Source organism: Coregonus lavaretus (assembly GCF_964263955.1).
Source record: "Coregonus lavaretus genome assembly, chromosome: 3".
NCBI classification, from domain to species: Eukaryota; Metazoa; Chordata; class Actinopteri; order Salmoniformes; family Salmonidae; genus Coregonus; species Coregonus lavaretus.
The window spans coordinates 23,552,392-23,696,570 of record NC_139990.1 but is presented as its reverse complement, the minus strand read 5'-3'; the positions used below and the strand labels follow the sequence as shown (position 1 = coordinate 23,696,570).

Here is a 144,179-nt window from a genome sequence, read left to right as displayed (position 1 = left end):
AAAAAGTGGTACTGACTCAAAATCTGAATAATCTACTATAATCCTGACCTCAACCAATCAGTGTTAAAAGGTCATGATGGATCCCGAATCATTTTACCTCACCCTAATCCAGACCACACACTTTGTGTGCCACTGACAATTGTTGAGTATGTTTGGTTTACACCCCTTGGTACATTGAGGCAAAGGAGAACTCCCCCTACTGCCACCTCCCTCCTTTCCCTCTTCCCCCACCCCTCACTCCCTCCCCTATCACACACACTCACACACCACATTCATTCAGAGCCCAGTTTGGAGTCTAATCACTTCATCACACACACACACTCTCGCTCTCTCTTTCTGGAGCAACATGCACAGACTAACCCACTACCGCTTTCTCTCGGTCTGCTTGACTGGAGTGCTATTGTTGCTACCTCTCTGCTGGGGTGAGTACTGCAATAGGCAGGATGTTTGTTTGTGGGTGCTTAGTACGGTTGTCTGTGGGGAGATTGAGTGCCATGAAAAAACAGAATATAAGAATTGAGAACCTGTGGTATGTGTATCTGTTTGCATTGACCTCTGATAAGGACATTCAGGTGTGTTGGGTTGTGAGAGAGTATTATTGGGTGATCTAGAACATAGCTTGAGTGAGTACTGAGGGAGGCAGGTGTAAGAGCTTTCCCACTGGGCACACACTGGTTGAATCAATGTTGTTTCCACGTCATTTCGATGAAATTACATTGAACCAACGTTGAATAGACATTGAATTGATGTCTGTGCACAGTGGGTTCATCATTTTCAAAAGTTATTTTCCATCGTCTGTTCACAAACTGGAATGTGTTTTCCGTGAAAGTATTGCCAGACTTGTACAATTGGAGTTACAGGGTAATAGTGGGATGAGGCATTGCTGACTATCAAATTTACAAATCCAGGTACTTTCCATCAAAATATTTTATTAGAGGGCTACTCAGCTAAAATGCTTAAAAGTCTGTGAAAAGTCTGAAAACACAGAAGCCAGTGAACCAAGCTGTACATAACCATTAGCGTTGCGCTGAACAAGGTTCCTCTCTCAAGCACAAGAGAATCCTGGGGGCAGAACAATCACCCGGCGATGTAATCCCGCTGCAGTTCCCAGCAGAGCTGTTTTGTGTAGAGTGAGCACGATATGCCTGCATCCTCCTTCACTCCCCCTGATGCCCATTTCCCACCGTGGGCTGAGCTGGCTTTTAGTCAGTGAGTGGGAAGCTCGATTGTTCTCAGGAAAAGTTTGCAAGTGCCTGTCAAACCCTCGGCCCAACGGATAGCAGTTGTGGTTTCAAGTCTGGATGAATTTTTTAATAAAGATGAATGGCATGTATTCTTTGATTGTTGCCTTTTTGTTGTGAAATCTCAGTACACAGTGCACATAGAGTTTGATTGTTTTCTTCCCATTTCATTATGGTTGGAGGCTTAACATGGCATGGGGTTTTCATGAGGCTTGGCAACTGCCTCTTGTGGGGGGGGGGGGTGACAGATTGTACCGACAGGGATTTATTTTATTTTATGAATCATAAAAGATTAGATTAGAGCGAATGAGGGAAAATGTAATGTGTCACGCTAACCCTGTTTGCCGGTCTCAAATTGTATTGGTGAGAATCTTTCCCGTGCTTTGCAATGTTCAGGCTGTGTTCAGCCTCCTTAGAATAAATGTTCCTTGACATGGGCATTCCCAGATTTAGGAAATTTGATCATCTTGCAAACCTTGGTGGTAATGACACATAGAGATGAAATAAAGGCCTAAAAACCAAACAAAGCTGTATGGGGTGTTAAAGTCTACACCAGGCTCCTTTTCACTGCATTTAACACCTGATTTACTTAACAACAGGAACATCTCAATAGGTGCTCCAGGTACGATATGACATGGCACTATTGTTCCTTAAGCAAGGGGGAGGCTGATGACATCACGTCTCCCCATCAGACCAACTCATTGAATGCCCTACTCCTTGAAGTTTGCAGTTGTGTCTAAAAAACACTATTTTGTATTTTTTTTTTTTACCCTTTATTGTACTGTACTGTATTTATACTTGCGATTTAAAATAATTGCTGGAGGACGTCTTTAAGCTGATGCCTAATTAAAATCTCAGACACACCGGTAGGATTGTCAAACGTTTGCCGTTGTCAAACGTTTGCCTTAGCACCTCTGAACAGACCCCTACGGAAAAAGATTGCAGTCAGAGTGCAGTATAACGGCAGTATGCGGCAAATACTGCGTCCAAAACAACACAGTTTTTTTACTGCAGTAATTTTGCAGTGTAACTGCAGTTAGAGTGCAGTATAACTGCAGTTCAACTGCAGTACACTGCAGTTATTCTGCAATTACAGCAAAATACCACAGTCGACTGCAGTCACTGCACTTTTACTGCAGTTTCAAAACTGCAATCTTTTTTTATAAGGGGAGTGTTGGCAGTGAATCTCTTTTGTGTTCACACAGCAAAGACCTTGGAAGTCGTAAGCCACTCAGCCTTATTAAAATACTCCAAACCAGAAGGTGGCAGTAGCGTTGTTTGGCAATGCATATCTGTGCATATTGCTTATGGTCTAGATTCCAAGCTATCTGCGCTAATGTTGCTATTTTGTAGAAACCCCATGTTGATACTAGCCAGATGGCCACAGCTAGATAACTACCTAGCAATATTATGAAGAAACAATTAAATTCACTCTCCATAATCCCATAATGCCAGTGCCAGGCCATAGCCAAATGTTTAGCTAGCTAGCTAACGTTAGCATATTCGCTAGCTAGCATAACATGGGCCGTGACTTCATTAATGTTCCCTGTTGGAGGGAGACATGAAAGGACCACTCCTTTAATAATAGGGTGTGTGAAAACAGTCATTCCAGACTTACCCCCAGATTGCGTATATGGCTGACCGTACAGTCTGTTTGCTAATATCGTTTCCCCTACGGGCTTAGCATGTGATGTGGTGGGTATTCTGAACTTGTATCTAGTTGTGCTAACAGAGCCCACTAGGTGAATCAGCTGAATCTGCAGCAACCAAAGCAGCAGGAGTGAGATTCCCTTCCCACAGTTCTTTCCCTGGACAACACATACTGTACAGTGACCACAATGGGACCTCGTCTTCCTACACTGGAGGGCAGGGTTAAAACAAGCAGCCTGTCTTCTCAGATGAAGCATAGATCCACTTATACTCACTATTAAAGGGTTGTGTCACTCATGGTTGTGTATGGAAGGGTTTTTCAACACTTGTTCATTGACTTTCATAGAGGTAGCCTAAATCTCGGTCCCGAGAGGAGACTGACTCACAAGCATTGTGGAGGGATTGAATATAGAGGATAGAAGGACACACACTGCCTCATTAATGATGCATGTGAGCTTCAACGTAGTTAGCTTTGACCCGAGATGCAACGTTTTTTAAAAGTGGTCCACACAATGCCAATGATAGTAGTACATTGGTGTTTAGTTCCGCGTAGCACTCCGCTGCCAGTGGAGTCTTGGTGTGTTTAAATAGAATGGGATTGTATATCTGAAGTCATAATGGCAGCCTGCCACAAGCTAAGGAATATGGTTAATCTCTGGGTTAAACTTTTTTTTGTAAATTTCAAAAAGAGAAGCTAGAATCAAAGCCCATCTGAAAGTTGTTTTTCTTTGGTAGTAACATTTCCCACATGTACCTTATCGTTTTACACTGATCCTCCCCATCAGTTATTGTAATGTCTGTAGGCCATCTCTTCTACTTCAAGGCAGCCGTTATGACTCCACCAGAAACAGATAAACAGGGAGCGGGACTGGTACATGATTTATTGGGGTCTGCTCAAGTAGACCAAACTGAAGCAGGAGGATGTTTGTGGCAATGATTACATGTGGGAAACTGGAATGAGGAGGGACATTAGCAAAACTAATTATAAACTAGTCCCCCCAGATGATCATGATGAGTCTCACTGACTTTGAGGGCAACTGAACACATCTGGAAAAAAGTTTAAGTAAACTTAATAGCAGGGAGTCCAGTTCAAATAACAGAGGCAGACACATACAGTATATATTGTGTCCTTGGGAAATGCACTTGACTCACAATGAAACTAATACAGCTGTATAAATGAATCATGTGCAACTGGTGGATCCCTATTTAGATAGACATTTCTGGGGACAAGGAAGTGGGCTATTGGGGTCAGTTCAGTTCCCATCGTCTGTTCTTCAGAACCTCCGCACCACAGGGGAGGGTCCAGAGCTTCTGTGAGATCTAATGGTCCCAGAACCACCCGAGCATTGGCGGCAGGGTGACCCCTGTCCTGAGGTCTCCCATATCTCTCATGCGAGACAGCCCTGGTTCGCATGGCCTAAGTGATGTGCAACTTTCCGAACCGTTTGATGACGAGATGTCCCCTGGCTGCCTTCGTCTCTCCCTGATGTCAGGTGACTGGATGGAAGTCCTGCAGCTTGAATGATGTTATAGGGAGGGTTACTGATTCTCTTGAGTGTGTTCACAGACTTGGATGCTTGAGGAAGTTAGGGGTCACAGTAACTTTGAGGTGGACAGATCGCTGGTATAACATTTTGGTGCAGTAAAGAAAAGTGCACACTCACATATTTAATTCCAATGTTTCGGCCTTACAACCTTCGTCAGACCTATAAAGGTAAACTAATTAAACAAAATACTCTCAACTGACCGAGACCGATTTGTAACAGTTTCAACACAACATTTGGGGATGCAGTGAAATGAACGACAGACGGATATGCTAACAAAACAATTATGTCAATACTTATATTGGGGTAGTACATTATGTCCTTGAGTGACATCAGTGCTGTCCAGATAAAAGCTGACTTCCTATAACCCTTTTGCCACCTGTGTCCAACATCATGATTGACTGACAGTTCCAGCTTTGCTGTGGCTTTTGTTGTATTTGTTTAGCTGACCCACCTTAATAACCCGAGTTTGTCTCAAATATTGCCTTACCCGTTAAGCTGTTCTAAATTAAGTTTGAGCAACAGCTGACAGAACTAAGTGCTGTGCTGATTTTGATTAGTTTGGAGGAGCTGACCTGTCATTCCCTGGTTCAGTGTTGTGCAACTCTGTCCTTTTCAAACAGTCAGCCAAACACCTGCTGACTAACGTAACGACTAAGGTGCGTGTGGGTGATATACTGTATCAGTCTCCTCACTGTTCTATAATACAAGGAAAATGTGTTAGAAATGAAAAGGGCACTGTAGAACAATCTGAGGCATCTTTGTTTAGGCTTCTCACATGTGTTGGGAAAAAGGGTAGAACATTTTGTTAAACCACTGCTTTTAACTGTAAAAGATGCAGAGATTTTACATGTACATTTTAGTAATTTAGCAGACGCTCTTATCCAGACGGACTTACAATTAGTGAGATGGCTTTCAACACCCGGTATATTTAGGACATATCGTGAGAGAGAAATTTCCCTCACAGAAACGTCTGTTGGCCAGGCACGATTCATGGATCCTATGCTGCTCCCCCCTCCCCCCCTGCTCATGTGCCAAAACTAAGCGTGATTTCCCTTGAGTCAGCTTCTGTTCTTGAGTCGATCAGCTTTGTTTAGCACTGGACTCAATGTGCATTAATCGTAGTAAATTATTAAGACTGTCATTAACGTTCAACAGGCTCTGCTGAATCTTTACTGACCAAATGGCATTAGATTATTCAGAATATAAAGGTTCATCACATTTTATGAGTGTTAATGGGGTGACTGTAAATACTGAATAAAAACACTTTAATAATGCTTGATGATTAAAGAGCTCAGGGAATTTAAACAGAGGGCGAGATGGATTAACCCATTTTAAAGGTTTACTGAGATTTAGGATTGGCACCTTTTTTTTTACTGTCCATTTGGCCCCTTAAGTGATCATTTACTCTAAAATCACTGTTTGTGAGACATTTTCAGACCCCTGAAGTCCCAAGCTATCGGTTGTACGTATATGTACAGCTATATGCCTCAACTCTAAATTAATATAAGATAGGCCCTGTCTAATTTACTGATTCTATTTTGTGCCTATCTTTCCCATTCTTTTGGAATTGAGGCATATAGCTGTATCTATACAACCGATAGCTTGGGACTCATCTTGACATTAGACCACTTTTTAGGTCTGGAAATAATGTATCTGATAAACTTTCCATTTTGTGTGGACTATCCCTTTAAGCTATGCTGATGCCAGCCGTGTGCCAGACAGCACATGGAAAATAAAACATTGTAGGTCAGCTTTCCCCTCATCTTTGACCTTGATTTTTGTTAAAGCTTTTTATTTGTTGTTTATTTAGACCCAAACACAATCTGTTCTTGCCTCACTGCATTGACGTAACCTTCAGTTTCTGCTCCATCCCTACAGGCCAATATGTATATGATGACTACGGTGACACAACACTGACACCGGACTACGACTACAACGCCACCATTGAATACAGCTTTTTCAGTATGTTAAAACATTTACTTTTTATGCATTGAGTTTATCCCCGTTGGTACAACATCATTAAAACAAAATATTTAATCTGCTTCTTTGTGTTTAGTTCTTTGAAATACAGTAAGTACTGGAAAGTTACCTCACAAATAAAATGTGTTGTTCACTAGGTAACACTAGTACTGAGGACCTGGACAAGTTTCTAAGTGCAAGTGAAGAGGAGGATGATAAGGGGGAAGAGGAAGACACAACCTTCTCGACCGCTATGTCGACCACAGACAGCAGCATAGTCACCATGGCGAAGGTATCCCATCATGTTGCTGCAGTCGTTTGTGGCTGATTAGGCTCCCTTTTATCTCCCAAACAAAAGGTCTATCATATATAGTTTACCTTTGAGTCATATATCTTTTAAGATGGAGGCTTAAACCAAAACCACATACCTCTACCCTGAGAACACTGATGTCACACTGACCTTATGTTCCATGCTTGCGGAAGTTACGAGGACGGTTACTTGTGTTTTACGTGGGTGTGTGGATTACCCAGGGGAAAACCAGCACTGGAGAGATTTAAGACAGATGGGTTCTATTGTGGAAATTCTTACACAGGGACACTCAAAGTCAATCTTAAATGAATCATTGTTTATTGTCAGCATGCTGGAGAGGTTCCACCCAACTCAATGCACCATATGTACACATGTTGACCAGGAGCTCTAACGGGGCAGTCCCGTTAGTTCCCTTATATACTGACGTCATATTTGCATGATTTAGCTTATTCATGATTAATTAATCATTAACGTTTGCTTCATTCATGTGACCGACCAATACTGGGTCATGCATGTGACAGACCAATACCTCACGAGGCTTCTTTTCCCTAAGCTGAGACCTTGAAACTGAGATATCCCTTTCTCTAAACAAGGTTCTGGGCGTACTGCCAAATTGCAGACACTGATAGTGAGGATTCGTTCAAACAGTCACTTGCATGAACACAGAAATTGGTTTATAGAAAAGCACAAACATAGAACATAGAAATTGTTAAATAGAAAAGCACCAACATAAACACATGAACACAGTTCATTTGGAACAATAAAATTACTAGGAATCACAGCAATTTTGGAACCACTACTCCTGCTGCTATTTCCACTACAGTATTGTGTTTTTGTTAGTTTCAAATAAACAGCATTTTTAAATCCAAATCTTAACTGACAGCAAGAACAAACTATGACAACCCACTTTTGTTTAGTTAGCCTAGTCCTATTTCAAAATGAGTGGATAGCTTTACCAAAATGATAACTGTACTTGATTATTACATGTTTTAAGTCCTCAGACACGCATACATTCCCTGGAAAGACAATACAACATCTAATACATATTGCTTTGAGGGTGCTTACTTTGAAAGTACAAATTCAGCACATTTCAGAGGCTTAGTCAAGATCCAACAAGTGGATCCTATTATCGATATGGGTCTGTCTGAAAGCCCCAGCTGCTTTATATCTCAAACTCAAGTCCAGGAAATCCTCATCAACAAACACTCTGGGATTCGTCCAAAGCCTCCCAACCATGAGAAAGCAGGAGGACCTTCTGCCAAAGAGCAAATCAATCCCCAACAGTCAATGTGTGTGTGTGTTACTACTTTGTCAGGGGCTGAAAATACTATTTATGTTGGTCCTCATTCATCCTAACATGAATTCCAATCATAATAGCGCTAAAAGACTAAAACCCCTTAGAGTTTACATTAAGAGATACCACATAAACTTGTATGTGTAGGGTATTACAGCTGGTCACACACATTCACACGCACTTATAACATCAATAAGATAACATCACTTTATTGGTCAATTGCACACAAGGTCCAACCAAAATTTGACTTCCACTTATAACCCAACCCCTTCGAGGGGGGGGGGGGGGGGGGGGGGGGGGGCACCCAGTGTGGCATTGTAGCCTGTCCAAAACCTGTATATGTACGTGTATGTATGTCTTTGGGTTGGGTTATAAGCAGAAGTCACATTTTGGTTGGACCTTGTGTGCAACTGACCAATAAAGTGATCTTATCTTATTGATGTTATAAGTGCGTGTGAATGTGTGTGACCAGCTGTAATACCCTACATATACATGTTTATGTGGTATCTCTTAATGTAAACTCTAAGGGGTTTTAGTCTTGACATTTAAACAATTATCATTGGAATTCATGTTTAAATAGAAACTCTTCCTTGTCTGTGTAAGAATAAAGAGGGTGCGGGATGACCACCTCACTTGCTCAAGGCTCATACAGGTCCTTTCCAAGTATATATATAACACTAAGGTTAAGTAACAATCCAGCGCCATATCTTTAGCGGGTGTGTGATAAATCATTTGAGCGTTGCACATTCATATAGAGTTAGTGCTGAAGATGCAGACTACAATATTTTGACTCCCGAGTGGCGCAGTGGTCTAAGGCACTGCATCACAGTGCTAGCTGTGCCACTAGAGATCCTGATTCGAGTCCAGGCTCTGTCGCAGCCGGCCGCGACCGGGTGTCCCATGTGCGGCGCACAATTGGTCCAAGGTAGGGGAGGGTTTGGCCGGCAGGGATGTGGGTTCGTTTCCCACGGGGGGCCAGTTTGAAAAAAAAAAAAAAAAACGAAACAAACAAAAAAACATGTATGCACTCACTAACTGTAAGTCGCTCTGGATAAGAGCGTCTGTTAAATGACTAAAATGTAAAATGTAATATACAGATTATATACACTGTGTATACAAAACATTAAGAACACCTGCATTTGTATTTATTAGGGATCCCCATTAGCTGTTGCCAAGGCAGCAGCTACTCTTCCTGGGGTCCAAACACATTAAGGCACTTACATTACATAGAAGATAAAACAGTACATCATATAACATTATTACACCACTACATTTCTACAATACGAAATGTATAATACCACCATACAACAATATTACAATGTATGTGTGTGTAGAGTACGTGTGCTAGCATTGGCGTCAACATGGGCCAGCATCCCTGTGGAACGCTTTCGACACCTTGTAGAGACCATGCCCCGACGAATTGAGGCTGTTCTGAATGCAAAAGGGGGGAGGGTGCAACTCAATATTAGGAAGGTGTTCCTAATGTTTGGTGTACTCAGTGTATTATATACATTGTAAGGTATTATGTATACACATACATGCTAACACATTCACATAACTATATAAATGTTAGAAGGTAGCTGTTATTATTGCCTTCTAGCCCAACAAAAGCATACAGTATTTATATAGCAGACTTGAACAAAATCTCTCCCACATTAAATTACGTCGAACCATTCAGCTGAACATTCAGTTGTTCATGGCACTGGTGGACATTGGTGGCAGTGGTTGCTTCTTACTCAGTTCTCGTCTGGTCACCTTGCCACTCCTCAGTTTATAACTCTCTTGCCTCGTGATCTTTTGTTTTATGCTAGGCAGGACTGTTATTTAATTTTGTTACGGTTGAGAATGACTTACATTGGTGTTGTGTACTGGTTTGTACAGGGCTCCAGGACCGCTCCTCCTTGTTTGCTGCTCGCCCTGGGCTTGACCGTGCACCAGCTGGGCCAACTCCTATGAGGGCCGGGACCAACGACGTTATAGGACACATACTTAGGAGGTGGGTCACACACATGCTAAAATACATATACTAAATACACACTTGAACATACAGTATGTATACTCATTGGCGGGTCAAACACAATAATGCATAATAATACTTACTACAGATTTAAGTGTGAACGGTTCCAATAATTGTGTACTACAGCTCCAATAATAACAGGGTATGTAGATGTAGTGATATTTTGATACAGTAGATGACACTTTGTGCACACTAAATAATGTGGTGAATATGTCTGATTGCTACAGAGCTATTTGCAACCTATCTGTAGATTATAAGGTGGACACCATTAGTAGCATACCACTATCTTTTTTAATGTGCATGTTTCTCTTATTAAATGGCTTTTACATTTATTCATTTGTATGTATGGTTTGGGAATTAATTGTTTTAGGACCTTTTAACAAGAGTCTTATTGATTTTAGAGAGCATGCACTTGTTTATTTATGACTTACCTGGAAATTCAGTCCTCCAGGGGCCTGGCCTGCTGCTTTTAGAACTCACTCAGTACCATCTTCATTTCATTTATGATCCTATGATTCCATCTAGCAACTTTTAAGGGTACTGCAATTGAAAAACATTTTATTGAAACATTGGAGGGGCAGATAGGAATAGGCCTGTGCACCTAAAAAACTAAACAGTTTATTTTAACCCTACCCAATATAAAACCTAACCCTTGCCTGTGCCATTTCTGGGTTGCCTTTCCAACATTTTAGACAGTTTCAGTTTTATTTTTAGGTGCTAGCATACCTCTATCTTTACATATGTGCATTACATCATATAGTGTGATGAGTTCATTATTATTTGGTTGAAATCATGACTAGTGTTTTTCTCTAACATTTCAGATATCCATGGATCTATGCAAGAAGGGAAGAGCGTGAAAGGACAGCAGTGACACTTGGGGACATTTCACCAAAATACTGTGAACTCAAACATTCTTATGCAAAGAACCCCTCAGTCTATGACTGCTCCCCCTCAGGACCTGAAACCCAAACCAGGGACTCAAACCCCTACTCACACTGGACATGTCACTACAACACATCACCCATAGTATTCTATAGGAGTCAATCACTTCACTTTTTTTGTATGTGTTAATACACACACAACACTGCTTATGTAGCAAACGCCACCACTGCTCAATATTCATATGGTTTTGCATAATTCAGGGAGGTAGCTGATCTATAAGGTTGGTACATGCAATATTAGGCTGCTGGAAACAAATGCCCAATGGCGATTTATTAGATGTGAAAGGAGGCCGGTTAATGAGAGGACATTATTGTGTTGCTCAAAAAGTAAGAAACAGATTGGAAATATCTACAATCCCACAGCAACGCATAACCTGTTATGCGCTTTGTCCATCAGGGTGGTCAATCGTATTTTTCTTCTGTTTTGGAACTACTTTGATTCATGTGGCTTTTTGTTGAGAAAACGTGTCATTCTGTTAATGAAAAGCTCCCAAAAGAATGGTTTGAAAAGGTTGTGAACCTCAATACCATTAGCACAAATATATCTGATGTTCCATTTCACACGTGTTCATTCCAAGCTCCACTACTTCCCGTCTGTGTTTATGATGTAAGAAACATCACACACAAACATGGCAAAGCATCCTTCTAATCTGAGCCATGCTGTTTATTGACTTTGACCACACACACAGGCACTTTCCTTAGAAAATGGCACTTCTGCATCACCAGTCACCCCCTCATAAGGGCAGGTGACCCTCTGCAGCACACCCTTATTCCCATGTTGTGTTTTCTACCATTTTTATAAGTGTTTTATAAATGTTTTATAGACGGTGAATAAATGAACTCTACAGAGGTGGTCATACTGACAACACAAGGTTAATCATGTCAACTGATTAATGGTTTTGTCAGTGTAGTGTATGCATTTATACATATTGTTTATATTTCATAATGAATATTTTGAATAAATTTGTTCTCCTATTCATTTTCATATTATATAATTCATTTTTGTGTATTCAAAATATTAAATGCAGTGAAATTCCACAAAGATGTGTTAAATTCTGACTTCCTACATTGAATAATCCACCTGGTTTTATGTATTTGTTAAGGGAAGCATTTGTGTACTTTTTCGTATTTTGTGAATTCCTCAACTGATACATTCAGCACTTGAATTTCAGCATCTGGGTACAAGTGCATTCCACTCATGACAGTTTAAGTGAAGAAAAGTGGAAAATAATTGTTTTTATGAATATCAGTTTGTGCAAGATTGTACAATCATGTAACTATTCCACCAAACTATTGCACCATAAATGGTGTCTGTGGGGGAGGGAGACTTGGGCAGGCTTTGCAGGGTAGAACTATGTCTAAAGAAGAGCACAAACACATAACCTTTGATCGGCTAAAAACAGTCAGTGGCCGAGGAACTGTCTGCCAAAATGGACATGAAAAGTCACACCAGAGCGAATGCCTGACATTGGCGTCTTAGAAAATGACCTAGATTCAGGCAACAAAGAGCAATTCTAATCATTTCCCCAGCTTGGCTTTTTAATCTTCACTTTGCATGCTGCCTGTTGACAGACCTGAGCTTTCAAGCCAGGGGAACACACTGTGCTACTGTGCTACTGTGCATTGTGGAATGAAGTTGCCATCTAACTAGTCCCCATCTGAATTCTATTATACACTAAAAGACAACTCCAGGGCACACATTGACTATTCAGTATTCAGGACCACGCCATTTGTGGGGCAGTATTTCCAAGACAAACACCTAAATGTGGTTGTATCTCTTGTTTTCAGGGCACGTTCACCATGAAGTCTATGAAACTGTTCAGTCAACATGGTCTATTTAGTCAAACCTGAGAAGCTGTTTAAATCTTTGCCTGATGGTAGATTGTACATGTAAAAACAGCCACTTAAAACCCTCTGGCCAAAACACTATGGCGCACCAACTCGCTGTCATAACAATGTCTATCTTCCTATATACTACAGTACATATCTAGTTGCTGCCACTCCAGTACGATCAGATAATTAAGAAAAAAATCTAATGGGGGATTGAAAATGTCACGCTTCTTCGGAATCCTGCGTCAGATACTTTCATTTGGGAGAGTATAATATTTATGATGTCCGCACAGACTGGAGAAGCGGGCGTCAGTGTCAATAGGTCAGAGAGAATAGAGGTGTCAGAAGGCATTTAAAAACAAATGCATGGTAAGGTCAGCAGAGACGTACCTGGCCGGCTCGTTGATGAGGAGGAGAGATAAGACGGGTCAGTCTGAACAGTTTATTAATCTGCTCTTTTCAGCGGGACTCCTCTGAAATCTGAACATTGTGATAAAGCATTGTACAAATAACTCAATATAAGCTCTATTACATCATTCATAATGGGCTACACCTAGTTCCCATTAAGAAGGAAACCAAGCAAGACCTCTGGGTTTACAGAGAAATGTATTGCAGTCATGCCTACCCAAACCTAATTGTTGGGCAGAAGACTGGACCCCAACTGAAATGAAATGGCTTTCACAGTATCCCTGTACATTGTCCCATTCATCTCAAGTCTCTCACACAAATATTTGGTTGTCTTATCTGCGGTCTCCAATCCCACTTCTAACACCAATGTAACAAGGGGCTAGTCTTGAAACCAGCAACCTCATTAATTTCCTATTTGAGAAACAATAGTGTAACATAATCTGTTGGTCCTTTTAGTTGCCCTAAATTAATTGTAGTATTCCCTAGAACAATTGAGCATGTACTAAAAAAACTAAAACAAAATAGGTACAGAGCGGGGTGTTCTTTGGAGATATATTTGTCTTTGCCTATGGTAGAACATCTAGATGTCTTCGCTTATGGTAGACACAGTCTTCAGCTCACCTATGGTAGAGATGCTAGCCCACAACAGATGTAGAACCATCCCCTTTATTTTACACGTGCTAATAATGTCATTATCGATCCACTTTCAGCAGAAGACCTCCCAAGAGATACAGAAAAACAATGTTCAACCATGTGCTGTATCTTCAGCTTTCTCACACACACATTTTGGAAAAGGTAACATGACATGGCACAGCATAAATTAACATTTGTTGCAGACAATTTCCATGGCATTCATTTTACATATTTAGCAGACACTCTTATCCAGAGCAACTTACAGTTAGTGAGTGCATACAATATTTATTTTTTTCATACTGGCCCCCCGTGGGAATCGAACTCACAACCCTGGCGTTGCAAGCACCATGCTCTACCAACTGAGCTACACGGGACATTCAAACTAAAATACTGGACTAGATAATGTGATGTCCTGTATGTTCCTCCATTTCCATGACATTTATAGAATAAATCTCTACTCAGAACAAAATAATTAAAGTTACTATCATTAGCTACTGGGTGAAAATGTGAAGAAATCCATTGTAGTTGTCCAACTGCCTCAAGTCAGGTTCCATCAACACTGAATACTCTCAGCTAAAACAGTTGTACATGCTACTGAATCAACAGAGAGATGGGGATAGCCCTCCAATATATTTTTGACTCTATTCACAGCTCCCAGACCAAGATCATTCCTGAGGCAAGTTCTGGACAGACAAAACAATAATAGTACAAGGAGGACTGTCAACAAGGTTTTTTATAATGATCGATGCTGCCCACTACACACTTCCAAAAGCTTAGGCTGAGCTACTGTCACTAGAGTAAACAATGGAATGACTATTTCAGAATGTTGTCTATAATTATTAATAAGAATTGATCCCTGTGGCACACCTGAGTGCAGGTGTAAAATGTCTGATTCATGGCCACCTGCTGCTTCATGGATTTTAATTAATAAGCCCCGGCTTGTTAAAAGAGACACTCTTTGAGTTGGCTAATAAATGCCACCCACCAAGCACACGTAAATATAGGCCTGGTTACAATAGAATACTATAAGATTGAGAGGATTGATATCATCACATGCCCTTGAATTACACAACTGAAATGTTCATGTAGATGTGGCTCAACAGATCAAACAGTTCTCTAGGATTTTTCTTTGATAACAAATACCATTTGATACACATTTCATTAGCTACTGTTCGATTTGAGTACTGTATTTATGGAGGTCTGAATTAAGGATACATATATTGAGACATGCTTGCGCCAGCTTTCAGCAGCTTGGGAATATTTCAACTTAAATCCCCACCTACTACACGTGAGTGTGGTGATGTGCAGACTAAATGGCTATGGTAACTCAGAAGTGAAGTGTAGTAAAACTCATAAGTCCTTGGTGGACAATTTCAGACCTGTTGGGTCAGTTAGTACTTCATAGAACCCCCTCCAGAGTGCAACTCCCTCTGACATGAGAGGTCCTTGGGGAGGCTTTGCATGGTGCCGGTGACGCACTGCTTATACATATTTCAGAGTGTTTGTTCCTCTGTGAATGTGTTTCACAAGGTTATTGGGATAATCAGGTGAGGGGTTGAAAAATGACCTGACATCTTGTAGACGGGGGACATGGCAGACCCCACACCTCTGAATAATGCAGGGCTGTCTGTCAAGGGCTCGAACTCACACATATGTGCACACACAGACATGCAAACAATCAAAATCGACCAATATATGTTACCAAGTTTTTTTATTTACATTATGGCCTTAGTGTACAATCTACTTTCTGCTCTTTGCCTCAATTATTCTCTCTTCATGATCTTCGAGTGCAAACATTTTCAGAAAAATCTTCCAAATACTTCAGCCAATTCCTTCAAATACTTCAGCCAATTGCTTTGTGGCATGTTTTTTCCAGTATCACATTTCGACAGGACTGCAACACTGAAATTGAGTAGTTCATTTGTAAGATGGGTCACTCCAATAAAGAGAGAGAGTGAGTCATCTAGATGGGGGGGGGGCTCATTTACAATTCCAAGTCATTCAATAATCAATAAAATGCTGGAGGATCGATCCCTCTCTATTCCCTATCCGAGAGGATGCACTGCAGGCTAAAGACCAACTGTCCATTCCTATAGCATTATAATGAGCGGTAGTAAGAGTGGACCAAGAATTTACCTGGGAATCAGTATTAGAAACTGGTCTGAACTGGCCAGCAAGGCCCTGGCCATTCCACATTCAGGGGGAGGAGAGATAGAGAGAGGATTTGGGATAGAGTGAGGTGAGGATGAACTCACAGACTGTCAACATGGGCCAGCATCCCTGTGGAACACTTTCGACACCTAGTAGAGTCCATGCCCTGACGAATTGAGGCTGTTCTGAGGGCAACTCAATATTAGTACGGTGTTCTTAATGTTTTGTACACTCAGAGTATATTGGGTGGTTGAAATGCTGAATTTTATATTTGATTTCACATAGGTTATTTGACTTTGTTTCAATGTTGATAGTAAAATGGTATATTTGAATCAACGTTATTGTTTCACTGTCATTCTGTCAGCCTCAGCGACAATTATTAGAATAATTCAATGGATGTTTTGTGCACAAAGGTGATGACTGGTGTCTTATTACGAATTTTCCAATCTGACTTCTCTATGTAGCCATCTATGGAAATTGCCTTTCTGGGCCAGGCGTCAGTTAAACTGCAGTACCGAAGCAAAACTGTAGGAGCAGTCGAAACCATGCTTCCAGACTGGAACCCTGGCCCCTTGGTCCACAGGATGGCAAAACCCTAGCCCTAATTCTGACATAACCTTAACCATTTTGTTCAAACCTGGCTCAACCCTTACCCTAACCCCTCTTAGGGCTCCCCCACATCCAAATTCCCAATTTAATCCAGAATTACCACATCAATCCAAGAACCACTGTGATGAGGCCAATCGGTTCACACTGTAATGACTGAATCCTTTCATTACTTACAACTTTACTTGACCTGTCAATTAGTCAACAATGGATAGCAGCAGCCCAAAGGTGACCAAATGTGAAAGTCCACGTCACTTGCACAACAGCATGTGCCTTTCTACTCAACAAGTGCTAATTGCATATCACCTGTAGCCACTTTCCCAACAGACGTCCATCATGGCTCAACACTGCAGTCCAGTTTCCACCTCCACACGTCTCACGTCTGTGGCTGGGGAGTGTCAGGAAAGTAAGATCTTAATTATGCTATGGTGATGGAGAGGGATCCTTGAGCTAGACCTTCTACAGTGAATTATAATGAGAGACAGTGATGACAGCTGTCAAACTAGTCAAGTTAGCCCATGTATCTATCAACTGTGATGTTCCTAAAATGTTGATTCTGCATTTGACTTGACGTTCAACATGTCACAAAATATACTTTTTCCAACTGTTTCATAACTAAAATGTTCGTAGTACAATGTTCCAGAAAGCTTGTGCTTGTGTGATGCTTCAGTTGCTTTCTCTAGCAACCAGTGGGGCCGTGCAGCCCTCATGAACCAAGAAGGGATAATATGCTACTTTTGATAAAGACCTGGAGGCGAACAGTGAGGACAAGTATGTAGATGTCTTTATAACTTCTAGGTCTAATATAAGATGGATCAAGACACACGTGGTGCACACCATAGAGGCCTGAGACTCCTTGCACTTTGAGGTACACAAAGCGCAAGCTGCTTTCTGACTCATCAAAGCCATGATGTGAAGAGAGGCCAGTGCATGCATGGTCCCATTTAACGCTCCTCTGGAGTCCAATCCCAACGCGCCTTACTAAATTTGAGAAATGCACAACTTGTCCTAATTCTCTAAAACAAGCTGTGCACCTGACACCAGTGCTCTTCCTTCGAGACTTACTTTGATGAAAACAAATTATGTTTCAGTATTGACTGTAGGCAAGTTGTTTGCGGACCAGAAATTGCTCAGATATTGTCTAGGCCTAGGATATATCTGTTGGACACCATAGATTGAGTCATTTGACATTTATGGTGGACCTATTCTCTAACCATGGCCTTGATCGCCCTTACACACTAGCAGATACTTATTGGATTCAATCACACTAGCATAACATTAAAGAGAGGGAATTCCAGAGGCAATAATTCAAGCCTCAACGCCTAGAGTGATGTCACCGTCTAGCAAGGGAGCCATGCATGAAGTATCCCAGCAAATTACATATATGCCATTTGCTTAGGTACTTTAGGCACTATAGGCAGAGTCAGTCACACAACACTGAGAAACATCCATAAACCCCTCATGTGCATTTAGGCCTAGATATTGAAGAGTAATATGGCCTTTGATTTAATCATGTCAGTTAAGCCTATTGTAAGGTGACTATGGGTCACAGGTGTAGGTCACTTTTTACTGATAATGAGATTATCAGTAATCTCATTTTAGGCTATATTACATAATCTTGTCCTATTTGTGATGGTATCAGAAGGCACTTTATTTCCAAGTGATCCACAAGTTCATTAACATAATTAATCAAAATGAAACTATTGCAAAGTAAGTTGTGCTTGATATGCGTTTATACAAGGCATATTGTAGTTTCCTTCCTTCGGACTGTTGCCTATTGAATAAATGAGAACAACATCAATCATAAAGCATTATTCAGAATGTTGACTTCTCTTATCTGATGTAGCACCATAGCAATATGGTAACATGACAACTTTCAACCTGGACTCAGGGATAGATGTAACATAGTGAATGTAAATCTGTCTCCCTTCATTTAGGATGATATGTATGGTATGTATTAATTTGTGGTTGTCCATCATCCATTTTGTATGATATGTTACGAATTGCAATTCGAACAATATGTAAAACATTTGCAAAATGTGTGATATATTATGAATTCCAATTTGTTGTGGCTAATGTTAGCTAGGTGGCTAACATTAGCTAGGGTTAGAGGTTAAGGTTAGGAGTTAGGGGATACGGTTAGGGTTAGGGGGAAGGGTTAGCTAACATTCTAAGTAGTTGCAAAGTAGCGAAAAAGTTGTAAATAAATGTGCTAAATTACTAAAGTTGTATGTGATGGGATTTGAACACACAACCTTTGAGTTGCTAGACGTTTGTGTTGCATGGCGTTCATCCTCCCCGACCAACCTCCTTCTTCTCGTTTTAGCATAAGTAACCTTCTGTCTTATGCAACCAAAACAAAGTAACATATCATACTAATTTGAGTGTCACAGATTTACATTTACTATGTGCAACTTTGGAGGCACAATATAAACATGATGGTAATATATGGATAGGCTCCTAAAGTTTCACCCTGGTGGATGAATTCCTTGGCGTGGCGTGAATGTTTAATATCATTCACCGAGATACCCATCTCACCCAATCCGTTCAAAAAAAGGTCTGAGGAGACGAAGGTGATGACGTTTGAGCGAAACCGGAGCAGCGCGGAGCTGGTTCTGTATAAATAGCCTACAAAAGTTTCAAAGCAACAACAAAAGCAAGTACAGCACCCATGAGCAGAAAGAGTGAGGACCTGAGCTGCGAAATAGAAAGGGAGAGAAAAATACCAAAGACACGGATAGTTGCCAAGAGAACTCAGCTGAAGTTCGAGTTGTTTCACTTTCTCTCAGTTGAAGCGCAAGATTTTGAGCACCATGGACAGCATCAGGGTCGGAGCACTCGTCTACCTGGGCGTCTGTCTGTCCGTCTTCAGTGTAATTTGCCAGGGGCAGATGTCAGACGACAGACTCTCTTCACAAGAGGAACAATTTCCACTGGGATATGTCACCAGAGATTTGGTAAATCACTTTACTAATTTACTTGCTTTTGTCCTTTTTTAGGATTTTAGGATAAAGCAGTTTGTTTCGATTCAAACCAATCCAGAACTTGTTCAAGTATTATATATATATATATATATATATATATATATATATATATATATATATATATATATATATATATATATATATACACACAATTTTTACCATCAACTGATGTGTGACTATTATTTGATAGAGGTGGAGGATAGTCTACTTTTACCTTACCTATTCAAATTAGCTATGTTATCGACATAATAAATTTGTGCCCATTCTTGCCCAATGTCAAGTAGCCGATTCTATCGTCTCCCCCCTTCAAGCTAATGTCGAAATATCGATGACATGCAATATTTATTTGGGCTGATAATAAAGATGGTTCTAATAATCTTTATTGGTGACTTTTTTTCAGTCTGATGCGTTCGAGGGGCTTCTGGAAGGCGTGCAGCAAGACAACAGGATAGGTCTATCAGTGGAGAAAAAAGCAAGTCTGATTCCACGGGTAAGTAAATTAAGTCAAGAATAACCTTCGTTCTTTCACATCTACCTTATATCTCTATTTTCCAAAACGCAACAGGTTGTACGAGAGCCATATATTTGGAGAGCTAGCATAGCCTATGGTGCTGTGAGAAGTTGTCTGTTACGTTGAAGATGCTTTTATTTTGGAACAGAAATGTGCAAGTAGGACCTAACGAATTTTGCTAATCTCTCTCTTCTCTCATACATACAGTGTGATATTGGAGAGCGGTGCGCTATGAAGCACGGGCCGCGCATCGGAAGGCTTTGTGACTGTCTTCGAGGCACCGCGTGCAACACATTCTTCCTGCGTTGTTACTGACCCCGGTCACAGACCTATACCCTCAGGCTCACAACATTTCCGAGACCCAGGCGTGTGATACTCCCATGCACCTATGCCGTTACCAATGTAAATGTCAGTCTGCATGCATGACTTTGTCTTGAATTCCTTTGTCTTCTCGAAGTATAAGTAAATGTATTTATTTGTTTAATAAAACATATTCATAAAGCTCCATGCGTCCTCTTGCATTGTAGACTACTAGATTTAGATTTTAGTCATTTAGCAGACGCTCTTATCCAGAGCGACTTACAGTTAGTGAGTGCATACATTATTCTTTTTTTTCTTTCTTTTTTTTTCATACTGGCCCCCCGTGGGAATCGAACCCACAACCCTGGCGTTGCAAACGCCATGCTCTACCAACTGAGCTACATCCCTGCCGGCCATTCCCTCCCCTGCCCTGGACGACGCTGGACCAATTGTGCGCCGCCCCATGGGTCTCCCGGTCGCGGCCGGCTACTACAGAGCCTGGATGTTCTATTAAATAAAAAGTTCACTTACTATTTTCCTATTGCATTTGTAGACCTACAGCTACATTTAAATCAGTTTAGGTTAAACTCCAAATGGGTTGCTTATAATGACATTGAAAATCGAAAAATTAGATTAAGTTTCACCCATCAGAAATGCTGTCTAAAATGCTCTTTCTATTAGGCCAACATTTTTTAGATCGGAATTTTGCTCACATTTTAGTTCATCGATAAAAGACCAAGGTTATAACTGCACGTTTGGAAGTAATTTTACATTGATGCAATAGATCTTGCCGAGAGATGCAGTCACTGCTGTCTTGCTGCAGATGTCTTCGCTCCATAATGACTAGGCCTATCATTAATTGTGCTGCCATCATAATAAGACTTTCCAATCAAATATGAATTAATCTCTCAAAATTTGAGTTGACCTGGATGGACAAGGGGTGATCTTTAATACCAGATGGATTTGGAGCCTGTCTCAGTCAATGGATAATGAGCCAGTGTATATACAAAAATTATATGACGCACATTTCTATAACTAATAGTTTATATCAACCTGTTTGGCTGAGATCATATGAAAATAATATAATAATGGGATATAAAGATTACCTATGGCCTTTTTAACCGGCAGATTTCAGATATTAAAGGCCAGGTGCATTCAAAAACGTGATTTTCTTGTATTTTATATACAGTGGGGGAAAAAAGTATTTAGTCAGCCACCAATTGTGCAAGTTCTCCCACTTAAAAAGATGAGAGAGGCCTGTAATTTTCATCATAGGTACACGTCAACTATGACAGACAAATTGAGAAAAGAAAATCCAGAAAATCACATTGTAGGATTTTGTATGAATTTATTTGCAAATTATGGTGGAAAATAAGTATTTGGTCACCTACAAACAAGCAAGATTTCTGGCTCTCACAGACCTGTAACTTCTTCTTTAAGAGGCTCCTCTGTCCTCCACTCGTTACCTGTATTAATGGCACCTGTTTGAACTTGTTATCAGTATAAAAGACACCTGTCCACAACCTCAAACAGTCACACTCCAAACTCCACTATGGCCAAGACCAAAGAGCTGTCAAAGGACACCAGAAACAAAATTGTAGACCTGCACCAGGCTGGGAAGACTGAATCTGCAATAGGTAAGCAGCTTGGTTTGAAGAAATCAACTGTGGGAGCAATTATTAGGAAATGGAAGACATACAAGACCACTGATAATCTCCCTCGATCTGGGGCTCCACGCAAGATCTCACCCCGTGGGGTCAAAATGATCACAAGAACGGTGAGCAAAAATCCCAGAACCACACGGGGGGACCTAGTGAATGACCTGCAGAGAGCTGGGACCAAAGTAACAAAGCCTACCATCAGTAACACACTACGCCGCCAGGGACTAAAATCCTGCAGTGCAAGACGTGTCCCCCTGCTTAAGCCAGTACATGTCCAGGCCCGTCTGAAGTTTGCTAGAGTGCATTTGGATGATCCAGAAGAGGATTGGGAGAATGTCATATGGTCAGATGAAACCAAAATAGAACTTTTTGGTAAAAACTCAACTCGTCGTGTTTGGAGGACAAAGAATGCTGAGTTGCATCCAAAGAACACCATACCTTCTGTGAAGCATGGGGGTGGAAACATCATGCTTTGGGGCTGTTTTTCTGCAAAGGGACCAGGACGACTGATCCGTGTAAAGGAAAGAATGAATGGGGACATGTATCGTGAGATTTTGAGTGAAAACCTCCTTCCATCAGCAAGGGCATTGAAGATGAAACGTGGCTGGGTCTTTCAGCATGACAATGATCCCAAACACACCGCCCGGGCAACGAAGGAGTGGCTTCGTAAGAAGCATTTCAAGGTCCTGGAGTGGCCTAGCCAGTCTCCAGATCTCAACCCCATAGAAAATCTTTGGAGGGAGTTGAAAGTCTGTGTTGCCCAGCGACAGCCCCAAAACATCACTGGTCTAGAGGAGATCTGCATGGAGGAATGGGCCAAAATACCAGCAACAGTGTGTGAAAACCTTGTGAAGAATTACAGAAAACGTTTGACCTGTGTCATTGCCAACAAAGGGTATATAACAAAGTATTGAGAAACGTTTGTTATTGACCAAATACTTATTTTCCACCATAATTTGCAAATAAATTCATAAAAAATCCTACAATGTGATTTTCTGGATTTTTTTCTCTCATTTTGTCTGTCATAGATGACGTGTACCTATGATGAAAATTACAGGCCTCTCTCATCTTTTTAAGTGGGAGAACTTACACAATTGGTGGCTGACTAAATACTTTTTTTCCCCACTGTATATACAGTTCCACACTATAAGGAACTGTATATACATAAGGAACTATATAATACTTTGAAATTGTTAAAATTATGATAATGCCCTTTAAGTGTAAGAGCTGTTTGAAAAGACCGCCTGAAATTTCAGCTTGTTTTGGTGGGATGGAGTATTGGCCTGCCTGGTGACATCACCAGGTGGTAAATTAGTGGATAGACCAATAAGAAAGAGAGCTCCAAATCTCTCTGCCAATAACAGCTAGTTTTCAGTTTTCCCCACCACTCAGACCACTCTCAGACAGTCCTGGCAAAATTCTCGCTAGAGAAAGCTTTTTTCTAAGAAGCTATTTTTATTTCTTTTTGACCATTTTAATTGAAAACAATCATAGAAACCAGGTTTCCATCCAACCTTTTTATGCAAGTAAAGTACAGTGCCTTCAGAAAGTATTCATACCCCTTGACTTATTCCACATTTTGTGTTACAGCCTGAATTCAAAATTGATTAAATAGATGTTTTTCATTTCACCCATCTACACACAATACCCCATAATGACTAAATGAAAACATGTTTTTAGTCATTTTTGAAAATGTATTGAAAATTAAATACAGAAATATCTAATTTACACGAGTATTAAATCCCCTTTCTATGACGCTCCAAATTGAGCTCAGGTGCATCCAATTTCCTTTGATCATCCTTGAGACGCCACTACAACTTGATTGGAGTCCACCTGTGACCAATTCAATTGTTTGGACATGATTTAGAAAGAAACACACCTGTCTATATAAGGTCCCACAGCCAACAGTGCATGTCAGAGCAGAAACTATACCATGAAGTCCAATGAACTATCCCTAGAGCTCCGAGACAGAATTGTGATAAGGCATATACAGTATCTGGGGAACGGTATAAAACAATTTGTAGAGTGTTGAAAGTTTCCAAGAGCACAGTGGGCCCCTTGTAGCTCAGTTGGTAGAGCATGGCGCTTGCAACGCCAGGGTTGTGGGTTGTGGGTTCGATTCCCACGGGGGGCCAGTATGAAAATGTATGCACTCACTAACTGTAAGTCACTCTGGATAAGAGCGTCTGCTAAATGACGTAAATGTAATGGTCTCCATCATTGGGAAATGTGAAAAATATGGGACTACCTAGAGCTGTCCGTCTAACCAAATTGAGCAACCAGGCAAGAAGGACCTTGGTCGGGGAGGTGACAAATAACCACTCTGACAGAATTACAGAGTGCCTTGGCTGAGACTGCAGAACCTGCCAGAAGGACATCAGTCTCTACAGCACCTCACCAATCTGGGCTTTATGGGAGACTGGTGAGATGGAAGCCACACCTGAGAAGAAAGCACTTCTGGAGTTTGCAAAAACGCACATGAAAGACTTAGAGCATAAGGCAAAATATTCTGGGGTCTGATGATACAAAAACTCTTTGGCCTGAATGCAAAGTGCTATGTCTGGAGAAAACCAGGCACAGCTCATCACCCATCTAACACCATCCCTACCGTGAAGCGTGGTGGCAGCATCATGCTATGGGGATGCTTTTCAGCGGCAGGGTCCGGGAGACTGGTAAGGATAGAGGGAACAATGAATGGAGCCAAATAAAGGCAAATCCTTGATGAGAACCTGCTTCAGAGTTGAAAGACTTGAAGATTGCTGTTCACGCCACTCCCAATCTAATTTAAGAGGTTGAGGAAGAATGGGAGGAAATCCCCAAATCCAGATGTGCAAAGCTGATACAAGATGACTCAAAGCTGTAATTGCCGCCAAAGGTGCTTCTACAAAGTATAGACTCAGGGGTGTGAATACTTATGTAAATCATATTTCTGTATTTCATTTTCAATAAATGTGCTAAAATTACTAAAAACATATTTTCACTTTGTCATTATAGGGTATTGTGTGTAGATGGGTGAGAAAAAAATACATGTAATCCATTTTGAATTCAGCATGTAATAACGAAAACGTGGAATAAGTCAAGAAGTATGAATACTTTCTGAAGGCACTGTACATGTCAGACAAAAAAAGACAGACCTGATGGAAACAGCTAATTTTTTGGTAAACATTCCAAATGTCGACAACAAAAAAAAGCTAGACAAGGTGTGATCTTTGTGTCTGTTAAATTAGTTATGCGAGAAATGATGGTGGATACACCTTTATGCGCAAATATTGATATAATAACCATCATATCGAAGTAAACTTGGGAATCATGCAATGATATGGTGTGTGGTCCTCCCACTACAACTCAGGAAAGCATGCAGTTTATTAGGCTACAGATTAAATAAATTAAGAACTTCACAGGGTGGTGAATGTGCACGGTGATGAGCTTGATGCTCCTTTGCAATAAATAGAGGGTTTTATTTTGGTGACATGATGCTTGGCTGCCATTTGACAAATAATCTAGCGCTTTCGTCCATAATAATCTCATGTAGTAGGCTATACCCGCACTGTATCAGCAAACTGTTGGCTAGAGCGCACGTGCCAAGACCAGGGTGGGCACATTTGCTATATAATGCAAAATGTATTGTGCCAAAACCATCAGAGTTTAAAATGCGATGGAAACCTATTTAAAATATATTTTTTGGGTACATGGGAATTTAAGGCAAAAGTTATTTTTATGTGCACTACCTCATCACGCTTTTATCAGCAACAACTCAATTTGATGGAAACACACGGTGGGAAAATGCGCATATTCTTTTTATGCAGATTTTTTGACTATTCGCATGAAAATCTGTCGCCAAACGGATGGAAACCTAGCTAGTAAGGTTGTTACCCAGAATTGATTCGATAGTGAAAAAACAGCTGCATTGGACCTTTAACAGTGCCATCCGAAAGTATTCATACCACTTGATTTATTCCACATTTTGCTGTGTTACAGCCTGAATTCAAAATTGATTAAATTGTTTTTCTCACCCATATAAACACAATACCCCATAATGACAAAGTGAAAACATGTTTTCAGATAATTTCGCAAATTACTGAAAATTAAATACAGAAATATCTAATTTACATAAGTATTCACACCCCTGAGTCAATACGTTAGAATCCCCTTTGGCAGCGATTACAGCTATGAGTCTTTCTGGGTAAGCCTCCAAGAGCTTTGCACACCTGGATTATACAATATTTTACCCATTATCCTTTTTTTAATTTTTTTTTTTTAATTCAAGCTCTGTCAAGTTGGTTGTTGATCATTGCTAGACAGCTATTTACAAGTCTTGCCAAACCAATTTAAGTCAAAACTAACTAGGCTACTCAGGAACATTCAGTATCATCTTGGGGCGGCAGGTAGTTTAGTGGTTAAGAGCGTTGTGCCAGTAACCGAAAGCTCGCTGGTTCTAATCCCTGAGCCGACTAGGTGAAAAATCTGTCGATGTGCCCTTGAGCAAGGCACTTAACCCTAATTGCTCATGTAAGTCGCTCTGGATAAGAGCGTCTGCTGAATGACTCAAATGTAAGCAACTCCAGTGTATATTTGGCCTTGTGTTTAAGTCATTGTCCTGCTGAAAGGCGAATTTGTCTCCCAATGTCTGTTGGAAAGCAGACCACCAGGTTTTCGCCTGTGCTTAGCTCTTTTCCATTTATTTCAGTCTAGTATAATTGTTTAATGGTAAGAGGACTATGATGATTTGACTTATGGTCTCAGCCCCAATATCGCTGTCATTTTCACTTTTCTATTCTAGTTCCATGACAGGGGACAGCATCCGATGGAATGGTCTTCCTCAGTTTTGAGAAATATGTTCAACTGCCTTCCTGGAGTATGTCAACGTCTACGCAGAAGGAGAATCACAATTCTGGTACATTATTGGTTGTCACTAACAGGTTTAGGCCTATATTATATGCTTCCTAGAGCTGCTTTTTTGTTGAGCTGTTTTGTCAAAAATGCAGTTGGACAACTTGTTTTTAGTAGCCTAACCATGTCCCCGTTTCTCATTTTAGTATTTTATAAACCAAGGGCCCAATCAAAACCAGTAACCAGGTTTCTGGGATATCCATTTAGGTCTACCAGCTTTGATTGAGTAGGGCCCCAAGTTTCTCAAGTTAGCCTTCAGTTTGATTCTGTGGTACTAGAGCGACATCTAGTGGTTACTTGGAAACCCACACCAACTTCAGTGCCCTTGTTTGATTAGTGCAAACTATCACAAACAAACTAAACAATGGAATCAACTTTGTCATGTACTTTTCTCTTTCAGTGCAATTCCAACAAGGACAACTACTGTTCAGTCAAAGAAGGAGCTCAACATGGCCACATTTTCCACTGTCCAAGACCATTAAAGTGTAAATTCTTATTTCTGAGGAGTCTGTAGAGCTCAATCTAGATTGCCCATGTCAGTTGTGCTGTTTTCGGTCTCCCCTCAAACTGGGTTGATTATTAAATAGATGTACATTTTCAAGAGAAAAATAAAATTAACACTGTGACGGTACATAAGTGTCTTGATACAAATACGGTAGTCCAAGTTGACTCTGGGAAGCATCTTTCTCATATTTAATGTTCAACTTGTGTTGTCTATTATATCCCTGAAATGTAGACCTATTTAATTATAACAAAAACCCAGATGAAGTGTTTTCCCATTTATTCTTAAAGAATTTTCATCTGTCAGCTGCTGAGGCTGGAAAACATCTCACATCTTTCCTAAAAATACATGATTTACAGTTGAAAATCATTAGCTTGAACAAATCTGGAAAATACTGCCAATCACTGAGCTCCGAGACCAACATTACTAGGTGGAAAAAAGTTAGTCTATCAGCAGAAATCCAACAAAGTTTTTAAATGAATGAAAGCAGAATAAAGATGTGCAGTGTGTCGTGTATATAGGATAACTCTATATCCTTATTTGATAACTCTATATCCTATCAAAAACTATAGTAGTCAAATGTTAGTTTACATTTAGAATCATGTCCGAAATCTCCAAACACACAAGATTTCACCTTTCACACCCTAGTTATTAGTCCAAGTCAGACAGGGCATTTGACACTAGATTATATTCTTGGTTCTCTCAGAGAACAGAAACACATGCCAGAAACTTGTCTGTCATTTGTCAGACATTTCTGTAAATTCAACACAAGCTTCAATCCACTTTTTAAATGAAATGTCAAAGAAACATGTATTTGGCTTGAACGAATCTATCAGTTGTCTGCTACTTAAAATGCAGTCAGTTCCCAACGTTCATCAATTTCACAGACTTCGTCTAAATCAAAGTACCGCAAGTTCACTACTCAGAAGACCCATTCCCTTTAGGGAATTAATATTCCATTGACAAACGCCAGACACTGTTCATCATTTGTGCTTTGGCAGGTTAAAATTAGGGCTGGAGTTTCACTGTCAATCTTGATTTCATTTTCATTTCTTCAACCACAAAATTTAGAAACCGTTTTCCAGTAAGTCTGGCCCATTGTCGGACATAACGTTATCCAGACCTCCATGCTGTTGAAATGTGGTGTCAATTCTTAAGAGTTTGAAATTATGAGCTGAACCACTGGTGAGGTCTACTAGTTTCTTCACTCTGGTGTACTGTGCTAGATGGACTCGATCTGCCTGCGGACTTTCTCGGAGGCAAGCCGGTCCAGCGAACGTTGCCTAGCGACCACTACGAGGGCAAACAGTATGGTGAGGCCCAACATAGCTCCCTCAAACTTCCAGAAAAGGTGTTCCTCCATCAGGGTAGAGCGGCAGCTATGGGGTGGAAGGGAAACAAGCGTCTTTATTATGGAAATGTTAGCTTAACTGAATAGCTTTTATGATACAGTTGAAATCGGAAGTTTACATACCCTTAGGTTGGAGTCATTAAAAAACTTGTTTTTCAACTACTCCACAAATTTCTTGTTAACAAACTACAGTTTTGGCAAGTCGGTTAGGACATTTACTTTCTGCATGACAAGTAATTTTTCCAACAATTGTTTACAGACAGATTATTTCACTTATAATTCACTGTAATACAATTCCAGTGGGTCAGAAGTTTACATACACTAAGTTCACTGTGCCTTTAAACAGCTTTGAAAATTCCACAAAATGATGTCATGGCTTTAGAAGCTTCTGATAGGCTAATTGACATCATTTGAGTCAATTGGAGGTGTACCCGTGGATGTATTTCAAGGCCTACCTTCAAACTCAGTGCCTCTTTGCTTGACATCATGTGAAAATCAAAAGAAATGAGCCAAGACCTCAGGAAAAAAAACGTAGACCTCCACAAGTCTGGTTCATCCTTGGGAGCAATTTCCAAATGCCTGAAGTTACCACGTTCATCTGTACAAACAATAGTACGCAAGTATAAACACTATGGGACCACGCAGCCGTCATACCGCTCAGGAAGGAGACGCGTTCTGTCTCCTAGAGCTTAACATACTTTGGTGTGAAAAGTGCAAATCAATCCCAGAACAGCAAAGGACCTTGTGAAGATGCTGGAGGAAACAGGAACAAAAGTATCTATATCCACAGTAAAACAAGTCCTATATCGACATAACCAGAAAGGCCGCTCAGCAAGGAAGAAGCCACTGCTCCAAAACTGCCATAAAAAAGCCAGACTATGGTTTGCAACTGCACATGGGGACAAAGATCGTACTTTCTGGAGAAATGTCCTCTGGTCTGATGAAACAAAAATAGAACTGTTTGGCCATAATGACCATCGTTATGTTTGGAGGAAAAAGGGGGTTGCTTGCAAGCCGAAGAACACCATCCCAACCGTGAAGCACGGGGGTGGCAGCATCATGCTGTGGGGGTGCTTTGCTGCATGAGGGACTGGTGCACTGCACAAAATAGATGGCATCATGAGGAAGGAAAATGTTGTGAATATATTGAAGCAACATCAAGACATCAGTCAGGAAGTTAAAGCTTGGTCGCAAATGGGTCTTCCAAATGGACAATGACCCCAAGCATACTTCCAAAGTTGTGGCAAAATGGCTTAAGGACAACAAAGTCAAGGTATTGGAGTGGCCATCACAAAGTCCTGACCTCAAGCCTATAGAAAACGTGTGGCCAGAACTGAAAAGGCGTGTGCGAGCAAGGAGGCCTACAAACCTGACTCCGTTACATCAGCTCTGTCAGGAGGAATGGGCCAAAATTCACCCAACTTATTGTGGGAAGCTTGTGGAAGGCTACCCGAAATGTTTGACCCAAGTTAAACAATTTAAAGGCAATGCTACCAAATACTAATTCCCACTGGGAATGTGATGAAAGAAATAAAATCACTCTACTATTATTCTGACATTTCACATTCTCAAAATAAAAGTGGTGATCCTAACTGACCTAAGACAGGGAATTTTTACTAGGATTAAATGTCAGGAATTGTGAAAAACTGAGTTTAAATGTATTTGGCTAAGGTATATGTAAACTTCCGACTTCAACTGTATGTAAAAACCATCATAAATACTGTACATCTTCATTCAACCTTAAAAATCAGTCTGTGTAGTAGTCTAAACATTTGAGTTCGTCTCCTGTAATCTATTATGAAAAAGCGCTTCCTAGTGTACTTTTTTAAATGATTAGTCAACTATTTACTCAGGTTAATTACATCCAATGCACACAAGATCTGGATCCAACCTGTCAAATCAAGAGACTGCTCGGCATCACAGCAAGGATCACAAAGAAATGTCAATAGCAGCTGTAGGTGTGGGGAATCACCTCTTGTACTCATCTTTATTAGACTTGGTGCAGTTGATCCTCTCCGCGTATCCCGTCTGAATACATGCTGCCCATGACTTCTAGAGAGAGGACAGGATAGTTAAGGGCGCCTACATTTACATTTTTACATTTGAGTCATTTAGCAGACGCTCTTATCCAGAGCGACTTACAGGAGCAATTAGGGTTAAGTGCCTTGCTTAAGCGCACATCGACAGATTTTTCGCTCTTACCCACTAAGCTACCTGCCACCCCAATATCCTATCATTCACAACTGTCTATTAAGCAGCCTAGTCTACCAACTGTTGAAAATGATGCATCAACAAACACAGAAAACAATGTTTTCATGACAGTAATGTGTTGGTGGAAGGTGCAAGGGAATTTAATGGGTTTACACCTAATTTACAAGTCCAACAGAAAAGTTGGAGAGAAGGTTCTATTTTGGCTGGGAAGCATCCTAAACCAGGTTACAATACCAGACAGTGTTTTTCTCTTTCACTGAGCTAGCGTAAACCTGCCCACTTTAAAATCAGATGATCAGATAAGAGTATCCCAGTAAGCTCTATAGCTTACAGTTAAAAGGCCTTGTTGCAGCTTGAAGTCCACTGTCATATGCAACCATTTGGACTGTGATGTGGCATAAACCATGACTACAGTCGTGGTCAAATGTTTTGAGAATGACACAAATACTAATTTTCACAAAGTCTGCTGCCTCAGTTTTGATGATGGCAATTTGCATATACTCCAGAATGTCATGAAGAGTGATCAGATGAATTGCAATTAATTGCAAAGTCCCTCTTTGCCATGAAAATGAACTTAATCCCCAAAAAACATTTCCACTGCATTTCAGCCCTGCCACAAAAGGACCAGCTGACATCATGTCAGTGATTCTCTCGTTAAATAATAATAATAATAATAATAAGCCATTTAGCAGACGCTTTTATCCAAAGCGACTTGCCATGCTCTACCAATTGAGCTACAGAGGACCACTAACACAGGTGAGAGTGTTGACGAGGACAAGGCTAGAGATCACTCTGTCATGCTGATTGAGTTAGAATAACAGACTGGAAGCTTTAAAAGGAGGGTGGTGCGTGAAATCAGTGTTCTTCCTCTGTTAACCATGGTTAACTGCAAGGAAACACGTGCCGTCATCATTGCTTTGCACAAAAAGGGCTTCACAGGCAAGGATATTGCACCTAAATCAACCATTTATCAGATCATCAAGAACTTCAAGGAGAGAGGTTCAATTGTTGTGAAGAAGGTGTCAGGGTGCCCAAGAAAGTCCAGCAAGCGCCAGGACTGTCTCCTAAAGTTGATTCAGCTGCGGGATCGGGGCACCACCAGTGCAGAGCTTGCTCAGGAATGGCAGCAGGCAGGTGTGAGTGCATCTGCACGCACAGTGAGGCAAATACTTTTGGAGGACGGCCTGGTGTCAAGAAGGGCAGCGAGGAAGCCACTTCTCTCCAGGAAAAACATCAGGGACAGACTGATATTCTGCAAAAGGTACAGGGATTGGACTGCTGAGGACTGGGGTAAAGTCATTGTCTCTGATGAATCCCCTTTCCGATTGTTTGGGGCATCCGGAAAACACCTTGTCCGGAGAAGACAAGGTGAGCGCTACCATCAGTCCTGTGTCATGCCAACAGTAAAGCATCCTGAGACCATTCATGTGTGGGGTTGCTTCTCAGCCAAGGGAGTGGGCTCACTCACAATTTTGCCTAAGAACACAGCCATGAATAAAGAATGGTACCAACACATCCTCCGAGAGCAACTTCTACCAACCATCCAAGAACAGTTTGGTGACGACCAATGCCTTTTCCAGCATGATGGAGCACCTTGCCATAAGGCAAAAGTGATAACTAAGTGGCTCGGGGAACAAAACATCAACATTTTGGGTCCATGGCCAGGAAACTCCCCAGACCTTAATCCCATTGAGAACTTGTGGTCGATCCTCAAGAGGCGGACGGACAAACAAAAACCCACAAATTCTGACAAACTCCAAGCATTGATTATGCAAGAATGGGCTGCCATCAGTCAGGATGTGGCACAGAGGTTCAATGATAGCATGCCAGGGCGGATTGCAGAGGTCTTGAAAAAGAAGGGTCAACACTGCAAATATTGACTCTTTGCATAAACTTAATGTAATTGTCAATAAAAGCCTTTGACACTTGTGGAATGCTTGTAATTATACTTCAGTATACCATAGTAACATCTGACAAAAATATATTGTAACACTGAAGCAGCGAACTTTGTGAAGACCAATACTTGTGTCATTCTCAAAACTTTTCACCACGACTGTACATTAATGGCATACATTCACAACTGTCTATTAAGCAGAGAACTATTGGCGGATTAAAGGAAATGTCAGGAAAAGTGCGGGGAGGGAGATGGACAAAGATCTCACCGACTGGAAAGCGTTGCACCGGGAGCATTCCACCGCAACCACAAACTCCTCCATTTGCCAACAGGGGGTGGTTACCGGCCTGGCCACTAGAACACAGGCGAAACAAAAAGCCTTGAATCAGTATCTGAAATCAGCTGGAAATAGTTGACAGAAATGGTGCTGAATGACATGAACAGAGGCACACTTTTTTTTTTACCCTGACAGGAGTGAAGTAAACTGGAGCTTCTACTGGAACATTGATAAATGTTGCAAATAGTAAATATACATATCAGCCCCACACACAAACATTTGGTTCGCTGTGAAATGTGTTGCTAACTTGCTATACGAACAATGTATAGCACTGGCATTGGGTTTGCAGCACCACATCAATCCTGTACTCAAGTTCTCCAACTCATTCTTAAATACAGATAAAAAGTATAGTACCTGTGGTCTTCTCCTCACTCAGCAGAGCTGCACCAAACACTCTGAAAGAGACAGTAATGAGGGTTAAGCTCTGAAGCAATGCAGAACATAAAGCATTATAAGCAAGAAGTATAACACCAGTACACTCACCTGAGAGACACCAAACCCCAGAAGAGTGCATGCAAGGCCAGGACTCTGGGCCTCAAGCACAACATAGGGATTCTGCAATCGCTCTCCATCCTTCCCATGCAGGTGCGTGAGATGTGCGCCACAATTACAACCAAGGCTGGAAGCTTGTCATAGTGGAATTATTCTCTATGGTCCAAAATGGCTGAAACCTGTCACACAATAAAATGACCACTAAGAGACTGAAACAATGGGCAAGGGCAATGCTCATGTTCAACAACTAAACACAAATTTGGCCCATTTATAATTAGCAACCACTAAGACACTGTTTAAAAGAGGTCAAAGGTGCTTATCTAGTTGCCAATCTTAATCTCCTTACATTACCAATTGAAGCATGCTAGTTCAAGTTCAACTGTGTCTAGAGCTGGACCTCATACTCAGTCTTCCAGTCATTTAAACTACCTACCCCAACAGATACGGCATAGGTCGACTGTGGGCACCTACTTCTGTGGGCACCTACTTTTCTGTCGGCAAGGTCTGCTAAACAAGGGATTAGCTAGCTAAATAGCTATAACTGACTTCGTGATGAATACATTGGCCAGGCTTGGTTTATCCAGCCATTTATCTCTGTTGACTCACCAGTGAATGAGACAATGCAGTAAACCTTTCACAAGTCAACTGGACTTCAACCTTGATCTCATCTTTCCAATAGCGATATTAGGTAGTTCCCTAAACATTGTGAGTAAAGCAGATAACGCGGGTCGCTTTTAGGGAGTGCAGTTGTGGCTAACTAGCTAGCTAAAAGTTGGCAAACAGTTCCTTAGCTAGCTAAGATAAATTACTTAGCTAGCTAGGTAACGTTAACAGTAAGATAGGTTAGCTTGACACCGTGCCAGTAATCATTTGATAATAGTTAGCTAGTAGCACTATCATAACTTGGTTTAGGCTAGCAAGTTAGATAAATGGCATACCAAGCAAGATGATTAGCAGCTGGCTATTTTGTTCAAAGTAGCCTCGTTAGCCTAGTGGGGGTTAGGTTTAGTCCTCGCTAGTAACAGTTATATAGTGTGAAGACGGCTAGCTAGCATACTCACCAAAAGCCCTTCTTATACACAGCAGCATGCTGAAAGAATTTAACATAAAAATTTAACGTTAGATATTATTCGTTGAAAAACAAACCTTAACAGATGTCTAACAAATAGTTGGTGTGATTTGGTTTCTTTCTTTCAGTAGCCGTTTAGTGGAGACGTGCACAGCCATTTTGAGTCATGTTGTAAACGCTGATGAATATGTCGATCATCAAATGGGTTGCACCCGGTCCCAGTACCGACAGCGCCCCCTAGCACTTGTCTTGAACGCAGGCCTTTAATTTTTTTTCTCACCTTTATTTAACCAGGTAAACCAGTTCAGAACAACTTCTCATTTACAACTGCGACCTGGCCAAGATAAAGCAAAGCAGTGCAATAAAAACAACAACAACACAGAGTTACATATGGAATAAACAAAACGTAGCGTACAGTCAATAACACAGTAGAACATCTATATACAGTGTGTGCAAATGTAGTAAGTTATGGAGGTAAGGCAATAAATAGGCCATAGTGCAAAATAATTACAATTTAGTATTAACACTGGAGTGATAGATGTGCAGAAGATGATGTGCAAATAGAGATACTGGGGTGCAAATGAGCAAAATAAATAACAATGTAAATAACAATATGGGGATGAGGTAGTTGGGTGGGCTAATTACAGATGGGCTGTGTACAGGTGCAGTGATCGGTAAGCTGCTCTGACAACTGATGCTTAAAGTTAGTGAGGGAGATAAGTGTCTCCGGCTTCAGAGATTTTTGCAGTTCGTTCCAGTCATTTGCAGCAGAGAACTGGAAGGAATGGCGGCCAAAGGAGGTGTTGGCTTTGGGGATGACCAGTGAGATATACCTGCTGGAACGCATACTACGGGTGGGTGTTGCTATGGTGACCAATGAGCTAAGATAAGGTGGGGATTTGCCTAGAAGTGATTTATAGATGACCTGGAGCCAGTGGGTTTGGCGACGAATATGTAGTGAGGGCCAGCCAACGAGAGCATACAGGTCACAATGGTGGGTAGTATTGGTGGTTTGTTGTGACCAAGTGTTGGCGCTAAACTGTGTGTTTTTGGATGCAAGTGTTGGTGCTAAACTGTGTGTTTTTTGGATGCTAGCATGCTAGTTAGCTATGGTGTCATAGTTAGCTAGCTGAATAAAGTGGGTTGAGTCTATTCCTTTAAACATTGAACCGCTGTGGTTCACAACAATTCTGATTTCTAAAGGTGGAAGTTGGTAGAGTTTTTGTTCGGGTGGTTCAGTGAAACAATTATAGTTGTTAGAAGTAGAAGTTTTTGGTGAGGGAGGCCCTGCTCTCTACTCTCCCGATGTTTAGTTCATTTCATTCCGATCTCCTCTGCATTATTGTAGCCATTTGCTACAGCCTGTCAACTATGCCTCTGCCTATCCCTGTTCTCTCCTCTCTGCACAGGCTACACAAACGCCCCACACCGCGTGGCTGCTGCCTCTCTAACCTGGTGGTCCCTGCACGCACCCCACACCTGGAGTTCCAGGTCTCAGGCAGCCTCTGGAACTGCCGTTCTGCTGCCAACAAAGCTGACTTCATCCCAGCCTATGCTAATCTCCAGTCCCTTGACTTCCTGGCGCTGACGGAAACATGGATTACCACTGAAAACACTGCTACTCCTACTGCTCTCTCCTCGTCTGACCATGTGTTCTCGCATACCCCGAGAGCATCTGGTCAGAGGGGTGGTGGCACAGGAATCCTCATCTCTCCCAAGTGGACATTCTCAATTTTTCCCCTAACCCATCTGTCTATCTCCTCATTTGAATTCCACGCTGTCACAGTCACTAGCCCATTTAAGCTTAATATCCTTGTCATCTATCGCCCTCCAGGTTCCCTTGGAGAGTTCATCAATGAGCTTGACGCCTTGATAAGTTCCTTTCCTGAGGATGGCTCACCCCTCACAGTTTTGGGGGATTTCAACCTCCCTATGTCCACATTTGACTCATTTCTCTCTGCCTCCTTCTTTCCACTTCTCTCCTCTTTTGACCTCACCCTCTCACCATCCCCCCCTACTCACAAGGCAGGCAATACGCTTGACCTCATCTTTACTAGATGCTGCTCTTCTACTAATCTCACTGCAACTCCCCTCCATGTCTCCGACCACTACTTTGTTTCCTTTTCTCTCTCGCTCTCCTCCCACACTACTCACTCTGCCCCTACACAGATGGTAATGCGCCGCCGCAACCTTCGCTCTCTCTCTCCCACTACTCTCTCCTCTTCCATCCTATCATCTCTTCCCTCTGCTCAATCCTTCTCCCTCCAATCTCCTGATTCTGCCTCCTCAACCCTCCTCAACCCTCCTCTCCTCCCTTTCTGCATCCTTTGACTCTCTGTGTCCCCTATCCTCCCGGCCGGCTCGGTCCTCCCCTCCAGCTCCGTGGCTTGATGACTCATTGCGAGCTCACAGAACAGAGCTCCGGGCAGCGGAGCGGAAATGGAAGAAAACTAAACTCCCTGCCGACCTGGCATTTTTTCACTCCCTCCTCTCTACATTTTCTTCATCTGTTTCTGCTGCTAAGGCCACTTTCTACCACTCTAAATTCCAAGCATCTGCCTCTAACCCTAGGAAGCTCTTTGCCACATTTTCCTCCCTCCTGAATCCTCCCCCCCCCGCCCCCCCCCCCTCCTCTCTCTCTGTGGATGACTTCGATCCTCGTTTGTTAAGTCTAATGACACTGCTGGTCCTACTCACACTGCCCTACCCTATGCTTTGACTTCTTTCTCCCCTCTCTCTCCAGATAAAATCCTGCGACTTGTGACTGCAGGCCGCCCAACAACCTGCCCGCTTGACCCCATCCCCTCCTCTCTTCTCCAGACCATCTCCGGTGACCTTCTCCCCTACCTCACCTCGCTGATCAACTCATCCTTGACCGCTGGCCATGTCCCTTCCGTCTTCAAGAGAGCGAGAGTTGCTCCCCTTCTCAAAAAACCAACACTCGATCCCACTGATGTCAACAACTACAGACCAGTATCCCTTCTTTCTTTTCTTTCCAAAACTATTGAGCGTGCCGTCTTTAGCCAACTCTCTTGCTATCTCTCTCAGAATGACCTTCTTGATCCAAACCAGTCAGGTTTCAGGACTGGTCATTCAACTGAGACTGCTCTTCTCTGTGTCACGGAGGCTCTCCGCACTGCTAAAGCTAACTCTCTCTCCTCTGCTCTTGTCCTTCTAGACCTGTCTGCTGCCTTTGATACTGTGAACCATCAGATCCTCCTCTCCACCCTCTCCGAGCTGGGCATCTCCGGCGCGGCTCACTCCTGGATTGCGTCCTACCTGACCGGTCGCTCCTACCAAGTGGCGTGGCGAGAAGCTGTCTCCGCACCACGTGCTCTCACCACTGGTGTCCCCCAGGGCTCAGTCCTAGGCCCTCTCCTTTTCTCCCTATACACCAAGTCACTTGGCTCTGTCATATCCTCACATGGCCTCTCCTATCATTGCTACGCTGACGATACACAACTAATCTTCTCCTTTCCCCCTTCTGATAACCAGGTGGCGAATCGCATCTCTGCATGTCTGGCAGACATATCAGTATGGATGACGGATCACCACCTCAAGCTGAACCCTGGCAAGACGGAGCTGCTCTTCCTCCCGGGGAAGGACTGCCCGTTCCATGATCTCGCCATCACGGTTGACAACTCCGCTGTGTCCTCCTCCCAGAGTGCGAAGAGCCTAGGCGTGACCCTGGACAACACCCTGTCGTTCTCCGCCAACATCAAGGCGGTGACCCGCTCCTGCAGGTTCATGCTCTACAACATTCGGAGAGTACGACCCTGCCTTACACAGGAAGCGGCACAGGTCCTAATCCAGGCACTTGTCATCTCCCGTCTGGACTACTGCAACTCGCTGTTGGCTGGCCTCCCTGCCTGTGCCATTAAACCCCTACAACTCATCCAGAATGCCGCAGCCCGTCTGGTGTTCAACCTTCCCAAGTTCTCTCACGTCACCCCCCTCCTCCGCACACTCCACTGGCTTCCAGTTGAAGCTCGCATCCGCTACAAGACCATGGTGCTTGCCTATGGAGCAGTGAGGGGAACGGCACCTCTGTACCTTCGGGCTCTGATCAGTCCCTACACCCAAACGAGGGCATTGCGTTCATCCACCTCTGGCCTGCTGGCTCCCCTTCCTCTGCGGAAGCATAGTTCCCGCTCAGCCCAGTCAAAACTGTTCGCTGCTCTGGCACCCCAATGGTGGAACAAGCTCCCTCACGACGCCAGGACAGCAGAGTCACTCACCACCTTCCGGAGACATTTGAAACCCCACCTCTTTAAGGAATACCTGGGATAGGATAAAGTAATCCTTCTACCCCCCCCCCCCCCCCCCCCAAAAAAAAAATTGTAAAGTGATTATCCCACTGGCTATAGGGTGAACGCACCAATTGGTGAGTCGCTCTGGATAAGAGCGTCTGCTAAATGACGTAAATGTGCCCTTGAGCAAGGCACTTAACCCTAATTGCTCCTGTAAGTCGCTCTGGATAAGAGCGTCTGCTAAATGACTAAAATGTAAATGTAAATGTATATGGGGCTTTGGTGACAAAACGGATGGCACTGTGATAGACTACATCCAATTTGCTGAGTAGAGTGTTGGAAGCTATTTTGTAAATGACATCGCTGAAGTCAAGGATCGGTAGGATAGTCAGTTTTACGAGGGCATGTTTAGCAGCATGAGTGAAGGAGGCTTTGTTGTTGTTAATAACGTAGGTCTGCTGTTAGTGAAAGAACTGGAAAACAATTTAGATGACAAATGATGTTGGATAACTGAAATGACTAGGGGCCCGGTCTGCCCAGATGCTGCTGATAGATCATGTGGTCCACCATGCCCTATCTTGTCTATATTTTGTGGGGATCTATTTTCTTACAACTAGATGTGATGCCTAGCTTAGAAAGAATACATTAATGATTAAACATAATAGGTTTGTGCTGTACTGATATAGATTGTTTAACATAACAAGCTGTGTGTCACGGTTTCGGCCGAGGCTGCCTCTCTCCCTTGTTCGGGCAGGTTTCGGCGTTCGTCGTCTCCGGAATTCTAGCTGCCACCGTTATATGTTCCATGTTTCCTGTTTGATTAGTTTTGTCTGTTAGCCACACCTGTCTTATGTTAAGTCTCATTAAGCACCCTATTTAGTTTCCTTGTTGTTAGTGTTGTGTTGTGTGTAATTGTTTCGTGTCAGGTGTTTGTGCGTTACCCGTGTTTCGGTACGCCAGTTACTATTTGCTTCCTCCTCGGTTGAGGAGAGTTTTTGCGCCCTGTGTTTTGTGCGCTCGTGTTTGACGCCTGTGTGCGTCTGTTTGGCCTCTGGCCGTTTTTTGGATTATTTTGCTCACTAGTAAAGTCTTGTTGGACTGTACATCTGCTTCTGCGCTTGATTCCACACCACACCATTTAAACACTGTGACAGAATTACACACCCGACATGGAATCAGCAGGAGCCGAAGCAGCCCCGACGAGACTGGAGGTCCAGGTTCGGGAACAACAGGACCAGATACAGCAGATGGGGACCGCCCTGCAGGAGGTGATCACCACGCTCCGAGGCTGGGGAGCGCCTCCACCACCTCCCTCACTGCCAGCACCATCGGCCAGCCCGCCCATTCCAGCGCCAGAACCCCGAGGAATCCGACTCTCTCTCCCGAGGGCCTACGACGGAACCGCGGCTGGGTGTCAGGGATTCCTCCTCCAGGTGGAGCTGTACCTGGCCACCGTACACCCGGCACCCTCGGGGCATGAGAGCATGTCCGCCCTGATCTCCTGCCTGTCCGGGAAGGCGTTGGAATGGGCCAACGCGGAGTGGAGGAAGATCGACGCCGAGACGATCACCTACAACGAGTTCTCCCGCCGCTTCAAGGCGGTGTTTGACCATCCCCCGGAGGGGAAAGCGGCGGGGGAGCGTCTGGTCTTCCTCCGGCAGGGGAGAAGGAGTGCCCAAGAATTCGCTCTTGAATTCCGTACTCTGGCGGCAGATGCAGGGTGGAATGAGCGGGCCCTCGTCGATCTATACCGATGTAGCCTATGAGAGGACGTCCGTCGGGAGCTGGCTTGTAGGGACACCAGTCTCTCTTTCGACCAGCTGGTCGACATGTCCATCAGACTGGATAACCTATTGGCCACCCGCGGACGTCCTGAGGCGGGTCCGTCCATTTCACCCTCCAGCGCCTCCGAGCCGTGTCCTATGGAGCTCGGGGGCGCTGGCGCTAGAGAGAGGAGGAGTCGGTTGGTTAGGGGGTCCATCCACTGCACCAACTGTGGTCGGGGAGGACACACCGCGGCTAGGTGCTGAGATTGCCTCCTAGGGGGGATGACGACGGGTCCCGCACTGGGGATTCCCTCCAGGTGAGTAGGCGCCCCACTCACCCAGAGCTCACTGTTGCCCATTTTTGGATGCCTGTGCGTTTTCCACAGGTAGCACCTCATTCCCAGCATAAGGCGCTGGTAGATTCAGGCGCGGCTGGGAATTTTATTGATAAAAAGTTTTGTTTAGCGTTAGGGATTCCCCTTATTCCTGTTGATGTTCCTTTCCCCGTTCATGCCCTAGATAGTCGTCCGTTGGGTACGGGCTTAATCAGGGAGGTCACGGCGCCACTTAGGATGTGTGCGCAGGGGAGTCATCAGGAGATGATTCAGCTGTTCCTGATTGACTCTCCTGCGTATCCGGTGGTGCTGGGCATGCCCTGGTTGAGTACCCATAACCCAGCTATTTCGTGGCAGGAGAGGGCTCTGATGGAGTGGTCTGCTCAGTGTGTGGGTAGATGTTTGGGCGTTTCCGTAGGGGCTACCTCGGTGGAGAGTCCAAACCAGGTGCCCGCATTGCACGTTCCCCCTGAGTATGGGGATTTGGCTATTGCGTTTAGTAAGGCGAGGGCGACGCGGTTGCCACCCCATAGGCAGGGAGATTGTGCGATAGACCTCCAGGCAGGAGCTGCGCTCCCACGGAGCCATGTGTATCCTCTGTCTCAGGAGGAGAAGAAAGCTATGGAGATTTACATAGACGAATCTCTGAGACAAGGATACATACGGCCTTCCACTTCCCCTGCGTCCTCAAGTTTCTTTTTTGTGAAGAAAAAGGATGGTGGTTTGCGCCCGTGCATCGATTACCGTGGTCTCAATCAGATTACGGTGAAGTATAGTTATCCACTCCCGCTGATTGCGACCATGACTGAGTCGTTGCATGGGGCGCGTTTCTTCACGAAATTAGATCTCAGGAGCGCGTACAACTTGGTGCGCATCAGGGAGGGTGATGAATGGAAGACAGCCTTTAGTACCACCTCGGGCCATTACGAGTATTTGGTCATGCCATACGGGTTGATGAACGCTCCGTCAGTTTTCCAATCATTCGTGGATGAGATCTTCAGGGACATGCAGGGGCAGGGGGTGGTTGTGTACATTGATGACATTCTCGTGTACTCGCCTACCCGTGTCGAGCATGTGGCCCTGGTGCGTAGAGTGTTGCGGAGGCTGGTGGAGCACGACCTGTATGTGAAGGCAGAGAAGTGTCTGTTTTTCCAGGAGTCGGTCTCCTTTTTGGGTTATCAGTTGTCTGCGTCAGGGGTGAAGATGGAGGTAGACCGGGTGTCGGCCGTGCGTAATTGGCAAACACCAACCACTGTGAAGGAGGTGCAGCAGTTTTTGGGGTTTGCAAATTACTACAGGAGGTTTATCCGGGGTTTTGGACAGGTGGCAGCTCCCATCACGTCTCTGTTGAAGGGGGGTCCGGTGCGTCTGCAGTGGTCGGCCGAGGCGGACAGGGCGTTTGGGAAGCTGAAGGACCTGTTTACCTCGGCCCCGGTGCTGGCGCATCCGGATCCCTCTTTGCCGTTCCAGGTAGAGGTGGACGCGTCAGAGGCCGGTTTAGGAGCCGTGCTTTCACAACGGTCTGGCGCGCCACCTAAACTCCGCCCCTGTGCTTTTTATTCTAAGAAGCTCAGTCCGGCGGAGCGGAACTATGACGTAGGGGACAGGGAGCTGTTAGCCGTGGTACAGGCTCTAAAGGTGTGGAGGCACTGGCTTGAGGGGGCTCAACACCCTTTCCTCATTTTGACGGACCACCGTAACCTGGAGTACATCCGGGCGGCGAGGAGGCTGAACCCTCGCCAGGCAAGATGGAGTATGTTCTTGACCAGGTTTACTTTTAAAATCACGTACATCCCTGGGTCACAGAATGGCAAGGCAGATGCGCTGTCTCGGCGGTATGACACGGAGGAGAGGTCCGTGGAGCCCACTCCCATACTGCCTGAGTCGTGTCTGGTGGCACCGGTAGTGTGGGAGGTCGATACTGAACTCGAGCGGGCATTACGCACCGACCCTAGTCCACCACAGTGCCCGGAGGGTCGGAAGTACGTTTCGCTCGAGGTTCGGGATTGATTGATCTATTGGTCTCACACGTCACCCTCCTCTGGACATCCGGGTATCGGCCGGACAGTGCACTGTCTTAGTGCCAAGTACTGGTGGCCCATGTTAGCAAGGGATGTGAGGGTTTATGTTTCCTCCTGCTCGGTGTGCGCCCAGTGTAAGGCGCCTAGACATCTGCCTAGGGGTAAGTTGCTGCCCCTGCCCGTTCCACAACGACCATGGTCCCACCTCTCGGTGGACTTTATAACAGACCTTCCCCTCTCCCAAGGGAATACTACTATCCTGGTCGTTGTGGACCGGTTCTCTAAGGCCTGTCGTTTGCTCCCCATGCCGGGTCTTCCTACGGCCCTACAAACTGCCGAGGCACTGTTCACCCATGTGTTCCGGCACTACGGGGTACCCGAGGACATTGTGGCTGATCGGGGTCCCCAATTCACCTCCAGAGTCTGGAGAGCGTTTATGGAGCGGTTGGGGGTCTCGGTGAGCCTCACCTCGGGGTACCACCCGGAGAGTAATGGGCAGGTGGAACGCGTAAACCAGGATGTGGGTAGGTTTCTCAGAACATACTGCCAGGACCGGCCGGAGGAGTGGTCAAGGTACGTTCCCTGGGCCGAGATGGCCCAGAATTCCCTACGCCATTCCTCCACTAACCTAACTCCATTTCAATGTGTGTTAGGTTACCAGCCGGTTCTGGCACCCTGGCAGCAGAGCCAGATCGAGGCTCCTGCGGTGGATGAGTGGGCGCGGCGCTCGGAGGAGACTTGGAACGCTGCACACGTCCATCTGCAGCGGGCCCTCCGACGTCAGAAGGCGAGCGCTGATCTCCACCGCAGTGAGGCACCGGTGTACGCACCTGGTGATCGAGTCTGGCTCTCTACCAGAAACCTGCCCCTCTGCCTGCCCTGTCGGAAACTGGGTCGGCGGTTTGTAGGGCCATTTAAAGTCCTGAGAAGGTTGAACGAGGTATGTTATAGATTACAGCTACCTGTGGAGTATAAGTGTATTAACCCCTCGTTCCATGTGTCCCTTCTCAGGCCGGTGGTAGCGGGCCCGCTCCAAGAAAATGAGATAGGGGAGACTCCCCCGCCCCCATTGGACATCGAGGGGGCACCGGCGTACTCCGTGAGGTCCATCTTGGATTCGAGACGTCGGATGGGGGGTCTCCAGTATCTAGTGGAGTGGGAGGGGTACGGTCCGGAGGAGCGGTGCTGGGTGCCGAGGAGAGACATTTTGGACCCGTCGCTCCTGACGGAATTCCATCGGGGGTATCCGACGCGCCCTGCTCCGCGTCCTCCGGGTCGTCCCCAAGGCCGGAGTCGGCGCACGTCTGGAGCCGCGCGTCAAGGGGGGGGTACTGTCACGGTTTCGGCCGAGGCTGCCTCTCTCCCTTGTTCGGGCAGGTTTCGGCGTTCGTCGTCTCCGGAATTCTAGCTGCCACCGTTATATGTTCCATGTTTCCTGTTTGATTAGTTTTGTCTGTTAGCCACACCTGTCTTGTGTTAAGTCTCATTAAGCACCCTATTTAGTTTCCTTGTTGTTAGTGTTGTGTTGTGTGTAATTGTTTCGTGTCAGGTGTTTGTGCGTTACCCGTGTTTCGGTACGCCAGTTACTATTTGCTTCCTCCTCGGTTGAGGAGAGTTTTTGCGCCCTGTGTTTTGTGCGCTCGTGTTTGACGCCTGTGTGCGTCTGTTTGGCCTCTGGCCGTTTTTTGGATTATTTTGCTCACTAGTAAAGTCTTGTTGGACTGTACATCTGCTTCTGCGCTTGATTCCACATCACACCATTTAAACACCGTGACACTGTGATTAATGTGAGGAACCGTTAGGGGGTAGGCTGAGACAGACTTGTGACTCACACACACACTGCCTCTTTGTTAAACCGCTCAAGGACATGTGTTCTGCTACAATGAAGAAGAACAAACTATGTCTGAGGTTGCTGACTCGAGACAAGTTGTTAAGATAACAACTAATGCCCGGCAACAGTGAAGCGCCAAGGGGCTGGGACCAGCCTGTGCGCCATCGATAGGTTGGGTAAGTTTAAACCACACCCAGCCTCTACTCTGACAGGCCCAGCAGGGAGCGGGAACTATCTCTGTCAGAGTATTTAAAGAAGAACTTACAACAAAAGTTAGTTCTCTGACTGCCCTGCGTGGTGTTTCAGTGGGCCCGTATATACGATCATCATATTTACCATTCAAGTGTTTGCATTAATTAAAATACTAGTCTATTTTAGAAGACGTGTATTGACCTCTTTTTGTTCCTATACCAGATTTGAATTGACGCAATTTAACAATTGGTGACCAACGACGTGATCTGGTAGAAGGGACTTCGCTGGGAATTGTCCGGCCGATTGGACATCGCTGTCGTTGGACGGTGTGTTTCACAAAGAGTCCGGACAACTAAAAACAGGTAAGCAGACACCTATTGTTATATAACTAAAGTTCTGCACATTGGCTTTATCCAAATTAATTTTGTGAAACACCTGTTTGATGTAAGTGAACTAAATTATGAATTATTATACAAATTATTATGAGTAGATAAGCACCATATTGTGACATGCAAACCTGTGGTGAATGTGATGTTAAACCATGGTACCATAGAGTATTGTTCTACCGGCGAGGTCCGTAACTACGAGGGTACGGCTAGGTTCGGGGAAAATACTGAAATCTCTCGACGAGGTCCGTAACTACGAGGGTACGGCTAGGTTCGAGGATATAGGGAATAATTGAATTAGTAATTGCTATCGGCGAGGTCCGTAACTACGAGGGTACGGCTAGGTTCGAAGATTTACACCGGCGAGGTCCGTAACTACGAGGGTACGGCTAGGTTCGGGAAATTTTAGATAAAATACTAGCGACCGGCGAGGTCCGTAACTACGAGGGTACGGCTAGGTTCGGCTGAGTATTTTGTAGATAGTGGGAGGAATAGGAGGCGAGGTAGGAAGGAGTAATAGTCAATTGGGAATATAAAGGTAAAAATAATGAATAACTAGTATGACTAAACTGAAATGTTTGAACTGATATAACTGAACTGTAACGTTTGATGTTTGACATAGCATAATACTGGTTTTAAATAATTAAGTTGAAGCAATTTGGTTTATTATTTAATTTAACGTTTGATGTTTGACCCTGCAAAATACTGGTTAAATAATTAGACTGAAATAATTCGGTTTATCATTGAAATATAAATATGCACCGACTTTAACTAATTAGGTGGTAATAATTTGATTTAAATAAATAGATAGACGTACTTTAAATAATTAAATAACGGACGAATATTACAAATTAAAATGAAAAACATGACTACCAGTGGAGAAGCGGAAAGAATATTGAAGGTTCTAAAATCCACACTTGAAACTAATGGAGGAAAGGACGGGAAGGAATGGAGCAGGCGAGGGGAGAAACTCTATAAGGAATGGATAGAAGATACTATCCCCGATGGAGTGCCTGTGGGAAGCGAGCCAGGGAAAATACTGGAATCGTTGAAGCGGAAAACCCAGAAAACTGAGGAAGAATGGAAGAAAGAAGGAGAACCCAGAAGAGGTAAAATCAAGGAAGCAATGGAGAAAGCAAGGCTGAAGGAAAGAATAGGACTGGCAATGTTGGGAAAACTTAAGAAAATGTGGGAAGAAAAACAGAACAACAAGGAGAAGCAGGACAAGAAAGAAGAATCCAGATTGCCTACGGCTCCGCCCCCGCCCAGATTATAACCAGAACTGCCTACGTCACCACCCCCATACGAGGTACCAAAACAGATGGCTCCAACACTGGATATTGTGGGGCACTGCTAGAAGCAGCAAGAGCTATACGAGACGGGGTTGAGAACATGTCCAGATTACAGGAAGAAGAAAGTCGTATGAGCCTGATGGTTGACGGCGACAGGGGAAGCCTGATGCTTGATGGGGGTTTGACCCAAACAGAACTGAAGAATCAGGAAAGGGAGGACAGAGAGAGAAGAAAGAAATAAGGAAGTGAAAATATTGGAAGAGGAAGTAAGAAGAGGCGCGGAACAGCTGCAGGAGATGGAGAGAACCATACGAGACTTGAGCGAGGAAAGGAAGCAAGGAAGTAGGGCAAACTCCCTTCCTAGAGGGCACTATATAGATATGGGAGAAGAGCATGAAGAAGCAGTGAGAGAGAGAGAGAGAGAGTAGGAGGGGGCCAGTACCCACTGATAGCCTTACCTAATCTATTGGTGGGGAATGAAAGGGGCCCCAGCAACCTTAGATGTATACAGTAATGATAATAATAATAATATGCCATTTAGCAGACAGGCCATGAACACAGAGGACGTGGCCAGAGCGGTAGAAAGAATGACCCACCCCAAAACAGGAATAGTAAGGTTTGGGCTGCCGTTAGAGAGCAATGGGTTTCAGGGGATGCAAGTAGCTTTAGCTATTATGCTGAGGGAATAGCACCAACCTATAGTGGGTTCTAGATTTGTTAAATAAACAAACGTATATGTTAAACTAAAGTAATGCAATAGGCTACAATTATAACATTATCAGAAAAGGCACAATTTAATGTGAAATAGTTATTACAATTATTATGAATAGTTATTACAGTTATTATAATTGATCCAGTAATGATAGAAGGATAGTAGAGGAAAGGCAAGGGATTAAATCTCATTTAGGGAAAGAAGAAGAGTATGAAGATATATTAGGGAGAAAATACCATTAACTGAGGGATATAAAACGTTTAGCTGAAAAAGACAACAGGAATAATTTACCTTACACCCTAATATAGACATTAGACCACACCAGAAGTAGAGATGGCAGGATCACCAGTAGCAATCATGAAGAGAAGGTTCCCAGAAAATAGTGAAGATATTGGTAATATCTCTAACAAATGAGAAAAAGGACCAGAAAGATAGTAACTAAATGGCCAAAGGAGGGAACATTTGATGTAACCGTGATTGTATTGGCTAAAAAAATGAAATATGACATTTACAGGGGGGACAGGAACAATAGAAGGGGAGACAGATTTTCCTAGGGGGTTGATCAAATAATTGATAATGGATCATTTGAGATGAGATCACATGTAGCAGATTTAGGGTAATCAATTAAATAATCATTGCATACTCGAGGAAGTTTGAGTGGTTTTATGGATTAGTTTTGAGGAATTAGATTGATACAAACAATTATTGATGGGTTAGGACTGGGGATATCTGTATCATGTTTTGTGTGTACTACCATCTTTAGATTACTGATGGTAATTGAAGGTTAACAAAATTTATAACCAGGAGAAAGAGATTAGCTTATCTCATTGGAATGTTGCCCAGGGCTAGGGGGAGCAGAAGTGAAGTTAGGCAGTATTTAGGTCGTAAAAGTGAGCTACCAAATTAAGTGGGGCCTGGCTATTTGTGGTTGTTGTTTTTCAAATTGGGTTTTTCAAATAAAAAAACAACACACCTAGTATGATGGTTATAAAGGGTTGTTATGTTAAATTTAGGGGTTTGTGTTAGGTTTGAAAGATTTAAGTATGGACCTGTCATGTCCAACCATCAGTCTTCAGGTCAAGCCCAGGAGAGCCGGGATAGAACAGAGTTTGAACTAAACATGAGTGTTTTTACAAGATAAGGGATTGATTGATTGGATTACTATTGATTCTGAACTGAATGAAAGTCGAATTTAGCCGCCATAAAAGACAAAGGAAGTGGGAGGAGCAATAAAGAAGCAAGGGACAGTCTCAAAAATAAATAAGGGATGGCAATTGGATGATAAATTACCAATATTACCTAAGTGATTATTTAGGTAGGTGGTAATATTGACACATTAGCAGAATCATGTGTCAAAAGGGGATGATAGTAGATGGTAGGATTAAATAATAAATATATGTAGATGGTAGGATTAAATAATAAATATATACGAAGGAGAGGACAAATTACTTTTAAAAAAAAAGATGTATTTTTATTTTTTAGATACAGTCTAGAAAGAGAATGCAGTCAGAAATAGAAATTGAGAGCTGAACACGTGTGAAGGTAGTTTATTAACCACACCCGTATGTCAGAGGTTTTGTGCCCCACAGGTGAACTAAAGCAGAAGGTGACCCACTCTATCTAACCAGGTGACTGGTGAGCATCCAGTCCCTAAAGAAGAAAAACTGGAAGCAGGCCTGTTGGGAAGGGCCCTATCAGGTTATATTGGTCACTGCCTTTGCCATTAGAATAGCAGAAAGAGCAACCTGAGTCCACATTACCCACTGCAAAAAGGTAAGAACACATGCAAGCACCACTGAACACATGCAGAGTTAGAGAGAAGAACTGTACTAACAGGGTCTGGGGATCACCTCTGTTAACGAAGATCTCCTACCCCGACCTATCATCACTGTAGTGTGTTCTCAGGGTGTGAGTATGTGGTAGTACCAAGCAGAAAGACTGAGGACAGGAGAGGGTTGGTGGTTTTGGGGAATATGGATAACTTGAGTTGCATCATAGTCTCGGTAATGGTCTTGATATGTCAAGATCCACCACCAATTGTGCTATGCCCTTACCATTGTTAAGAAGTAAAAGAGAAGAGAAGCGACCCGACATACTGACCGTCAAGGACAAGTGGCCTACAAAATGGGAGTCAGAGAAGGGCAGACTGTCAGATTCAAAATAAGGGTTAGGGACGTAGCCAATGGGTGGGGTACATGTCAATAAGCAATTTGGGATTATAAAATCCCATTATATTCGTGTTCAGCCCCCACGGCGGATTGTTCCTAGACTCAGGTGTTTAAACACACTTGGGGACAGGGATATGAGACCGGGCGGGACTGAACATCCAGATGGGGGGTAAAGAGAAACAAAGACATCACCAATTATCAATTGGAGATAGTAGTAATGTGACAGACTTAAGTTCGGAAACACAGGAGAGAATTTTGAACCTTACAGCCCCTGTAACCGATGTGTGGTGGGAGTGTGCCAGTAAAGGCAGTATAAGGCAGAGAATTCCAAAAGGGTGGCTAGATACGTGTGCCCTGGTTCTACTGGTTCAGCTAGTTAGAATGTGTCACCAGGAACCAAGGATTAAACAGATGTAGGAGGAGTTTTAACAAGAAGGAGAATAGCCCTATTTAGATGAATGCGATTGGGATACCAAGGGGGGTATCGGATGGATACCGAGCTATGAAACAATTAGGGGAAGGGTTTACTACCACGTTCGTTTGGTGGGTGACAGGCAAAATTGTGGATTGGATTAATTATATCTATTACGACCAACAACGATTTATTGGCTAGACTAGGGATGCAACAAAAGGTATCTTTGAACAATTATCCGCCATCTCACTCTTATGACTTAGTAAAAAGAGGTTGGCTCTAGATCAGGCAGAAAGGGGTGGTGTCTATAGAATGGTAAGCCATTGTTGTACGTTTATCCCTAACAATACCAGTCCTGATGGGAGTATCTCTAAAGCCCTAGTTGGTTTAGATAAACTATCAGCTGAAATGAAGAGCATGGCTGGAATGGAGGGAAACGGACTGTTCTCCTGGTTGGGGGAGTGGTTTGGTAAGTATGCTGCACTGGTGGTTACTGGATTTCTGACCCTAGTAGTTGTGTTTCTAATATTAATGTGCTGTGCTGCCTGTGTAATTCCTTGTTTGAGAAAGTCTGTTACAGATGTCGTGCAATACGGCTGGTATGATGCCCCTCCTAGGGGCTCAAGAAGGAGATGCAGACACTGAGATGAAGCTGACTGAGGATGACCCTTGGTTTGCTATTGGTGAGGTGGTGGAGTGACACCCTAGTGGGTGTTGTGATGTCACGAGAGGCTGTGTCCTGGAGGGACGTTACATCCCCCTGAGATGGCTGCAAACCCAGACAGCTATGGCTCCATCTGCTGGTATGGTCGGGAACTCCACCCCTCTATGGCCAATCTTCCCACGCAGCTGAAACAAATGAGGAGCTGATGAGCTGAAGGTTTTGGGAAGGGAAGAGACACACTGAGGGAGGGTGTGGGGGGTGAAGAGACACAGTCTCCAACCTGGGCTCTCTGGAGGACAAGAGTGCTGCACGTCCACTTCCATGAGGAATATAAGGATTTGGAGATACTTACCTTTGGGAAATACTCACCTTTGGATATATGCACCTGTGGAAATACGTGAGAGACATTTGGAAGGACTTTTTGCTGGGTTGGCCACTAGCTGCAACGTGGACTACAGTAAGGCTGGGGAAAAGTTATCTGAGCGAGTGAGAATTATGATTTTGGATGTGGAAGAGACATCCCTGAACTGTTAACCCTTAGAGAGCCACAAGAGAACAGAATTTTGTTATATTTTCGTTAATTTCCCAAGACCTATAATAAAATCCTTGTTTTGTTTGAACCTTGTCTCCTTGCACTACTTGAGCAATCCCGCTGAAAGCTGTGTAGCCTCTCGTGACGTCACAGATGGTGGAGAATACGGGCACGCTCAAGCGTTAATAGTGCATGTCAGAGGAGGATACCGAAGGTTTGATCACCCAGTTTTCCAAGTTGGCCGTAGGCTCCCCGCCGACTGAAATGGAGGACATATTGAAAGCCCTTGTTGCTGGCCAGCAAGCCCAGATGCAAGCAACCGTGGCTCTCTTGGAGGAGCAAAAGAAAGCCAACCTTCTGAAGGCAGAGGAATTGCAGTTGCAGAGACAGAGGGTTGTCCAAAATACCCGCCCAATAAAGGCAAGTGACTTTATATCTAAGATGGGAGCTACCGATGACATTGAGGCATACCTGCATGCATTTGAGGCCACGGCCACTAGGGAAGCCTGGCCCAAGCAACAGTGGGTTGGTCTGTTAGCCCCCTTTCTAACCGGGGAATCGCTGAATGCTGTCCGGGACCTGGGCCCTGACCAGGTTACTGACTATGATGCCCTGAAGTCTGAGATCCTCAGCAGATATGGACTCACAAAGTTTGGTATGGCCCAGCGCTTTCACAGCTGGACCTTCCAACCAGACCAACCTCCTCGGGCGCAGATGCATGAACTTGTCCGAATCGCAAGGAAATGGCTGGATCCGCAGAGGAATACAGCAGCGGCGGTGGTGGAGGCCGTTGTGGTGGATCGTTACCTACACGCCCTGCCTTATGAGGCAAAACGGTTCATCAGTCAACAGGCCTTGACCACGGCTGATCTGACCGTGGAAGCTGTGGAAAAGTACCAGGCCACAGCGGAGATGCTGAATGCTTCCCGAAAAGACCCCAGGAGTGCGGCCCCACCACAAATGGGAAGAACCCGTCAAAAGGACCCCAAGGTCTCGAACCCAGCCACGTCAGGACTTATCCAGGCTCCAGGGGGAGCCAGAAACCAGGCGGGTCCAAGAAGAGTACACCAGGAGGGGGAAACTCGACAGTGTTACCGGTGTGGGGAGATGGGACATATCTCCTGGCAGTGTGGGAAACCAGCCGATGAACCTATGCCCACTGCGGAGTCCTCCAGCTCAGCACCCACACACCGTTTTGCCTCGCTCTTGGGAGTCGTAGATGGCGGCCCAGATCGACCCCCCACCTGCCCGGTAACTGTGAATCACCATGATGTGGAGGCCTTACTGGATTCTGGTAGCCGGGCCACCCTGGTGCGTAAGGATTTGGTGGGCCCAACGTGTCTGACCCCGGGGAAAGTCCTCCCAGTTTCCTGTGTCCATGGGGACACCAGAGAATACCCCATTACTGAACTTACAATGACCAGCACACGGGGAACCATACACACGACGGCGGGGGTGGTTGATTCCCTCCCCGTCCCTGTCCTAATTGGACGAGACTGCCCAGCCTTTACCCACTCTGGAGAGAGTCTCAGGAGAGGATAACCCGAGTACCTCGGAAACGGAGAGGCAAGACTCATCCTGGGAAGGCTCCGGTGCAATCCTCCGAATTACTCACTCCCGCCCGTGCTCTGATAGGGATGGCAGGTGCCCAGACCGACACAGAGACGGAGCTACAGAATCTGGACAAAGAACTGTCTGGTCTGAAGGGGACCGCTGAGAGGTATCGTTTGTTAAAGCAACAGTTAGACATGAAGACAGAAGAGTTAGATATCCTCCAGGCTAAACTCCAACAGAGCTCCTTCCATAAGCAACAGGAGGAGCTGGAGAGGCTGCGCAGGACCATCGAGGAGTGTGAGGAGACCCTGCGCAGTAGTAAGGAGGTCCAGAAGAAGGCAGAGGAGAAGTACAAGGTGTTGGAGAACAAGATGAAGAATGCGGAGGCAGAGAGAGAGAAGGAACTGAAAGCTGCTCAACAGAAGCTAAACTCTGCTAAAACCAAGGCTGATGCGTTCAGTAAGAAACTCAAGGAGAGACAACAGGAGGCTGAGTCCCTGGTCCTAGAGGCGGAGGAGTTGAAGAGAGAGCAGGCTGGCAAGCACCACGGCAATGCGGACGCCCTCTCCCGGCGTGATGCCTTCTTCGCTGCCTTTACCCCGACGAGGACGTCGGTCCCGAGGAGGGGGATGTGTGATGTCACGAGAGGCTGTGTCCTGGAGGGACGTTACATCCCCCTGAGATGGCTGCAAACCCAGACAGCTATGGCTCCATCTGCTGGTATGGTCGGGAACTCCACCCCTCTATGGCCAATCTTCCCACGCAGCTGAAACAAATGAGGAGCTGATGAGCTGAAGGTTTTGGGAAGGGAAGAGACACACTGAGGGAGGGTGTGGGGGGTGAAGAGACACAGTCTCCAACCTGGGCTCTCTGGAGGACAAGAGTGCTGCACGTCCACTTCCATGAGGAATATAAGGATTTGGAGATACTTACCTTTGGGAAATACTCACCTTTGGATATATGCACCTGTGGAAATACGTGAGAGACATTTGGAAGGACTTTTTGCTGGGTTGGCCACTAGCTGCAACGTGGACTACAGTAAGGCTGGGGAAAAGTTATCTGAGCGAGTGAGAATTATGATTTTGGATGTGGAAGAGACATCCCTGAACTGTTAACCCTTAGAGAGCCACAAGAGAACAGAATTTTGTTATATTTTCGTTAATTTCCCAAGACCTATAATAAAATCCTGGTTTTGTTTGAACCTTGTCTCCTTGCACTACTTGAGCAATCCCGCTGAAAGCTGTGTAGCCTCTCGTGACGTCACAGTGTCTAAAGGGGGAATTAAAATTCCCTGTTTGTCTTTTTATGTTTTATAAATCCATTTGAACTATTGTGAATGTTTGTCTTTCCTTATGTGAAGGTTTGAAGTTCCTGGGTGGCTGGTAGCCAACCTAGTACAAGTTAGGTGTAGATGGAAGGACTGAAGGCCTTTTTATTATCATTATTGCCTATTAATAAAAGTGTGATTATTTTTGTTTGTATTGTATTTTAATGAGTGACACCCTAGTGGGTGTCAAAAGGGGGAATCCTACATTTCCCTGAAATTTCTTATTTTGGGTTCACACCCAGCGGGTGTGAAAAGGGGGATTGTGGGGTTCTATTTTCTTACAACTAGATGTGATGCCTAGCTTAGAAAGAATACATTAATGATTAAACATAATAGGTTTGTGCTGTACTTACATAGATTGTTTAACATAACAAGCTGTGATTAATGTGAGGAACCGTTAGGGGGTAGGCTGAGACAGACTTGTGACTCACACACACACTGCCTCTTTGTTAAACCGCTCAAGGACATGTGTTCTGCTACAATGAAGAAGAACAAACTATGTCTGAGGTTGCTGACTCGAGACAAGTTGTAAAGATAACAACTAATGCCCGGCAACAGTGAAGCGCCAAGGGGCTGGGACCAGCCTGTGCGCCATCGATAGGTTGGGTAAGTTTAAACCACACCCAGCCTCTACTCTGACAGGCCCAGCAGGGAGCGGGAACTATCTCTGTCAGAGTATTTAAAGAAGAACTTATAACAAAAGTTAGTTCTCTGACTGCCCTGCGTGGTGTTTCAGTGGGCCCGTATACAGTGGGGAAAAAAAGTATTTAGTCAAATAAAATAAAATCAAATTTTATTGGTCACATGCGCCGAATAATAATAATAAATAATATGCCATTTAGCAGACGCTTTTATCCAAAGCGACTTACAGTCGTGCATGCATACATTTTTGTGTATGGGTGGTCCCGGGGATCGAACCCACTACCTTGGCGTTACAAGCGCCGTGCTCTACCAGCTGAGCTACAGAGGACCACAACAGGTGCAGACATTACAGTGAAATGCTTACTTACAGCCCTTAACCAACAGTGCATTTATTTTAAACAAAATAAAGTAAGAATAAAACAACAACAAAAAAAGTGTTGAGAAAAAAAGAGCAGAAGTAAAATAAAGTGACAGTAGGGAGGCTATATATACAGTAAAATAAAGTGACAGTAGGGAGGCTATATATACAGGGGGGTCAGCCACCAATTGTGCAAGTTCTCCCACTTAAAAAGATGAGAGAGGCCTGTAATCTTCGTCATAGGTACACGTCAACTATGACAGACAAATTGAGAGAAAAAAAATCCAGAAAATCACATTGTAGGATTGTTAATGAATTTATTTGCAAATTATGGTGGAAAATAAGTATTTGGTCACCTACAAACAAGCAAGATTTCTGGCTCTCACAGACCTGTAACTTCTTCTTTAAGAGGCTCCTCTGTCCTCCACTCGTTACCTGTATTAATGGCACCTGTTTGAACTTGTTATCAGTATAAAAGACACCTGTCCACAACCTCAAACAGTCACACTCCAAACTCCACTATGGCCAAGACCAAAGAGCTGTCAAAGGACACCAGAAACAAAATTGTAGACCTGCACCAGGCTGGGAAGACTGAATCTGCAATAGGTAAGCAGCTTGGTTTGAAGAAATCAACTGTGGGTGCAATTATTAGGAAATGGAAGACATACAAGACCACTGATAATCTCCCTCGATCTGGGGCTCCATGCAAGATCTCACCCCGTGTGGTCAAAATGATCACAAGAACGGTGAGCAAAAATCCCAGAACCACACGGGGGGACCTAGTGAATGACCTGCAGAGAGCTGGGACCAAAGTAACAAAGCCTACCATCAGTAACACACTACGCCGCCAGGGACTCAAATCCTGCAGTGCCAGACGTGTCCCCCTGCTTAAGCCAGTACATGTCCAGGCCCGTCTGAAGTTTGCTAGAGTGCATTTGGATGATCCAGAAGAGGATTGGGAGAATGTCATATGGTCAGATGAAACCAAAATATAACTTTTTGGTAAAAACTCAACTCGTCGTGTTTGGAGGACAAAGAATGCTGAGTTGCATCCAAAGAACACCATACCTACTGTGAAGCATGGGGGTGGAAACATCATGCTTTGGGGCTGTTTTTCTGCAACGGGACCAGGACGACTGATCCGTGTAAAGGAAAGAATGAATGGGGCCATGTATCGTGAGATTTTGAGTGAAAACCTAATTCCATCAGCAAGGGCATTGAAGATGAAACGTGGCTGGGTCTTTCAGCATGACAATGATCCCAAACACACCGCCCCGGGCAACGAAGGAGTGGCTTCGTAAGAAGCATTTCAAGGTCCTGGAGTGGCCTAGCCAGTCTCCAGATCTCAACCCCATAGAAAATCTTTGGAGGGAGTTGAAAGTCTGTGTTGCCCAGTGACAGCCCCAAAACATCACTGCTCTAGAGGAGATCTGCATGGAGGAATGGGCCAATATACCAGCAACAGTGTGTGAAAACCTTGTGAAGACTTACAGAAAACGTTTGACCTGTGTCATTGCCAACAAAGGGTATATAACAAAGTATTGAGAAACTTTTGTTATTGACCAAATACTTATTTTCCACCATAATTTGCAAATAAATTCATTAAAAATCCTACAATGTGATTTTCAGGATTTTTTTTTCTCATTTTGTCTGTCATAGTTGACGTGTACCTATGATGAATATTACAGGCCTCTCTCATCTTTTTAAGTGGGAGAACTTGCACAATTGGTGGCTGACTAAATACTTTTTTCCCCCACTGTATACGAACATCATATTTACCATTCAAGTGTTTGCATTAATTAAAATACTAGTCTATTTTAGAAGACGTGTATTGACCTCTTTTTGTTCCTATACCAGATTTGAATTGACGCAATTAAACAATTTAATATAATATTAATTGCAGTATAGATACATGCAGCTTCTCTTCTAATAATAATAAACATAATATGCCATTTAGCAGACGCTTTAATCGAAAGCGACTTACAGTCATGCGTGCATAATTGTTTTGTGTATGTGTGATCCCGGGGATCGAACCCACTACCTTGGCGTTACAAGCACCGTACTCTACCAGCTGAGCTACAGAGGACCACGGGACTACCTGGTGCTGAGAATAGGGCATTGAACTGCTCACAACATATAAAATAAAATAACAATAACGAGGCTATATACAGGGGGTATCAGTACCGAGTAAATGTGCGGGGGTACAGATCAGTCGAGGTAATTTGTACATGTAGGTAGGCGTAAAGTGACTGTGCATAGATAATAAACAGGAGTACATGAGGTTATTGGAGATACAGGTACACTGTGTCCCCAATACGGTTATTACATTATAGATACTGGTAGACCATGGCTGTGTCTATTCATAAACAATGGTAGATACACAGTTCTATAATACAATTATACCTGGTTGGTTGTGACCAATGATTTGGAAATAAACTCACAAAAAAAAGGGCAGTTGTTCTTGGTGAGGTTTATATATAAACCTATAATAAATTATCCATAGTTAACCTGTAAGAAACTGCAAACAGGCACTATGTAACAACAATGTAATTACAACGTCGTCACAATGTAATGGGACACAACACTCAAAACCACATATCCCACATCCACAAAGTTGTTTTTGTCTGTGATGAGAAAACGAAGCATGGGTCTTGTAGTTTAACTTTGTGGTTTACACGCCTCCCGCTTCTGTTAAAGAACAACATATCCCACAAAGCGTTTCGAAATGACGTGCATAAAGTCGTCCGTCTCGGATTGCAACTTGTTCTCTGGGGGCTTGTGTCCAGTTAACTGTACACTAATTGTGGTCAATTATGTTTATGGCAGGTACAGGCAACGGTGAATGCGGGTTTGGCCAGGTGTCAGGCTCTAGTTCTGGGTCCAACAATCCGCGAAAGTTTAGCGAGAAGATAGCACTCCTCACCCAGAGACAAGCTGAGGACACCGCAGCCTTCCAGGAGGTTATGATGGACATCACTTCCACCAGGGTGAGTCAAGAGGACAGGCCTACGCGCTTCGTGTTGATAAAACAAGAGTAGCCATAAAGCTGTCAAAAATATTCAAACGTCAGTGATGTTGACCACCAGACAGTCAGAGTACTTTGTTTTCAGTTTTCAGAGGCGCAATAAATTCCAGGCCATGTCAAGCAGCGCGCTCAATTTTGCACTATAGAGACTATCACCGCTAATAGGCTATAACGTTACTCTGGTTGACAAATCTCAGTTTAATCCAAGGTGTCGATATAATTTAACTTCAAAACACTCTAACTGCAATCTTTAAACATAATATATGCTTTATATTGACTTATACCACATTTATTGCATGCTTATAACACCTGTTGGTTTGCCATACAGCTGCATGGAGTGCAGGCTTCCCACAACCTCCAAGGCTAGAATTACAAATTGCACTCTTGGGGTTGCCTGCATAGTAGACTTGACCAATGTATATGTTAAGACTTATGGGCTATGCCTTCATGTTGCTATTTAGGGTGGTGTCTATAAGGCAAGGGTGCCCTGATTTGTTATTGTGTCAATAGGAAATATAATTACTATTCTATTTCTATGAGAGAGTCACTATTCCACTACACAGTTGGAGTGCTACAACCTCACAGTTCAGTGAGTGTATTAAGTAGTGAATAATATGATACTTTATGTTATCGTTTTGGAATCTAATTGCCGTCTGTGCATTTGTCAGGGGTGTAATAAATATATGTTTGAAACATGGTAGACATATGTGTAAAGTGCAGAAGTTTGAGTTTCCCTACTCTGCATTATAGAGCGCACTGGCCATGTTATAGCTGGGCTACATTGCACCTCAATCTTCAATGTTGTGAACACAATGCATTATCCTATTGAATAAGCCTCTGGTGTCACAACTGGTCTCAGAGCATTTCATATTATTCTGTATGAAATCCGAGACGCTCCATTTAGTATGATATGTTACGTTTCGTATGGTATGTATTAATTTGTGGATGTCCATCACCTATGTCGTATGATATGTTACGAATTACAATTCGTATTATATGTTACGAATTTGCAAAACGTTCAAAATGTTACGAATTTGCAAAAAGTATGATATGTTACGAATTCAGGCTAGATGCCTAACGTTAGCTAGCAGGGTAACGTTAGCAAGGCTAGGGTTAGGGTTAGGTAAAAGGGTTATGGTTAGGGTTAGCTAAAAGGGTTAAGGTTAGCGTTAAGGGAAGGGTTAGCTAACATGCTAAGTAGTTGCAAAGTAGCTAAAAAGAACAATGGGAAAAAGGTATTCCCAAACGCGCTTCAGCCCAGCTTAAATGAAAAAGGGAGGGGATCAGGTGCTCGACTGAAGGACTTGAAAATGCAAAAAACATTCCTTACCCTATGGGAGAATAAAGAAAAAGGAGCACTCTGTTGCTGTGCAAATCTGATCGATTTATTGACAGGACAAACAAACAATAGGCTTACGTTTTGGCATTAATCACCTTCATCAGAGCGGCTCTGGTGAAGGCGATTCATGCCGAAGCGTAAGTGATTCATGCCAAAACGTAAGCCTGTTATTTGTTTGTCCCATCAATCCATTTGCCTTAAGTAACCATCTGTCTTATGTAACCATACCAAACGTAACACATCATACTAATTTCAGTGTCTCGGATTTACATTTATTGTGTTACGTTTAGTCTATTAGACCAGCTGGGTGTCAGGTGAAATGAGGTGCAGCCCCCTGCTCTGGCTTGAAACAGAGGAGCCTAGACCTCATGGCACTTGTTTTATGGTAGCTCTTTGACCTCTTGCATAGCCTACACTTTGCATATCATTAATACCCAAATTCATCATGTTACCTAACCAACATGCAACACTATCCTTAAAATAGCAGTAGGAGATGGTAGTCAGCTATACTTATGGTTTATTACACATTGGCTTTTGAAGTATGCCAGGGTCTTTCTCCTGCAGTATCTGATTCCCATGTTTATGCCAAGGGTTGGCAGTCAGGGGGTATTCTTTCCGAGATCGAGCCGACATTAGCCTTGACTCACTCTTATAGTGTCACTATTTACAGAATATACTTTGTCTCAGTTTTACACTTACCAGTAATTCCATTATACAAGTGAGACTATTATAGCACTGACTGTAAATGCGATGAGCTTTTTCTGGTAATTAACCAAATTAAACTAGTTGTTTTCTTTATTCACTCCTCCTTTACCCCCCCCCCCCCCCTCCCCCCCCCCCCCCCCCCTTTACCCCCCCCCCCCCCCCCCCCCCCCACTCTTTCCTGGTCTCAGATTCAGGTCCAGAGAGCGCAGCAGGCCAGAAGCCTTGGCACCTATTATGGAGGCTCCCTTCCCAATGTCAACCAGATTGGGAGAATCACTTCAGATGTACAGGTGAGTGTTATTACTTTACATATGACCTATAACTACATTACCTACTACTTATAACTAAATGTCTATTTATTAGCCTATTTACATACATATAGGCTATAGCAATGGTTATATGATATAGGCTACTGAAAGTCAAATCAACCCTTGATCTGTCTGACTCTGTTAGGGTCAGCTCCCCTGTAGTCCAGACAATGGCTGCCCCACAAGACTTCACCCAATGGCAGAGTGGGCACAAGGAGAGGGGCGGCTCAGTTTCCCAGTCAGGCCAAACAGGAGACATGTATCCTTTATGCTCAGTCAAAGGGTAGGCAGTGATGGGTCACTTAAAGTGACAAAGTGAAGTGAGGTCACTGCTAGTGTAACAACGTCTGTATTGCTTAGTTGATCCCATAGGACAGTGGTCACCAACCGGTCAAGCCAGTCCTAGTCAATTACCAATCATTTCTGTAAACGACAAAGCCTTCCGTTCCTATTTCTTTTATTCGTTTCGTGCTGTTGACGGTAGGTGCACTTGATTCAGCAGCCCTAGCGCCGGGAAGGCAAAGTGTTCCCATTATGAACCATTTCATATGTCTGAAGGTAGAACTTCGCCTACTCGGCAGGCCCAGCCTGCATAGTAGATAGCAAATCAAGTGCACCTATAGGCCTACCACAGGCCAATCAGATAGCTCAGATCACTGTGTCTGCACAGTTTCCTCGCACCATAGACTGTAAAAAGAAGCCTCAAACGCACAGCAAAGTTGATAATGTGAGATTTCAAAACTTTTAAAACCATGACTAGAGAGTGACTCAACGAATACAGCAAAGAGCTGCTGTTTTTATGAGTAAGTTCATGTTTAAGTTGTTATTCAGCACCGTAAACATTTGTTCAACAGTTTTATAAGCCATAAAATGCGCGTTCCGATAAGCTTGCGTTGTTATTATTTGCGGCTTGTGTCTTTTTTAATATCGAGGAATATTTCACTTTCTCTGGTCATAGGACTAACAACATGAATTGGTGCACGAGGCAGAAGTAATGCAGTGCGACTTAAGTTTCGCCATCAGCTGGAGGACCGTGTCCCTTTTCTCAGTGGAGGGAGGGAGAGAGAAGGGACGGTGAGTCGGGTGAGAGGCAGCCTCACCGCTGCGCCCTCCCTCCCCTCAGACTGACCATCAGATGCAGGCCATCAGTCCAGTAAAAAAATAAATAATCACAAGTAATACAATAAATTATATATTACCAGTGTGATCATATACATGTTTTTTTATATAACTTCAAAATGGTCTGAGAAGAACAACATTGGCAGGGCAATACAAGCGTAGCCAATATGCAGTGATAATGTATTGGGCCTATAGCCTACTGCACAAACCTCATTGCTACAGAACTGTTTTCAATTGGTTAATGTTGCATAAGCTTATGTTTTTTAAGTAATGTAAAAGAAATTCAGAGTGGTAGATCTCGGCTTGCATTTTGACTCAGAAAGTGATCTTGACTCAGAAAAGGTTGGTGACCACTAACATAGGACTAGCTGTGATTCATAGTTGGCTAAAGCACAAACATAAGCTTTTAGGGCAAGGTTTTCTAATGGTCAATGCTAACGTTAGCCATTGCTACTCTTGTAAAGTAAGCACACAGAAATTATGGTCATCATCCATGCACTCCAGATATCTAAAGTGCATGGAGGACGACAGTGCTTGACTTGGACTAAAATAGGTGCCTGTACTCATTTTGGGTGCCAGCACTGTTTACATTTAGGTGCAAGAGCTCCACAATACTTTTGAGCTAATATTCTAGAAGAGGAACAGGAGCTCAAGCAGTAGTAAATTGGTGGTGCCTGTACTCAGCGCCGGTGAGCTCCTGCCCAAGTCAAGCACTGGAGGATGATCATAACAGCGGATGTAAAGCAATAGTTATATATTGCAATAAATATATTGCAATAAAGGGGTGAACTATTGCCTTAAATCCACAGTAGCCTACTTCCTACTGCCTGTATTGCAAGATGACCAAACAGCTATTGTGTGTAAAAGCGTGCTGGGGTCAAATGCCACACTACTGTTCTTCGCCGGTCCCTTTTTTGGTTCCAGGTAGAACCCTTTTTGGTTCTAGATAGAACCCTTTTGGGTTCCATGTATAACTCTCTGTGAAAATGGTTCTACCTGGAACCAAAAGGGTTCTACCTAGAACCAAAAAGGGTTCTTCAAAAGGTTCTCCTGGGGACAGCCGAAGAACCCTTTTAGGTTCTAGATATCACCTTTTTTTCTAAGCATGTACTGTCTAAGGTTAACTGTTGATCCACTTAAGTAACAGATAGAGGGGATTAATCATGGATACTGTACAGTGCAGGCAATGCCCTGTCAACTTTTCGTACCATTGTTTTCCAACAGTAGGTCTATGCCTAGGTTTTTCTAAGGGCACTGTGGATAGCCTTAACACTCCCTCACAGACTGACAACTCTCCCTACCGCTCAGTTCATCTGTCTCCACCACCCGAACCCAGCTGGAGAAGGTAATGGTTGGGCGCTATCCAAACTGATATATTTTGTTCACTTCGTAATAAATATCCTAATACATATTTTGACTCTGATTATGTCACACAAAAAGGAACTGGTCTAGCAGCTCTCCAGTGGACAAAAGCCCCCTGATGCACCCTCCCATCACAGCACTTAATAGGTGAGCAAAGTACCCATGGTGTTTCTCTACTGTTTTTCTACACTCTTGCTTTCCCCTCTAAGATGTGTGCTCTCCTCCCCAGAACTAACTCAGACTCTGCCCTGCACACCAGTGTGAGGAACACCAACACAGGGGACCATTTGAGCCCCAACCAGCAGGCTTTATCCTCACGGAACAGACACGGTGGTAAGTCCACAATGCCTCCAGTTGTATTGAAATAGTCATAGTATTGTGTTCAGTGTTCCAGTGTTAGTCCTTAGTTAATTCTTGCAAATGCCTCTTGAAAGCGAGTTTTTTTTTCTATGCCATGCATTAATCCATTTGTCAACTCAGTTTTTCCATATCCAGTTCCTCCGATTGAGGAGAATGTCCTAGAAGAGGGAAAACAATTAAGAAATACCAAGAAGGTATTATTCTCCTATTTCCTGCCAATGTAACCATCCACAATGCTTCATATTTCCTATGCGAATCGGTGCAATATTTACATTTTAGTCATTTAGCAGACACTCTTATCCAGAGCGATTTACAGTTAGTGAGTGCATACATCATTTTTGTATTTTTCATTCTGGCCCCCCATGGGAATCGAACCCACAACCCTGGCATTGCAAACACCATGCTCTACCAACTGAGCCAATTGTGCGCCGCCCCATGGGTCTCCCGGTCGCAGCCGGCTACGACAGAGCCTGGATTCGAACCAGGATCTCTAGTGGCACAGCTAGCACTGTGATGCAGTGCCTTAGACCACTGCACCACTCGGGAGGTCATTGCTCTATTTAGTCTAGCAAATGCATGACTATTTGTCTCATTGATGTACCTGATGTATCCTTGCTAATTGTTTCTCATCCTAGTGTCCTGCACTTCCCACTGGAATCAAATCACGTAAATTCCCTGGTGTAAAGTAAGTTCTGCTTTTCCAAATGAATATTGTCTAAAAGAAAGTCAACCCCTGGGCCCTGACTGAACCTCCCTTTCCTCCTATCCTTCCCTCTTGTGATTTCTCCAGCATCCTGTCCTCACCAGATCAGCAGTTCAGTGCTCTCAACGTCCCTTCCGCTCTCAATGTGAGTGGCTCCTTGCCCGACCTCTCCAGCCTGCACCTCCCCTCCCCACAGCCAGTAGGCGTGGACCCAGACAAACCCATTGCCTGCAGCACTGGCCACCTACCTGGAACTCCCTCTCACCTTGGAGCCAGGGACGATGAATTTCCCTTGCCAGGTGTGTTTGTCTGTGTGCTAAGTTCTTACTCTATGTTGGTGCCAGTTTAGGTATGTTCATATGGTGATGATGGTGTCCATTTCTTCTGTGTTCTCAGGTTTGTCGTTGTCTCTCCAAGGCTCATACAGTAACCCATTGCTCCAGTCCTCCCACAGCAACCCCAATATCCAATCCTCTCTCAGCAGCCACTCCCTTCCCAGCTCTCTAAGCTCCACCTCTTTGAACTTCTCACTCAGCAACCCTTCCCTGCAGTCATCCCCTAGCAACCAATCCCTCCAGTCCTTCCTCAGCAGCTCTTCCCTAAGCGGCCTATCCCTGCAATCCACAACTAGCCACTGTAGCAGTGGGATTGGCGGATCTCGCTCTTGCTCCTCCTCTTCCCTATCCAGCTCCCCACGTCCAACTAGCCAGACGCAGGTGCCTCCGTCAAGGAGGCGGACTCCCCTCAGCCCACTGGTCGTTCCCACTGGTGGAGATTCTCGCTGGCTCCAATCTAAACAGTTTTCACCTGTTGGGTCTCCAAAGTTATCTTCTATAACTCAGGTATCTCAAACAAACTGGAATTTAAGTGACATCATTGTTTTTGTGATTATTTCATATAATTCCATATTAAGACATTGTTTGATGTATTGCTCTTATTTCAATTCCAAGGGAGTTCTCCTGAACACCAACCAATTACCACAGGAGTCAAGGCCACCAGGGTATCGTCACTGCCAACCTCAACATGAGGGTCCTCCAGCAGTTCAGCAGCCCATGCATAGAGGTCTGCCACAGTGGCAGCATTCTCTGACAGAGGGGCAGCAGCAACCCAGCCAGGAACCTAAGAAAACGCCACCACACCAAGAGAAATTCTGGCATCAACAACAACAAGGTGTACATCAGCAGCAGCAACAACAACACCTACATCATCAACAACACCCACAGCAACAGCTCCCACAGACACACCATCTCCAACAAGTGCAATATCACCATCGACAACAGTACCAACACCCGAATCAATTATATCAATGCCAGATCCAGCAGGTCCAAACAGAAGGTCAGGACCTGGACATAAAACAGCAACATCAAAGAGGGTCAAACCAGTGTGAGAACCTACAGCAACAACGCTTACATCAATTACAAGAGGAACAGCATCAACAACAACAAGAGCACCAGCAACAACAGAAACAAGTGTACCAAAACCTGCCACAGCAACAGCAAGAGAAGCAAAGGCAACAATACCAGCTGCACCAGCAACACCCATGCCAGCAGGACCCACATCAACAACAAGCGTACCAAAGACAACCTCAGCAACACCGAGCACTTCGACAAGATGAGCTGCTACAGCAGCAACACCAGCTCCAGCAGGTTCAACTCTACCAACAGCAGCAGCAGAAAAATGGCAACCTGCAGCAGCAACAGCAGCATGAGCAACATCAGTGGCATCTCCAGTGTGCGTACCCCCCATCTCAGAGCCTCGACTTGAATGGGAAGAACATGTCAAACTCACAAAAAGTAGCAACGATGCAGATGACTCGTAAGCATCAGACCCAAGCCCAGGGAGGGAGTTGGGCACATCAGAAGGTGCAAGGTCAGAAGGACCAGATTCAGTCGACCAAAATCTCCTCACAGATGAACTCCTTCATGGACAACAATCCGGACCTCTACAATGTGAGAATAACCCCATCTATTGCATATTGTGTTGCCTATTTTTACTAGTTTGAGTTTGTTTATTTTGGCTAGTGTCAATGTGTACATTTAGCAGTTTTATCAGCCTCTTTGTTTTCTCTGTGATTATGTTTAGGGTCAGTTTAGGCTATGTTTAGGCTCAGTTTAGGCTATGTTTAGGCTCAGTTTAGGCTATGTTTAGGGTCAGTTTAGGCTATGTTTAGGGTCAGTTTAGGCTATGTTTAGGCTCAGTTTAGGCTATGTTTAGGGTCAGTTTAGGCTATGTTTGGGGTCAGTTTAGGCTATGTTTAGGATCAGTTTAGGCTATGTTTAGGGTCAGTTTAGGCTATGTTTAGGGTCAGTTTAGGCTATGTTTAGGCTCAGTTTAGGCTATGTTTAGGGTCAGTTTAGGCTATGTTTGGGGTCAGTTTAGGCTATGTTTAGGATCAGTAAGAGGCTATTTGATGTTTGGTCTGCCAGTAAGGTATGGTAATTTATCAAATATTGCGATTTGATGTGCGATATAGATCAAAACACTTTGGTGAACTGTTGGAATAGAATGTAGAAGCAAAGTGGAAAGCAGCATCGTTCTTGTTTGGAACAATTGCTTGACTGCATTTGACCTAACAGAACCGAATGCAAACTTACAGATGTAGGATCTGAATTTTATAACCCTGTTGCAGGATAACTTTTCTGCAATGCAGGAAATAAAAAACTTGGGAGTGTATTTGAGGTTTAAAAAGGCTTCTGAAGTTTGTAATTTCCAGTTTGAAATTTCAGACTTGATTTTCCCTTACGATAAATGTATCAACCCCTACAAACATGTCCATTAATTATAATCCACATAATAATTCAAATGTCCTGTTGCTGCAGGATTATTTTCCTACTGTAGCAAACTGGCTCAAATTAAGATGCTACATCTGTATAGGGAATCCTGTATAGTGAATCAAACGGAGGAACTGTGTTGCTTGAGTGACAGGACGGGCTTGTTGTGTGTGGGAAGCAGCCGCAAGATAGAAAAAAATGAGTAAACTAATCAAAACTGATGTTACACACGGCTGAGATGCGTTTCAGAATATTGCATGCGAAATTGATCTTTTGCGATATGGGTATTGCACATGTCAATATTGCGATTTCAATGTGAATTTGATTAATTGTGCAGCCCTATTAATGGTACACTCACCCCCTTTCTGCTCTCTCAGGACTCTTCCATACTGGATCAGTTTCAGCATGAGTCCTACATGGGCCTACACCTCACACCCAGCCAGACTCAGGCACTCTCCCAGCAGGTAACCTAAGACTTCAAACTGTAAATAATGTAACAGTATTGAAAGGACAACTCTATTTTACCTGTTGATTCATTCAGTGTCCAAAGTTTTAATCTAACTGTCTCTAATCTTTGTTGGTTGTCCACACCTCTGCCCAGCTGGGACAACTCAGTAAGGAGCCTCTCTGGGGAGATTCTGGGCCTCAATCTGTGGTGGGGAAAGATGGAGGGGTTTACTGTGGGAACCAGGTGCCTCAAATGTCCCTCCACTGCCAAAACCAAAGCAGTGTGGACTGTCATAACATCCTTACGACAGGTAGGACCCACTCCTTCCCCCCTCTTGTACTTTTTAATTGCTTGCAGCAGTTAGAGATAGTTCACTTTTTGGAGAAGTGTTACCTTATTTTCAATTTACACAGGGCGTTGTTGTTTCATCCAGACAGATTTCCGATTGAGCCGACATATGCAGCGTTTACCGTTAATGGGATCTCCGCGTACGGAAGCATTGCCTTTAAAAGCCACAATGCCTATAACCCATGTTCGGATTGAATCCCGGCCTCAATCTTTCTCTCTTATCCGTTGTATCTTTGTTTCCCACTTAACAGACAAAACAGCTTTTGAGGATTTCTCTGGTGTTCTGCCCATGCTGGGATTTGATGCAGACCCATTTGCCCTGAATAACCCCCTTCAGATCGATCCCCTAGGCCTGGAGGAGCTTAACATGCTGGCAGATGGAGAGGACACTGTGAAAGGACAATGCTCTAACCTACTTACATGACCTGGGGAATTGGATGCATCCAGGAACACTATTTTCAACTAAGATGGCTGCAACATCAGTTGTAGATAAACTACTGCCAACTATGCGTTTCAGGATCACTCACTGCTGGACATAATTTGATTGGACATGTTATTTCTTACAGCATCCTCATGTGATTGGACGGGTCCATGTAATGGGATTTGAAAAGCATGTGACTGGACAATGACTGCCTCACATGACTGGTTAGTTGACTGCACTTTTTTAGTTGTCATTTCATGCTTGCCTGCAATGGAAAAATGCACCGAAGAGCTGGCATCCCCTGCATCTTAGTGTAAATGTAGTTGAATAATGAGAACAGATGTGTAGTTTGTGTAAAGAAAATATATATTTTTGTATTTCTATGGATTTTTGTAATACAATGATGTACATTCTAATATGAACGGACTGTCTTTTCACTCTCTTGTAGAGATGAAAAGTAAAAAAATATATATAAACAATATTGTGTATATACAATGTGGCCAAGAAACCAGTTACAGTGGTGTGAAAAAGTGTTTGCCCCCTTCCTGATTTGTTATTTGTTTGCATGTTTGTCACACTTAAATGTTTCAGATCATCAAACAAATTTAAATATTAGTCAAAGATTACATTTACATTTTAGTCATTTAGCAGACGCTCTTATCCAGAGCGACTTACAGTTAGTGAGTGCATAGATTATTAAAAAAATTATAATAATCATACTGGCCCCCCATGGGAATCAAACCCACAACCCTGGCGTTGCAAACGCCATGCTCTACCAACTGAGCTACATCCCTGCCGGCCATTTCCTCCCCTACCCTGGACGACGCTGGGCCAATTGTGCGCCGCCCATGGGTCTCCCGGTCGCGGCCGGCTACGACAGAGCCTAGTGGCACAGCTAGCACTGCAATGCAAAGATAACATAAGTAAACACAAAATGCAGTTTTGAAATGAAGGTTGTTATTATTAAGGGAAAACAAAATCCAAACCTACATGGCCCTGTGTGAAAAAGTGTTTGCCCCCCCGTTATAACACAACTCAACTGTGGTTTATCACACCTGAGTTCAATTCCTCTAGCCACACCCAGGCCTGATTACTGCCACACCTGTTCTCAATCAAGGAATCACTTAAATAGGACCTGCCTGACAAAGTGAAGTAGACCAAAAGATCCTCAAAAGCTAGACATAATGCCGAGATCCAAAGAAATTCAGGAACAAATGAGAAAGAAAGTAATTGAGATCCATCAGTCTGGAAAAGGTTATAAAGTCATTTCTAAAGCTTTGGGACTCCAGCGAACCACAGTGAGAGCCATTATCCACAAATGGCGAAAACATGGAACAGTGGTGAACCTTCCCAGGAGTGGCCGGCCGACCAAAATTACCCCAAGAGCGCAGCGACGACTCATCCAAGAGGTCACAAAAGACCCCACAACAACATCTGAAGAGCTGCAGGCCTCACTTGCCTCAGTTAAGGTCAGTGTTAATGACCCCACCATAAGAGACTGGGCAAAAATGGCCTGCATGGCAGAGTTCCAAGACGAAAACCACTGCTGAGCAAAAATAACATTAAGGCTCGTCTCATTTTTGCCAGAAAACATCTTGATGATCCCCATCTTGATGGGAAAATACTCTGGACTGACGAGACAGAAGTTGAACTTTCTGGAAGGTGTGTGTCCCATTACATCTGGCGTAAAAGTAACACCGCATTTCAGAAAAAGAACATCATCCCAACAGTAAAATATGGTGGTGGTAGTGTGATGGTCTGGGCCTGTTTTGCTGCTTCAGGACCTGGAAGACTTGCTGTGATAAATGGAACCATGAATTCTGCTGTCTACAAAAAAAAATCCTGAAGGAGAATGTCCGGCCATCTGTTCGTGACCTCAAGCTGAAGCAAACTTGGGTTCTGCAGCAGGACAATGATCCAAAACACACCAGCAAGTCCACCTCTGAATGGCTGAACAAAAACAAAATGAAGACTTTGGAGTGGCCTAGTCAAAGTCCTGACCTGAATCCTATTGAGATGCTGTGGCATGACCTTAAAAAGGCAGTTCATGCTCGAAAACCCTCCAATGTGGCTGAATTACAACAATTCTGCAAAGATGAGCGGGCCAAAATACCTCCACAGCGCTGGTAAAGACTCATTGCAAGTTATCGCAAACGCTTGATTGCAGTTGTTGCTGCTAAGGGTGGCCCAACCAGTTATTAGGTTGTATGGGGCAATCACTTTTTCACACAGGGCCATGTGGGTTTGGATTTTGTTTTCCCTTAATAATAACAACCTTCATTTCAAAACTGCATTTTGTGTTTTACTTGTGTTGTGTTATCTTTGACTAATATTTAAATTTGTTTGACCTGAAACATTTAAATGTGGCAAACAAATAAGAAATCAGGAAGGGGGCAAACACTTTTTCACACCACTGTATATTTAGAGTGGCCAAGAAACCAGTTATATTTAGAGGTCCTTGTTGCTTTTTTTAAACATCTTATGACATTTCTGTAATGACATTGTGTACCAGACATGATTTTACAAGAAAAATAAATGAGCAGTAAATAACTTACCTGTCCATAAAAAAATAGACAATTGTATGGATTGAGACAATTACATTACAATTCACTTAATTTAAAAGGAAAGTTTCCTCAAAATACAAATAAACATGACCTGTGTATTAGATGATTGCATAGTCATATTTCAGGTACTGGTGTTTTTGCGTTTAGTCCTAAAATTAAAGGTAACACATGGTTGCCTAATAGAAAAATACAGGTAAATACTCCACAAGGCCATTTATTCTCCTATGTGATTACAACCTGAATATGATTATGAAGATTGTTTTAAATTAATTCCAAAGGAGAAGTATGACAAATAATTCAACAAAAAAAAAATCAACAATTACAAGCTCATACAAAACATTTTATAATCCCATACCGATATTTAACTTAATTTACATTTGAAGATGACACATTAATCAAGAGTTTAAAACAAGCCTAAAACATATTTTACAATGATCCCATTTCAGTTTACTTTGGGTAGCACATGGACCCAAACTATGCTTCCCATTTCTCCAAAGAATAACTAACATCCAGGGGGTTGGGAAAGAAAGCAACAAACCTTGTTTCTATAAAGGTTCTTCCCTGAGATTTATTTTCCTCTCACTGCTCCAGGTATGGGTCTCCCTCGGACGCAGATCTAGGATCAGCTTATCCTTACCAATTCCTACACCATTACAGTAAAACCTGACCTCAGATCAGTGTTTCGAATTAATACCCTGCTCCCTTCTGACTCCTCTAACATCTTCAGACATTTATATGTGCCTGAGTCTATCATTAGACAGTGTAGGACCCATGTCAGGTCAGTATATATCTATATTGGCAGTGCCAAACTTCAGTGTAACATGTCCTCATGTATTGTTCATTGAGCAACAATGATAAGATAATATACTGTTTTATACTGAACTGGAAGAGAGGGTACTCCATCATTTGAGTAAAAAAAACAAATCTTCCAACTACAGTAACAAGCCTTTTCTTCACAATTTGCTGTATACAAATTCTCACATGGAATGTTAGGATTGAGATGGGAGCCTTTGGCATTCACAAGCACAAATAAATGCACTCATTCATTGGTTCTCTTCCACAGGATGATTCAGCCCATTCCAAAATGTTGCAAGTGGTTAAAAATCAGTTTCTGTCAAAGCCTTATTGGCCAATTGTGCCAACAATGGGTGGCCATATTAGACAGTCACACACGCGCAAGTGGTGGATTCCACTTGTATCAGTGCACCTCATATAAAATAAAAAAAGAGTGACACCTGCCAGACACTATTTATATGCATTTAATCCTATCCGATAGGTTAAATCCAGATAACTTTTGAAAAACTGGGCCGAGGTGTGTCTGTTCATCGGCTAGAAAATGGTTAAAGGCGGGACTTAAAGTACACATATCCTGGCTTGGCCTCAGTTGATTGGCTCGTAGACCTGCGTTTGGGGCCTGTTCTTGCGGACACACACACACACACCCCACCCAGCAGGATGATCAGCATGGGAGTGCCCAGCCCCACCGCCATGATGACCAGAACCAGGGGAGAGAACGAGTCAACAGGAGGTGAGTACAGTCCCACCAACACAGTCCTGAAGTAGGAGGGAGAGAAGATTAGGGAATAAGAAAGGGAAAAAGCAAGAGAAGGAAGAATATCATCAGTGCTGACAATTTCATTATAATTTCAGGTAGTTGGTGATGGTGTGAGATGCTTGATAGTTGATGCTTGACAGTTGGTTAACGAAGGGGCTATAAACTGCAATTTACTGTATAACTCAGTTCAAGTTGCTAAAATGAAACATATTATAGCAAGGATGAACCAATAGGATGTAAACTGCTACCTACCAGCTAAGGTAGTTGGTGGTGTTGTAGAATGGGTGGTCTGACCGGTGGTCTGACGCACCCCTCCAAAATAAGCCAGCACCAGGCCGGAGGGGGGAAGCTGGGCTACGGGGACAGGGGTTGAGTGCTAGCAGGGAGCGGCGTCGTCAAAGACAGGCAATGGCCTGCAGTAGGCCACGGGCTTCCATTGGGCGTAGCCAAGAACAGGGGAGGTGGAGTTGACTGGAGAGGACACCCACTGAGATACCTAAGGGAGAGGAAACTCAGGAAAGACAAGATCATCGTAGAATTTGAAAGCGTCAGTGACAGTCTACAGAGAGAGGTTTAGAACAATGAATCAACCATAAATGATCAACCACACAAAATGAGTTGAAATATAAACATCTAAATACTCTGTTACTCAGTAACATTTACTACAGTATAACTGCATGTCTACAGCACACACATTACCTTGAATATGGAGGGTGTGTATCCGTCATCTATTGACCTGAGCACATCCACTCTGTTCATCAGTTTACAGTTTACAGTTTAGTCATTTAGCAGACGCTCTTATCCAGAGCGACTTCCAATTAGTGAGTGCATACATTTTTCATACTGGCCCCCGTGGGAAACGAACCCACAACCCTTGCGTTGCAAGCGCCATGCTCTACCAACTGAGCTACAGGAGGGCCATGGGCTGGGTGCCGCCCACGGCCTGTAGCTCTAGGGAGAAGCGGGAGCGATTGGACCTCGGGGCCACGCCGTCCAGCCCCACCCTCAGCTGGGAGGAGTTAGCGTTGTGGAGGAGGCTGGGCCAGCCTTGGTCCCGCCCCTCAGAATCAAAGGCTGAGAACTAGGATAGGAAAATAATAGTTGAATACAGGCTAGCTAACATGTAATAAAATAAATCAAATTTCACTGATCAGTAATACTCACTTCACTTCAGTAACCAAGTTTAAGTGATAAAATCTAAGTCTGTCAGACATTTTCAGACCTGGTCTAATGTAGAGATGAGTCCATGTCCATTTATATGCAGATGATACAGTCTTATACTCAGCTGGCCCCTCCCTGGATTTTGTGTTAAACGCTCTACAACAAAGCTTTCTAACTTCAAAGCTTTTTCTGCTTTCTCTGCCCTTAACACCTCCAAAACAAAGGTAATGTGGTTTGGTAAGAAGAACGCCCCTCTCCCCACCGGTGTGATTACTACCTCTGAGGGTTTAGAGCTTGAGGTAGTCACCTCATACAACATTTTACATTTTAGTAATTTAGCAGACGCTCTTATCCATTTTTGTATTTTTCATACTGGCCCCCCGTGGGAATCAAACCCACAACCCTGGCGTTGCAAACGCCATGCTCTACCAACTGACCATTCCCTCCCCTACCCTGGACGACGCTGGGCCAATTGTGCGCCGCCCCATGGGTCTCCCGGTCGCAGCCGGCTACGACAGAGCCTGGATTCGAACCAGGATCTCTAGTGGCACAGCTAGCACTGCGATGCAGTGCCTTAGACCACTGCGCCACTCGGGAGGTAAAGTACTTGGGAGTTTGGCTAGATGATACACTGTCCTTCTCTCAGCACATACCAAAGCTGAAGGCTAAGGTTAAATCTAGACTTGGTTTCCTCTATCGTAATCGCTCCTCTTTCACCCCAGCTGCCAAACTAACCCTGATTCAGATGACTACCCTACCTATGCTAGATTACAGAGACGTAATTTATAGATCGGCAGGTAAGGGTGCTCTCAAGCTGCTAGATGTTCTTTACCATTCGGCCATCAGATTTGCCACCAATGCTCCTTATAGGACACATCACTGCACTCTATACTCCTCTGTAAACTGGTAATCTCCTTATACCAGTCGCAAGACCCACTGGTTGATGCTTATTTATAAAACCCTCTTAGGCCTCACTCCCCCCTATCTGAGATTAGTTGTCATGTGGTGTTGCTACCATGTTGTTGTCATGTGGTGTTGCTACCATGTTGTTGTCATGTGGTGTTGCTACCATGTTGTGTTGTCATGTGTTGCCGCCATGCTATGTTGTCGTCTTAGGTCTCTCTTTATGTAGTGTTGTGGTGTCTCTCTTGTCATGTGGGTTTTGTCCTATATTTTAAATTCCCCGTCCCCGCAGGAGGCCTTTTGGTAGGCCGTCATTGTAAATAAGAATTTGTTCTTAAATGACTTGCCTAGTTAAATAAAGGTTAAATTTAATAAATAAATGAATGTCCCATGCAATCAGTTGAGTGGATCCAGACATACAGTGGGGAAAAACAGTATTTAGTCAGCCACCAATTGTGCAAGTTCTCCCACTTAAAAAGTTGAGAGAGGCCTGTAAAAAAAAAAAAAATCCAGAAAATCACATTGTAGGATTTTTAATGAAATTATTTGCAAATTATGGTGGAAAATAAGTATTTGGTCAATAACAAAAGTTTCTCAATACTTTGTTATATACCCTTTGTTGGCAATTACACAGGTCAAACATTTTCTGTAAGTCTTCACAAGGTTTTCACACACTGTTGCTGGTATTTTGGCCCATTCCTCCATGCAGATCTCCTCTAGAGCAGTGATGTTTTGGGGCTGTCGCTGGGCAACACAGACTTTCAACTCCCTCCAAAGATTTTCTATGGGGTTGAGATCTGGAGACTGGCTAGGCCACTCCAGGACCTTGAAATGCTTCTTACGAAGCCACTCCTTCGTTGCCCGGGCGGTGTGTTTGGGATCATTGTCATGCTGATGGAAGGAGGTTTTCACTCAAAATCTCACGATACATGGCCCCATTCATTCTTTCCTTTACACGGATCAGTCGTCCTGGTCCCTTTGCAGAAAAACAGCCCCAAAGCATGATGTTAGGCTTTGTTACTTTGGTCCCAGCTCTCTGCAGGTCATTCACTAGGTCCCCCCGTGTGGTTCTGGGATTTTTGCTCACCGTTCTTGTGATCATTTTGACCCCACGGGGTGAGATCTTGCATGGAGCCCCAGATCGAGGGAGATTATCAGTGGTCTTGTATGTCTTCCATTTACTAATAATTGCTCCCATAGTTGATTTCTTCAAACCAAGCTGCTTAACTATTGCAGATTCAGTCTTCCCAGCCTGGTGCAGGTCTACAATTTTGTTTCTGGTGTCCTTTGACAGCTCTTTGGTCTTGGCCATAGTGGAGTTTGGAGTGTGACTGTTTGAGGTTGTGGACAGGTGTCTTTTATACTGATAACAAGTTCAAACAGGTGCCATTAATACAGGTAACGAGTGGAGGACAGAGGAGCCTCTTAAAGAAGAAGTTACAGGTCTGTGAGAGCCAGAAATCTTGCTTGTTTGTAGGTGACCAAATACTTATTTTCCACCATAATTTGCAAATAAATTCATTACAAATCCTACAATGTGATTTTCTGGATTTATTTTCTCAATTTGTCTGTCATAGTTGACGTGTACCTATGATGAAAATTACAGGCCTCTCTCATCTTTTTAAGTGGGAGTACTTGCATAATTGGTGGCTGACTAAATACTTTTTTCCCCCACTGTAGGTCTGAATCTCGTGTAGATAGGCAATGCCTAATTTCATCATCCAGGCTTTAGATGATGCAGTTCCACCTACCTTCAGACAGAGCGAGCCGTTGCTGAAGCTCTCGCTGGCGTCTCTTCCACAGAGCAGGGCGGTGTGGGCCGTGGGGTCCAGTGTCTTGTTCAGGTCGTCCCAGGTGAAATTCTGCAGCTTGTAGGGCTGGAAGAAGCTGGAGGGGGGCATGTGCTCCGGGTCGGCTGTGTCGTTGACATCGTCGTACTCCCACAGCTGACGAGACAAATAAGTTGGTTTAGTGAATTAGTTATGTATGGCTTTGCCCAGTCTGAAATCAACCCCTTGTTAATACCCAGGTGTTTGTTAGAGCTATTACCATATTGCTAACAACCATCAAAACATTTATGATCTACAAGAAATGTCTAGAGCTTGAATTTTGGACCACGCAAATGATTACTTTCAATAACCTGGATTATGGTTCAAAACCTAGCATCTCGCTTGTCTTTATGGTTTATGCATTTGGATGAGATACGGTCATGTGACCTGTATCAGCCACTCAAATTTTCACCTCAACTGACACTTATGAACAAGATGACCACCAATTTAGAACTGCTGATGACTCACCCTGGTAAAGACGAGTGCGTTGCTGCACAGAACACTGCTCTCTGGAGTCACTTTCAGGCTGCCTGTGGTATTTTGTACCAGGAAGGCAGGCCAGTCTACCTCCACCTTGGATGAAGTGGAGCTCGTGTGCACCAGTAGTAATGCTTGCGCCCCCTGGTTGCAGAGGAGGTAATGCAGTGTTGTGTTTTTGCCCAGCGCCCGCACATGGACCAAGCCAACACCAGGGGGCAGCGGTGTCAGCAAGGAGTTCAGATCAGGGTTCAGTTCCAGGGATACCTGGGAAGAGGTAAGTAAAACAGAGACGGTATGTTTTGTAATTTTTCTATAGCGACACAGAAGGTGAGATTCATACAAACAAACTGAAATTGTAAACAGAGATTCAAAAATCAATAACAGATTTGCACAGCGTCCTGCTCAGGCCAACAACCCTAAAGAAATACTGACTGGTCCTGACTTGGTCAGAGTCCTATGGAGTACTGACCTATGCAAGGAAGTCTCAAATGGGTCCTGGCCTCTCGGGGCCCTAGGGATCCGGAGGGATGTGGGTGGGATGCCGATCAATGGGATGACGGCTCAACTTGGGATGGGGAGGGGCTTTAGCGGGGGAATTAGTGGAGAACAATTGAAGGGATACTTAGTAGCAATGCAAATATCATGGTACAGCTATATGGACACTCAATCATTACGGTATTTTTTCATGGTAAATTTACAAACATATATAATGATAAATAGTTTTGAAACTTGTATCTCATTATGGTATATGGTGAAATAAGTATAGCCAGTTATAATTGTAATGGCTTAGCTGATAATAACAAAAGAAGAACAATATTTACATGGCTCAAAGAGAAGGAATATAATATCTATTGTTTACAGGAAACTCATTCAACAATTCTAGATGAAGTTGCGTGGAAAAAGGAATGGGGGGGGCGAAATATACTTCTCCCATGGGCAAAGAAATTCAAAAGGGGTGATGATATTAATTAATAGTAATTTCGATCCGAATGTGCAAATTGTCCAAATAGATACGCAAGGTAGATGGATTATTTTAAATATGTTATTGGACAATAAACAGATATGGCTCATTAACATTTACGGACCAAATAATAATGATCCACACTTTGACAATATATATAATAAATTATCAACCCTGCAAGCAATTCAAGACAATATTATTATGGTGTGGGATTATAATACTGTTTTAAATAGCTCAAAGGACCGTAAAGGAAATCACACCACAAACAATCACCCACATGCTCTTAAGGAAATCGTGAATGTCATGGATACATTAGAACTAGTAGATACAGTGGGGAGAACAAGTATTTGATACACTGCCGATTTTGCAGGTTTTCCTACTTACAAAGCATGTAGAGGTCTGTAATTCTTATCATAGGTACACATCAACTGTGAGAGACGGAATCTAAAACAAAAACCAATAAAATTACATTGTATGATTTTTAAGTAATTCATTTGCATTTTATTGCATGACATAAGTATTTGATCACCTACCAACCAGTAAGAATTCCGGCTCTCACAGACCTGTTAGTTTTTCTTTAAGAAGCCCTCCTGTTCTCCACTCATTAACTGTATTAACTGCACCTGTTTGAACTCGTTACCTGTATAAAAGACACCTGTCCACACACTCAATCAAACAGACTCCAACCTCTCCACAATGGCCAAGACCAGAGAGCTGTGTAAGGACATCAGGGATAAAATTGTAGACCTGCACAAGGCTGGGATGGGCTACAGGACAATAGGCAAGCAGCTTGGTGAGAAGGCAACAACTGTTGGCGCAATTATTAGAAAATGAAAGAAGTTCAAGATGACGGTGAATCACCCTCGGTCTGGGGCCCCATGCAAGATCTCACCTTGTGGGGCATCAATGATCATGAGGAAGGTGAGGGATCAGCCCAGAACTACACGGCAGGACCTGGTCAATGACCTGAAGAGAGCTGGGACCACAGTCTCAAAGAAAACCATTAGTAACACACTACGCCGTCATGGATTAAAATCCTGCAGCGCACGCAAGGTCCCCCTGCTCAAGCCAGCGCATGTCCAGGCCCGTCTGAAGTTTGCCAATGACTATCTGGATGATCCAGAGGAGGAATGGGAGAAGGTAATGTGGTCTGATGAGACCAAAATAGAGCTTTTTGGTCTAAACTCCACTCGCCGTGTTTGGAGGAAGAAGAAGGATGAGTACAACCCCAAGAACACCATCCCAACCGTGAAGCATGGAGGTGAAAACATAATTTTTGGGGATGCTTTTCTGCAAAGGGGACAGGACGACTGCACCATATTAAGGGGAGGATGGATGCGGCCATGTATCACGAGATCTTGGCCAACAACCTCCTTCCCTCAGTAAGAGCATTGAAGATGGGTCGTGGCTGGGTCTTCCAGCATGACAACGACTCGAAACACACAGCCAGGGCAACTAAGGAGTGGCTCCGTAAGAAGCATCTCAACGTCCTGGAGTGGCCTAGCCAGTCTCCAGACCTGAACCCAATAGAAAATCTTTGGATCTGGAGAAGGTCTGTATGGAGGAGTGGGCCAAAATCCCTGCTGCAGTGCGTGCAAACCTGGTCAAGACCTACAGGAAACGTATGATCTCTGTAATTGCAAACAAAGGTTTCTGTACCAAATATTAAGTTCTGCTTTTCTGATGTATCAAATACTTATGTCATGCAATAAAATGCAAATTAATTACTTAAAAATCATACAATGTGATTTTCTGGATTTTTGTTTTAGATTCCGTCTCTCACAGTTGAAGTGTACCTATGATAAAAATTACAGACCTCTACATGCTTTGTAAGTAGGAAAACCTGCAAAATCGGCAGTGTATCAAATACTTGTTCTCCCCACTGTATGTATATATGTATATATATTTTTTTAAACATGGGGGATTGGAAGTGATGCAGACAATTACATTGATGGAAGTTACAATCTATCTGCAATATTAAGCTGATCTACCCCCCCTCCCCAAAAAAGGAAGTCTCAACTGAGATATCTTAGTTCATAATCAATATTTAATCATAGTTGATATGGCTGGATTACCAGCACAGAGTAGAGTTCAGTTTAGATTTGTTTCAGCACTATTTGACTTAGCTATCTCAGCATCTTCAGTAGATGCCTCTTGGGTACCGGTATGACAGTTCACCTAATTACACAAGTTTACCCCAAATACCTTGAAAGGAATCTCTGGGCCATAACAGTTTGGGTTTTACTTACCCACTGCCATTAATCACAAAAAATTTAAAACCCAAACACTTAAGCCTAACTACAGTGCATTCGGAAATTATTCAGACCCCTTGACCTTTAATTAGAGCTCTATGGGAGCCTTTGACCTCATTGCTTGGTTTTTGCTCTGACATGCACTGTCAACTGTGGGACCTTATATAGACAGGTGTGTGCCTTTCCAAATCATGTCCAATTGAATTTACCACAGGTGGATTCCAATCAAGTTGTAGAAACATCTCAAGGATGATCAATGGAAACAGGATGCACCTGAGCTCAATTTCGAGTCTCATAGCAAAGGGTCTGAATACTTACGTAAATAAGGTACTGTGTGTAGATTGATGAGGGGGGAAAATAATGTAATACATTTTAGAATAAGGCTTTAACGTAACAAAATGTGAAAAAAGTCAAGGGGTCTGAATACTTTCCGAATGTTTTGAGAATGACACAAATATTAATTTTCACAAAGTCTGCTGCCTCAGTTTTTATGATGGCAATTTGCATATACTCCAGAATGTTATGAAGCGTGATTAGATGAATTGCAATTCATTGCAAAGTTCCTCTTTGCCATGAAAATGAACTTAATCCCCCCAAAAAAAATGTCCACAGCATTTCAGCCCTGCCACAAAAGGACCAGCTGACATCATGTCAGTGATTCTCTCGTTAACACAGGTGAGAGTGTTGACGAGAACAAGGCTGGAGATCACTCTGTCATGCTGATTGAGTTAGAATAACAGACTGGAAGCTTTAAAAGGAGGGTGGTGCTTGAAATCATTGTTCTTCCTCTGTTAACCATGGTTACTTGCAAGGAAACACGTGCCGTCATCATTGCTTTGCACAATAAAAGGCTTCACAGGCAAGGATATTGCTGCTAAAGTTGATTCAGCTGCAGGATCGGGGCACCACCAGTGCAGAGCTTGCTCAGGAATGGCAGCAGGCAGGTGTGAGTGCATCTGCACGCACAGTGAGACGAAGACTTTTGGAGGATGGCCTGGTGTCAAAAAGGGCAGCGAGGAAGCCACTTCTCTCCAGGAAAAACATCAGGGACAGACTGATATTCTGCAAAAGGTACAGGGATTGGACTGCTGAGGACTGGGGTAAAGTCATTTTCTCTGATGAATACCCTTTCCGATTGTTTGGGGCATCTGGAAAAAAGTCAACAGTAAAGCATCCTGAGACTGTTCAAGTGAGTGGACTCACTCAAAATTTTGCCTAAGAACACGGCCATGAATATAGAATGGTCCCAACACATCCTCTGAGAGCAACTTCTCACAACCATCCAAGAACAGTTTGGTGATGAACAATTCCTCTTCCAGCATGATGGAGCACCTTGCCATAAGGCAAAAGTGATAACTAAGTGGCTCGGGGAACCAAACATCGACATTTTGGGTCCATGGCCAGGAAACTCCCCAGACCTTAATCCCATTGAGAACTTGTGGTCAATCCTCAAGAGGCGGGTGGACAAACAAAACCCCACAAATTCTGACAAACTCCAAGCATTGATTATGCAAGAATGGGCTGCCATCAGTCAGGATGTGGCCCAGAAGTTAATTGACAGTATGCCAGGGCGGATTGCAGAGGTCTTGAAAAAGAAGGGTCAACACTGCAAATATTGACTCTTTGCATAAACTTAATGTAATTGTCAATAAAAGCCTTTGACACTTATGGAATGCTTGTAATTATACTTCAGTATACCATAGTAACATCTGACACAAATATTTAAAAACACTGAAGCAGCAAACTTTGTGAAGACCAATACTTGTGTCATTCTCAAAACTTTTGACCAGGACTGTATGCCCCTAGTTCAAAATCACACCCACCACAACCACAAGGAATTGTGTAGTCCAGGGTTCTTCAATTCCGGTCCTGGAGGGCCGAAACACTTCTGTTTTTTATTTCTACATGGTAGTTAATTGCACTCACCTGGTGTCCCAGGTCTGAATTAGCCACTGGTTAGAAGGAGAGGATGAAAAACAGAGGTGTTTCGGCCCTCCAGGACCGGAATTGAAGAACCCTGTTGTAGTCTAATGTCGCTACAGTATGCATTGTTGGTTGGGGCCCAAAAAATGTGTAAATGATAGCTAGTATCATAGATTTTTGGTCATCGTTACAATATGGCTCGCGCTATAAATAGAAACCCAAACAACGCGTATATCCAAAATGCTAGAAATCACCAACTAGCTAAAATATATAACTTGCTATCTAGCAGTTTAGCGGATAAAAATACCGTGAACTGGCTCCAAACAGAAGTTAGCTAACTGACGCATTGATAATTTCGTTAGTAAACTAACGCCTTACAGTAACGTAAAGTTACTACTTTACTGTAGCTAGTGAGCAAAAGATTAGCTAACGTTAGCTACCTTTTATAGCACTTTATTACTGTATAACAAAAATGTACTATCCAACTTACATCCGTCGGTAGTTATCACCATTGCCGATAAAACTAGAAGAAATCCGAACCGTTAAAAGCAAAAATAAGACATAAAAGTGGATTGTGTACAAAATCTCCGCCGCCATCTTTCTTTTTCGGCATACACATGGAGGAATCATGTGCCTAGTTACTTATTTGATCAGCTGATTTGTATTCAACTGACTCGCCGGTATGGATTTCAGCAGTTGTGGAAAAAGTATCCAACTATCATACTTGAGTAAAAGTAAAGATACCTTAATAGAAAATGACTCAAGTAAAAGTGAAAGTCACCCAGTAAAATACTACTTGAGTAAAAGTCTGAAAGTATTTGGTTTTAAATACACTTAAGTATCAAAAGTATGAATAATTTCAAAATCCTTATTAAACAAACCAGTAGGCACATTTATTTTTAATTTTTTATGTATGGATAGCCAGGGGCACACTCAGACATCATTTACAAACGAAGCATGTGTGTTTAGTGAGTCCACCAGATCAGAGGCAGTAGGGATGATCTCTTGATAAGTGTGAATTGGACAATTTTCTGTCCTGCTAAGCATTCAAAATGTAACTAGTACTTTTGGGTGTCAGGGAAAATGTATGGAGTAAAAGGTACATACTTCTCTTTAGGAATGTAGTGAAGTAAAAGTTGTCAAAAATATAAATAGTAAAGTACAGATACCCCAAAAATCTACTTAAGTAGAAATACTTATAAGTACTACACACCACTGGATTTCAGGATGTAGGAAATGTAATGCCACCTTAGCAATTATTGAAACATTTCACCATAGGCTAAGCTACATCATTAACAAAAGTGGTGAGAGAATCATAATCACATCAAACACACATCATGGCTGTCATCAAAGTGAATGAAACAAACATAGGCCTATGTCATTTGTATCCACTTTTATTGAGGTTGATTCAATCACAGGTAACAGCCCCAGGCAAAGGGTAATGGTGGGAAATGTTCTAGTGGAGTAAGAGGATTCAGAACCAGAGACACCATAACTCCAACTATTTCTTACAGAAAAAAAGCGTTCACTCATTGAAATGCAGTAATGCTAGACGATCAAATCCATATAATGCAGCATTTAAAAAGGACCTTCAGAGGTAGACATTGCAGGCTTGAAATCATTTGCAAGGTCTATTTTTTGTTCTAGTATCACAGTGCTTTAGTAGTTCATTCAAATTACTTGTAGGTCACTTGATTTGGTCACCATCCATTGGCAACCGTTCTTCAACTCACGTCACACAAAGGAGTTCATCCATACAAAGAAATGCCTAGAGTGATAAACCGAGGTAAACCTTGGTCCCAGGAGAACATATTCAGTCACATCTTACACTTACTGCCATAAATACTGCGCAAACACACAAACACACTGACCAAACTAAACTTGAGTGCCTTGGTACCAAATCCAGTACATTCATATGTAATACATGCAACAACCCTATCCCAGTCTGCTTAGACTGTCCATAACAAATGTCATATCTGAGTGAGAGGTTTATAAAACAGTCCTGTCAAGTTTTTATTAATCATATGTACAGGATACACATGGTATACACCGTCCAACAAAATGCTTACTTGCAGGTTCCTTCGACAATGCAACAACAAGAAATAGCTCAGATTGCCTATTCCTCCATTACCCTCTTCCTCCTCTCTGTTCCCAATCCTTCTCTTCTTCCCCTCTACTCGGCACCCTGTCCTCCTCCTGTCTGCTCATCTCCCTTCTTCTTGTGTCCAGAGACGATGTCGTCGATGCGCAACAACAAGATGGCCGTCTGGAGAGAGAAAGAAGAAGAATGAGTCCAAGGGAGTAGAACTGCACAGCCAAAACACATGTACAGTGCCTTCAGAAAGTATTCATACCTCTTGACTTAAACATTGTGTTACAGCCTGAATTCAAAATGGATGTAAAAAAAAAAAAATCTCACCCATCTACACACAATAATACCCCATAATGACAAAGTGAAAACATGTTTTTAGACATTTCTGCACATTTATTGAAAATGAAATACAGAAATATCTAATATACATAAGTATTCAAACCCCTGATTCAATACATGTTAGAATCACCTTTGGCAGCGATTACAGCTGTGAGTCTTTCTGGGTAAGTCTCTAAGAGCTTTGCACACCTGGATTGTACAATATTTGCACATTATTTTTTATTTATTTTATTCTTCAAGCTCTGTCAAGTTGGTTGTTGATCATTGCTAGACACCCATTTTCAAGTCTTGACATAGATTTTCAAGCCAATTAAAGTCAAAACTGTAACTAGGCCACTAAGGAAGATTCAATGTAATCTAGGTAAGCAACTCCAGTGTACCAAAAATTAGCAACACCTTCCTAATATTGAGTAAACATGTCTAAAAACATTCCACTTTGACATTATGGGGTATTTTGTGTAGGCCAGTGACAAAATATCAATTTAATCTATTTAAAATTTAGGCTGTAACAAAATGTGGGAAAAAATCAAGGGGTGTGAATACTTTGAAGGCACTGTACCTAATGAACACTTATGTAGCGCATCTGAATGCCCTCAACATTGTACTGAGCAGGTGGTTGGAAGTCTCACCTCTACTGCAGTCTTGTAGGTCTGAGCCTTGACAGCCAGCGGCTCCCAGATGCCCAGGGCGGTCATGTCAGCTAGGGTGCCAGTCTCTCCGTTCACCCCCCACGACACACTGCCCTCCTGTGTGTGCTTGGCCTGGAGAGAGATATGGAGCTCAGTGAAAAGGCCACTATAATGTACAGTAAAACCTACATCTCCCTTTCACCCCCTCTCTCGCACGCGTTCGCACACTCTCCCATCGGTCTTACTCCGAGATGGTATGAGGTTCTACCTTTGACTCTCTCCGTCTCTGTCACTCGCTTACCCTGAGGGAGGTGAGCACACGGATGGTGGAGGCGCCACAGTTCTGGATGAGGGTGCGGGGGATGACCTCCAGGGCCTGGGCCAGGGCACGGTAGGGCCACTGCTCCACGCCAGTGAGGGTCTTGGAGAGCTCCATCAGACGCTGGGACACAGCCATCTCGGCAGCGCCACCGCCAGGCAGCAGGCTGGGCTCCAGCAGCACATTGCGGGTCACCTGCATGGCATCCTGCAGGTTACGCTCCACCTCCTGGGAGAGTGGTCAATGGGGGAGAGAGAGAGATTTCAGAACACAAGTAAAACCTAATTCAGTCGTTTTACAGCCCTCTAACCAATTGTACTATTATGTTATGTGTTTTTTCGCGTTATTTGCAATTTATTCTGTACATAATGTTTCTGCCACTGTCTCTTATGACCAAAAAGAGCTTCTGGATATCAGGACAGCGATTACTCACCTCGTATTGGACGAAGAGTTTTTCTTCAACGAGTCGGACGTGAAGGATATCCTACAGACACCCGACAAGGCCCAAATCCCTGTCATTCGCATGAGAAAGAGACGGAAATATCGTGGACGTAGGTCGGGGTGCCTTGTAAGGATCCGACTGCGAGCGAGTAAACTGCCTCTTCCATCAATCCTATTAGCCAATGTACAATCATTTGAAAATAAATCAGACCTAAGATTACGGTTATCCTACCAACGGGACATAAAAAACCGTAATATCTTATGTTGTTTCACCGAGTCGTGGCTGAACGACGACATGGATAACGTACCGCTGGTGGGATATACGCTACGTCGGCAGGATAGAACGGCTGACCCCGGTAAGACAAGGGGTGGCAGTCTGTGTATATTTGTAAACAACAGCTGGTGCATAAAATCTAATACTAAGGAAGTCTTGAGGTTTTGCTCGGCTAAGGTAGAGTACCTCATGATAAGCTGTAGACCACACTATTTACCAAGAGAGTTTTCATCTATATTTTTCGTGGCTGTCTATTTACCACCACAAACCGATGCAGGCACTAAGATTGAGTGCAATGAGCTGTATAAGGCCATAAGTAAACAGGAAAACACTCATCCAGAGGCAGCGCTCCTACTGGCCTGAGACTTTAATGCAGGGAAACTTAAATCCTTTCTACCTAATTTCTACCAGCATGTTAAATGTGCAACCAGAGGGGAAAAAAACTCTAGACCACCTTTACTCCACACACAGAGACGCATACAAAGCTCTCCTTCGCCCTCCATTTGGAAATCTGACCATAATTCTATCCTCCTGATTCCTGCTTATAAGCAAAAACTAAAGCAGGAAGCACCAGTGACTCGGTTACTAAGGAAGTGGTCAGATGACGCAGATGCTAAGCTACAGGACTGTTTTTCTAGCACAGACTGGAATATGTTCCGGGATTCTTCCGATAGCATTGAGGAGTACACCACATCAGTCACTGGGTTCATCAATAAGTGCATCGATGACGTCGTCCCCACAGTGACCGTACGTACATACCCCAACCAGAAGCCATGGATTACAGGCAACATCCGCACTGAGCTAAAGGGTAGAGCTACAGCTTTCAAGGAGCGGGACTCTAACCCAGACTCTTTTAAGAAATCCCGCTATGCCCTCAGACCATCAAACACGCAAAGACTCAATACAGGACTAAGATTGAATCGTACTACACCGGCTCTGACGGTCGTCGGATCTGGCAGGGCTTGAAAACTATTACAGACTACAAAAGGGAAGCACAGCCACGAGCTGCCCAGTGACACAAGCCTAAAAGACGAGCTAAATCACTTATATGCTCGCTTCGAGGCAAGCAACACTGAAGCATGCATGAGAGCATCAGCTCTTCCGGATGACTATGTGATCAAGCTCTCTGTAGCCGATGTGAGTAAGACTTTTAAGCAGGTCAACATTCACAAGGCCGCAGGGCCAGATGGATTACCAGACGGATTACCAGGACGTATACTCTGAGCATTCGCTGACCAACTGACAAGTGTCTTCACTGACATTTTCAACATGTCCCTGACTGAGTCTGTAATACCAACATGTTTCAAGCAGACCACCATAGTTCCTGTGCCCAAGAACACTAAGATAACCTGCCTAAATGACTACCGACCCGTAGCACTCACGTCTGTAGCCATGAAGTGCTTTGAAAGGCTGGTCATGACTCACATCAACACCATTATCCCAGAAACCCTAGACCCACTCCAATTTGCATACCGCCCCAACAGATCCACAGATGATGCAATCTCTATTGCACTCCACACTGCCCTTTCCCACCTGGACAAGAGGAACACCTACATGAGAATGCTATTCATTGACTACAGCTCAGCATTCAACACCATAGTGCCCTCAAAGCTCATCACTAAGCTAAGGACCCTGGGACTAAACACCTCCCTCTGCAACTGGATCCTGGACATCCTGACGGGCCACCCCCACGTGGTAAGGGTAAGTAACAACACATCTGCCACGCTGATCCTCAACACGGGGGCCCCTCAGGGGTGTGTGCTCAGTCCCCACCTGTACTCCCTGTTCACCCATGACTGCATGGCCAGGCACGACTCCAACACATTCATTAAGTTTGCCGACGACACAACAGTGGTAGGCCTGATCACCGACAACGATGAGACAGCCTTATAGGGAGGAGGTCAGAAACCTGGCCGTGTGGTGCCAGGACAACAACCTCTCCCTCAACGTGATCAAGACAAAGGAGATGATTGTGGACTACAGGAAAAAGAAGAGGACCGAGCACGCCCCCATTCTCATCGACGGGGCTGTAGTGGAGCAGGTTGAGAGGTTCAAGTTCTTTGGTGTCCACATCACCAACAAACTAACATGGTCCAAGCACACCAAGACAGTCGTAAAGAGGGCATGACAAAACCTATTCGCCCTAAGGAGACTGAAAAGATTTGGCATGGGTCCTCAGATCCTCAAAAGGTTCTACAGCTGCACCATCGAGAGCATCCTGACTGCAACACTGGGGCCAAGCTTCCTGCCATCCAGGACCTCTAGACCAGGTGGTGTCAGAGGAAGAAAATTATCAAAGACTCTAGCCACCCTAGTCATAGACTTTTCTCTCTGCTACCGCACGACAAGCGGTACCGTAGCGCCAAGTACAGGTCCAAAAGGCTTCTTAACAGCTTCTACCCCCAAGCCATAAGACTCCTGAACAGCTAATCATGGCTACCCGGACTATTTGCATTACCCCCCCACCTCACCCCACCCCCCTCTTTTACACTGCTGCTACTCTGTTTACTCTTTAACTCTATCCACATGTACAGTCGTGGTCAAAAGTTTTGAGAACGACACAAATATACATTTTCAAAGTCTGCTGCCTCAGTTTTTATGATGGCAATTTGCATATACTCCAGAATGTTATGAAAAGTGATCAGATGAATTGCAATTAATTGCAAAGTCCCTCTTTGCCATGAAAATGAACTTAATCCCCCAAAAACATTTCCACTGCATTTCAGCCCTGCCACAAAAGGACCAGCTGACATCATGTCAGTGATTCTCTCGTTAACACAGGTGAGAGTGTTGACGAGGACAAGGCTGGAGATCACTCTGTCATGCTGATTGAGTTAGAATAACAGACTGGAAGCTTTAAAAGGATGGTGGTCATGCCAGCAGTAAAGCATCCTGTGTGGGGTTGCTTCTCAGCCAAGGGCGTGGGCTCACTCACAATTTTGCCTAAGAACACAGCCATGAATAAAGAATGGTACCAACACATCCTCCGAGAGCAACTTCTCCCAACCATCCAAGAACAGTTTGGTGACGAACAATGCCTTTTCCAGCATGATGGAGCACCTTGCCATAAAGCAAAAGTGATAACTAAGTGGCTCGGGGAACCAAACATCAAAATTTTGGGTCCATGGCCAGGAAACTCCCCAGACCTTAATCACATTGAGAACTTGTGTTCAATCCTCAAGAGGCGGGTGGACAAACAAAAACCCACAAATTCTGACAAACTCCAAGCATTGATTATGCAAGAATGGGCTGCCATCAGTCAGGATGTGGCCAGAAGTTAATTGACAGTATGCCAGGGCGGATTGCAGAGGTCTTGAAAAAGAAGGGTCAACACTGCAAATATTGACTCTTTGCATAAACTTAATGTAATTGTCAATAAAAGCCTTTGACACTTATGGAATGCTTGTTATTATACTTCAGTATACCATTTACATTTACATTTGAGTCATTTAGCAGACGCTCTTATCCAGAGCGACTTACAGTTAGTCACATTATTATTATACTTTTTTTTTTTTTTTTTTCATACCCCCTGTGGGAATCGAACCCACAACCTTGGCGTTGCAAACGCCATGCTCTATCAACTGAGCTACATACCATAGTAACATCTGACAAAAATATCTAAAAACACTGAAGCAGCAAACTTTGTGAAGACCAATACCTGTGTCATTCTCAAAACTTTTGACCACGACTGTACATATTACCTAAATTACCTCGACTAACCGGTGCCCCCGCACATTGACTCTGTACCGGTACCCCCTGTATATAACCTCCCTACTGTTATTTTATTTTACTGCTGCTCTTTAATTATTTGCCATTTTAATTTTTTTCTTAAACTGCATTGTTGGTTGAGGGCTTGTAAGTAAGCATTTCACTGTAATGTCTACACCTGTTGTATTCGGCGCGTGTGGCAAATAAAATTTGATTTGATAACTTCTGTGACTTATCATTTAAAAAAAGACAGGTTCTAGGAGGGGAGTGTGGGAGCAGAGACTCATCTCATTAACATTATTTTCACTATCATCCCTCTCTTTTTGCACTTAGTGATTGTTGTACAATAAAAAGTGCATATTATTTTGAATGTTTTATACTCTCAGTTTCTCACCGCCAGGATTTCCTTGCTGGCTCCTCTCAGCAGGATGGTGCAGGCTTTGGGGTCTTTGCACTCTGTGACGAAGGTGAAGTACTCGTCTCCAATCTTCTTGATCTCAAACAGGCCCGCCCCCAGGCCCACGTCCTCCTCGCGTAGCTCGTCCGTACGGCTGGCAATGCGTGCGCCACACGCCCTGAGGGGTAACAGGGAAAGAGGTCAGCTTAGTTAGAGCAGTAGTTGTAAAGACCATACACCCTGTTAAAGAGACAGAATGAAACTATGTTAAACCAATAAGCAATGAAAGTGACCGGTCATTTGCTAGATATGTACAGTAACATGATGCAAAACAGAACAGCAAAATTGAAACATGTTTGTTGCGATAATTGTCTCCAATAGTTGATGTAATGTCAAATAAAAATGTTGCTTTCAATTGGCTTACCTGGCGATCCTGTTGTTGTCGGTCTTTCTGACACGGCGAATAGCCGTGATGTTAGCCTTCATCAGGTAGTGCTGAGCCAAGTCTGAAGAGAGAGGCAAAATATAGTCACGGTAAAAATGTCAGTTGCATCAGACATATGCCTTAACAAGAGCAATGCATTTTTAAGCAGTGTGTGTAGTACCCGAGATGCCCTTCTCTGTGAAGATGAGGTCTGGCTTGAGGCGGATGATGTCTTCACAGATCTGCTGGATGTACTCCTCCTCCATCTGCAGGATGCGTGCAAAGTCCTCCTCACGAGTGATCTCAATATCAGTCTGGCTCTCTCCCTTCTTGTACTCCAGGGAGCAGTCCAACAGGACAATGCGCGGATCCTTGATCATTCTGCGCATGCGCGGGTGGGTCACGTCCTTGTTTACCATCACACCTCTCAGCACACACGAGTCCTCGATGATCCCACCGGGAACCTGGACAAACACACACAGACGATAAAGCGGACGTTGATGCTGATCTGATGCAGAAATTGTACTGCACAGGAAAACTGTATGACATTAAAGACACACACTTTGACCCTTACCTTTTCTACTTTGGCGTACTTCTTAATGTCAATCTCCTTGTGTCCGTTCTCCTCCATCTCCACAGTTTTGACGGCATCCAGGGCGATGCTGCAGGCCATGTCAGACCAGCGGCTCAGGGCCTTGGTGTTGATGGCAGAGTTGATGATCTTCAGCATCATCTCCCGGTCGCTCACGTCCACTGGGGTGCTGGGGGGAGGGTAGGGATGGAGGAGAGTTGTTAAACAACTGTTAAGAGTATGAAAGCAGTTGTCACCTAAAACAGTGGTTCTCAAACTGGGGGTCGCGAAAAGGTTTTTGTGGGGGTTGAGCGTGAAATTGAATGGGAAAAATCCATATTTTCCCTACATTTGAATAGGCTACATATACCAATTGTATTGTATTGTATTGTATATTTATACCTTTGCCTATTCGATCTGGTTACTAACATAGGCCTACAGTATTGTACCAAATTCTTGTCTCAAAATCTTCTAATCTGTGCCTCAGAACCAAAAAGTTGAGTGTCTTGACTCTTGACCAGGCATCAGCATGCAAAGGCAGGCATGCATATCCAGATTAAAGGAGATGATTGTGGACTACAGGAAAAAGAAGAGGACCGAGCACGCCCCCATTTTCATCAACGGGGCTGTAGTGGAGCAGGTTGAGAGCTTCAAGTTCCTTGGTGTCCACATCCCCAACAAACTAACATGGTTCAAGCACACCAAGACAGTCGTGAAGAGGGCAAGACAAAGCCAATTCCCCCTCAGGAGACTGAAAAGACTTGGCATGGGTCCTCAGATCTTCAAAAGGTTCTACAGCTGCACCATCGAGAGCATCTTGACTGGTTGCATCACTGACCGGTATGGCAACTGCTCGGCCTCTGACCGCAAGGTACTACAGAGGGTAGTGGGTATGGCCCAGTACATCACTGGGGCCAAGCTTCCTGCCATCCAGGACCTCTATACCAGGCGGTGTCAGAGCAAGGCCCTAAAAATTGTCAGACTCCAGTCACCCTAGTCATAGACTGTTCTCTCTGCTACCGCACGGCAAGCGGTACCGGAGCACCAAGTCTAGGTCCAAGAGGCTTCTAAACAGCTTCTACCCCCAAGCCATAAGACTCCTGAACATCTAATCAAATGGCTACCCAGACTACTTGCATTGCCCCTCCACCCCTCTTTTACGCTGCTGCTACTCTTATCTATGCATAGTCAAGTTAATAACTCAACCTACATGTACATATTACCTCGACTAACCGGTGCCCCTGCACATTGACTCGGTACCGGTACCCCCTGTATATAGCCTCGTTATTTTTACTGCTGCTCTTTAATGATTTGCTACTTTTATTTCGTATTAGTTTATATAGTATTTTTTTGGTATTCTTGCTTAAAACTGCATTGTTGGTTAAGGGCTTGTAAGTAAGCATTTCACTGTAAGGTCTACACCTGTTGTATTCGGCGCATGTGACAAATAACATTTGATTTGATAATGACCAGAAAGCACTGGATTCATTTTCTCCAGTTTTACCTGGCAAAAACATAGTATGTTTATATATAAAATAAAGTTTAGCAATGTGCTACAGACGCATCTTTGCCAGAATAATAGGCTACCTGGCGATTCGTTGATAATTTTCATATTTCAGACAGGCCTAGGTAGGCCATGTTTGGGTGGCTACTGGCTATATGTCTAAAGACATAGCTGTAACATCACACTGCCTTCAATACTTATGGGATGAAGATGTAATAAATTCACCAGAATATGTTACAATATTTGTTAGGAAGAAAAAGGCTGCAGACAGACCATGCTTCCATCTGATCCTGCAACCTCTGCTACATACAGGTCAGCCGTAAGCTGCTTGCTCTGGACTCCAGAGAAGTGACATGATATCCCTAGTTGATATTGGCTGCTATCATGAATGACTTTCACCTCAAAATGCAGGTCTAAAACGTCTCTTGCGTTTTGAAAATGCATCACTGTTTGACAGGTACATTTGCACAGCGATTGTGTGTTTGTGTGTGTGCGTGCGTGCACGGGGGTTTGAGGTTTGAACCACTCCTTTTTGGGGGTCGCCGATCAAAAACATACGGTTTTTGACCTGCATGTTTTTGACCTAAAACATGCAGTGACCAGAAACAGTATTTGGGACAAAGCTCTAGACTTCATGTAAATCAAGTATTAATGTCAATCACAGATTTGCATCAAAAGTGAAATTATACATAGATGTTAAGTTAGGATTCAGTCCTTAACGATTAAAAGGTTGTGTGTGTTGGCGGGTGGTAGAGGCTGGAACAGTACCTGATATCTTTGAGCAGGTTGAGCATATCATCCAGGGCTTGTCTGTAGGCGCTGATGACAACTGTCGGGTGCATCTGCTGCTCCAGGAACTGCTCTGATACGGACAGCATCTCCCCCGCTAGAGAGATGTACAAAATTAATGGTCCCCCAGGTTGAGTCGTCAAATTTTCTGGCAGGATCGGCAGCCATGGCTGTCGATGGCCCCTAAAAAAATCCATGCCTTGCGGCCAAAGTGGCCATTGTGCCCTTGGGCTGAATATAATAATTATAATTCCCTTCTCCCAGCTGCCAACCGCCCTGCTCCAAAGCACCTCTCATTCACATGGCTCTCTCAGACATTTCAATTCTTAATAGTCAATGCCCGTCACGTGATCAGGTCCTTCTCACAGGTATTGCAGCTCCAAAGTAGACTACTAGTGATGACAGACACGTCGGGGATGCAACGGTGCGCGTCCTTCTTATCGAATTCCATGGTGCATACTGAAGATGTTAGAACTGTCCACGTTTACTTTTCGTCAGCCAACAAGATGATTAACAAACAGCAAAAGCACTAGCCTATGTCAATCTACTATCTCACATATTACAAAAGTTGACCTATTCAATGGGTCAGCTTGACGTTCTGTGCAAGAAAGAAACATTCCAAACAGACTCTCTGGGACAGTTGTGGGACGATAGATCCCAAATTAATACAACCACTGTACAAACAAACAAACTTTTAAAAGCAAATGAGGCTGATGCAACAGATAAGAACTTTCATGTATGTTGATAAACTATTTCGCCACATAAGCGTAGCAACAAGCACACAGCAGCAGGTTATACACGCAAATGTTTCAACATTCAATTAGCAGGAAAACACTGTTCTCCAAAGCACACCGCATGGGTTGTTAATATGACTAGGATTGTGTCTTTGGCTGCTGGACAATGAAAGAAAGTTGAGAGCACGAGATAAATACTGGTTTCAATGGCATACGACAAAGTGTTTATAAAATAATCCCTTTAACATTCCTATGATCGGAAAACACGGTAAGACATGCCTCATAAAATGACCAAAAAAATGTCCAGGTTTTAAACAATTACGTTTATGGTTAAATCGTTTCAAAATGTTCAATGCCTCCGCTCAGATTACAAGGTGGCCTATCTGAACGAACAGTGCCTCGAGTATGAATATCAAGCCTTTAGATGTTAATATTAATTATATTCCTCAAACATGAATGAGATATATATATACACAGTGGGGAGAACAAGTATTTGATACACTGCCGATTTTGCAGGTTTTCCTACTTACAAAGCATGTAGAGGTCTGTAATTTTTATCATAGGTACACTTCAACTGTGAGAGACGGAAAAAAATCCAGAAAATCACATTGTATGATTTTTAAGTAATTCATTTGCATTTTATTGCATGACATAAGTATTTGATCACCTACCAACCAGTAAGAATTCCGGCTCTCACAGACCTGTTAGTTTTTCTTTAAGAAGCCCTCCTGTTCTCCACTCATTACCTGTATTAACTGCACCTGTTTGAACTCGTTACCTGTATAAAAGACACCTGTCACACACTCAATCAAACAGACTCCAACCTCTCCACAATGGCCAAGACCAGAGAGCTGTGTAAGGACATAAAATGGTAGACCTGCACAAGGCTGGGATGGGCTACAGGACAATAGGCAAGCAGCTTGGTGAGAAGGCAACAACTGTTGGCGCAATTATTAGAAAATGGAAGAAGTAGTTCAAGATGACGGTCAATCACCCTCGGTCTGGGGCTCCATGCAAGATCTCACCTCGTGGGGCATCAATGATCATGAGGAAGGTGAGGGATCAGCCCAGAACTACACGGCATGACCTGGTCAATGACCTGAAGAGAGCTGGGACCACAGTCTCAAAGAAAACCATTAGTAACACACTACGCCGTCATGGATTAAAATCCTGCAGCGCACGCAAGGTCCCCCTGCTCAAGCCAGCGCATGTCCAGGCCCGTCTGAAGTTTGCCAATGACCATCTGGATGATCCAGAGGAGGAATGGGAGAAGGTCATGTGGTCTGATGAGACTAAAATAGAGCTTTTTGGTCTAAACTCCACTCGCCGTGTTTGGAGGAAGAAGAAGGATGAGTACAACCCCAAGAACACCATCCCAACCGTGAAGCATGGAGGTGGAAACATCATTCTTTGGGGATGCTTTTCTGCAAAGGGGACAGGACGACTGCACCGTATTGAGGGGAGGATGATGGTGCCATGTATCGCGAGATCTTGGCCAACAACCTCCTTCCCTCAGTAAGAGCATTGAAGATGGGTCGTGGCTGGGTCTTCCAGCATGACAACGACCCAAAACACACAGCCAGGGCAACTAAGGAGTGGCGCCGTAAGAAGCATCTCAAGGTCCTGGAGTGGCCTAGCCAGTCTCCAGACCTGAACCCAATAGAAAATCTTTGGAGGGAGCTGAATGTCCGTATTGCCCAGCGACAGCCCCGAAACCTGAAGGATCTGGAGAAAGTCTGTATGGAGGAGTGGGCCAAAATCCCTGCTGCAGTGCGTGCAAACCTGGTCAAGACCTACAGGAAACGTATGATCTCTGTAATTGCAAACAAAGGTTTCTGTACCAAATATTAAGTTCTGCTTTTCTGATGTATCAAATACTTATGTCATGCAATAAAATGCAAATGAATTACTTAAAAATCATACAATGTGATTTTCTGGATTTTTGTTTTAGATTCCGTCTCTCACAGTTGAAGTGTACCTATGATAAAAATTAGACCTCTACATGCTTTGTAAGTAGGAAAATCTGCAAAATCGGCAGTGTATCAAATACTTGTTCTCCCCACTGTGTGTGTGTGTGTGTATATATACACACACACACACACACAACCGTTCAAAAGTTTGGGGTCACTTAGAAAATGTCCTTGTTATTTTAAAAATGGGGGGAAAAAAATATTTTATTTCGAACACATCAAATTGATCAGAAATACAGTGTAGACATTGTTAATGTTGTAAATGGCTATTGTAGCTGGAAATGGCTGCTTTTTAATGGAATATCTACACAGGCGTACAGAGACCCATTATCAGCAAGCATCAGTCCTGTGTTCCAATGGCACGTTGTGTTTGCGAATCCAAGTTTATCATTTTAAATGGCTAATTGATCATTAGAAAACCCTTTTGCAATTATGTTAGCACAGCTGAAAACTGTTGTTCTGATTAAAGAAGCAATAGAACGGGCCTTCTTGTGACTAGTTGAGTATCTGGAGCATCAGCAATTGTGGGTTCGATTACAGGCTCAAAATGGCCAGAAATAAAGAACTTTCTTTTTAAACTCGTCAGTCTATTCTTGTTCTAAGAAATTAAGGCTATTCCATGCGAGAAATTGCCAAGAAACTGAAGATCTCGTAAAACGCTGTGTACTACTCCCTTCACAGAACAGCGCAAACTGCCTCTAACCAGAATAGAAAGAGGAGTGGGAGGCCAGCATCCCGGAGTCGCCTTTTCACTGTTGACGTTGAGACTGGTGTTTTGCGGGTACTATTTAATGAAGCTGCCAATTGAGGACCTGTGAGGCGTCTGTTTCTCAAACTAGACACTAATGTATTTGTCCTCTTGCTCAGTTTTGCACCGGGGCCTCCCACTCCTCTTTCTATTCTGGTTAGAGGCAGTTTGCGCTGTTCTGTGAAGGGAGTAGTACACAGCGTTGTACGAGATCTTCAGTTTCTTGGCAATTTCTCGCATGGAATAGCCTTAATTTCTTAGAACAAGAATAGACTGACGAGTTTAAAAAGAAAGTTCTTTATTTCTGGCCATTTTGAGCCTGTAATCGAACCCACAATTGCTGATGCTCCAGATACTCAACTAGTCACAAGAAGGCCCGTTTTATTGCTTCTTTAATCAGAACAACAGTTTTCAGCTGTGCTAACATAATTGCAAAATGGTTTTTCTAATGATCAATTAGCCATTTAAAATGATAAACCTGGATTCGCAAACACAACGTGCCATTGGAACACAGGACTGATGGTTGCTGATAATGGGCCTCTGAACGCCTATGTAGATATTCCATTAAAAAGCAGCCATTTCCAGCTACAATAGCCATTTACAACATTAACAATGTCTACACTGTATTTCTGATCAATTTGATGTTATTTTAAATGGACAAAAACATTGCTTTTCTTTTGAAGGTCCTCTGTAGCTCAGCTGGTAGAGCACGGCGCTTGTAACGCCAAGGTAGTGGGTTCGATCCCCGGGACCACCCATACACAAAAATGTATGCACGCATGACTGTAAGTCGCTTTGGATAAAAGCGTCTGCTAAATGGCATATTATTATTATTATTATTGAAAACAAGGACATTTCTAAGTGACCCCAAAATTTTGAACAGTAGTATGTATGTATGTCCTCCCGAGTGGCGCAGTGGTCTAAGGCACTGCATCGCAGTGCTAGCTGTGCCACTAGAGATCCTGGTTTGAATCCAGGCTCTGTCGTAGCCGGCCGCGACCGGGAGACCCATTGGGTGGCGCACAATTGGCCCAGCGTCGTCCAGGGTAGGGGAGGGAATGGCCGGCAGGGATGTAGCTCAGTTGGTAGAGCATGGCGTTTGCAACGCCAGGGTTGTGGGTTCATTTCCCACAGGGGGCCAGTATGAAAAAAAGTATAATAATGTATGCACTCACTAACTGTAAGTCGCTCTGGATAAGAGCATCTGCTAAATGACTAAAATGTAAATGTACATGTACACTGCTCAAAAAAATAAAAGGGAACACTTAAACAACAATGTAACTCCAAGTCAATCACACTTCTGTGAAATCAAACTGTCCACTTAGGAAGCAACACTGATTGACAATAAATTTCACATGCTGTTGTGCAAATGGAATAGACAACAGGTGGAAATTATAGGCAATTAGCAAGACACACCCAATAAAGGACTGGTTTTGCAGGTGGTGACCACAGACCACTTCTCAGTTCCTATGCTTCCTGGCTGATGTTTTGGTCACTTTTGAATACTGCCGGTGCTTTCACTCTAGTGGTAGCATGAGACGGAGTCTACAACCCACACAAGTGGCTCAGGTAGTGCAGCTCATCCAGGATGGCACATCAATGAGAGCTGTGGCAAGGTTTGCTGTGTCTGTCAGCGTAGTGTCCAGAGCATGGAGGCGCTACCAGGAGACAGGCCAATACATCAGGAGACGTGGAGGAGGCCAACAACCCAGCAGCAGGACTGCTACCTCCGCCTTTGTGCAAGGAGAAGCACTGCCAGAGCCCTGCAAAATGACCTCCAGCAGGCCACAAATGTGCATGTGTCTGCTCAAACGGTCAGAAACAGACTCAATGAGGGTGGTATGAGGGCCCGACGTCCACAGGTGGGGGTTGTGCTTACAGCCCAACACCGTGCAGGACGTTTGGCATTTGCCAGAGAACACCAAGATTGGCAAATTCGCCACTGGTGCCCTGTGCTCTTCACAGATGAAAGCAGGTTCACACTGAGCACGTGACAGAGTCTGGAGACGCCGTGGAGAACGTTCTGCTGCCTGCAACATCCTCCAGCATGACCGGTTTGGCGGTGGGTCAGTCATGGTGTGGGGTGGCATTTCTTTGGGGGGCCGCACAGCCCTCCATGTGCTCACCAGAGGTAGCCTGACTGTCATTAGGTACCGAGATGAGATCCTCAGGAGACCATCCACCACCTCCTCAGGAGCATGCCCAGGCGTTGTAGGGAGGTCATACAGGCACGTGGAGGCCACACACACACACACACTACTGAGCCTCATTTTGACTTGTTTTAAGGACATTACATCAAAGTTGGATCAGCCTGTAGTGTGGTTTTCAACTTTAATTTTGAGGGTGACTCCAAATCCAGACCTCCATGGGTTGATAAATTTGATTTCCATTGATAATTTGTGTGATTTTGTTGTCAGCACATTCAACTATGTAAAGAAAAAAGTATTTAATAAGATTATTTCATTCATTCAGATCTAGGATGTGTTATTTTAGTGTTCCCTTTATTTTTTTGAGCAGTGTATGTATGTTTGCGCACACACACAGTTGAAGTCAGAAGTTTACATACACCTTAGTCAAATACATTTAAACTCAGTTTCACAGTTCCTGACATTTAATCCTAGTAAAAAATTCCCTGTCTTACGTCAGTTAGGATCACCACTTTATTTTAAGAATGTGAAATGTCAGAATAATAGTAGAGAGACTGATTTATTTCAGCTTTTATTTATTTCATCACATTCCCAGTGGGTCAGAAATTTACATACACTCAATTAGTATTTGGTAGCATTGCCTTTCAATTGTTTAACTTGGGTCAAATGTTTTGGGTAGCCTTCCACAAGCTTCCCACAATAAGTTGGGTGAATTTTGGCCCATTCCTCCTGACAGAGCTGGTGTAACTGAGTCAGGTTTGTAGGCCTCCTTGCTCGCACGTGCCTTTTCAGTTCTGCCCACAAATGTTCTATAGGATTGAGGTCAGGGCTTTGTGATGGCCACTCCAATACCTTGACTTTGTTGTCCTTAAGCATACTTCCAAAGTTGTGGCAAAATGGCTTGGGGTCATTGTTCATTTGGAAAACCCATTTGCGACCAAGCTTTAACTTCCTGACTGATGTTTTGAGATGTTGCTTCAATATATCCACATAATTTTCCTTCCTCATGATGCCATCTATTTTGTGAAGTGCACCAGTCCCTCCTGCAGAAAAGCACCCCCACAGCATGATGCTGCCACCCCCGTGCTTCACGGTTGGGATGGTGTTCTTCGGCTTGCAAGCACCCCCTTTTTCCTCCAAACATAACGATGATCATTATGGCCAAACAGTTCTATTTTTGTTTAATCAGACCAGAGGACATTTCTCCAAAAAGTACAATCTTTGTCCCCATGTGCAGTTGCAAACCGTAGTCTGGCTTTTTTATGGCGGTTTTGGAGCAGTGGCTTCTTTCTTGCTGAGCGGCCTTTCAGGTTATGTCAATATAGGACTCGTTTTACTGTGGATATAGATACTTTTGTACCTGTTTCCTCCAGCATCTTCACAAGGTCCTTTGCTGTTGTTCTGGGATTGATTTGCATTTTACGCACCAAAGTACGTTCATCTCTAGGAGACAGAACGCGTCTCCTTCCTGAGCAGTATGACAGCTGTGTAGTCCCATGGTGTTTATACAGTAGGGAAAAAAGTATTTAGTCAGCCACCAATTGTGCAAGTTCTCCCACTTAAAAAGATGAGAGGCCTGTAATTTTCATCATAGGTACACGTCAACTATTACAGACAAAATGAGAAAAAAAATCCAGAAAATCACAGTGTAGGATTTTTTTATGAATTTATTTCCAAATTATGGTGGAAAATAAGTATTTGGTCAATAACAAACGTTTCTCAATAATTTGTTATATACCCTTTGTTGGCAATGACACAGGTCAAATGTTTTCTGTAAGTCTTCACAAGGTTTTCACACACTGTTGCTGGTATTTTGGCCCATTCCTCCATACAGATCTCCTCTAGAGCAGTGATGTTTTGGGGCTGTCGCTGGGCAACACAGACTTTCAACTCCCTCCAAAGATTTTCTATGGGGTTGAGATCTGGAGACTGGCTAGGCCACTCCAGGACCTTGAAATGCTTCTTACGAAGCCACTCCTTCGTTGCCCGGGCGGTGTGTTTGGGATCATTGTCATGCTGAAAGACCCAGCCACGTTTCATCTTCAATGCCCTTGCTGATGGAAGGAGGTTTTCACTCAAAATCTCACGATACATGGCCCCATTCATTCTTTCCTTTACACGGATCAGTCGTCCTGGTCCCTTTGCAGAAAAACTGCCCCAAAGCATGATGTTTCCACCCCCATGCTTCACAGTAGGTATGGGGTTCTTTGGATGCAACTCAGCATTCTTTGTCTTCCAAACACGACGAGTTGAGTTTTTACCAAAAAGTTATATTTTGGTTTCATCTGACCATATGACATTCTCCCAATCCTCTTCTGGATCATCCAAATGCACTCTAGCAAACTTCAGACGGGCCTGGACATGTACTGGCTTAAGAAGGGGCACACGTCTGGCACTGCAGGATTTGAGTCCCTGGCGGCGTAGTGTGTTACTGATGGTAGGCTTTGTTACTTTGGTCCCAGCTCTCTGCAGGTCATTCACTAGGTCCCCCCGTGTAGTTCTGGGATTTTTGCTCACCGTTCTTGTGATCATTTTGACCCCACGGGGTGAGATCTTGCGTGGAGCCCCAGATCGAGGGAGATTATCAGTGGTCTTGTATGTCTTCCATTTCCTAATAATTGCTCCCACAGTTGATTTCTTCAAACCAAGCTGCTTACCTATTGCAGATTCAGTCTTCCCAGCCTGGTGCAGGTCTACAATTTTGTTTCTGGTGTCCTTTGACAGCTCTTTGGTCTTGGCCATAGTGGAGTTTGGAGTGTGACTGTTTGAGGTTGTGGACAGGTGTCTTTTATACTGATAACAAGTTCAAACAGGTGCCATTAATACAGGTAACGAGTGGAGGACAGGGAAGCCTCTTAAAGAAGAAGTTACAGGTCTGTGAGAGCCAGAAATCTTGCTTGTTTGTAGGTGACCAAATACTTATTTTCCACCATAATTTGCTAATAAATTCATTAAAAATCCTACAATGTGATTTTCTGGATTTTATTCTTCTCAATTTGTCTGTCATAGTTGACGTGTACCTATGATGAAAATTACAGGCCTCTCTCATCTTTTTAAGTGGGAGAACTTGCACAATTGGTGGCTGACTAAATACTTTTTTCCCCCACTGTACTTGCATACTATTGTTTGTACAGATGAACGTGGTACCTTCAGGTGTTTGGAAATTAATCCCGAGGATGAACCAGACTTGTGGATGTCTACAATTGGGCTCCCGAGTGGCGCAGTTGTCTAAGGCACTGCATCTCAGTGCTTGAGGCATCACTACAGACCCCCTGGTTCGATTCCAGGCTGTAACACAACTGGCCGTGATTGGGAGTCCCATAGGGCGGTGCACAATTGGCCCAGCGTCGTCCGGGTTTGTCCGGTGTAGGCAGTCATTGTAAATAAGAATTTGTTCTTAACTGACTTGCCTAATTAAATAAAGATAAAATAAAGAAATATATCTTAGATTCTTCAAAGTGGTCACCCTTTGCCTTGATGACAGCTTTGCACACTCTTGGCATTCTCTCAACCAGCTTCATGAGGAACGCTTTTCCAACAGTCTTGAAGGAGTTCCCACATATGCGGAGCACTTGTTGGCTGCTTTTCCTTCACTCTGCAGTCCAACTCATCCCAAAACATCTCAATTGGGTTGAGGTCGGGAGATTGTGGAGGCCAGGATATCATATGCAGCACTCCATCACTCTTCTTCTCGGTCAAATAGCCCTTACACACATTCTGGAGGTGTGTTGGGTCATTGTCCTGTTGAAAAACAAATGATAGTCGAAATAAGCGGAAACAGGATGGGATATCGCTGCAGAATGCTGTGGTAGCCATGTTGGTTAAGTGTGCCTTGAATTGTAAATAAATCAACGACAGTGTCACCAGCAAAGCACCCCCACACCATCACACCTCCTCCTCCATGCTTCACGGTGGGAACCACACATGCGGAGATCATCCATTCACCTACCCTGCGTCTCAAAAAGACAAGGCGGTTGGAACCAAAAATCTCAAATTTGGACTCATCAGACCAAAGGATAGATTTCCACCGGTCTAATGTCCATTGCTCATGTTTCTTAGCCCAAGCAAGTCTTCTTCTTATTGTGTCCTTTAGTAGTGGTTTCTTTGCAGCAATTCGACCATGAAGGCCTGACTCATCCAGTCTCCTCTGAACAGTTGATGTTGAGTTGTGTCTGTTCCTTGAACTCTGAAGCATTTATTTGGGCTGCAATCTGTGGTACAGTTAACGCTAATGAACTTATCCTCTGCAGCAGAGGTAACTGGATCTTCCTTTCCTGTGGTGGTCCTCATGAGAGCCAGTTTCATCATAGCACTTGATGGTTTTTGCGACTGCACTTGAAGAAACTGTCAAAGTTCTAGAGATTTTCCGTATTGACTGACCTTCATGTCTTAAAGTAATGGACTGTCATTTGTCTTTGCTTATTTGAGCTGTTCTTGCCATAATATGGACTTTATCTTTTACAAAATAGGGCTGGCTATCTTCTGTATACCAACCCTACCTTGTCACAACAAAACTGACTGTCTCGAACGCATTAAGGAAAGAAATTCCACAAATTAACTTTTAAGGCACACCTGTTAATTGAAATGCATTCCAGGTGACTACCTCTTGATTTTGAGTGCCAAATGGCCTTGCCCCTAAAATCATGAAATTCCAGGCCTGGTTGAGACACAGGAGTAATACAAGTAATACATGAGGAATAGGCTGGATTGGATTACTAGTGTACTACTACTATGAGAATAGACCTGAAGGTGCAGTGTATTTACAGTGTTGGGCATGTGGTGACTCACCCAGGATGATGACAGAGGTGGTGCCGTCTCCCACCTCCTCGTCCTGAGTGCGGCTGATCTCAATCATGGACTTGGCAGCCGGGTGCTGGACCTGGATCTGTGTATGTGGAAGCAGAGATAGAAGGAATGAGGTTGGCTTTACACTGGGGCACTGAACACTGATATTTTCTGCATGGAAGTAGACGTATGGGAATCATAGCAAGTGTGCTCTTCTCACCTCTCTCAGGATAGCGTTGCCATCGTTGGTCATCACGATCCCACCCATGGGGTCCAACAGCATCTTCACACACAGACACTCAAAGCATGTTATGGTTTCCGAATTCAAGTACTACCATAAAGTATGTTCCAGGCAAAACAGTGACAAAAACCTGAGGATAAAAAGAAACCTATAGCTCACCTTCATCATGGCCCTTGGTCCCAGGCATGTTCTAATGACGTCTGCGATCGTCTACAACACACACGAAAAAAGGTTTATCTAGGCAGTGTCAAAAGACAATGCATCATGGCTATCCTACATTCCTCATAAATTGAGCTACAGTAGCAATGTACTGGGTAGGGCTGTGACGATACCAGTATCACAATATTCTTTCCATGGCAAAAATGAAAACAAAGCAGATTAAACTCTTTGGTCCTTAAACACCTGCTATATGTAAAATATTGTGTGCTATAGCTTGGAAATTAAATGTAACTCTAGATGACAACATAATGACGTTTGTTTCCAACATTAGGGCTGTTTTCCTAAAGAAGTGAAGTCTGCTTCATGTTTTGTTTCCTTGCCACAATGCTAACGATTATCACGATACTGGTATCATCCCAGCCCTAGTCCTGGTCCTAATAGACAGCAATTAAACATCCAATTATGTTGAAATAACATAGCTAGAACCCATGTTAATTCTACCAAGTACAGTGGAAGACTCCAAATAATGAGACCTCACCTTGGCTGCACTGATATTTCCCGTCTGAACCTTCCGTCCAGACTCCCTCTTCATATTCTGGCCTGTAGAGGAACATGAGAACAAAGTTAATACTATATTGTGTATGTTGTTTAAAATTGTGCAGACCAAAACATCATTACAGCAATTAGTCTAGTTAACTCTGGGATCCAACCAGTCTACGTTTGTTCTGCACCTTTTGATTTACATGTACAAATTAAGATCCCACATCTGTAGCTCGAGAACTACCTACATCACACAATAGTTAACTAGGCATATCATGTGTGTGGATTATGGATGTCTCATTTTGGAAGGCTGATATGTTATACTGTAACCCGATCCTGCAGGTTCATGCTCTACAACATTCGGAGAGTACGACCCTGCCTTACACAGGAAGCGGCACAGGTCCTAATCCAGGCACTTGTCATCTCCCGTCTGGATTACTGTAACTCGCTGTTGGCTGGGCTCCCTGCCTGTGCCATTAAACCCCTACAACTCATCCAGAATGCCGCAGCCCGTCTGGTGTTCAACCTTCCCAAGTTCTCTCACGTCACCCCGCTCCTCCGCACACTCCACTGGCTTCCAGTTGAAGCTCGCATCTGTTACAAGACCATGGTGCTTGCCTATGGAGCTGTGAGGGGAACGGCACCTCTGTACCTTCAGGCTCTGATCAGTCCCTACACCCAAACGAGGGCATTGCGTTCATCCACCTCTGGCCTGCTGGCTCCCCTTCCTCTGCGGAAGCATAGTTCCCGCTCAGCCCAGTCAAAACTGTTCGCTGCTCTGGCACCCCAATGGTGGAACAAGCTCCCTCACGACGCCAGGACAGCGGAGTCACTCACCACCTTCCGGAGACATTTGAAACCCCACCTCTTTAAGGAATACCTGGGATAGGATAAAGTAATCCTTCTACCCCCCCCCCCCCCCCCCCCTCCCCTTAAAAAAAAATGTGGTTAACCCACTGACTATAGGGTGAATGCACCAATTTGTAAGTCGCTCTGGATAAGAGCGTCTGCTAAATGACGTAAATGTAAATGTAATAATATGCCTTGCTGCTAACAGATAGATAAGCTACACACAAATACAGCACCAAAGTTGGCTTAATTCATCTGACATGCTAGCTACTGACATGCAGGAGCTGTCTAATGTTGACATGCCTGGAAGCTCCAACGACCAGGTTCAAATCCCAGTGATTTGAGTCAATCTTTGTTTGTTTCACTAATATGTTGCCAAACAGCTGGGCAGGACTCCCATGTTTTCAGCCCCAATTGGTCAACAGCAACCTAAGTAGCTAAAGTTAGCTAGCAAGAAATGATTGTCAATGTGTAACGTCATTGCAAAATGTATTCTTGAGAATGGACATTTGAGTTGAGCACTTAGCTAGCGGTTGTGTAAAATGCACTGTAGCCAGCCAGATAAGTTTGTTGTAACGTTATGATGTATGAAAATGTATGCACTCACTAACTGTAAATCGCTCTGGATATGAGCGTCTGCTAAATGACTAAAATGTAAATGACGTTACGGCCAAGAAAGTCATACAAAGAGCTAGTTAGCCTCCTAGCTAAATACTTTGCTAACGCTAGCTAGCGAACACTGTCAGTTGTCGGCAAGGAAGCAGAAGCACATGCTTTGTTGCTGGCTAGCTATGTAGCCTGTATTGGCCGCTTGTCGGGATATTACAAACGACAGAAACATCAAAATGCGTCACATTTCCACAAAAATCAAAGTTATGATGTTGCTTATGGCTTTTCTATTTACTTACTCAGCACGAGAACCTGTTGGCCCATCATTGTGACAGCGTGTGTGGGACAACGGTCTGGAACCTTCTGGGCAGCACAAGAGGAAGAAGCTCCAGATGCCGGCCAGATTCCTTCCAGTGTCTTAACCAATAACTTTCGAGAAAAACATGATGTACTGTGATTTCCACCTATTAGGGAGACGGGGTAAATGCAGGCGGATTAAAGGGGAGGCGAGTATGTACATGGCATCATTGTGAAACACACCCTGTACATTTACATTTTAGTCATTTAGCAGACGCTCTTATCCAGAGCGACTTACAGTTAGTGAATACATATATATATTTTTTTGTCTTTTTTTTTTAAAACTGGTCCCCCGTGGGAATCGAACCCACAACCCTGGCGTTGCAAACACCATGCTCTATCAACTGAGCTACATCCCTGCCGGCCATTCCCTCCCCTACCCTGGACAACGCTAGGCCAATAGTGCGCCGCCCATGAGTCTCCCAGTCGCGGCCAGCTGCGACAGAGCCTGGATTCGAACCAGGATCTCTAGTGGCACAGCTAGCACTGCGATGCAGTGCCTTAGACCACTGCGCCACTCAGGAGACTGTACCATATATTCATTGCCCTGTACAAAGCCAAGCAACTACATATACAGTAATCCAATATTGACTTGACCCTTTCTGAAATTCCTGTCGTTTAATTGAAAAAATTATATATAATAAATCAATACCAAACCACTAATGCAGGGATCATCAACTAGATTGTAGCTCAGTTGGTAGAGCATGGCGTTTGCAACGCCAGGGTTGTGGGTTCGATAAAATAATGTATGCGCTAACTGTAAATCGCTCTGGATAAGAGCGTCTGCTAAATGACTAAAATGTAAATGTAATGTAGATTCAGCCGCGGACCGATTTTTACTGGAGCGGATGGTCGGGGACGGGAACATAATTATAAATAATTTGTAGACAGCAAATTGACCACAAGAAACCCAAACAGATATAATGTTTGACTAAAACAATCATTTCAAACCTTGCTTACATTTGTATACGATTACGTCTCTCTATTATGTGTGGGAATACTTGGGAACAGATTTCTTAAATTAAAAATCACTTTGAGCTGATTTCCTGGTGTTTTTACAGTCTTTTATGCTGAACAAAAATATAAACGCAACATGCAACAATTATATTGATTTTACAGAGTTACAGTTCATATGAGGAAATCAGTCGATTGAAATAAATTCATTAGGTCCTAATCTATGGATTTCACATGAATGCGAATACAGATATGCATCTGTTGGTCACAGATACCTTACAACAACAAAAAATGGCCCTCACAATGGGCCTCAGGATCTCGTCACGGTATTTTTGTGCATTAAAATGGCCATCGATAAAATGCAATTGTGTTTGTTGTCCGTAGCTTATGCCTGCCCATACCATAACCCCACTGCCAGCATGGGGCACTTTGTTCAATGTTAACATCAGCAAACCGCTTGTCCACAACACACCATACACGGGTCTGCGGTTGTGAGGCCAGTTGGACATGCTGCCAAATTCTCTAAAAGGAGAGAAATTAACATTAAATTCTCTGGCAACAGCTCTGGTGGACATTCCTGCAGCCAGCATTCCAATTGCATGCTCCCTCAAAACTTGAGACACCTGTGGTATTGTGTTGTGTGACAAAACTGCACATTTTAGAGTGGCCTTTATTGTCCCCAGCACAAGGTGCACCTGTGTAATGATCATGCTGTTTAATCAGATTATTGATATGCCACACCTGTCAGGTGGATGGATTATCTTGGCAAAGGAGAAATGCTAAATTTGAGAGAAATAAGCTTTTGTGCGTATGGAACATTTCTGGTATCTTTTATTTAGCTCATGAAACATGGGACCAACACTTTACGTTGCGTTTATATTTTTATACAATGAAACCCTGCAAATATGTATTCACTGATGTATGTATGCTTACTGTGTTACTATGTTGTCTGACAGTAGACTATTGTCTGACTATTTTCCAGAAAAAAGTCAGACAAAGATTTATTTAAAATGGTACCAGCATCTTTTAAGTGAGAAAACGCCAAAGACATATCTCAATTTCTTAGCAGATCAAAAATAAAGAAAATGTAAGGATAATGGGTCCTCTGTGTGAAAAACTCTTGCAACACATAAAATGTACACCAATAAATCATAAGGCTCCGTCAAAAAAGAGACCATTAAGATAGCAAATATCCATTATGTTTTCACACATTATGTACAAAGTATGTTGCTTACTGTATTGCCCATACTCTATTTAATAAATATGATAAATAACACACAATATATATATATATATATATATATATATATATACACACACACACCTGTCCTTCATAGCCACACCCAAACATCGTACACGCCTTTCAGAAGTTAATTGCTCTACAAAATCCTGGCAAAATGGCATATAATGATAGAAACATAAATAGAAACCTGAATATTCAAAAACATAGGGTGCAAACATTTGTTTTCAAAAACACCATGGTGGCTACTTGTAATTTTTGCCAATCTGAATATTACCTTTACAGTATTTCCAATTTGGTTCATTTGATATTTGCATGGACAAAAAAAAGGAGAATGGCTTGGGATGTTTGGGGTTTAGTATGCAGTCAGGAGGCAGATAGATCGGGAGTGAGTGGTTGGTTGGTTGTTGGTGCTGTCTGGAATGACACTAACTCAGTAGCTCAAGCGCACATATAAAAAGACCAGCGGGTATTTATATCTGCCTGAACTTATTTTTGGAACTAGGAAATATGGAGCCGTTTCAGATTATTTTACACAAGCAAGGTTAGCTGACCAACTCCTTGTTCCTGCTTTGTGAAATGCCACTGCAAAAGAGTGCTCAATATTAGCTGCCAATCTAAGGGTGTTGATGGGTTATCATTGGTGGAATGGATGGTATGGCTTATGATGGTGAGGAAGACATATGGTTCTGAGATAGAGGAGACGGTAAGTCAAGATCTATATAGAAACAAATAGGTGTTATTACAGTATCATTATTCAGCATCTATTTATCTCATGGTATTTGATGCATGACAAACCTGCACCAAACTGCTCCTTGGTGAGTTGATGCCGTTGATGTCCATTTAGATTTTGGCCTTTTATGAATGGAAATTGGGAAGGTTTGGTTCAGTCTTATGCCAAGACAATCAGCCTCCTCATCTCTCTTCCAGGTCACTTAACATTAGATGCTGGCAGTCCTCACTTATTGTTTTCTCTTCTTCTATAGCAGCGTTTCCCAAACTCGGTCTTGGGGACCACGAGGGGTGCACATTTTGTTTTTTGCCCAAGCACTACACAGCTGATTCAAATAATCAAAGCTTGATGATGAGTTCATTATTTGAATCAACTGTGTAGTGCTAGGGCAAAAACCAAAACATGCACCCCTTGGGATCCCCAGGACCAAATTTGGGAAACAACGTTCTATAGAAATCCTACTCCTCCTCCTGACCAATTACATGGGGCTCTGTTCCTGGAGAGTCAATCGTGAAACTTGGATTTCTTTCAAATCTGTTGTTTCAAGGAAATAAACTTTGTAGGTAGAGTTTTTGGAGTGTTATTTCATCAGAAATAAATAATCTCATCAGAAGTTGTGACTCTTCAAGAACAGAGTATCCACAACCGCAATTCCAGGGGTCTCAGGCTACATTTCCCATCATACACCCCTGCCATCGCCTAACTTCTGTTCACAGGTCTTCTCTCACGCCACTGACAACGGGGATGTGCGAGGCTTCTCTCTTCAAGTACTTGATGAAGTCCTTCACTTCACGGGGTCCCTGGAATTAGAGGAAAACATAGTAAGCTCCCTTTGTAACCCGACATATACAATCTTTGATACATCAGTATGTGCAGTGTTTCCCCTAGGATTCTTTTCAGCAATGGTGGCAAAAGTAGTGGGAGAAGTAGTTTTGCGAGCCATTGCTTTCAGTCATTGCGCTAACGCCAGTTAGCAACTTCCTTCAAACTGCACACAGAGACATAGAAATGGTATCCATGAGTTCATTTCACTCTGGGTAAGTAGGAAATGGGCTTCATTGTGAAAATCGTGCACTATCCCTTTAAAAGCATGTCTCGGCAGAAATATCTATTTATACAAAAAAATCTCTATATACAGTTGAAGTTTAGGTTAGAGTCATTAAAACTCGTTTTTTTCAACCACTCCACAAATTTCTTGAAAACAAACTATAGTTTTGGCAAGTCGGTTAGGACATCTACTTTGTGACACAAGTCATTTTTCCAACAACTGTTTACAGACAGATTATTTTACTTATAATTCACTGTATCACAATTCCAGTGGGTCAGAAGTTTACATACACCAAGTTGACTGTGTCTTTAAACAGCTTGGAAAATTCCAGAAAATGATGGCATGGCTTTAGAAGCTTCCGATAGGCTAATTGACATCATTTGAGTCAACACCTGTGGATGTATTTCAAGGCCTACCTTCAAAACTCAGTGCCTCTTTGCTTGACATCATGGGAAAATCAAAAGAAATCAGCCAAGACCTCAGAAAATAAATTGTAGACCTCCACAAGTCTGGTTCATCCTTGGGAACAATTTACAAACGCCTGAAGGTACCACGTTCATTTGTACAAACAATAGTACGCAAGTATAAACACCATGGGACCACGCAGCCGTCATACCACTCAGGAAGTAGACGCGTTCTGTCTCCTAGAGATGAACGTACTTTGGTGCGAAAAGTGCAAATAAATCCCAGAACAACAGCAAAGGACCTTATGAAGATGCTGGTGGAAACAGGTGAAAAAAAGTATCTATATCCACAGTAAAACGAGTCCTATATCGACATAACCAGAAAGGCCGCTCAGCAAGGAAGAAGCCACTGCTCCAAAACCACCATAAAAAAGCCAGACTACGGTTTGCAACTGCACATGGGGACAAAGATCGTACTTTCTGGAGAAATGTCCTCTGGTCTGATTAAACAAAAATATAGCTGTTTGGCCATAATGACCATCGTTATGTTTGGAGGAAAAAGGGGGTTGCTTGCAAGCTGAAGAACACCATGCCAACCGTGAAGCACGGGGGTGGCAGCATCATGCTATGGGGGTGCTTTGCTGCAGGAGGGACTGGTGCACTTCACAAAATAGATGGCATCATGAGGAAGGAAGATTATGTGGATATATTGAAGCAACATCTCAAGACATCAGTCAGGAAGTTAAAGCTTGGTCGCAAATGGGTCTTCCCAATGGACAATGACCCAAAGCATACTTCCAAAGTTGTGGCAAAATGGCTTAAGGACAACAAAGTCAAGGTATTGGAGTGGCCATCACAAAGCCCTGACCTCAATCCTATAGAAAGTTTGTTGGCCGAACTGAAAAAGTGTGTGCGAGCAAGGAGGCCTACAAACCTGACTCAGTTACACCAGCTCTGTCAGGAGGAATGGGCCAAAATTCACCCAACTTATTGTGGGAAGCTTGTGGAAGGCTACCCAAAACATTTGACCCAAGTTAAACAATTTAAAGGCAATGCTACCAAATACTACCGTAATTGAGTGTATGTAAACTGCTGACCCACTGGGAATGTGATGAAATAAATAAAAGCTGAAATAAATCATTATTTCTACTATTATTCTGACATTTCACATTCTTAAAATAAAGTGGTGATCCTAACTGACCTAAGACAGGACATTTTTACTAGGATTAAATGTCAGGAATTGTGAAAAACTGAGTTTAAATGTATTTGGCTAAGGTGTATGTAAACTGTATATATTTGTAATAATATTTTTTTTGAGTGGCGGGACGCTGCTGCTAAATGAATATAGGGGAAACACTGGTATATGACTAGTTTGTGTCTGCTTGTGTAAAATGGTAATAACAGTGTAGGGAGACTTCACCTCATATCGTTTGGGCTGGTCCTTCTTGTCTGCCCGAGCAAAGTAGATGGTGGGAAACCTACAGAACAATAAAAGAGAGAGCGAGAGAAACACAATGAATAAATGACCAGAGACAGGGAGAAAATGAATGGAAAGATAAGTGAGTGCTGATAGAAGGGATAGGATAACCAGGTGATAAAGTGTGATGTCTCACCCTTGCACATCAAAGCCTTGTGGAACATCATTGGCTGTGGCATCCATCTTGGCAATGACAATATTAGGGTCAGAGTAGAGCTGAGGGGAGAGGAAAACAGGATAAATAACCAATGAGAACAAAGGGCTTTACTTGGCTTTAGCTCTTTTCCTTAGTTTATTGACAAATTACAATTTTCAATGGCATACAATTGTTCTGAGGAAAGCCATAATAGTAAACCGTGGCAATTGGTGAGTCTGTGTATGAGTGTGTAGTCTTTCTCACCTGTTCTGCCAACTCGTTGTACTTGGGCTCCAGGCTCTTACAGTGACCACACCAGGGGGCATAGAACTCAATCAGCACATCCTTCTCAGGGTCATTCACAATCTCTTCAAATGACTCTGCCACCACTACCTGTGAGTGGGTGCACACACAAACAGAGAAAATAACTGTGAATTGTCGTGACAACAAAATCAGAAACACAAATGTACTGTGATTGAGTATTGAATAATAACACAGAAATACACACACACACCCGTACACATAGACAAACAACAAACATACCTTGACGGGACCCTTGTTTTTCTCAGGTATGGGCTCCGACTTGATGTAACGTTTTAGTCGTCCAGCAAAGTAATCCTCAAGGAATCTTTCCAGGGACTTCCCATCTCGCCTGTTAAATAGGTTCAACAACAAACATCATTAGTAGAGTTGTATGTGGTAGAGCTCAGATTTTAGACTTAGTTGAGGTTCTATGTCTGTAACTCACGTGAACTCCTCCCTCATGGTGTACTTGAAGCCCTGTCGTGTTCTGATGGTTACGAAGGGCAGATCTCCTCCGTCTGACGCACCCAGACCAAACTCCTCCTCCAGCTCGTCCACAAAGTCCCCGCGATTAGCCACGGCAAAACTCAGGCCCTGGGATGCAAACTGATAACCCACCTTCATCACCCTGAGAAAAGCGAATGAACTAAATTTAATAATAATGATAAGAGACTTATATACCACCTTGTATACAATATTTGGAGTTCAGGTATTATATGTACTGTATCAAAAGATCTAAATCAAAATAAATAATACGAGAATATACATATCTACATTACTACTTGGTCACACTTTACGTTGCCCAATGACCATGTAAGATAATAATAGTATTTCAATATCATCTCATTAAAAAAACAAGTGCAACATAATTGTAACCAATACAATAATAACATACCTACTATGAATTCAGTATCAAATGAAAAACAGAACTGAAATAAAAGAGAAAGTTCCTATTAATTGTGGGTAATCTAATACGAGTGTGGTTTAAAGTGTTGTGGTATTGGAGGTGTACCAACCTGTTCCTCCAATAGTTGGAGCCTTTGGGATTCCGCAGGTAGTCCAAATCATAGTACGCAGTCAACAAGTCCTGCCCCTTCAGCTTATCTCTGTTCTCATTGGTCAGATGGGGGCACATTCCGAAACTGACCAAAGGAAACAGGAAGACCAATAATGTTAGACACTCAAGTAGCGATAGAGAGGGAAAGAGAGATAGGGATATGAAAAAGAGAGACTGATATGATATGATAGAGAGAGAGACTAAAGTAACACAGACATTCAGGTAGATTTAGAGTAGACAGATGGGAGTAGGAGTCTTACATGTTGTCTCTGATGAAGCGGCGCAGTGTGTGGGTGGTGACTGTCTCAGTGAAGCGCAGCACGCTCTCCTCAAACTTACTGCTCAGCCTTGGGGGCCTGAACAGCAGAACACTCCTGGAGAGATGCAGGGGAGAGAGATAAGACAGTAGTTGATCAGTCTGTTGGTCACACCATGTACAGTCACACTATAGCAGTGTTTCTCAATCAATTTCTGGGTGTACACAATTTTGCTCTAGCCCAGCACTAAGACACCTGATTGAACTCAACAGGGTTATCTTGATCTCACTCTCTATCACGCTCCCTTCTTCCCATTCTCTCCCTCCCCATCTCTCTATCACTTCCTCCCTCCCTTTCTCTCTCTCTCACTCACTCAGTGTCCACCCCGTGTTTGAGGCCCAGGGCCATGTCGATGGTGTGGGCGAAGCGGAAGTGCTCCCTCATGACACCGGCCGCCTTCAGAAACTCTGCCAGCTGAGCACTGTCAGGCCCAGAGAAGAAACCTGAGAGGGGAGAGAGAAGTATGGAGAGAAAGTACATTAGCCCTTTCCAACACTGCTATTGTGTTGGCTTCCACCATGTTACATTCACCTCTCACAAGGTTTTTCAGAGCAGTGGACATAAATTAAATTATGGCCAATGTGAAAAGTACAGAATCAGGGAGCCAAAGATTCAGTTAAGAACAAACAGGTATCTATACTCTTCTAGAGTACTACTTACCCACTACACTGGCGTCAAAGTTGTTGACAAAGGCCTCGAGGTCTGCCTCTCTGCGCAGGGTAACCGAGTTGGGTCCAGCCTGCTTCTTCATGTAGTGGACAATGCCATCTGTGTGTATGCAGACAAATGCATTAGTAGGCCTACATGATTAGTGTACTTTAATTAACAACATTCAATCACACACACACACCTGCTGAGCGTGGTCCGTCATAGGACGAGGAGTCTTCTCCGTTTCTGAAGATCTTGAGCGTGGGGTACCCTGTGACCCCGAAACGCCCGCATGTGTCTGGGCTCGCTGTGCAGTCCACCTGAGGGGTGAGAGAGTGAGATGGATTGAAGAGATACAGAGGATAGGGAGGTAGAGAGAGAGGAAGTGTGAAAGGAGAGAGAAAGAAAGGGATAGATAGTCACAGTAAAACAATTATAGAAAGCAAAGGGAGTGAAAAATTTGTGGAGAAAGAGAATGCCAGAGGCAATAGACCCCTTTCTGTGTTTACAGAAATTGCTGCAGGAGGGCGATGTGTGCAAGTTGGTGGCAGAACACTTGGGAGTTCTTATAGAAAATAAGAAATGTATATGTTCCTTATGAGTGCATTTCACACCGCTATTGGATTATAATTGGATTTTAAGGCTTGTATGAATGTCCTGCTTAATATAATGTTTGTGTCATCATCGCAAATCAACTGCATTATACTTAAAAAACACTTCAACTTCAACCAGAAAAATGGCTCGTTGGCTAGCTGTTGCTACAGCCTATGTCAATGAGCATTAGCATTCATGCTAACAACTGCTGCATCCAAAATAGTTATTTTGCAAAGATCACAACCAAATATAATCTTAGCAACTTTTCAAGCAAGAATCAAAACATAATTGTAAGCGTATGTTGAATGAAATCCAGGCTATGTAGAATGGGCGCAGATGTCGATGCCTTTCTTACTGCAGTCAAGAGTCGCGTCGACATCACTGTGTAGTGTACTTGGAAGGAGTCTATATAAAGTACATTAGCCCTTTCACATAATATCCCAGGGTTATATAAATAGCTACTGTACCACAAATTGGCAGCATGCTGCAATGTGCCCTTTCCCTCCCAGAGCACACCTAACTAACCTCAGAGAAACAAGCCTATGCAGGTGCAGTGAGAATGTGACACGTAATGCACGCAACTCCCAATTAACACTGTGTAACTCTGCATGAAGGCAAGAGTTTGAACACCTGGTTATTTTGTTATGCATTCAAATAACATGGAAATTAAATAGGTAAACAAAATCAATTGGCAGCTATTCTGACAGAGTGGTGTGGTAGCTATATCATACCTTAGCAAGTGGCACTGTCCCTTTCAGTCGAGTGGCTGCGGTCTCAAAATCTGGGGCTAGTTTCTTACAATGTCCACACCTGCAAAGCAAATAATGATAAAATAGATTACTGGAGATATAATGCAAGGAACTGAATATGAGGTGACAGGCAATGCAATTGATACCATAGTTATGCGTGGGTATAAATGTCTTATACCTGTAAAACTCATAAGCAAATTGGGGTTATAAAGACATCATATAGCCAATTTTGAAAAAATAATATAAATAACTAAAATACTGTTTGCACATAACGGCCATCATGCTGCTAGCTAGCTTATCTTGATACAGTAGCTACTTGCCTTGAGCTTGACAGCTGATACAGAGAATATAGCTAGCTGGCTAACGGAACATGTCTTGGACAGTCGCCTAGAATAGATACTGTACATACATATTTGCCTTAAATTACATTGCATGTCTAGAAATTACAATGGCTATAGACATAAGGGAATGTTTCACTTTGTTCTCTCACCATGGAGCGTAGAATTTCACTAACATCGTGTCGTGCTCCGCTGCAAGGTAATCGAAATCCGCGTCCCCTAGCTCGAGCACATCACCCCGTGCGACTACCGCGCCAGAAAATATGACAACCGATAACGTGAAAGCAGGGACGAGCGACAAAAAGGAAGCCATATTTCTAAATGCTGCAAGTAAACAGAATGATCAAATAAAATACAGAAACATAAAAGAGTCCATATGTTGTGGAGAAGAGGACCCTCGCTGTCACCCTGCGGCTCCTCTTTCGTAAAAAAGACTATAGTGGACAATTTAAAGGCGGGACATAAACAGAATATGACGGAAACTGGCCTTGTCATTGGTCGAGGAGGACATACATTGATGCGATGTAAGTAGTACATCGGTCCACTTTGATGTCAGACGGAACATGGCGGAAGCGGATGATGAAGTGGAATCTAAATACAATGGCGGTGGAATCAAGGAGAATTGGAGTATTGTTCAAAAGAATGGAAAACGGAGCAGGGTACAGTGATGAGAATGACCCTTCGTATCTAGTAGGAGTACGGTTTGTTAATAAGGAGCAGCTGAGCAGAGTACCAATCTTGAAGAAACAATTTTAGTTATCCAAACTGGTGGAGAGAGTGCTTGGTAAAGTGAAGGATGTGAGGATCACGAGAGGCGGGCTTGTTTTGATTTTTTGTGATTCTGGGGAACAGAAGGAATGTGCGTTGTGTCTTAATCGAGTTGATAAGTTTGAAGTGTTGTGTGTGTCGCTTCAGAAACAGGGCACCGCTTAAGGGTTTTTTATCTGGCGTTTCGTGGGAAGTTGATTTGGAAGAGATGACAAATATTCTTGGAGTGTCGGATGAATCGAGTGATGAATGGGGAAAAAGTGAAGAGCTTATCTGTTCTTTTGTTTTTTGAAATAGAGCCTCTCCCTAATGAAGTGCGGTTAGGGTATATTAACTACAGAGTTAGAGCATTTATCCCAAGAACATTGCAGTGTGTTGGTGAAACCATACAGGAGAGGAAGTACAGAACCAACGACGCTAGACGGAGAGGAATATGTTTAAGCAAAAGGCAGTTTATTAAACACAGAGATAGCTGGTATCTGCTCAAGCTACATGCATGGACCCATTTCAGTTGCCTCTTATGGAGACAGTTGAAAAGGGATCAAAAACAGAGTTTTCAGCATTACTTTATACAATGCAACACAAAGGAAGGGGTCCTTCTTCTAGTCCCTTGATTGGTTCCGGAGGCGTAGGAGGCGGGTCTGCTCTGTCCAGAGTAGAAGCCCCATTTTGTGCACGGCAGAGTCCTCTGCCCTAGGCACCCGACCAGTAGAAAAAAGTGCAGTGTGTGTGTGTGCGTAACTCGTGAGGCATGAGGATGAGTGTGCGTATGCATGGAGATGTGTGTGTGAATGTGTGTATGTTCTCAAAGGAAAGTCTCGTGGGGAGCAACCAGATTGTGGCCTGTGGCGTGGGAGTTGTCCTTGAGAAGATATTGGCTCTGTCCATTGTTCTTGCATAGGAACAGCATTGATTGAAAACAAGCTCCTAACATTAAAATGGGTCATGCACAAGATTTTAGTCAGACCAAGCTATAACATTTTAATATTTACTACGACAAGTGTGAACATTGTAAAACTTTTGGTCATGTAGAAAGTGTTTGCAGAAGGGAGAAGCCGAAATGTACAAGATGTGGAAAATATCATATGTGTTATAAAAGTGAAGAAAATGTGACATGTAATTGCGGTGGGAATTATGAAGCCACGTCTTCTGAATGCCTCACAAAGGTAAAAGAGAATGAGGTGGCAAAGTCAGGGTTGTACAGAGCATTTCATATGCAGAAGCTGTGAAAAGGGTTGAGGGTTTGAATGTTGCACCAGAAGAGTCCATGGTAGTGGATAGGCCTTCACTGCAGGCTGCAGGGGTTGTCTTACACCAAGAGGATACTGACATTTTAAAGGTTAAAAAGGTGGACTTTGTGGCCTTCATCGCAATGGTGATAAATGGCACTGCCAAGGTGGAGAAAAGATCTAGGAAGATTGAAATCATTCTGATTGCGGCAGAGTGGTTACTGGGGCTGAAAGATTTCACAGCAAAGGAGTTACATGGAATATTGGCAAAAGCTGTACCACCTTCTCAGGTCCTAGAGCCTGAGAAGGGAGATATGGAGAACTAAAAGAAGGAAGAAGTGGGAGTTGTTTGTTTGGGCAATATACTATTTTTGTTAGGATCACTTAAGTATGGATTTATTTATTTAAATTTATTTTTTGGTTTCAAATTGTCCAGTTGGTGGCTACAATACAACTTTTGGATGTAGTCTGCCATAAAACCCACAGAAGAAGAACTTTGTCAATCATAGTACAACCAATGTCCATATCATCACACATGACTGGCTTCATACAGTACAAGTTACCTTTTATTTGTACATGGCACCTGTCCCAAATATACGCCATCAATTTACAGACATCAAATAGTATAAATAAGAATTCCAACAAACTGGAGAGAAGGCACCATTGTTTTATTCTGTAAAACAAATGTGTACATTTCATTCAAATATACACAATTTCCCACCCACTCACCATGTAAGACCAGTAGATGCATTACAAAACAGAATGGCAAACTGTATTTGTAGTTGGCAACAGGGCAACCCTCGCCATTTGGGGGCCCTAGGCAAGAATGGTAAATTAGTCTAGCCAGCCCCCAACCCAATCAAAAAAGTGTTAGCGGACATGGCTAATTTAGTGACTGACATGAGAAAAACTGCTGATGCACAACCAAATTTCGAAATTGCACCTTGTGTATTCTACTATTCTAACTCTCAATAGTAAGTTGTAAGTAACAGTAAGTTGAGACCCCTAGGCGACCGCCTATGTCGCTTATGCCTGGGGCCTGCCCTGGTTGTTGGCAATCAATTACCCGTTTTCCCCTTTAACAAAATATTTACATTTCAGCTGATCATTTCAACATGATTGTGCTACTGTATGTGTCCATTTTCATTGAAATCCCCTCAACAGCACACTAAATATTATGTGGAGCCAAGGCACCACGACCACTTTTACATATTCTCCAATCATTGACTCCTTTATACAATCAAGACAATTGTACTTCACATTTACTGCACCTCCTCCCACCTAAATGGTTCATAACACCAGGAACCTCATGTGGCCTGCACATTACACTAATGCACACCAGCACATAAATGTAAAGAATCCTCTCATTAGTGGACCCATATAGTGACATCTAAGGGAAACGTCTTTGCAGTCCCCTATAGTGTTGAGTCAGAGATTCTTATACAGTCCCAGCCAAGTATTCAGAGATTGTTAAATCAAGTGCTCCTCCTTTTCTGTAGCTTGGACTGCTCTCAGGTCAGTCCAGCTGACTGTTATAACAGAACTCTTCCCCTGGGCCACGCTCAGTATATGTCCATTTGAACGTTCCACATTGTGCCCCGCTGAACACAGCCCTGGTGTTGGGTCCAGTTCAGTCCGGTTCTGGCTCTCTGCTGCTGGTTGGCTGCTCTGTGTCACTAATCTCATCGGAGCAGACCCGTTGGGTGGAGAAACGGAACAGGCGCATGAGGTCCTGGAAACGGGCGCAAACCTAGAGGAGACATGTTTAGGAAGGTTACAGTGAAGGGATAGAAGGGTAAAATGGCCAAAGGAATCATCTTAAATCACACACAGACCCAGTTCCATTTTAGTACCCATTGGTCTAGCTGTTGGCCCTTCTGTGGCCCTTCACAGATCTAAATAGGTAGTAACATGGTGATGGTTCTACCCAAACTAGCAGTTTCCTTCACATTGCTATCCTGTTCTTTCAGCCCCATAGTGGGGCTATGGGAAGTGGTAAGGGGTAGAAATGGAACTGGGTTTGGTACTCCCACCTCATTGGCTGTTTTGTTTTCTAGTTGGGTGGAGATGGCCTGAAAAGTGCTTTTATTAGCTCCCTTCTGTTGGCAGGCGGTCAAGATGGCACGGTCCGCCTCCCTGTTAAAAAATAACAATAACGAAACAAGATTGAATACAATAATTTGTATTGCGAAGTATCTATTTGACAATATACCAGAATGGTAGAATCCACTTTGCATCCCACTCCTTAAATGAGTATACAACAGGAGGACAATGGCTCTAACCTGGTCCAGAGGATGACTTTCTCTCCACTGGGTGTAAGCGAGATGTTTTTGGCACAGACTGGGCGGTTGGAGCGATCCCCTTCTTTCTCCTCGTCCACTTCATCCTCCCTTTCTTGTTTGGCTTTTGGGGTTTTAGGACCTTGGCATCTCTTAGGTTTATTTGCTGCTGACTTCCGGGAAATGGAGTTTGTGTTGGTCACATCACCACAGCCTCTGTTCTCAGTCTGACACCGCAGCGAGGGCCGTACGTGGAGCTCGTTGAAAAACCCCCAGAATTCCCCCTGTAGGTGGGTGTGACCTCGGAGAAGGGTAGCCATCTGAGCTTTCATCTGAAAGACAGAGAAAGAGACATATAATGTTCTAATATACTACCTATCGAATCTGATAAATAAATGGACCTCCACTATGATATTTCAATCCCATCTGCTTTGCTAGATTTGATATTATGTTATATTGCCGTTTTCCAAGGCAAAGGTAGAACATTCTGCTCATGTGAATGTGAAATCAATGTAGCATCCCCTAGCACACCTCCTTGATGCCAGCAGGACTGAGAGTAGGGCCTCTTTGAAGGACGCTCACTATCTTGCAGTAGTGCGAGGAGGTTTCCCCAAAGCTCAGCTCCAGTTGTCGCAGGAAGCGCCGGCTACGCTCAAATGCCTGCTGTTCTGCGAGCTACGGCAGGGGGAGGAGGAGAAGGAATAATAAGACTATGCACCGTCTGTCACACACAAATAACAGACCAGTGGGCTTTAGTTTTGATGAAAGCACACACACACAAACAAAAGCATGCACGTGTGCGCACACACGTAATGGACAAGTTTCAAAGTGTGTATTTACAAAGTGAATAGAAGGCCAAGCCAGCACATACCAGTCCACACTCCTGGGCTTGTTCGGGATGGAGGAAGGCAGCAAAGTCTCGGAGCAGCTCCGGCCACTCATTCAGAACAGGCTTTAGCCTCGTGAAGAGTGCCACAGAGGTGTGCTTATCTCCATCCTGCTCAAACTCATAGAGTACCTCCAGAAACTCCTCCACGCGCCCCGGCACCTGCTGCAGGGCATGGCACACCTGGTCATAGAGAGCAAGAGTTATATTTGCAGTAGGATTAAGGATTTCTTAACTTCTTAGCTGTTAAGTCCCCTATATAGGGACATTTGCATAAGGAGTGACGTGTCACATTTTCTGGCCTATCCAGACAAATAATCGATTTGCTCTTCCTTTGAGTGACTGAGCCCAGCCTGGGAGACGGTATATGAAAGGGGACAGTCTAGCGAATACAACAGTTGTGGTTTCATCTCACGGTGATATTCTCAGTCAGATTTAGAGCTCTCAACATGAAAAAATACTACATAATGTCATAGAATTTAAACAAGACCACTTTCTCTTGGTCACAGATGGACTTCATGCTTAAAGCTGCAGTTGTAACGAATCTGCACACATTTGAATGGTGTCTCTGCGCCGCTCAGTGGACTATTTACATTGACTGACCCCCCTTGTTTTTACACTGCTGCTACTCACTGTTTATCATCTGTTATGCATAGTCACTTTACCCCTACCTACATGTACAAATTACCTCGACTAACCTGTATCCCAGCACATTGACTCGGTACCGGTACCCCATGTATATAGCCTCGTTATTGTTATGTAATTTTCTTGTTACTTTTTATTTAATTTTTTACTTTTGTTTATTTAAGAAAATATTAACTAAATCTATTTATTGAACTGCATTGTTGGTTAATGGCTTGTAAGTAAGCATTTCACGGTAAGGTCTACACCTGTTGTATTCAGCGCATGTGACAAATACAATTTGATTTGATTTGTTTAGAAGAAATATCTGTCGTCAGTTATATGAAATTGTGCCAATATTGTACTGTCACTAAGTATGATCATATTTATTTTACTGTTCTAAGGTGAAATCTTTTAGTAAGTAGTTTATAATTTGTTTCTATATTTAGAAAGCATTTTTTTGTCATTTCCAGCCCTATTGCCCCACTTTTGTTGAATAAGAAAAATATGAAAAGTCATGTTTGTACTATGTACTTGAGCTTGTGTCCTCAAAGTGAGTACATCTCAGCAATTTATAACTATTTTTACCAGAAAGGTGAGTTCCAGACCTTTCTAGAACTGCAACAACAGTTGTTTATGCAATCGCAAGCTGCCTTATTCCGATGTGGTTTCGGATTGAATGCCACCCCAGTCTATTTCAAATGATTATTTTGGCCAACTTCACACAATGCAAGGGGTATTAATCAGACAGAAAATGTAGCCCAAAGCCTTTGCAGCCTTTTATGTGCCTTGGGTGCGAGAAATGCACTTTATAAATAAAATGAATTACTATTTACCCTGTTGAGATAATTCTGAGCGAAGGCTATTTCCTTCTTGTCCCTCAGGGGGTCGCTGTCGAGTACGTCGTCATCGTCGTAGAGGATTGTTGGGCTTTTGGACTTCCCCTCACTGCCAACTTCTCCAGTGTGATGCTGCTCGTGCTTTGAGCTGGGAGGGTTGGGGGTGCTACTACGGCAGCCTGGGAAGGACAAATCAAATCCAGCAGGTGTGGTTAGATGGGAGAAGAGCAGGAGGATTCCCAAATTCCAAATAGACCCCTAGGACTTTGTAGAAATCTGAAAGGAATAGGTTTATGAAATATATCAATGCTATGTGAAGTGTTCCCCCCCATACGCATTTAGCAGCAGCTGCCACTGCAAATTGTGGCCGACACTATGCAAAAAAAAATATATATATATATTTTTATTTATAATATAGTTATATTCCCCAGGAAGACCCCATCCTCCGCCCTGCGCAGGAAGACCCCAGGAAGACCACCCCCACTTTGCTAACTTTGCCACCGCTGCTGAAAAAATCCTAGTGGAAAAAACGTGTGTGTGTCCCTCCATGTTGTGGTGTTTAAAGATAGGCGGGATGCTAACCTGAGAGTGTGCATGATCGTTCGCCTTCTTCCGAGTCCTCTGACCTCCCCCCTGACAGTTTCTCCATCGTCTCCTACAAGAAAAGATAACACACAAACCAAAACTATGAGATGTGTGATATGTGTAAAGCACTTTGTAAATAAAATTGATTAATATGTTGTAATATCAACGTGTGGAATGACTTCACTCACTTCCAGCTCTGGCACGGACAACGTGGACTCCTCGGAGGCTGGTGACATCACTTCCTCTACCTCCTGATCTCTGACTCCCCTTGCCTCGTCATCCTCTCTCCCTCCGTCCCACATACCCGACGGCCTGGGCGATAGGGTCAGCGTTATCTCCTGCCCCTCCTCTGACTCCTCCATGGGGTCAATGGAGTCAACGCTCCCCGGGGGACTGGCCGAGGACTCCGACAGGGCCAGGAGGGGAATTCCAAAATCATCCCCATCCTCCCTGCCACAGTCCTCTTTCTCTTCCCTCTCCTTATCTCCCCCCTCTCCCTTCACCACCTCCTCTTCCTCCATTACAACTGTGACATAGTCGTCTAGGGTCAGAGCCTGGTCCAGTGCAGGGGGTTCCCGGGAGGCTGAAGGCTGGGGCTGCCCCTCACTCTTCAGGCTGCTTTTGGGTTTCTTCGTCACCCGCCGGCTGGTCCTGGAGGATTTGGCCTTGAATTGTTCGATAGGAATCGTAGTAGAGACAGAGGTTTGGGTTTCGGTACTAGTTGAGGCTGTTCTACTATTCATATGGGAAAACAAAAGGAGGTTTGCATCACTGTTAAGGGTCACGGTATTCAGGTTTGTTTGCGGAGGGTTCTTCTTGTTAGGTGGAAGAGCTGGCAGCAGCCTGGGCAGCCTGCGGAGGTTGGCGAATGTGCTGAACTTCCGAGCAACCAGGTCTTTGGCCAATAGAGCAGAATGTGACAACCGGGAGGCCAATACCCTGGCGGAAGGGGCGGGACAAAGGACAGCCACTGGGGCAGGCAAATTGAGAATGACCTGCAGGGGCTTCTGGGAAAGTTTGGGTTGAGGCCTGAGGGGTTGTTTCAGATGAGGTTTGGTGGGATGCTGAAGAAGAGGAGGTTTGGATGTTGCAGGCTGGATGGGTTGCAGTTTGTGGTGGGCCATGCACTGCTGAATCACAGCACCAGTCTGGGAATTATTTTCTGAGTGTGTAGTTCCACTTTCTAGACTGTGGGTGGCGCTGTGCGATACGGCCAGGGACAGTGAGAGGTCACAGGCTGGTGGACGATGCCAGCGCCTGAAGCCACAGCGCTGGAATGAAAGGTTGTCGGGGAGTTGGGGCGGGTAGCGAGTCGCGGCTGGGAAGCTGTAGTCCAAGGTTCTGGAGGAACTGAAGAGAAGCGTGATGAGTGGGGCTTTCTTTGATTGACAGGCCGACATGGCTTCTGTATCCGGCAAGCTGTTGAGGTCTTCGATTGCCTCGTAGATATAAGGCAAACTTCCCTGTAGGAATAGAACATTTATTTAAATCAATATTAACTATTTAGTTGGTTCCTGAAACTTCATCCTTTATCCAAACAAAGTTGACTTTTATCTTATCTTCACCGATACAAACAAACTTCCAGTCCGAAAAAATCTTTATTGTTAGCAGATCTGACAATAAGTGTTTGCAATACAGTGGAAGCTCCCCTATGAAAATTGGAATGCTAGGTGGCCAACAATATAGTTTCTAACTATCCTAAGTGTTGATTTGTGATTGGGATCAGGCAGTAGTACTCTAAGTGTAGTTGGTACCTTCAGCCATCCGGGCATGGCTCTCTCCTCTCTGTCCACTGGCGGGTGCAGGTCACCCGGCATCACTTGGTCACAGGCTACTGGCATGGGCTGGACCACCTTCTGGAGCCGGTAGGCCTGAAAAAGACGTGGGGAGAGGTGCTTTTTGAGGTCCATTCGTTCTTATTGTTCATGGTCAACACTAATGTTGGTTGAGTATTAGTTAATGTTAGTGGCTATGGCTATGTTGACAAATCTAGAGTGTGGATCGTAATCTCTCCTGGCCTATAGAACAGGTCCAAGTTAAAGAAACAAGTAATTTAGAAAAATGTGTGTGCACTATCCCAAACTATAAATAGTCCCACTAACACATTCACTTTAGCAATACTGTATAGAAATTGTAGATCCGGGTCCTACCTTGATGACGTTGTTGGGATGGGTGGGTTTACACTTCATCACAATGTGGTCACGGAGCTGAGAGACCTTCTTGGCGCGGAGCAGGTAGTGACACAGCAGCTCCTTGGGCTGGAGGGTCGCCCCCAGGTTCCTCAGGCCCAGGACGATCAGGCTGAAAAAACAAAATAGCGAAGAGCAAAGGACTCAGCCTACGGACTTAGTTTATTTGTCAGTGAGTTGTTAACACTCATAAAAAAGCATACAAAAATCAAATTCATTTAGATTCCGAGTTTACGTACTACGGAAACAAATTTGTTTAGGACAAGGTGTGCATTTAACAGAGCATATACAGTATAACATGGGCATTCTATGCGAAATCAGATCCAATATGGGCATTAAATTAGGTTATAACGTTTAGTCATTATAATAGGTCATTCTTACCAGTCCTCTCCTGCGGTGAACATGCTGACGGAGCAGGCGGAATGCAGGGCTGGGTCCAGGCTGACGTGGGGCAGTAGCTCAGGGTACAGGAACACCGGCCGCGTGGCAAACAGCCATGCCAGCTGGGGGGGCATCGACGGATACTTCCGGACTGGCAACACACAATGAACCAGTTAGTGTGAGAAAGATTAATTAAACATGAATTAGGCCTACATCCTGAATGAGTCAAAATATTTTCAATTGAGACGGGTATGTTGTAATTAAATGGAGTACACGTTTATCAGAAGTAGTCTTTACCTCATCAATTTGACTATCATCATAGCACTCGTGCACGCACGCATGCGCACGCTTACCTCTCCTGCATGTTCGTGGCTCGTTAGGGGCTTCTTGGTAAGGGATTGGGGACAGTGAGAGCTCCTCTAGTAGTGACAGTGCCCCCTGTAGGTTACAGGCTCTGAACACACTGGTGAAGCCTGGCTCCACTTGGCCCTGGGTCAACTCCCCACGCTGGGCAAACATCTGTAACTCCATCTGAGGCAGAGAGGTAGGGAAGGACTACATTAACTATATATATTTTAAGAGAGAGAGATGAAAGGGAGAGAGATATGGTGGGAGTATCAGAGAGAATGAGAGTATGTTTATAAGTTAGTGTCGATAAAGGCACCAGTGAAAGTGTGTTTGTCAGTAGGTTTCTCTCTCACCAGGAACTGCTTGGTGGTGGCAGCTTCACTCTGCAGTGCAGCCACCGGGCTGGTCAACATGTGGACCTGGGTCAGGAGCTGGACGTGCTGCAGACAGAGGAAAATACAGTCATTACCGACCGAGAAACAAACAAAGGTTATCTTAATTGTGGAAGCTTGACCAGGATTTTACTACCTAGGTTTTGATTTAGCTCAATTAAATATAAAGCAGGGTTCGGGTCAATTCCAATTTAATTTGAAATTTAATTTGAATTCACTCATGAAGTGGAGAATTAGCATTTAATTCAATTGGAATTTTGGATTGGAATTTGTAAAAACATTTCATTTTTAGAATTGAAATTCAATATTTGTAAATTTCCCAGTTAATGGAATTAATGCACTTAGTATAAAAAATTGACTGCAGTATTTGTTTTTAATTATTTCAACATGTATTCCAATATTTCCAGTATAGCTAGGCTGTCGGAACAGTGACATGATCAGCCTGAAAACCTGAGGGAATTGAATTCGATTTTGTGGAATTGTTGGGGATAATATTTAATTGGGAATAGAATTCTTGGAATTTAGCTAACATTGGAATTGAGAGGTATTCAATTATCTCTGAATTCAAAGACTGACCTGGAATTTGAATTGAATTAAATGAATTTACAGGGACAGGGAATTTAATTAGGATTGAATTTGTGGAATTAACCCCAACTCTGACACAAAGACAAGGACCCTAGACCTGCTGGACTTGCTGCTGCAGCTGGAGTCTCTGGCGGTGGGAGAGGGTGGGGGTGAAGGGAGGTGGGGGCTCCCGGGGCTTGGTGACGAGGCTCCTGGGGGCCAACAGGCCCTGGCTCTCCAGCAGGGCCCGGCGACGCCGGATGGCGGCCAGCTGCTCCTTCACCGTACGGTAGCTCCCTGCCGTCACCTCCGCCATGGGGTCCCCCAACCTTGGGATCAAAGGTCAAACTGGGTCAGCTATACAGCGGTCAAATCAGAGGAGGTTGAAAGTTGTCACTCAGAGGTATGAAGGTTGTGATTGGAGATTGAAAAAATGTCACTGGCTGGGTGAGTTGAAGGTATAAAGGTTGGTGGGTGAGTTGAAGGTATAAAGGTTGTGTTTAGAGGTTGACATTAATATACAGAATTACATTTTGAACTGACTACGAATTCATTATTCACTGTGTATTTATTCCTCGTGTCACAATTTCTATTTTCAATTTTTTTGTATCTTTAATGCTGCATTGTTGGAAAAGGACCCGTAAATAAGCATTTCACTGTTAGTCTACACATATTTGTCCCACTGGCTATCATAAGGTGAATGCACTAATTTGTAAGTCGCTCTGGATAAGAGCGTCTGCTAAATTACGAAAATGTAAATGAAAATGTAATTCAAATTTGATTTGATCAATGGAATTAAATGACCCCAATTGACCCCAAAACTTCCTGCAGCAGAGTGTACCAAACAACAGCAGAACTGTGTGTATATGAAGTGCATAAGTGTGCGGGTATACTAACGGGATATCTGTCAGTGTGTTGAAGGTGGGCGTCCCTAGGGCAGGTGCCTCTTCCTCCCTCTCCTCCTCTTCCTCGTGTCCTTCCTCGTCTTGCTCCTGAACAGTGAGCTCATCCTGGAACTGGAGCACACAGGGAGAGATAAATACACTACACATAGACAACCACACAACATAAACAGAGGGGTAAAAAAGGGACATATACAGAGGGGGTGTTCAGAGGGATAGAGAAAGAGACAAAACAAACATAACACAGAATCTCTTACAGTCTCAAACAACTCTTCCATCAACTGGTTCACTTCCTTTTCTGAAAAAAAATCATGAAAAATGGGAGATGAGGGTCAGCGCCTGACAGTCACAGCCTAGATAAGTTGACTCCATCTCTTGGCTGCTAGGCAGCTCCGTCCCTAGGTAACTCACTGGTGATGCGGACGGCTCGGTCGTTGCGGTAATCCTCCACGTCGGGTTCGTCGATCTCCGCCAGGAAGTTATACTCAGGGTCGTCATCATCATCGCCTTCCTCTGAAAAGAAAAATAACATTTGAGAAAGAGGAACAGAGTGCAAGAGTTTGTGTGCAAGAGTGAGTATGTCACCAACAGGGTTCCATGAGAGCAGGGTTTCCCCAAAGTAGGTCCTGGGGCCACCCCGGGTGTACGTTTTGGTTTTTGCCCTAGCACTACACAGCTGATTCAAATAAAGCTTGATGATGAGTTGGTTATTTGAGTCAGCTGTGTAGTGCTAGGGCAAAAAACGAAAACGTGCACCCGGCGGGGCCCCACGACAGACTTTGGGAAACCCTGATCTAGAGTAGTCCTTAGATGAGCACAAGTAAACGTATTTGCTTATATGCCTTCAGAATGAGGTTATTATTCTCAAAACACCCCTTTTACCCCACTTGACCTCATTACAGAAATGGATAAAGAAATCAAATTGGGAAAAAGTAAAATGTTATTTTATTTTCAGTGTTATGTTTAACTCAGGCCTTTTCATTAGGGAAGCAATGTTCAAAAAATATTAGGAATATTGATTTGTTATTTTTGGACTGTTACAGTAATGAGACATTTGTGGAAATGTTGGTCAAATGCATATAATTATGTAATTATAGTCTCAGTGATTCAAGAGGACATTTTGTGAAAAATGACACTTGAGAATTAGTTTTGTTTTTTGACAGCTTCGTGAGAATGTCCCATCTACACTAGCTGTCGAGGGTAGTTGCTGGGGGTGGATTTGGAATTGAGCAGCGCGCATACGCTCCACCCCCTCACCATCGTTGTACATGTCAGATGTCATGATGCCCTGAAGCCAGTGGGTCCACTCGCGGTCCTCGGGGGCGGAGCCACACCCGTACATATCAGGCGTGATGTCGGGGGCGCGGAGCTCTGCCTCCAGCTGGCCCATGGGGACGTCCCGGAGGGGCCTCTTGGAGCGAGTACGACATGCCATCAGACCGTCCGCCATGGGTGGCTGTGAGAGGGGTAGGGGGAGAGCAAAAGCAGGAGGTTACCAGTGCAAAGTTGTGTAAAATCGCATTTCTATTGCATTCCATTTTAAATCTATGAGCACCGCATTGATGGGTTGTGTCTAGCACAGGGATTCAAATAATCAAAGCTTGATGATTAGTTTATTAATTTAATTAGCTCTGTAGTGCTAGGGCAAAAACCAAAACGTGCACCCCTTGGGGTCCCCAGGACCGAGTTTGGGAAACGCTGGTCTAGCAGGAGCCATTATACAGTGGGGAGAACACGTATTTGATACACTGCCGATTTTGCAGGTTTTCCTACTTACAAAGCATGTAGAGGTCTGTAATTTTTATCATAGGTACACTTCAACTGTGAGAGACGGAATCTAAAACAAAAATCCACAAAATCACATTGTATGATTTTTAAGTAATTAATTTGCATTTTATTGCAAGATAAGTATTTGATCACCTACCAACCAGTAAGAATTCCGGCTCTCACAGACCTGTTAGTTTTTCTTTAAGAAGCCCTCCTGTTCTCCACTCATTACCTGTTAACTGCACCTGTTTGAACTCGTTACCTGTATAAAAGACACCTGTCCACACACTCAATCAAACAGACTCCAACCTCTCCACAATGGCCAAGACCAGAGAGCTGTGTAAGGACATCAGGGATAAAATTGTAGACCTGCACAAGGCTGGGATGGGCTACAGGACAATAGGCAAGCAGCTTGGTGAGAAGGCAACAACTGTTGGCGCAATTATTAGAAAATGGAAGAAGTTTAAGATGACGGTCAATCACCCTCGGTCTGGGGCTCCATGCAAGATCTCACCTCGTGGGGCATCAATGATCATGAGGAAGGTGAGGGATCAGCCCAGAACTACACGGCAGGACCTGGTCAATGACCTGAAGAGAGCTGGGACCACAGTCTCAAAGAAAACCATTAGTAACACACTACGCCGTCATGGATTAAAATCCTGCAGCGCACGCAAGGTCCCCCTGCTCAAGCCAGCGCATGTCCAGGCCCGTCTGAAGTTTGCCAATGACCATCTGGATGATCCAGAGGAGGAATGGGAGAAGGTCATGTGGTCTGATGAGACAAAAATAGAGCTTTTTGGTCTAAACTCCACTCGCCGTGTTTGGAGGAAGAAGAAGGATGAGTACAACCCCAAGAACACCATCCCAACCGTGAAGCATGGAGGTGGAAACATCATTCTTTGGGGATGCTTTTCTGCAAAGGGGACAGGACGACTGCACCGTATTGAGGTGAGGATGGATGGGGCCATGTATCGCGAGATCTTGGCCAACAACCTCCTTCCCTCAGTAAGAACACTGAAGATGGGTCGTGGCTGGGTCTTCCAGCATGACAACGACCCGAAACACACAGCCAGGGCAACTAAGGAGTGGCTCCGTAAGAAGCATCCCAAGGTTCTGGAGTGGCCTAGCCAGTCTCCAGACCTGAACCCAATAGAAAATCTTTGGAGGGAGCTGAAAGTCCGTATTTCCCAGCGACAGCCCCGAAACCTGAAGGATCTGGAGAAGGTCTGTATGGAGGAGTGGGCCAAAATCCCTGCTGCAGTGTGTGCAAACCTGGTCAAGACCTACAGGAAACGTATGATCTCTGTAATTGCAAACAAAGGTTTCTGTTCCAAATATTAAGTTCTGCTTTTCTGATGTATCAAATACTTATGTCTTGCAATAAAATGCAAATTAATTACTTAAAAATCATACAATGTGATTTTCTGGATTTTTGTTTTAGATTCCGTCTCTCACAGTTGAAGTGTACCTATGATAAAAATTACAGACCTCTACATGCTTTGTAAGTAGGAAAACCTGCAAAATCGGCAGTGTATCAAATACTTGTTCTCCCCACTGTAAGTGCTTGTCTGGTGTGGGTGGTGGGCGATTCCACGGCAGGATAGGGCGAAAATATTTTTGGTATCTCAGATTTTTCTGGTAATTCTCACATAGAAACTTATTTGGGAGGAAGGGAGGAAGGAATGCTTTTTTAATTTTTATCATAAACCATTTGAGAAAATAATGATGAAAGTGGCCATTTCGGGCCCTTTTTAGACTTACACATGTCTCCTGTAAGACCCTGTGAACTGTACATGATACAGACAACATCTTGGTGTCATTATACTCCTTAGTGTGCTATAAAATATGTAGTGTCTAGATTCTGAAAAACGACTGTATTTTGCACATTAATTGATTATACATACAAAATATCAATATCGCAAAAGAAACCTTTTTGATTTAGCTTATTTTTAGACATTGTTTGGAACAATATACTCTTCAAACACGTCAAATTTCCAGTGGACTCTGGTACTTTTGAAGGTATGACCCATTTTATACATAGAATTTGACATTTTAGGTCATTAACCAATCACAGCCCTCCTTTAGGATTGCACATTCAGCAAATCTCCAGCAGAGGGAGTTCCCTTTGAATCCATTTTCCGATTTACTGTGTTGGTGGTGTTCATAAAACAAATCATACCTTCAGAATTAGCAGAGAGCCCACTCTGGAAATGTGATGTACTTGTAGAGTATATTGTTCCAAACAATATGTCTTACATATGTGGTCCTCTGTAGCTCAATTGGTAGAGCATGGTGCTTGTAATGCCAGGGTAGTGGGTTCGATCCCCGGGACCACCCATACGTAAAAATATATGCACACATGACTGTAAGTCGCTTTGGATAAAAGCGTCTGCTAAATGGCATATTATTATTATTACAATGAACAAAATCAATTAGGTTATTTGAGATATTAATAATTATAATGTTGAAAAATTGTATTTCAGAATCTAGACATACTCCACATTTTAGAGCACACTATAAGGATTATAATGACACCAAGAGTTTGTCTGTATCATGTACGTTTCACAAATCATAGGGTCTTACAGGAGGCATGTACAGTATAGGTTTAAAAAGAGCCTAAAATGGCCACTTTCATTATGATTTTCCCAACAAAAAAATAGTGATACAAATGTAAAAAGCATGTGAAATATCATTCCTCCCAATGAAGTTTCTATGTGAGAATTGCCAGAACAATCTAAGATAGCAAAAATATTTTCGGCCTATCCTGGCGTGAAATCGCCCTGGTACCTGGTAGGGGTCCAGGCAGATGGGACCTATGGCCAGCTCCTCCTCCACGGCATGGAGCTTCTCCAGGAAGCTGAACTCTGGAGGGGCCCTGGTGGTAGATGAGCCCTGGGGGCCAGAGGAGGAAGGCTGGGGTGGAGGGGGAGGGCCCATGGGGACCACCTCCGCCCTCAAGTGTCTGGACCTGCTGCGATGGACCTGTATATGTAAAAACAAATGTTTTTACATATACATTGCCTGAGGTACAAATACAAATATAAAAAATTGTATTGAAGAGTGTGTGTGTCACCTGCATGGGGCTGCAGCTCCGGTCGTCGTCCCACTGTGTGTGTATTCCCCTGTGGAAGCCTCCTCTGGTTCCCCTAGGAGACGAGGCCGTGCTCTCCATGTCACTCTCCTGAAATGTCTACAACACACACACAAAGTTCAATACATTCATTTCAATATATATACAGTGCGGGAAAAAAGTATTTAGTCAGCCAACAATTGTGCAAGTTCTCCCACTTAAAAAGATGAGAGAGGCCTGTAATTTTCATCATAGGTACACGTCAACTATGACAGACAAATTGAGAATTTCTTTCCCAGAAAATCACATTGTAGGATTTTTTATGAATTTATTTGCAAATTATGGTGGAAAATAAGTATTTGGTCACCTACAAACAAGCAAGATTTCTGGCTCTCACAGACCTGTAACAACTTCTTTAAGAGGCTCCCCTGTCCTCCACTCGTTACCTGTATTAATGGCACCTGTTTGAACTTGTTATCAGTATAAAAAGACACCTGTCCACAACCTCAAACAGTCACACTCCAAACTCCACTATCGCCAAGACCAAAGAGCTGTCAAAGGAACCAGAAACAAAATTGTAGACCTGCACCAGGCTGGGAAGACTGAATCTGCAATAGGTAAGCAGCTTGGTTTGAAGAAATCAACTGTGGGAGCAATTATTATGAAATGGAAGACATACAAGACCACTGATAATCTCCCTCGATCTGGGGCTCCACGCAAGATCTCACCCCGTGGGGTCAAAATGATCACAAGAACGGTGAGCAAAAATCCCAGAACCACACGGGGGGACCTAGTGAATGACCTGCAGAGAGCTGGGACCAAAGTAACAAAGCCTACCATCAGTAACACACTACGCCGCCAGGGACTCAAATCCTGCAGTACCAGACGTGTCCCCCTGCTTAAGCCAGTACATGTCCAGGCCCGTCTGAAGTTTGCTAGAGTGCATTTGGATGATCCAGAAGAGGATTGGGAGAATGTCATATGGTCAGATGAAACCAAAATAGAACTTTTTGGTAAAAACTCAACTTGTCGTGTTTGGAGGACAAAGAATGCTGAGTTGCATCCAAAGAACACCATACCTACTGTGAAGCATGGGGGTGGAAACATCATGCTTTGGGGCTGTTTTTCTGCAAAGGGACCAGGACGACTGATCCGTGTAAAGCAGGGGTGTCAAACGTATGGCCCGCGGGCCGGATCAGGCCCGCAAACGGGTTTAATCCGGCCCGCGAGATGATTTTTTAAAATTTAAAAAAATAATAATAATAATAATAAAATAAAAAGGTAAAGTATAAAAATGCGCTGCAATTTTTCAATAAAATAAACTGCTGTTCCAATTGCGTCCACTGGATGGCGCAATAGCAATTGTGTTAAGCAAGCAAACTGTTTATACCGGGACAGAGCAAGTAGGTCAAGCACGTGCAGCCAATGAGCTACTTTGTTTTGCCCGCGATATATATTACGGCTTCTACTTTTAACATTATGTGCTTTGGCACCCTCATTGCCCCAATATGTCTCTGTCAAAAAAAAGAAAAGTGGACGCAGAGTGTTCCAAGAAAAATGGTCATCCTATTTAATCACGGAATTGAATGGGAAAGCTGTATGTTTGGTGTGTTCAGAGCATGTTGCAGTGCTGAAAGAATATAACCTTCGTCGCCACTATGTGAGTCTTCATGCCGACAAATATGACAACTTTCAAGGACAGCGGAGATGAGAGAAGGTGAATGAACTGTTGGCGGGTCTGAAGAAACAGCAGTCTGTGTTTACTCACAGCCGAGACATCAGTGACGCTGCAGTGAAAGCTAGCTACCTCATTGCTAATGAAATCGCAGTGGCTTCAAAACCATTTAGTGAGGGTGAATTTGTAAAAACATGCATGATGAAGGCAGCGGAGATTGTGTGCCCTGAAAAGCGGCAGGCTTTTGCAAATATCAGCCTGACAAGAAACACAGTTGCAGACAGGATTTCCGATCTTTCAGTGGATTTGGACAGCCAGTTGAAGCAAAAAGTAAAGGCATTTATTGCGTTTTCGGTTGCAATTGATGAAAGCACGGACATTACAGATGTTGCACAACTGGCCATTTTTTCATCCGCGGAGTTGATGACACATTGACCGTCACCGAGGAGTTCGTGGAGTTGGTGCCGATGACAGATACAACGACAGCAGCTGATATTTTTACCGCACTCGTCGGCGCGCTGGACAGGGTCGGAGTGGACTGGTCCCGCGCTGTCAGCCTGGCTACAGATGGTGCGCCCTCAATGATCGGGAAAAAAGCAGGCGTTGTGACAAAGTTCAGAGAGAAAGTGCAATCTGCAAATGGAGGACGTGATTTTTTTGACTTTTCACTGTATTTTGCACCAGGAGGCTTTGTGTTGCAAGTCATTAAAGATGGATAACGTCATGAAGGTGGTCATCCAAACTGTTAATTTCATCCGATCCAGAAGCCTGAATCACCGTCAGTTTGACAGCCTTCTCAGAGAGAAAGACCACATCTATGGCCTGCCATACCACACTGAGGTAAGATGGTTAAGCCGAGGTGCTGTGCTGAGGCGTTTCTTTGATTTACGAGAAGAAATTGAACAGTTCATGGAAGAAAAGGGCAAACCAGTGTTAGAATTTCATTCCACAGAATGGATGCCGGACCTTGCATTTATGGTGGATGTTACAGAGCACCTGAATAACTTGAACAAACAGCTGCAAGGGCGCAACAAAGTTGTCACGCAGTATTATGACAGCATACGTTCTTTCAAGTTGAAGCTGTCATTGTGGGAGACGCAACTTGCCGGTGGTGATGCAGCTCACTTCCCCTGTCAGAAAAATGTGTGCGCGCGACCCAACATGTGGCAGACATGAAGCGGTTCAAAGATAAAATAACGGGACTGTTACGGGAGTTTGAGCAACGCTTTCAGATTTATGTTTATATGTTTTTATGTTGATGTGCTATTGTTTTTAATTGATTTTATTTTATTTGTATATTTAACCTATTCTTGACTCTGTGGTTCTTGCACTTGTTTGGGGAACAGGATTCCATTACTTTTATCTACATTTCTGCCTGAGAAATTTACATTTTTACATTTTAGTCATTTAGCAGACGCTCTTATCCAGAGCGACTTACAGTTAGTGAATACATCTTTTTTTTTATACTGGCCCCCCGTGGGAATCAAACCCACAACCCTGGCGTTGCAAACGCCATGCTCTATCAACTGAGCTACATCCCTGCCGGCCATTCCCTCCCCTACCCTGGACGACGCTGGGCCAATTGTGCGCCGCCCATGAGTCTCCCGGTCGCGGCCGGCTGCGACAGAGCCTGGATTCGAACCAGGATCTCTAGTGGCACAGTTAACACTGCGATGCAGTGCCTTAGACCACTGCGCCACTCAGGAGAAAATGAAAAAGGAGAAATGACACCCTGATATAGTTCTGTGATCTGTGAAACAGTTCTGTTAATCACTGAGGCATTGTGTGTTTGTGTGTTCTTTGTCCTCAGAACTTACAAATAACTTGAGGTGTTTTGTGATTAATAGTGATGTTGTGCTTTTGGACACTGTCCTCAGGCTCCAGCTTTATGTTTATATGTTTTTATGTTGATGTGCTATTGTTTTTAATTGATTTTATTTGTATATTTAACCTATTCTTGACTCTGTGGTTCTTGCACTTGTTTGGGGAACAGGATTTCATTATTTTTATCTACATTTCTGCCTGAGAAATGACACCCTGATATAGTTCTGTGATCTGTGAAACAGTTCTGTTAATCACTGAGGCATTGTGTGTTTGTGTGTTCTTTTTCTTTAGAATTTTCAAATAAACTTGACGTGTTTTATGATTAATAGTGATGTTGTGCTTGTACTATTTTGGACACACTGTCCTCAGGCTCCAGCTTTATGTTGTATGTTGATCGTATTAAAACAAAGAAAACAATCTGAAGTTGTTGTTTTTAAGTTATATATACCATGATTTTTCCGGTCCGGCCCACTTGGGAATAGATTTTCCTCCATGTGGCCCCTGAGCTAAAATGAGTTTGACACCCCTGGTGTAAAAGAAAGAATGAATGGGGCCATGTATCGTGAGATTTTGAGTGAAAACCTCCTTCCATCAGCAAGGGCATTGAAGATGAAACGTGGCTGGGTCTTTCAGCATGACAATGATCCCAAACACACCGCCCGGGCAACGAAGGAGTGGCTTCGTAAGAAGCATTTCAAGGTCCTGGAGTGGCCTAGCCAGTCTCCAGATCTCAACCCCATAGAAAATCTTTGGAGGGAGTTGAAAGTCTGTGTTGCCCAGCGACAGCCCCAAAACATCACTGCTCTAGAGGAGATCTGCATGGAGGAATGGGCCAAAATACCAGCAACAGTGTGTGAAAACCTTGTGAAGACTTACAGAAAACATTTGACCTGTGTCATTGCCAACAACGGGTATATAACAAAGTATTGAGAAACTTTTGTTATTGACCAAATACTTATTTTCCACCATAATTTGCAAATAAATTCATAAAAAATCCTACAATGTGATTTTCTGGATTTTTTTTCTCTCATTTTGTCTGTCATAGTTCATTTTGTCTGTCATAGTTGACGTGTACCTATGATGAAAATTACAGGCCTCTCTCATCTTTTTAAGTGGGAGAACTTGCACAATTGGTGGCTGACTAAATACTTTTTTTCCCCACTGTAGAGATACATAGAAACACAACACATTTTCTATTTAAAGTATTGAAATATACAAGCATAATGTATCTATGGCATTCTAAAGGTCATAAAGCTGAAACACTTTGTTTCGCTTATTTAACTACAACAATGACTCCGTAAGCATGATGAATGCCTTACAATGCATGATTTAAAATATATATATATACAGTGGGGAGAACAAGTATTTGATACACTGCCGATTTTGCAGGTTTTCCTACTTACAAAGCATGTAGAGGTCTGTAATTTTTATCCAAAAATCCAGAAAATCACATTGTATGATTTGTAAGTAATTCATTTGCAAATTAACAGGTTTGCACACACTGCAGCAGGGATTTTGGCCCACTCCTCCATACAGACCTTCTCCAGATCCTTCAGGTTTCGGAGCTGTCGCTGGGAAATACGGACTTTCAGCTCCCTCCAAAGATTTTATATTGGGTTCAGGTCTGTAGACTGGCTAGGCCACTCCAAGACCTTGAGATGCTTCTTACGGAGCCACTCCTTAGTTGCCCTGGCTGTGTGTTTCGGGTCGTTGTCATGCTGGAAGACCCAGCCACGACCCATCTTCAATGCTCTTACTGAGGGAAGGAGGTTGTTGGCCAAGATCTCGCGATACATGGCCCCATCCATCCTCCCCTCAATACGGTGCAGTCGTCCTGTCCCCTTTGCAGAAAAGCATCCCCAAAGAATGATGTTTCCACCTCCATGCTTCACGGTTGGGATGGTGTTCTTGGGGTTGTACTCATCCTTCTTCTTCCTCCAAACACAGCGAGTGGAGTTTAGACCAAAAAGCTCTATTTTTGTCTCATCAGACCACATGACCTTCTCCCATTCCTCCTCTGGATCATCCAGATGGTCATTGGCAAACTTCAGACGGGCCTGGACATGCGCTGGCTTGAGCAGGGGGACCTTGCGTGCGCTGCAGGATTTTAATCCATGACGGCGTAGTGTGTTACTAATGGTTTTCTTTGAGACTGTGGTCCCAGCTCTCTTCAGGTCATTGACCAGGTCCTGCCGTGTAGTTCTGGGCTGATCCCTCACCTTCCTCATGATCACTGATACCCCACGAGGTGAGATCTTGCATGGAGCCCCAGACCGAGGGTGATTGACCGTCATCTTAAACTTCTTCCATTTTCTAATAATTGCGCCAACAGTTGTTGCCTTCTCACCAAGCTGCTTGCCTATTGTCCTGTAGCCCATCCCAGCCTTGTGCAGGTCTACAATTTTATCCCTGATGTCCTTACACAGCTCTCTGGTCTTGGCCATTGTGGAGAGGTTGGAGTCTGTTTGATTGAGTGTGTGGACAGGTGTCTTTTATACAGGTAACGAGTTCAAACAGGTGCAGTTAATACAGGTAATGAGTGGAGAACAGGAGGGCTTCTTAAAGAAAAACTAACAGGTCTGTGAGAGCCGGAATTCTTACTGGTTGGTAGGTGATCAAATACTTATGTCATGCAATAAAATGCAAATTAATTACTTAAAAATCATACAATGTGATTTTCTGGATTTTTGTTTTAGATTCCGTCTCTCACAGTTGAAGTGTACCTATGATAACAATTACAGACCTCTACATGCTTTGTAAGTAGGAAAACCTGCAAAATCGGCAGTGTATCAAATACTTATTCTCCCCACTGTGTGTGTGTGTATATATATATATATATATATATTCAGGCCTCAAGCTAACAACAAGACACAGTCAAATCCTATGAATCTCTTACATCTTCCACTGTCTCGTCCTCCTCCTCTTCGTCGGGGCAGTACTCTTCATCAGAGGAGTCTTCCTCCGCTAGTTGAATGTCTACAAACTGTTGAGACTGAAAATGAAGGGAAAGAAACAGACAAGCACTTCAGCCCTTTCCAGTACGTGCCATACTTTCCAGTCAAGTATTGAGTGTTTGATACTACTTTAATAGCAGTAGCAGGACAATTGATGGTGGCAGCAGGTAGCCTAGCGGTTAAGAGCATTGGGCCAGTAACCGGAAGGTCGCTGGTTCGAATCTCCGAGAAGGCAAGGGGGAAAGATCTGCCGTCTTGCCCTTGAGCAAGGCAGTTAACCCCCAACAACAACTGCTCCCCGGGCGGCGATGACATGGATGTCGATTAAGGCAGCCCCCCGCGCCTCTCTGATTGGGTTGGGTTAAATGCAGAAGACACATTTCGGTTGAATGGATTCAGTTGTGCAACTGACTAGGTATCCCTTTCCCTTACCTTCTCTTTATTGACCTTTTTAATGGGTGAGATGTTCCAAGTGGGAATTACCTGAAATGACACAAAAATGTAATTACAAGAGGCTCAATAGCATAACATGACAAATCTAAATGTATGCTAAAACGTACACACTAGAGGCAGTGAACTCACCACTCCTTTTTCTACCACTTCCTTGAATTTGGAACGTGTCATCTTGGGTTCCTAAGAGGTAGATGAGAAAGACGTTAAATGAAAATGCACACAGAGACTTGAACGTGTCAATTCTCAACTGAAACCAACTGGAAAAGTATTCATTTGGACATGGAAATGCAATGGTTGACACTCACAAAGGCAGGCACGGCCTCTGTCTCATTGATTGCTGCTTTCATCATGGCCACCACATGCTCATTGGTGATCACTTCCTGTGGGTCAAAGGTCAAAAAGGTTTAAAACCAGGCTTACAATTAGCCTGTCTGTATTTGTCTGTCAGTCTATGTGTATGTGATGTTTTAGGCAAATTGTTTTTGTAGGAAATCTACAGTCCACACTAGCTGCATAAGGAACATTGGCTAGGTTGCAGCTATGAGTGACTTAGGGGTAGGGTCATAATGAGTGGTGCATCGGCCCCTCTCTGCACTCACATGAATGATGTTGCGGACGTTGGCCGTGGTCAAGTTGTGTTGTCTGGACTTGTTCTCTAGTTCACGGTCCAGCTCCCTGTCAATCTCCACCTCTGGACCGGCCCCTTCCTGCTGTCCGTCCCCCACCTCTCCGTCCGCAGCGCTCTTCCTCTTTACTCGTCCCTTCTTCCTGTTGCCCTTGTGTCCCCCGCCCTGCCTGGCATCTGACAGAGAAAGAGAAACAGAAAGAAAGAGCAAGAGAGAGAGAAAGAGAGAGAGTCAGTCAGTCTTGAGCTCCTACAGTATGCTTTTCTCATGCTATAAAAGGAAAATGGTTAGCTGAGCTTACTTCTGGATCAATTGTGGACCAGGTCCTGCTCGGAGGTCATTTTGTGCACCGTTCCTTACCTTGTTCATGTTTTATACAAGATGTGAGTACTGTTTCAGGATCAATTGCTAAGGGCGGCCAGTTAATAGATATAGGTTTTCCTCACCCATAGTGATGACCAGGTCTGTGTCTGTATCCTCTTCTATCTGAGGGGGGCACTGTACAGGGCTGCATTGGACAGCCTCCTCTTCATTCTCTACCTGACCTGGAGATCCTGCAAATCCAAGACCCTCACTTATTTACCTATATATCAATTGCTTAGGTAGGAGGCACAAAACATAGATAAAACGTATCATTAAAAGCTAAATGTGAAGTGAGAATTACTCTCCTTTGCCCCCTTCTCCCTTTCCTCTACTTACCATCAGCAACAAGAAGGTCTGGGCTGGGAACCTGGCCAATCAGGCCATGACTCTTGAACCTGGGAGACCGTCTCCATGGCGACGATGTCCCATGGATCTCCAGGCCTCTCTCCTCCTTGGAAATGGTAACGATGGCACTGGCCTCTGTTGTGAGTGGTGATGATGCATTGTGGGATGCTGGTGTTCTAGTAGACTGTAGTTGCCCTGTCCTAATAGACTTGGCAGGGCCGCCTTTGAGAGAGCTGGACTTGCGTTTGCGGACCAGACTCATCATGTAGTACCATCTATGACATTGATTGAGAACAACCATGGAAAGAGTTTATGGTGGGCATGTATCACTAGTCTAAAGTGTCTCCCTATCCTTGTGTCCTCTATAATATAATAATATGCCATTTAGCAGACGCTTTTATCCAAAGCGACTTACAGTCATGCGTGCATACATTTTTGTGTATGGGTGGTCCCGGGGATCGAACCCACTACCTTGGCGTTACAAGCGCCGTGCTCTACCAGCTGAGCTATCCTCTGGACCCTTTGATCTGCACTGGTCTAACAAGATGGGGGGAAGCCATATGGCAGAATAGAATATCCTTGCTAGTAAGTATAAGATAATTCGATTTTACCTGTCCAGTTGTCAGCTCAGATTGGATGAGGGCAAGGAATGACACGCACACTATGTTTTGTACACATATGGACACTAGCTACTCCTACTAATACTAGCTAACACTCAAAGCTAAATGTCAATACTTTTCTGCTCAGCTCCTTCTGTAAAGTACTTACGTTAGCCATCAGACCTCGCTATGTAACATAGCTAGCTAGAGGTAGTATGTATGCAGACGTTTGCATACAGTTAGCTTCAGTTGACAAATGTTAGCTGTTACTGAGTGAGTGGTGTTGGCCATGGCATCAGTCAGTGGCAATGGCATCCTCATAGCGCCTGTCGTTGTGGTATGACGGCTAGCAAGCTAAGCTAGCTAGCTAAGTAGCTAACAAACTGCCTTCGCTACTAGCCTGGAAATTCTTCTCAACAGGACAACACTTCAACAAACGAATTTCCCACAAGGCGAATACTATGTTAAAATTAATTGGTGAATATCAGTTTACAAAACAACACATTATCTTACCCGCCACAACACCGCTAGCTCCATCAGCAGTAAACGCAAAAAACTACAACTATTCTGTTTCCGGGTGTAACACTAAATTAATTCCCCTCAGAGGTACTTTTGAGGAGATAGGAAACTACATTGGAATCGTATTATCGCCCATTGCGATTCTGTGACAAGGAGAGCTCTCCTTCAAGGAGGGAATGGGAGTCAGTTGGGCGCTAGCTCAAAAATTCAACATTAGCATGAATTTCGTCGACAAGAAGTACAACATTACAAATCTTTTCAGAGATGTGAGATAATTAACTTGCTATATGTAATATTGTATAGCTTTGGAATCGTGACATTACGCACTTTCGAGGAAAATAGACACTTTCTTGATTCATACCCTGACTTTGAGAAGGAATAGAGCCCCACAGTGGAGATGTCATAATACCCATAAAACCTAGCGGTCAAACAGGGAAATGGTTCCAATAGGTTTTTTTTCAGCATTCATTTTTCCCATAGGGTATTTTAGAAACACTTAAAATAAGGGCTGTGTTTCATGTAGGCTTACCATGGCGTGACGTTTTGATAACGATGTAAATCTCTCTCGGACAAGGTGACTTTTATCAATATATTAGGCTCTATTTACTCGTGCAAGACTACAAATCCCTGCAAGCTCCTGCACGTCATCTCTAGCTGACACCTTTGCTAACAGGTATTGTGTCAATTTAAAACTTGCACAAGACAGTTCACAGAATTGTCCATTTAAAGAAATGTTGCCAATTTTTTCATTACTACATTTAGCTAACATTAGATGGTTAATCCAGAGATTCTTACTTTTGCCTCAATTCGGCTGTCTTGTCCAGATCATCATGGCATTTGTAGTTCTTTATGATAGCCACATTAGCAGTTAATTAGCATTTCATTTTTGGGGGGTAAATACAGGTGAATATATCGATAAAAGTCACCTTGTCCTAGAGAGATTTACACGGTTATCAAAACGTTACGCCAGGGTAAGCCTACACAGCCCTTGTTTAAAGTGTTTCTAAAATCCCTTATGGGGAAAATGAATGGTGAAAAAATTATTGGAACCATTTCCCTGTTTGACCGCTAGGTTTCATGGGTATTATGACTCATACTGTGGTACTCTATTACATGACCATTAGCTTAGCAACCGCACAAAGCAGCATGACAACGTGAACACAATTGATCGACAGTCTGCTGGGTGGGGCGTTATACGTTCCTCCATCCATTGACTAATGGGATTCCTATCTCCTCCTTTGCTTAATATCTCTGTTCCTGTCGCATAAAATACCATGCTCTGTTTCTTCTTCTTCTATATTATGGCGGTCTTCAAACAAATGTTATAGGTACATGTTGCCACCTACTGAATTGGCTGTGTATCAGCCTACTATTCTAAATCAGCTGCCACCACAACATCTATCATCTGTGAAATATGTCCCATTCCTGCAGTACAGTTGACAACCATGGACATGAACGGCAACAACAACGTACTTAAGCACATGTTATTCCTATTACATTTTAGTCATTTAGCAGACACTCTTATCCAGAGCGACTTACAGTTAGTGAGTGCATACATTTTTCATACTGGCCCCCCCCGTGGGAATCGAACCCACAACCCTGGCGTTGC

General features: G+C 43.6%; 7 protein-coding genes and 1 pseudogene across 10 annotated transcripts; 3 read left to right on the top strand and 5 right to left on the bottom strand.

Annotated features, from left to right (window-relative positions):
• Positions 1–264: 264 nt before the first annotated feature.
• Positions 265–11,944, top strand: LOC311125301 (uncharacterized protein). The gene is made up of 5 exons (XM_084158391.1): positions 265–422; positions 6,317–6,400; positions 6,556–6,689; positions 9,883–9,997; positions 10,840–11,944. Exons 1-4 carry the CDS (start codon positions 347–349, stop codon positions 9,955–9,957), a joined length of 369 nt encoding a protein of 122 aa, XP_084014517.1. The 5' UTR covers positions 265–346; the 3' UTR covers positions 9,958–9,997; positions 10,840–11,944.
• Positions 11,945–19,400: 7,456 nt separating this feature from the next.
• LOC311122818 (cocaine- and amphetamine-regulated transcript protein-like) lies at positions 19,401–20,397 on the top strand (the record flags this gene model as incomplete). The annotated part of the gene is made up of 3 exons (XM_084158107.1): positions 19,401–19,544; positions 19,972–20,061; positions 20,290–20,397. 3 exons carry the CDS (start codon positions 19,401–19,403, stop codon positions 20,395–20,397), a joined length of 342 nt encoding a protein of 113 aa, XP_084014233.1.
• A 7,302-nt stretch (positions 20,398–27,699) lies between these two features.
• LOC311117539 (protein JTB-like) lies at positions 27,700–34,985 on the bottom strand. Of its 3 annotated transcripts, none has more exons than XM_084157533.1 (6): positions 34,867–34,985; positions 33,712–33,899; positions 33,583–33,623; positions 33,160–33,245; positions 30,759–30,838; positions 27,700–28,814 (listed from the first exon to the last, which is right to left on the bottom strand). In XM_084157533.1, the coding sequence occupies exons 2-6, from the start codon at positions 33,807–33,809 to the stop codon at positions 28,658–28,660; spliced, it is 462 nt and encodes a 153-aa protein (XP_084013659.1). In that variant the 5' UTR covers positions 33,810–33,899; positions 34,867–34,985; the 3' UTR covers positions 27,700–28,657. The 3 variants fall into 3 exon arrangements, with proteins under 3 accessions (XP_084013659.1, XP_084013658.1, XP_084013660.1); XM_084157532.1 differs by having other exon boundaries at positions 30,759–30,835; positions 34,867–34,981; XM_084157534.1 differs by having other exon boundaries at positions 34,782–34,966.
• Positions 34,986–57,958: 22,973 nt separating this feature from the next.
• On the top strand, positions 57,959–70,690 carry LOC311117519 (uncharacterized protein). The gene is made up of 14 exons (XM_084157531.1): positions 57,959–58,218; positions 60,489–60,590; positions 60,754–60,867; positions 63,011–63,072; positions 63,168–63,236; positions 63,319–63,422; positions 63,570–63,643; positions 64,085–64,134; positions 64,240–64,451; positions 64,549–64,994; positions 65,103–66,101; positions 67,301–67,387; positions 67,525–67,681; positions 67,971–70,690. Exons 1-14 carry the CDS (start codon positions 58,045–58,047, stop codon positions 68,141–68,143), a joined length of 2,823 nt encoding a protein of 940 aa, XP_084013657.1. The 5' UTR covers positions 57,959–58,044; the 3' UTR covers positions 68,144–70,690.
• Positions 70,691–70,799: 109 nt separating this feature from the next.
• Positions 70,800–82,365, bottom strand: LOC311117529 (glycosylated lysosomal membrane protein-like; annotated as a pseudogene). The gene is made up of 7 exons (XR_014615251.1): positions 82,259–82,365; positions 76,621–76,896; positions 76,075–76,269; positions 73,171–73,340; positions 72,959–73,010; positions 72,512–72,755; positions 70,800–72,258 (listed from the first exon to the last, which is right to left on the bottom strand). The product of XR_014615251.1 is annotated as a glycosylated lysosomal membrane protein-like (transcript).
• A 781-nt stretch (positions 82,366–83,146) lies between these two features.
• LOC311121419 (T-complex protein 1 subunit gamma-like) lies at positions 83,147–106,446 on the bottom strand. The gene is made up of 13 exons (XM_084157959.1): positions 106,337–106,446; positions 104,578–104,639; positions 104,040–104,090; positions 103,860–103,922; positions 103,643–103,739; positions 93,235–93,352; positions 90,966–91,152; positions 90,573–90,855; positions 90,392–90,473; positions 89,965–90,145; positions 85,130–85,375; positions 84,829–84,960; positions 83,147–84,034 (listed from the first exon to the last, which is right to left on the bottom strand). The coding sequence occupies exons 1-13, from the start codon at positions 106,362–106,364 to the stop codon at positions 83,942–83,944; spliced, it is 1,623 nt and encodes a 540-aa protein (XP_084014085.1). The 5' UTR covers positions 106,365–106,446; the 3' UTR covers positions 83,147–83,941.
• Positions 106,447–110,031: 3,585 nt separating this feature from the next.
• Positions 110,032–116,705, bottom strand: LOC311114751 (protein disulfide-isomerase A3-like; the record flags this gene model as incomplete). The annotated part of the gene is made up of 13 exons (XM_084157232.1): positions 110,032–110,121; positions 112,194–112,251; positions 112,387–112,466; positions 112,651–112,779; positions 112,930–113,038; positions 113,135–113,317; positions 113,706–113,831; positions 114,007–114,120; positions 114,377–114,506; positions 114,724–114,831; positions 114,914–115,031; positions 116,037–116,115; positions 116,545–116,705. 13 exons carry the CDS (start codon positions 116,703–116,705, stop codon positions 110,032–110,034), a joined length of 1,485 nt encoding a protein of 494 aa, XP_084013358.1.
• Positions 116,706–119,041: 2,336 nt separating this feature from the next.
• LOC311120524 (GON-4-like protein) lies at positions 119,042–142,589 on the bottom strand. The gene is made up of 28 exons (XM_084157858.1): positions 142,565–142,589; positions 141,444–141,727; positions 141,191–141,298; positions 140,718–140,920; positions 140,424–140,498; positions 140,248–140,298; positions 140,098–140,148; positions 139,608–139,703; positions 133,216–133,332; positions 132,930–133,124; positions 129,633–129,831; positions 128,787–128,888; positions 128,633–128,673; positions 128,371–128,489; positions 127,592–127,802; positions 126,871–126,957; positions 126,523–126,700; positions 126,170–126,320; positions 125,750–125,900; positions 125,354–125,470; positions 123,788–125,062; positions 123,597–123,669; positions 123,012–123,193; positions 121,540–121,737; positions 121,200–121,343; positions 120,672–121,000; positions 120,423–120,525; positions 119,042–120,139 (listed from the first exon to the last, which is right to left on the bottom strand). The coding sequence occupies exons 2-28, from the start codon at positions 141,715–141,717 to the stop codon at positions 120,020–120,022; spliced, it is 4,950 nt and encodes a 1,649-aa protein (XP_084013984.1). The 5' UTR covers positions 141,718–141,727; positions 142,565–142,589; the 3' UTR covers positions 119,042–120,019.
• Between the last annotated feature and the right edge of the window lie 1,590 nt (positions 142,590–144,179).

What these genes read in the sequence shown, in the direction of transcription:
- LOC311125301 (XM_084158391.1), top strand. Translation starts at nt 347, where the DNA reads ATGCACAGACTAACCCACTACCGCTTTCTCTCGGTCTGCTTGACTGGA. An exon ending in GTTGCTACCTCTCTGCTGGG is followed by an intron (nt 423 to 6,316) that starts GTGAGTACTGCA and finishes CCATCCCTACAG; the next exon opens with GCCAATATGTATATGATGAC. An exon ending in CATTGAATACAGCTTTTTCA is followed by an intron (nt 6,401 to 6,555) that starts GTATGTTAAAAC and finishes GTTGTTCACTAG; the next exon opens with GTAACACTAGTACTGAGGAC.
- LOC311117539 (XM_084157533.1), bottom strand. Translation starts at nt 33,809, where the DNA reads ATGGGAAGGATGGAGAGCGATTGCAGAATCCCTATGTTGTGCTTGAGG. An exon ending in TGGGGTTTGGTGTCTCTCAG is followed by an intron (nt 33,624 to 33,711) that starts GTGAGTGTACTG and finishes TGTCTCTTTCAG; the next exon opens with AGTGTTTGGTGCAGCTCTGC. An exon ending in AATAAAGATGAGTACAAGAG is followed by an intron (nt 28,815 to 30,758) that starts GTGATTCCCCAC and finishes TCCACCCCATAG; the next exon opens with CTGCCGCTCTACCCTGATGG.
- LOC311117519 (XM_084157531.1), top strand. Translation starts at nt 58,045, where the DNA reads ATGTTTATGGCAGGTACAGGCAACGGTGAATGCGGGTTTGGCCAGGTG. An exon ending in TCAGGCCAAACAGGAGACAT is followed by an intron (nt 60,868 to 63,010) that starts GTATCCTTTATG and finishes ACTCCCTCACAG; the next exon opens with ACTGACAACTCTCCCTACCG. An exon ending in TCATAACATCCTTACGACAG is followed by an intron (nt 67,682 to 67,970) that starts GTAGGACCCACT and finishes CCCACTTAACAG; the next exon opens with ACAAAACAGCTTTTGAGGAT.
- LOC311121419 (XM_084157959.1), bottom strand. Translation starts at nt 106,364, where the DNA reads ATGATGGGCCAACAGGTTCTCGTGCTGA. An exon ending in GCAACGCTATCCTGAGAGAG is followed by an intron (nt 103,740 to 103,859) that starts GTGAGAAGAGCA and finishes CCACATACACAG; the next exon opens with ATCCAGGTCCAGCACCCGGC. An exon ending in CACAGAGAAGGGCATCTCGG is followed by an intron (nt 90,474 to 90,572) that starts GTACTACACACA and finishes CTCTCTCTTCAG; the next exon opens with ACTTGGCTCAGCACTACCTG.
- LOC311120524 (XM_084157858.1), bottom strand. Translation starts at nt 141,717, where the DNA reads ATGATGAGTCTGGTCCGCAAACGCAAGTCCAGCTCTCTCAAAGGCGGC. An exon ending in CCACCACCAAGCAGTTCCTG is followed by an intron (nt 126,701 to 126,870) that starts GTGAGAGAGAAA and finishes TCTCTGCCTCAG; the next exon opens with ATGGAGTTACAGATGTTTGC. An exon ending in AAAGTCATCCTCTGGACCAG is followed by an intron (nt 120,526 to 120,671) that starts GTTAGAGCCATT and finishes ATTTTTTAACAG; the next exon opens with GGAGGCGGACCGTGCCATCT.